General features: G+C 46.7%; 3 protein-coding genes across 3 annotated transcripts in view; 1 reads left to right on the top strand and 2 right to left on the bottom strand.

Annotated features, from left to right (window-relative positions):
• Positions 1-61983: 61983 nt before the first annotated feature.
• Positions 61984-96283, bottom strand: LOC119393986 (V-type proton ATPase catalytic subunit A). Its single transcript, XM_037661198.2, has 14 exons — positions 96199-96283; positions 95349-95450; positions 93234-93362; positions 89187-89398; positions 86924-87061; positions 85038-85189; positions 83066-83228; positions 82463-82571; positions 80866-80988; positions 80175-80289; positions 77836-78043; positions 76431-76490; positions 70605-70871; positions 61984-62593 (listed from the first exon to the last, which is right to left on the bottom strand). The coding sequence occupies exons 2-14, from the start codon at positions 95419-95421 to the stop codon at positions 62501-62503; spliced, it is 1842 nt and encodes a 613-aa protein (XP_037517126.1). The 5' UTR covers positions 95422-95450; positions 96199-96283; the 3' UTR covers positions 61984-62500.
• Positions 96284-96428: 145 nt separating this feature from the next.
• Positions 96429-102904, top strand: LOC119393987 (N-alpha-acetyltransferase 50). The gene is made up of 6 exons (XM_037661200.2): positions 96429-96560; positions 97142-97281; positions 97394-97513; positions 98152-98218; positions 100017-100202; positions 102696-102904. Exons 1-6 carry the CDS (start codon positions 96547-96549, stop codon positions 102715-102717), a joined length of 549 nt encoding a protein of 182 aa, XP_037517128.1. The 5' UTR covers positions 96429-96546; the 3' UTR covers positions 102718-102904.
• A 17185-nt stretch (positions 102905-120089) lies between these two features.
• The window catches only part of LOC119394828 (uncharacterized), a 148407-nt gene continuing 124317 nt past the window's right edge, over positions 120090-144179 (bottom strand). The window contains 14 exon segments of the mRNA XM_049415997.1: positions 120090-120347; positions 121800-121900; positions 124751-124848; positions 126947-127131; positions 129056-129142; positions 131962-132029; positions 132475-132584; positions 133170-133258; positions 136868-136997; positions 138114-138254; positions 139550-139623; positions 140574-140654; positions 142850-142917; positions 143447-143498. Of these exon segments, the coding sequence (XP_049271954.1) occupies positions 120315-120347; positions 121800-121900; positions 124751-124848; positions 126947-127131; positions 129056-129142; positions 131962-132029; positions 132475-132584; positions 133170-133258; positions 136868-136997; positions 138114-138254; positions 139550-139623; positions 140574-140654; positions 142850-142917; positions 143447-143498 (1317 nt within the window). The 3' untranslated portion in view covers positions 120090-120314.

Here is a 144179-nt window from a genome sequence, read left to right as displayed (position 1 = left end):
CGGGCGTGCGCAACGCCGCCAACAAGTTGAACGCGTTGCGGGTTCTTTGGAACGAGTTCGGAAGACAGATCATCATCATCAGTAAAAGTGCTTTGCACTTAAAAACGGCCAGACCTCCGTGGGTCGGCTGGCGCGTGCTCTCTCGCTGCCGTCTCCTTCGCTCGGCTCTGCAGTTTAGTCGCGCGCGCCCCCTCATAGCATCACCCCGTGCTTCGCACTTCCTCATACTCCCCTTCGGGGAAATGCGGGTTTTTTTTATGTTTTTGTCTTTGTCGTACATAGTTATTTTTGCTTGAAGATGGAGTTTGAAAGCAAACGACGATTAGCTGCAATGGTTGTCTTGTCGGACTTCGATTATGACGTGCAATTGTTTGCTGCAAAAAGACCTTGTTGCCAAAAGGATTGTTTCGCTCATCAAGATGCAGAAAAAAAATTGGCCGCGTATCTGCGTGCTTCGCTGCAAATGTCGTCTAAAGACGATAGAAGAGACGCTGCGTGAGATATGGACGCCATCTGGCAATACGTCGGGAAACACGAGTGCTGTGTTGCGGGCTGGTACTCCCGGCGCAGCGGCAGGCGAAGACCGGCGGTGACCAACGCGACCGGTGGGGACGCCGGCCAGCCCGAACACGCTGTTTGGCGCGATGCGCCGAAGGAGAAGAAACGTCCGCACTCAACGAGTACTCTCCACACACTCTTTTATTTACACGTCGCCTGGGTAAAACAGCAATGCCAGAGCGGCGCCCCCTGTCATTCGTACAATGCAATACTGAACCGAAACCGAAACACAACATGAGCTTGTGCAGAGGGCACGGAGGAAGACAAGTTTCAGCGCAGTCGCATTTTCAGCGCAGCTTAAGAAACTAGGGTTGTAACATTGTACGGCGAGTAGGGCCAGAAGGACCGTCACGACGAAAACTTGCCTCCTCAGTCGTATTCGCCTGGAACGTTGGTGTGGCTTCGCGTTCCCTCCTCCACTCCTGGCCTTTCCACAAGGCTACTGCCTAAGTACGAAGGCCCCTACCGCGTCCTACGTCAAGCATCCCCAGTTAACTATATGATTGAACCTGTTCAATCATCTACGGGCCGCCGTCGTCGCGGCCGCGAGACTGTTCACGTCGATCGACTGAAGCCGCATTATGACCCACCAGCTGTACCTGTTCCTTAGGTCGCCAGGATGGTTCCTTTTCCGCGGGGGAGTGATTTGTAACATGGTACGGCGCAGACAAGAACGCCTGCGAAAGAAGAAGACGAAGACGGTGGCTGTTGGCGCTCGCGCTTGCTCGGCTTGGAGCGCTGATCGCTTCAGCTGTGGCAATCTTTTAATAAACGCGTTACTGTCTCAACGTTAAACGCATACCATCAAGGTCTTTAAAATTGCGTATCTATGTATTTTCTGTTAAAGGAACACACCGCCTAATGCTTACCTAGTGATGTTGCGCCTCAGATATGCGCAATGTTTGCTTTTTGATCAACAATGTACACAAGTATGAACCTAGTCAGCCGTTCACGATGGCTGGCCCTTGGGCAAGTGGTTCAACTTTGGCCGAGTGGTTGAATCGAGGGACGTGCCGACAAACAGAAAGACAGACAGAAAGACAGACCAAAATTTCTGCGTTTAAGTTCCCCAAGAAAGACTATCGTCTTTAAAAAATGCCCCCACCTCCCCGAAGGGAATCGTGAGGAAATGCGAATGCATTTCTTGCATCGAGTGTACACGGCGTAGTAATTTTAATGGCGTAAAGCTGGACACATCGACGCGCTTATAGTGTACTAGAATAATTTAGACGCGCTCAAGTGTCTCCCTTTTGGGCGCCTCTTTCAACGAACGCTTCCTACGTGCGTTCGGAATCACCTCAGGGATGTTGCCACCGCCGTCAATGCAGCACAAACGCGTTTAGAACGCGCTGTTTTCAGGCTGTGCCAAGGCAGCACAAACGCTACAAACGCGTTTCAAACGCACTGCATTGAGGCGGTGGCGCAGGGAGGAGAGAGAGCGAACGGCGAGCGAAGGAGCGGCGAAGCACTGCACCTACCCTCTGCTACACTCTCTCCACACACGCGGGAGCTCCGCCGAGCTCCCGGGACTTTAGAGCTCCCGCGATACGAGCGCCCTCACACGCCAGAGCGCGCTCCTACTCTCCACTCACTCTCCGCTACTCTGCCCGCACCACCTGCTCCGGTTGCTAGGGGCGAGGATAAGCGCGCGCGCCCGCAGCTGTTGCTATGGGAGAGGGAGTGAGAGCGGAGAGGCGCGCGGACACCGACGCCTCACACAGCCCGACTAAGAAATGCATTCATAGTTGCAGTCGCGCAGGTCAATCCAGCTGAGCGAACTGTCCGCGCAATAGCCCCAATCAAAAAAGGTCGCGCCTTTCACCAGACCCTTAAGACTTCGTCGGTTAAATCCACAAAACAAAACGAAAGAAAAAACAAAGCTGCGCGTGTTGCCAGACCGATAACGGCACCCTCAGCTGAATCTGCTGTGTTAGACCACCAAAATCCGGACGCGAAAAATAGCTTGGCGATTTCCGTCCGCGAGGTCCGCGGACGCGGTACAGAGGGCACAAATCCGTCACGGGGGGTCACGTGATGCGCCGTCCGCCGCGTCGTGTGTGCGATCGCACCACAGCACGCCTGTCTCGCACCCAGGCTGCTGGCGAGCCAAGCGGATACTCTCGCACCCAGACGCCGGGCTGACCGGGGCTGCCAAGGCGCGCACGGGCTGCACCAACTAAAGAGGCCAAGCTGCAGTTCTGAGGCTTTAAAGTGCGAAAAAGTACCCGTTCACGCCGCTTCAGCGTATAAGAGCTCGTCTGGGCACTACTGCGTCGTCTTTGGATGCCAAAACAAGCTGTGCAACAAGAGGATATTAGCGTTGTCTGCGACGATTACGACGCACCACGGAAATAGTGCCGGTGCGGTGTTTTCAGCTTCGCCGCGAGTGGATAACTGTGATTCAAGCAAAAAAACTAGGAGCCGAGTGAAAATGCGCGAGTAAGTACACTATTTGCGTGTATTCTGCAGTGTGATACCCACCTATTTCATTTTGCGAACCTAATTTGCGTGACACGCAGCTGGGTTGAAGGCAGGCGTCAGCTTTGTGTGGGGGTGCACTTCATACCTTTGAGCGTTTCCTTTGACGAAAATCTAGTGCTAGGTAGTGCTTTCAAGCACAAGCAATCAGCATGCTTTGCCACTTTAAACGTAGTATTAAGCTTTAGTGCTTTTGATGGCATCCACGCCTTCGAAATTTCGTCTTCAAAAGGTAATAAATGGCACGGTGCTCCTCAACAGCTGGCTTCCATTTCAGTGTTTGATGTCCCCAAATTTATTTGGACACGAGGCATCCAGCTGCACATAATACATATATTGGTACGTAAGTAAACAGTACTCGCGCCAGTGTCCTTTACATCGCAGGCGTAGCTAACCGGCTTAACTAAGAGTAGCACAGTTTCGCTTGTAAAGCACCATCGTTACAAGAATAAAATAGCGCAGGTAGAGCTTCCAAAAGGGATCGCTGAACGATACTCTCTGATAGCACGCTTTTGTGAGCAAGACGCATTACTGTAAGAGCGCCCGCTAAACAAAAATTACGTTCCGCGAAACTACCCGTAAAGCGTACTCTAAATATTACGCGATGCATGCTGAAATGATGAGCTTTCACAAACCTTTGTGCATAACTTGTAATATGGGGCAACAAAACATCGTTTCACTCTTTCGCGAGCTGCACTGCAATTACGATTCACGCGTACTACAGCGAGAACGTTTTTTTTTACAAATATAACAGCGTACGTATCTGACGAGGTTGCTTCCGCAGCCCACTCAGCACGTACTGTATACATTGTGGACTTGCATGAGGAAGATGTTCTTGGTGTTCCAATAAAATCAGCGAAAATGTCCAGGCTAGAAAAGACGCGAAACACGCTCTCCGACGGGCTGAGTTTCGGAAGTTTCACGTTTGCTCTGTGTAGCGTCTGCTGGCGTGGCAGCCCGCGCGTGTTGTTTTGTCGCGTGTGCGATAGATGGCGCGACGCGCGATGCAAATATGGCGATGCGCATGGAATTCGCTGTGTTCTGGTCTATACACGTTAAGGAACCAGAGCACCCCACTATGGCATGCCACATAATCATATGGTGATTCTGGCAGTTAAAAACCTAAGCTATTAAAACATGTGACATCTGCAACTACCGCGACGCCTTCAGTGCAACGATAAACATTGCCATTGTTTTCAGTGCTTCGCCTTCGGGCAGATCTAGCGATTTGTAAACCGATTTGATGGTTAAAGTAAACCCAAGGAGGTTTACTTTAACCATGTTCCCTTGGGCCTCTGCTGTCCACAATTCCTACCAAGACGTGACGTGTAAATCTGACTGAATTAAACGTGTTTTTTTTTTTTAAATGGCTAAGTGGTTTGCTAATGGTAGTTAGTGATGGCTTACTATTGGATAATATCGGTGAATGCTCGCCTCTCGCGTAATGTTGACAATACGTTGGTTATCTGTTGGCTAGTGTCAGCTAATACGTATTCATTATCCTCCAGCACAGAGTCATTGCCTTCACAGCAATCGAATTGTCTACCAAAGTTCCTATGTACATTCTCTTCATAATTCGTCTTTCATATTTATGCCGTCAAGGGTGTATTCCTTTTTTATACTCAGCATGCGAACACGTTGATCACTGCTGCATTTCTTGAAGCTCTTCCGTTGCCTGCCTTTCACGAACAACAACAGCTCTCTTCCTCATCACTTCTTTGTTCGCTCATTTTCAGCGTTGTTTTCAATAATTTTTTTGCTTCCCTTCGCAACGGCATTCCAAGACAACGTTATAGGTTTCACCGCTGCTGACTCGTCCGTGAAATCCTTAGCATCCCTTCGTTTCTATATTTAGCAAAAAAACGCGTCTCCACCGCTTTCAATTCGTGTCCTCGAGCCAGTGCTTATCAGGAAGCACACGTTTCGTTTAATTCCCGCAGAGATGCTCTCCGAAATCTGCAAAATCGGTCTCTCGACTCACTTTTCCGGGCCTTGCCATGCGGTGCGCGCCCGCCTCCCTTTGTTTATCCAACAGGAGCGCAGGATTTTCGTTCGCTCGGATGGAAAAACAGAGACGACTTCACTTGCAGCGGCGTTCTTACGAACAGCTTTTGACAGTGGAAGACAAGCGGAAAGGATAGACAGGCAGAAATAAACGAAATAAAGACGTCTCTGTGCGTAGACGAGCCATTAGATGCGGCAGCGTCAGGTTACGGACGAAAATGTTTGCGCTCAGTCTACTCGAACGGTTTAGAGCGGGGATTACGCTTCGGATTCGGGAGCGCGCAGGTCCGAGAAGAAAGGCAACAACAAAAATTATGAGAAACGCTTTTAACACGGCTCCCCGTATTCAAAGAAAATGCTACGCTGTAGAACAGAAGGCTGACACCGATTCGATTGTTTTTTGTCGTTTGCTGACGCCGCACTGGTACCCGCAGAGGCTTTGCTTGTTGCTTCTCGCGTTCGGCGTACCCTGGATGTAAACAAGAATCGCGTACCGCGAGGCGATTGCTCTGTCTTTGTGGACCAGTGCGTTTCGAATGAGGGCGAATATGGCTGCGCTGCAAATCGGCGTCTCTGTGAATGACGGGCTCGTGGGGTAAACAGGTGAGAGCGTGTAGCGCAGGGGCCCAAAAGCATTTTCGAATCAGTGGGCGAAATGTAAAACAAAAGTGTTCCTACGGAACGCTCACCAGTGCGGGACGTCGCACCGGCTGTAAGCAAGATGTTTCACTTGTGTATCGCTACAGTGAAATATATATAGAAGCATCGCTCGCTACTCCACTTTATTCTGAAAATGAGAGCGAGAACGTGTCTCTCCTGTGAGAGACAAGTTGGTAGTCATCCCCTACCATTTTCCTTTACCTAAGTTATGCTTCACTTCTATCAAAAATATGGAGAGCGGCGAAGCATGTAGGGAAGGGTTTTCGATCAATTCTTCCTTTTTTTACCATATAATTTTTTTAATGCGAAGCATTTTTTAGCGAACCCAAGGCACTTTGAGCGTTTCAATACATCTATCTATCTATCTATCTATCTATCTATCTATCTATCTATCTATCTATCTATCTATCTATCTATCTATCTATCTATCTATCTATCTGCCTGTCTCTACGTCTGGGTGCAGTTGTTATCGCCTCCTTAACTTGGTGTATAGACCAAAAGTGGCATGGGAGGGTACGAGGATTTGATGAGCATAACTGTCTGGTTCTGACATGAATACCCTTTCGTCTAGACATGTGTGGCGCATACTTTTAAAGACGATAGTCTTTCTTGGGGAACTTAAACGCAGAAATTTTGGTCTGTCTTTCTGTCTGTCCTTCTGTCTGTCTTTCTGTTTGTCGGCACGTCCCTCGATTCAGCCACTCGGCCAAAGTTGAACCACTTGCCCAAGGGCCAGCCATCGTGAACGGCTGACTAGGTTCATACTTGTGTACATTGTTGATCAAAAAGCAAACATTACGCATATCTGAGGCGCAACATCACTAGGTAAGTATTAGGCGGTGTGTTCCTTTAACAGAAAATACATAGATACGCAATTTTAAAGACCTTGATGGTATGCGTTTAACGTTGAGACAGTAACGCGTTTATTAAAAGATTGCCGCAGCTGAAGTGATCAGCGGTCCAAGCCGAGCAAGCGCGAGCGCCAACAACAACCGTCTTCGTCTTCTTCTTTCGCAGGCGTTCTTGTCTGCGCCCTACCATGTTACAAATCACTACCCCGCGGAAAAGGAGCCATCCTGGCGACCTAAGGAACAGGTACAACTGGTGGGTCATAATGCGGCTTCAGTCGATCGACGTGAACAGTCTCCCGGCCGCGACGACGGCGGTCCGTAGATGATTGAACAGGCTCAATTATATAGTTAACTGGGGATGCTTGACGTAGGACGCGGTAGGGGCCTTCGTACTTAGGCAGTAGCTTTGTGGAAAGGCCAGGAGCGGAGGAGGTAACGCGAAGCCACACCAACGTTCCAGGCGAATACGACTGAGGAGGCAGGTTTTCGTCGTGACGGTCCTTCTGGCCCTACTCGCCCTACGATGTTACAACCCTAGTTTCTTAAGGTGCGCTGAAAATGCGACTGCGCTTAAACTTGTCTTCCTCCGTGCCCTCTGCACAAGCTCATGTTGTGTTTCGGTTTCGGTTCAGTATTGCATTGTACGAATGACAGGGGGCGCCGCTCTGGCATTCCTGTTTTACCCAGGCGACGTGGAAGTAAGAGAGTTTGTGGAGAGTACTCGCTGAGTGCGGACGTTTCTTCTCCTTCGGCGCATCGCGCCAAACAGCGTGTTCGGGCTGGCCGGTGTCCCCACCGGTCGCGTTGGTCACCGCCGGTCTTCGCCTGCCGCTGCGCCGGGACTACCAGCCCGCGACACAGCACTCGTGTTTCCCGACGTATTGCCAGATGGCGTCCATATCTCACGCAGCGCCTCTTCTATCGTCTTTAGACGACATTTGCAGCGAAGCACGCAGATACGCGGCCAATTTTCACTTGTTTAACACGGGCCGCGGTATACGGATATGCGCCACAGGTGATTGACAGCTTATATCTACCCAAAAACGGCGAAGAAGAAGAAGAAGAAGAAGAAACATTTATTCATGTCATGGCTTGTAGTGGTTAGGGTGGGGGGTGCCCCTCTTCCAGGGCCCCACTGGCTACAGCGGTTCGCCGGGCCTGGTCAAGGGTCGCCAGTTGGCTTCCCATTTCCAGTTCCGCGAGCCGCGCCTCCCACGACCAATTCAGGGAATCGTTGTTACACAGAGGCGAGATGGCAGCCTCCGGACGTTGTGTACACTGATATGTTATGTGTTCCAATGTCGGTGTTGCATCGCACCACGGACATTTGTTGCTGTATGTGTGAGGGTACATTCTGTGTAACCTGTGTAAATGTGGGTACGTGTTTGTTTGGAGGCGACGCCAGTCCCGTGCTTGTCTCCTGTTTAGGTTAGGATGAGGTGGAGCTTTAGTTCGCCTACCTAGCCTACCTAGTCTTTGAAATTCGAGGATTTCTCTTGGCGCGCCAGCTGTCGAAGTGTCCTCCCGGGTGATGTGGTCCGCGGCTCGGCCTGTCATGCCTCGAGCCAAACGGTCCACCCGTTCGTTCCCCTCAACTCCTGAGTGCGCCGGGCACCAAGTCACACCATGATCCATTGTGAGAGCCGTCCCCAGTATGCGTCATACGCAGTCCGGTAAGACCCCGCCAAGGAAAAGACGGCAGGCGTCCTGTGAGTCCGTCAGAACAAATGCCGATTCGCCCCTGGCCTCCGCTGCGCGTATGGCCAAGGCTATGGCCGCGGCTTCGGCCGTTGCAATTGATCTCGTGCGAATGGACACTGCAGTGGTTGTTCGCCCTTGGTTAGTCACAACTGCAGCGCCAGCGGGGACCATATTTGCGCTTCGATGGTAGGGACTCGCGTCTGTAAAGTACGTATTAGGATCGTCCCGCCGCTTTTGTCGCGTCTCCGTGTCGCGTGATGGATTGGGTGCATGTGACGGGGGATCGGGGCCCAAAAACGGCGAGAACAGACATTGGTAATCCAAATGCGAGAGCGTTAAGAAAAACCGACATCGGCAGCTTGGACCTACAAATGCAAAGAATATAAAATCAAGATCCCAGCAGGAATTGAACCCAAGCATTCTACGTGGCAGTCAGATATTCTACTACAGAGCCACGCCAGGTCTAGAAGCTGCTTTAAAAAAACACCTTATCCAGGCGTAATGTCGCTGCGACGTCAACTGTGGTTGTTGTGCTGGCTATATAACTTTATAACAAAGCAATAAACACTACATATGTACTCCTATACGATACAGGCGTCATGTCAGGTTAGCGTGTGTAGTTACAGTGTTGGCTCCGCTTTTGTAGCAGTCTAATAAACATTGCATTTGTATTCATATGATTCAGCAAGCTATATTCAAGCGCTGCTAGACCCTGGAGAAATACGCTAATGAAAGTTAGGTATGATATCCACATTGTCGCAACGGAAAGTGCACTTCGTTGCGATAATACTGATGTATGTGCTCTAACGTGAGTGCTGACGTTTCATCAGACCACAAGTTACCCCTTAAACGCCAGCGCTGTTGACGTGCCTGGTAAGCCCACGATGTGCACATAGCTACTACTCTTACAGGAACACGCCGATCCACGTCGTAACGCTTGGCTCAAAGTAAAAAAATTGGCAGATCCCACGTACCGTGGTAGTCGATGTTATGCGAAGCATGCGGCGGGAAAGTGACTGTGGCGTAATTTTTTTTACTGAGCAAAACGTTTTTAATGATTTTTAAAAATCTAACGATTTTTATCAATTTTATACGCACACATATACGTTGAAGAGCCGCATATGTGTTATATAACCAGTTGTTTACAGTTGGGTAACGCTGCCAACGGCAACTTGGGTATTACCAACACCAGAAGTGGTAAGCTGATATGTAGTGCTTACAATTGTCCGTTATGATGGAGAACGCACGCACGTTTCACGAACCCGTGTGCATGTGTGGAAGATGTTCTTGACAGTTCTTGAACAGGGTCATCGTCACCGTGGTTAGTGAGCACCAGCAGCTAGTCATGACTTGTTATTAGATTCGGTCGTGATCGCGGTGACAAGAGGTCCGTGTGTTGTGAAGTATTAGGTATTGTACAGCTGCTGGAAATTGTGGATGCCTCGGTCATTTCGTCAACAAACTGTCGGTCGATATGACGGAACCTGAAGTCACCGTTCGCGTTGGTGAGGTATAAGTTACCAATGGCTGTTAAGGCTGGTAGGCCTGGATAGTGCTAGGTATACCATCATCAGTGGATGGCGCTTGTCGTATTCGTAGACTATCTGGGCGTATGCGGCCTACGTGGCCTAGTCTACAAAGCGTCTGTCAGTCAATCTGGCATCGTTCTCGGTCAGCATGAGGCAGCATCGCCCAGCCTCGTAAGAAATGAAGATGACACTGCGTCATTCTGGCGGACTAAGTGCACTTTACGGTGCGATGATGGCAACATCATACGTAACTATCGTTGCTGTATTCCCCCGGGATCGACCAATGCTTCAATATCGCTTGCTGAATCATAGGAATACGAACGCAATGTTTATTAGACTACTATAAAAGCGGATCCAACACTGGAACCGCAGACGTTACTCTGATATGACGCCTGTATCGCAGGAGTACACATCGTGGGAGTATCATGTAGTGTTTATTGCTTTCTTGCAAAATTAGATAGCCAGCACTACAACCACAATTGACTTTGCACCGACATTACGCCTGCGTAGGCTGTTTTTCCAAACCAGTTGATAGACTAGGCGTGGCTCTGTGGTAGAATACCTGATTGCCACGCAGAATGCTTGGGTTCGATTCCTGCTGGGATCTTAATTTTCATTCTTTACATTCGTCGGGTCAACGCTGCCGATGTCGGTTTTTCTTAACGCTCTCGCATTTAAGTTACCAATGTCTGTTCTCGCCGTTCCTGGGTAGATATAAACTGTCAATCACCTGTGGCGCATACCCGTACAGCGGGGCCCGTGGTAAACAGGTATGTGCCACACGTGTCTAGTGGAAAGGGTTTGACGACGTACGCGACAGGATTTTCACGTTATTCATGTCATGACCCGACAGCCATATTCGTCAAATGCTCTTACCCTCCCATGCCAATTTTGGTCTACACCAGGTTAAGGAGGCGATCATGAGAGCACTCAGACGTAGGCGGCTAGATAGATAGATAGATAGATAGATAGATATGTAGATAGAAACGCTCAAAGTGCCAAAGGTTCGCTAAGAAATGCTTCGCATTAAAAAAAAAAAAAACTGGCTGATCCCTCCGTCATAGGAGTCGGTATAACACGTTAAGTAAAGCGTATCTTCACAAAAGTAGTGCTTTTTGTGCAGTGATATATGAGAGCTTGCACATTGTCTATTCGTGTTTAGCAGCTATAGCACCGTTTGACGTGGATGCACCCATGTTGACGGCATGTCTCTATCGCGACGACTAACGCCCACGATCATGATTAAACCGTTGTGGTAGCTGAAGTTATGAACATATATTTGGACAGCGAATCGTGAATCCCGAGTAAAGATGACATCAACAAGCTCATAATCAGCACTGGTACCCGATATGCATTTCTTTAATACGTCGTCAATTAAAGAGAAAAACGGCACGGTGTGCGCTTTCTAGTAATGGATAGCCGACGCCTGTGCTCATGCATACACTACCACACTGCGCTTCAGCGACATGAGAGGCAGAGGTTCGTAGCTTGAGCCGCAAACGCGTGAGTCCCGCTGGTCTCTGTCTCGCTCCACCAAGGCACGACACTCGCCCGTCGAAATCGTGTCCTTTCGGCAACGCGTATTGCGGCAGTTTTGTTCGTTAGTCGGTGCTCTCGCAATTGAATCAGTAGGCGGCGAATAGATCCCGTTGGTGCATGTGGAAGCCGCACTACTCCTATGAGCCGGCGCACGCTAACACGATGCGAAAGGCAGAGAACGTAACAGCGTCTAGGATGCCTCAGCGACGCCAGCGCGGCCAGTGTCCCTTGCTGGTACCGAGACGCTTTAACCATGACCTCCGAGATGGCGCGAAATCTCGGAGTAAGCGCTAGTAAGTGTCGATCGCGACGCATTACTTCTTTTCATCTCTCACAGACGGCGGCACCACCCCGCTCCGCCCCGCCCACCTACATCGCCAACAGAGAGCACCGTGCGAGAGAGAATGTGCGAAAGGCGATGCGCAAAGCGCCGACCACGCCATCTGCCGCCATGGCTCGGAAGCGCTCGCGGGTCCCGGCGAACAGCGTTTCAGCGAGCGTCTACGCGAGTGCACGGATGGATGTGTTTTAAATGCGAAGCATTTCTTAGCGAACTTCTGCGACTTTGAGCGTATCTATCTATCTATCTATCTATCTATCTATCTATCTATCTATCTATCTATCTATCTATCTATCTATCTATCTATCTATCTATCTATCTATCTATCTATCTATCTATCTAGCCGCCTACGACTTTGTGCTCTCCTGGCCGTTTCGTTAATCGGATGTATACCAAAATTGCTGTGTCATAACATGGCCTTATTACGAACATAAATGATAGGTCATATCATGAAAAACATGACACGCATGTCATGAACAGCATGATTTACATTCCGCGGCCTTTGGGCTCCCTGGCCGTTCCGTTAATCGGATGTGTACCAAAATTGATGTGTCATAACATAGCCTTATCACGAACATAAATGACAGGTCATATCACGAAAATCATGACACGCATGTCATGAACAGCATGATTTACATTCCACGGCATTTCGGCTCTTGCGACTGTTCCGTTAATTTCATATATACCAAAATTGGTATGGCGTGACAAGAGTTCATGACGAACATAATGACAGGTCCTAACATGCAAATCATGACGCGCATGTCATGTGCAGCATGATTTACATGACATGGTCTCGGGGCGCTCGCGGCCGTTTAAATGAAGGGATACATACGAAAACTGGTATGACGAGACATTTCTGTATGACGAACGTAAGTGAGACGTGGTAACATGAAAATCATGATATGCATGTCATGTATGACATGATTTACATGCCACGCTCATGGCGCACTCGCGGCCGTTTCGCTAGATTGATATATACCAAAATTGGTATTGTGCGATGTGACTTTATGAAGAACATGAATAACAGGTGGTAGCACGAAAACCATGACATCCATGACGTGTATGTCATGATTTACATGCCACGCTCATGGTGCATTCGCGTCCATTTCGCTTGCGTGATATACACCAAAATTGGTGTTACGCGACACGACTGTATGACGAACGTAAGTGAGACGTGGTAACATGAAAATCATGACATGCAAGTCATGTACGACCTGATTTACATGCCACGCTCATGATGCGCTAGCGGCAGCTTCAGTAGATTGATATACACCAAAATTGGTATTGCGCGATGTGACTGTATGAAGAACATGAGTGACAGTTGGTAAGATGAAAACCATGACATGCATGTCATGTATGTCATAATTTAATTGCCACGATCATGATGCATTCGCGGCCGCTTCGCTAGCTCGATGTACACCAAAATTGCTATTGCGCGAAGCGACTGTACGACGACGGTAAATGAGACGTGGTAACATGAAAATCATTACATGCATGACATGCACGACATGATTTACATGTCATGCTCATGACGCACTTGTGCCGTTTCGCTTGCTTGACACACCAAAATTGGTATTGCGCGACGCGACTGCATGGCGAACGTAAATGAGAGGTGGTAACATGGAAATCATGACATGCAGCTTATGTATGTCATGATTTACATGCCGCGCTCATTGTGCATTCCCGGCAATTTCGCTAGTTGGTATACACCAAAATTGGTATTGCGCGACGCCACTGTATGACGAACGTAAATGAAAGGTGGTAACATGATAATCATGACATGCATGAAATGTACGTCATGATTTACATGCCTTGCTCATGGCGCACTCGTGGCCGTTTCGCTAGATTGATATGCACCAAAATTGGTATTGCGCGATGTGACTGTATGAAGAACATGAATAACAGGTGGTACCATGAAAACTGTGACATGCATGTCATGTATGTCATGACTTACATGCCACGCTCATGGTGCATTCGCGGCCGTTTCGATAGCTTGATATACACCAAAACTGGTATTGCGCGATGTGACTCTATGATGAACATTACTGACAGGTGGTAACATGAAAAACCATAATATTCATGTCGTGTATGGCATGATTTACATGCTCTACTCATGGTGCACTCGCGGCCATTTCGCTCCTTTGATGTACACCAAAATTGGTATTGCGCGATGTGACTGTATGACGAACATAAATGAGAGGTCTTAACATGCGAATCATGTTATGCATGTCATGTACGGTATGATTTACATGCCACCGTCATGGTGCGCTTCCGGCCGTTTTGTTAACGTGATATATACCAAAATTGGTATGGCATGACACGAGTGCGTGATGAACATAAACGACAGGTCATGCATTTATATACCAGAATATGCGTTTCATTGACATGGTGTACACTAGATTGTGCATGCATGCGTGCATGGCAAACATGCGATATATGGTGGACTAGATGCCATGGTATGAATGATTTCATTTGGCTCAAAGACAAACGAGGAAATGTATGCAGCTCTTTGCTGGCTGCTTCGCATTACATCGATTCCCACAGTACGTGGGATCTGCCGAATTTTTTTTCAACGTGATTTAAAGACTCTCTCGGGCTTCAGCGATGTCGAAAAATGACTGCTGCGTTGTCGGCTGCTCAAACACATACAAAAACTCGCCAGGAACGCACTTCTACATGTTTCCGGTGCTATTTCATGAGCGAGAGCGACGGCGACGGTGGATTGCGGCTGTCCGACGCAAAAGGTAAGCAATCGCGCTTTGTTTAGGCAGTGTTAGAACGATTACCGTGTTTTTATTTCTCCATTTATGTCGCTACGTCTTCAGCGAACGCTACTACGTTTACATTTGGTCGCCTCGCCTGCATTGTAGACGCTACAATGCATATGAGGTTGTTATCGCTGATAAGACGCGATGCATAGGCTCTCTTGAAAAACGAATGGCGCGAAGCGCTATGCCAGAGAATGTGGGGCAGGTGGCGGCTACTTTACAAAAGCGCCGTGGAATCACACGTGTGCTGCACGAAATGGGCTGCATTCTACCTAATGATGGCACTGGAATGCGATCACCGGTGCAGAATGTTCGCTGTGCGCTCGCCTCAACTGTATGCATATTGGCTGTAAAACATGGCACCTGTTCGCACTGAAGGCTTTTGACAGGACATTCAACCGATTCAACCTCCCTTTGAATGCCTCGTAACATGACTTCATGCTAATAAAAAACACCCTTGATGTATCCCACTAATACTCATTCGCTTTACACAAGTTGTGTTATGAGTGGGGCCATAGGCGTGCTCACGGGGCGTGGGGGCTTTCCTATTTGCCTAAGAGGGGGGGGGGGGGGCGCAAAATCTGCCCCTTCTGCCCCATCTGTCTGTCTGGCGCGGCTAAGACGCCACTCCTCCTGAAGGCGCACGCCAGAGGAAGCCTCATCCATCAGAGAAACCGACATTTTGTGCCAGAACTGTTTCAACCGCTTCAAACAGATCGCCGTAGAGTCTCTGGATGCATCTCATTCTGCCGAAAATTTTGTTGCCGAACAAATTGCTGTCGAAGAGCTACACGTATTCGTGAAGACAACAAGATATATTTTTGTCAGCGAAATTACAGGGGGTCGACGGACGTGCACCGACGTTCTTCTCTGAAGACACCCAGCAAATACGTAGCCAAGCTGCTATGACAAGCTAGGTGACCACCAGCTCCGCAGTGACTCAGTCCCGCGCCACTAGCGCAAGCTGCCGAGATATTTTTTCGCAAGTTTATCGTGCTGGTTTCAAAGTTTTACCAACGCTGACCATTCGCGTGGCCGCACCCGTGAAATCCATGCGCCGGCGCGACAGCGCTCCCTCAAAATCTACTATATAAACACATGGCACGTAAACGAAGCTACTGTGTCGAGAAAAAACGTTGGTTCATGCGTCAACGCATGCAGGCATTAGTGATCGGGACGTTGTAAAGAAAGCGGTGTACTTACGATGAGCTCCACTTCGTAAGGAAGCTTGTTGACGCTTGTCTGTGGCAAACACTTGGCGCGTATAGTGACATTGTCGTCCCACACAGCTGTTACATCGGACACATGTCCACTATTATAAAGCGCGGCTCCTTTGCGCACACTATCGCCGCAAAAGTAATTATCAGGGACGCACACAAGCGGCAAATCGCACGCGCGCACTTCCGTCATGCTTGCAGTGAAAGGAGGCGTCCGCTACGCGACCCGTGTGCGGTTCCAACGGCCGCCGCTACGCGGCTTTCAGTAGCGCCCCTATAGGCGCTGCGCATCGCGAATAAAGCGCGTTCGTGAGGTGTCCACCATCTGCCAAGGTAGCTTAGTCAATAACGAAAAAAATAAGCCAAGGTAGCTTAGTCGGTTGAGCGTCTGGCGCTTACCGTCGCGGTCGCAAGGTCGTGGGTTCGATTCCCTGTGGCGGATCTTGTTTGTTTTTTTTTCTCACCGTTGGCGTGCATTTTATCAACGCCATATCCGTAACGGATGTGCTTGGTGGACCCCGGCATAAAACGTGTTTAAAAAATGCAGCATAGATAATTACTCATCGACTGCTTCGCATGACACCGATTCCCACAAGGCGTGGGATCTGCCGAATTTTTTTGCTTTATTTCGTTCTAAGTGTTTAATCAAGGTGGGTGAATAAATATCATAGTATTAATAATCACAACGAAAAGTAACCATCTAAATGGGATTCAAAAGTTGTAAAATGGAGATTTTTAAAATCATCTCTTAGAAGCCCGACATGATGACGATGATGATTATCATCGTCATCATATCAGAGTACGCCACATCCCCTTAACGCCTGCATAAGGGTGCGTCATTACAAAACAAAGAGTATTAAGGCCTTATGATCGAAATGGTTTAGCCACGCGCACTCCATAACAGTGTCCTTCACGAAGAAAACGTGCGCCGGTTTTTGCAATACGTGTGCCACAAAGGTCAGAACGGATGTTGGATTCCTTTGTGTACGCCATTAAGTTTCCGTGTACGGAAGCGATCGCACAGAAGCAACGAAAACGGACACATCGTGCGTATTTTTGTCTCCGTTACTTCAATGTATTGCAAGAGCAAAGACAGACACGTGGTCTTCCTTTCCTGATCAGAACAAAGCTCCTGCCGACCTGATACAAAAATAGCGCTGCTTCTATCGATCAAGCCAGTTTGATGTACCATGTCGTGTTTATAAACGCCAACGAAGCGGCCATTCAAGAAAGCGTTAGAGGTCAGGGTAACAGCCGAAATGTATATCCACGTCGCATGGCTCTCAATAAACGCATGAATGAAAGGAAAGACTGAAAGAACAGTCGAGTCGAGTCAAGAGATGCGTTGCCGGGGAAGTTAGTATAATAGAAGAAGCAGATTATCAAAGAGCAGAGTATTTCAAACAGGAAGTAGCTTTCAAAGTAGTTTTCGGGCACGTCATTGTACTATTTCGAGATAGGAGCCATTGTGTCTCGTATAATAAAAAATAGATAGCAGCAGTGAACCTATGCGAACTGAGTGGGCGCAAGAAAGAATGTAGCATTGCCTTCCGCCGCATGTCCTTTTCAGTTACTTTGCAGGTAATTGTGTATGCGACCTCTTTCCGACACGTGGGAAGCTGCGATCTCCAAGCCGGACTTGGTCTATCGGCGCCAAATCGTCGCCCAGGCCCGGTAGGTAATCCAGGCCGTGGGCATACAGTTAATATACTGACTCTAGAGGAAAAGCTGGGCCGCAAGACCTATAACCACAAGAACGCTGACATCTTGGAACGTTGTCATTCTTGCCATCACATATCAATCCTAAAGAAGCATCTGCACAATTAAAAACTTGCGGACATTGTTTTGTGTTTATTTTGGATACTTCTACGAAAGAATACGACGGCTATTTATGAAATTTACTGCGCGCGGCAAGGAGCGTTTGCAGGCTGGTTAACTAGATGGCACCACCATATCAACACTCGCGAGTACGCGAGTGTGTGCTTGCGGCCGAATACGCCGGTTTGCGCGTCGTGTTGAAGCCCCTGAAACTTCGTTCGCGACGTGTATCTCGTAGTTGTCATAGTGTCCCGTTGGGTCCGTTGTGTGCGTTTTCTGTCGCCGCATACCACTCGACTTCATGTGACAGCCCTTTTTTCTTTCGAGCTGAAAACTTCAGTGCATCAGTGCATCAGTGCATACCAGGACGGACGGCAAAGAAGAGATGAGACAAGCCCTGAAAGTTATGTACGAACTAGTCGCAACCGATTTTTTTAATACTTTTTAACGGCGATAAAGCTTCGTGGGTCGTGTAACTTTAGTTTCAATTGAAGCTTTCGGGAGATGTCTCACTCACAATCGCCGCTGCATGCAGCAATCGACATTTTTCTGCTTTACGGCTCTCTGCGCTGAAGTACGGCAGCAATGAGCTGAAAAAGAACGTGGATACAGGTGTCTTGCCATTGCAAGTCGAATCAGCGCGCGACCACAGCCTACGGACTTCGCTTCGAGCTGCGAATCTGTAGAGTGACCTTTGTGCCAGCGAACGGAGAAACTTTGGGAGTGCCTAGTAAAAACCATGCACAAACAGGTGGAAATTTTAATTGTTATCAACCGGACCAGCTGCACAGACAACCGTACACTAACACACGGCTTCACGCATCAAAACACAGCTGATGTTCTCTGAACAGCGCGTAGCTGGCTTAGGTTGGTAGATTAAAACTGATTACTACCGTCAAATATAGCGAGCGTCTCAGGGTCTGGCAACGCTGGCAACGATTGTTTTGTTCCATCATGGCGGAACCCATGCAGTTATAGGTTTCAATGCATGGGCCCTATGGGGAGCTTTTCCTCTAGAGTCAGTATATTAACTCTATGGCCGTGGGTGTTCATGGAATAAGAGAACCCTTCAGCCCGAGTCACAAGTCACTGTTTCAATAAAAGTTTGTTTCGTTCATTCATCCTGTTTGACATTTACAGCGCATGGTTCCAAGGAAACGGTCACGGACATTGAGCTCTACGTAAATTGTATGCACCCGTGCGCTCAATGTCCATAGCTTCATTTCCCCTCCCTAAATAATATATTTTTACATACTGCAACTTTGCTGAATGCACTACCATGTTTGATGTGCAGCGTTATTTCGCTCAAGGGTATATAAGCAGACATGTTATTTTTCTCTACAAAGGCAGTAGCTGACTAATGAATTTATTGAAATGGTGTACGCTCTTTTGTCAGGTGATCTTGTTAACGTTATTTTTGAAACCAGGCTATGCGTGATTGCGCAACAAGATGAATATTTCATTACTCTGTAAATAACGAAGACTCATTGTAAGCTATATTCAAAGCATTTAATTCATTCATTCATTCATTCATTCATTCATTCATTCATTCTTCGCACCTAAGATGCGCCTGTGCTTAGCTGACTCACCGGATGATATTTGGAAAATGTCGACTCAAGTGCTGCTCAGCTTAAAAGACGATAGTGTCCCTTCTTCGCCCTATTGTGAAACGTTAGTTTCGAATGCGGGACTCCTCGTTCTACGGCACAATTTGCTGCGGCTCTGTTTTATTTCCGTTTCAAGCTTGCCCTTTTAGGTCGACCTCCCACTGTTGAGTAAGAAACAAAGTTTCGCTGACTTCTAAAAAAAGCTATGTAAACACTAAAAATATAACAGTGGTCACGGTACATCTACAAAAGGCCTTTGTGGCGGCGACTGAGTGCCCTTTGTGCCCACGTGGCTTCCTGAAAGAAAAGCTCGTTCCAGCGAAACTCTGACAACACGCGCCGTTTGAGGTCCAAAAAGAGTCTTTGTCCTTGCTATTGTTCACTTCGTTTTGGGAAATGGGGCTCATATGAGAGCGATTCACATGTTCATATTGAGCTAAAAGCTTTCAGGACAAGGATTTAGACAAAACACTTTAGCAAATCTTAGACTCCCTCAATGCGCGTATAGTTCAATTCTTCTCGTCAACTTTCTGTTTGGCAAGGTTAACGTAATCTCAACTTTAACATGACCTTCCGGACGATCCGTTGCAATTTTCGAAAGCTTTTTTTTTTCTAAGGCATTCACCTAACTGGGATAATCAGTGTATGTAGACAGAGAGAGAGAGAGAGAGAGAAGAGAAAAGGCGGAGAGGTTAACAAAGCACGTTCTCGGTTGGCTACCCTATAGATCAACTTCGGAGGTGCGTCACGCACCGCGTGTTTCTTCAAATGGCCTGAAATTCAGTGTGCACATTCGTGCAGGCTTCCCGAGTGGACAACTAGCGGTCATTTAGCTTCATTGTGCTACGTATTGCTGCAGAGGATCACTTTGTTGGCGACTTTACCATGTTCGATGATCGTTTGACGTGCCGCGTTCCAGGACCAACGTCAAGAATATTTTTTTATTCGCTCGAAACGAATACAACGAAGAAACAAACTGTACATACATTTCGGACCTAATAGTTGATCCTTTTCATGCAAGGATTGAAGCTGACTGATTGCGGAATGATTAGATATTTAATTACACGTTAATTAACATTAATTATTCAAACTCACACAAAACAACACATTCCTTCATTTTATTTTTTGTAATGTAATACTGAGTGCCTTGGGATCATTCTGTGCCAATTTGACGCATTTGCAGACAGTACATCATAATTCGTGACTGAAGGAGCTAGAAGTTAAGAGAGGAAATGACGAATAATAGGTAAGACCGCAATGAAAAAAGATAGCTAGAAAAAATTCAAATGGACACTGTGTGAACACAGAGAAGACGTACATACGCTAGGAGTTCGTGAAGACCAGTCGACTTCAGCAATCTCAATAGGACCTTGGGAATGTCAGAAAGCGCAGGTCAAGGCCCCAAGATCTTGTTTTTCGAAATTCCTCTTCCGTCAAGGTGATGGAGTTTAGCTTCTAGAGCATGTCTTGAGTTTGGTGCGAGGGGAAGTGGCACGGAGTGTGTTCAGTCGTCTCCTCACAGCCGCAACAGTCATGAAAAGAATATGCATTCGCACATGCTACATCAAACCGCATCCGACACAGCAAAGTTGTTTCTCGACGGGACAGTCCGGACGGCAAACGAAGTCGCAAATTAGAGTCGGTATAATAAAACGGGAGTTAGGGAAACCTTCGTGTATTTCGTGTGTTAAATACACGACGTTTCGTGCATCTTACGAAACATCGTGCGTGATGTGGCGAGTAAGTGATTGAAGTTGCCGCGCCCGCATCAGTTCTAGAGACTGGTATGTACATCCATTGATCTTGTTGATGTGCCGAGCCTGCAGCTCCAGTGGCTCTGTCGCTGCCGAAAATTCCTCAATGGCTCGGCAACCACAAAAATATAATACCGTGTCCCTTCTCGAGCACTTTGCGGTAATCCGTGCCTTACTTCGTGCAACAGCTGCTCGTGTAATCCATTACGTAAGGCCAGATGTAGTGTCTTTAAGGCTGACTTAGAGTCGCAAAAGTTGGCGCACTTGATTAGGTGGCTGGAGTACGTAATTGACTTCACTTCGAAGCTCTGCGAGTTCTTCTGCGAGTTCTTCTGTAGACGTCGTAATGTGAACAGAAAGGGATGCATGCATCTCCTTAGACTTACTTCCCCTTTTTACTATCCTGTTTTACTGTTTTACTTTCTTACTACCCCTTTTTCTTTCCGTGACAGCATTTTTTTTTTGCTATTTCGCATAGAAGGTCCCTAAACAAGCTCTGAAAATACAAAGACCAAGCGCGTCATCGTCTCCTGGCATTTTCTGTCTTTTCAGCATTATTCGTGACGTCAGCACTATGTTCACGAGACGCAAGGAGGGCTGCCTATGGTTTTGTATGAAACGTTTAGGCGTTTCATCAGCCCTTTTAAAACCCTATCCCGCTATTGAGTGTCCCTATGACGTCATACGCTCACGCGATAGCGCGAACAACATAGTTGTTTCGCGACGGGAGAGTCCATGATGCATATGAAATCGCAAATTAGGCTCGAGAGAACATACACGTGGAGTTGGAAAAATCCCTTGTGTTCCAATGTAAAAGTGTGATTTGGTGAGCAAGTGTTTTAAGTTGCCCCACGACATCCAACTTTAGAGCCCTTCCAGGAAATTGCCACGGTCCATCCATCCTTTTGATATACCAACACCGCTGATGGCACGCGTTGTCAAGCTAGGTAAAACCCCGAGTCGCCCAAGAGTAGCGTTCACAAGAACGCTTTATACCAGCGGTCTGCAACATTTTGAGGCGGAGGGCCGATTTGCAAGAAGCCGACACGGCGGGGGCAGGACGGAAAATCGCAGAAGGAGGAGGGAGGGAGGCGGGGAGGGAGGGGCGAGGGATTTTGCAGGCAAAGAGAGAAAATTCGGGGAATTGACAGTAGTGTACAAACCCGGAACATAAATTATGTTTATTTGCGGCACGCATATCATAAGGTTGCAATTTACAAGCATAGGTTTAGTGGAAAAAAAAGAAAAATCTCTTTCAATGCGACTTTTGGTGCCGAACATTCTTAACCAACTCGCAAATATCTGCCTCAAGGCTGCTCACCGACAGACCCAGAAAGTCGTGGAGGGGTTCATCGGTAAATCGGGAACGCAAGTTTGATTTGATCAACTTGATTTTCGAGAAAGTCTGTTCGCAGACGTATGTACTGCCGAACACTGTAATGATGGCTGCTGTTAGTTTTTTCAAACTCGTATCTGAGGCCAGCGTAAAAATTCACAGTATCCTCCTGTCTAGCCCGTTCGAGGTCGAAACTGCTATGTCAGTCCTCAGACAGAAAGTGACAATTGGTGGGGGGGGGGGGGGGGGGGAGAGATGTCATCGGACGTCATGCCGGGGGCCGCATAATACCGCCCGCAGGCCGCAGGTTGCCGTCCCCTGTCCCTGTTTGAGACTATATGTTTGTTGGCATGGCATAATCCTAACCAATCGTAACGCTAGACATGTACTGAAGCCGGCCATCCGAAAGCAAAAATAAAAAAGCATTTATGGATGAACGCGAGTTCGACCTCGGCTGTGATCTTCATAACGCTTTCGCTCTAACAAAAATTTCTTGCCGTAAAGGTCTTCTCTTTCAGGGGCACGAACAATAGGCGCGCGGTACAAAGAAAAATGCTTTGGAAGGACGATTCTACCTCGCGCGAGTCAATATAGGAGCCCCACGAAAGAACAAAGGCGGGGGCTTTCAAAGAAGCGAAACTGCGAGCTTATTGAGTTTGTGATACGCGACAAACGGCTCGGGACGATCCGTCGTATGCGTATAATTGCGTTGCGGAATATATATACGAAGCCAATCCAGCAGCTCGAACACGTAACCGAGTCGGACATGGAAGAAAACACATATGCGACGGAGATTTCGAGGTTTCGGGTGATTGTATCAAAGGCCTTTGTCGAAAGCGGAGCCGAGTATCGTAACAGGATGAAGTGGAAGCGGGGACTTCGCTGATTCGATTTGAAAATACGTCCCGTTGTTGGGGGAAGATCATACGAACCGCCGCTCCGAAAGTAGTTGATTATTCTTCGCTTATTTCAACGAAATTTCCCACTGCAACAGGTATAAAACATATTTAAAAAAAGGAAGCAGGGCGTTTCGCTGGATCTTTCATACTATGGCCTATTTTTGTTTCTTTTGTTAATGGACATGTCTTTTTGCTCCAATTCATTTATGATTGCCAAATCGATGTTATGGGAACAGGCCGCTGAGGCACGTCTATCAAGGCTGATACCGAGGTCTCCTTATGTTTGTCTTTCGTGGCAGTATATTATAAACGTTAACGTTTTCTGTTTATACTTTCCGAGAACTCAAAGGACATCCCCTGATTTTATTTTCATCAAAAAGATTTCTCGTTTTCGTGTTTGCGTAGATGCATTCTTTTCGATGAACTTCCATGGAGTGCCTTTTTTCCGGTGAATAATTTCTCGCATCGTGCTCGTTGTTGTTGTTGAATGTTCATATACGGGAAAAAAAGAAAAAAAAAACATGGGAGAGTAAGCTACACTAGAGCCGGCTAACCGATCAACATGATAGTAGTATTGAAGAAACACACAAAAACAAGAAATACTAGAAGGAATAAAAGAATAAGAAAAGAGAAAAATGATCAGAAGCACTACGTACATACGCGATATGTGGCGTGTAAAGAATTAGCAGAGTCTAAGTGCAGAGTCCCATACATACAGGGTGGTCATACAGATTACCGCGGATAGAGTCCGTACAGTTGTGGTTGTTGTTGTTGTTGTCGTTGTTGTTGAGGAGGAGGGGGAGGAGGAAACAGAAAAGTACTTTCCTGGTGCCGAAGCGTGCTGCGTGGTACCCTTCCCACGTTGTATGGCACGTGAAATACACAATAACATTTTTACAGAAGCAGTCTCTAGCCATCGCACAACACCATACATACGGCGATCTAACTGTGAGCGCGAGTTAAAAGCTGAGTGCGTTTGCTATTTGAACACAAATGAATTATACTTAATTTTATCCCACTGATCTATAGCACTTCATTGCATCGCACCGACGTCTTCCTTTCCCTCCTGATTGTTTCTGTCCCAGTGGAGGGTAAAAAAAAAAATCCACGCATCGCAATGAAGTGAATCATGACGAGTGGTCGAAGCTCTGGGTATCGTATGGGTGAGTAATCGTACGTTACCCGAGCGTTGCCCCATATAACGTAAATTGAGTGACATAAAGTGACTAAAGTGACAAAGTGGCATAAAAAACTGCCCCCACCTCCCCGATGGGAATCGTGAGGAAATGCGAATGCATTTCTTGCGCCGAAAGTACACGGCGTAGTAATTTTAATGGCGTAAAGCTGGACTCATCGACGTGCTCAAGTGTCTCCCTTTTGGGCGTCTCTTTCAACGAACGCTTCTTACGTGCGTTCGTAATCACCTCTGGGATGTTGCCACCGCCTTCAATGCAGCACAAACGCGTTTAGAACGCGCTGTTTTCAGGCTGTGCCATGGCAGCACAAACCCTACAAACGCGTTTCAAACGCACTGCATTGAGGCGGTGGCGCAGGGAGGAGAGAAAGCGAACGGCGAGAGAAGGAGCGGCGAAGCACTGCACCTACCCTCTCCTACACTCTCTCCACTCACGCGGGAGCTCCGCCGAGCTCCCGCGATGCGAGCGCCCTCACACGCCAGAGCGCACTCCTCCTCTCCACTCACTCTCCGCTACTCCGCACACACCACCTTCTCCGGTTGCTAGGGGCGAGGATAAGCACGCGCGCCCGCAGCTGTTGCTATGGGAGAGGGAGTGAGAGCGGAGAGGAGCGCGGACAACGCCGGACGCCTGACATAGCCCGACTAAGAAATGCATTCGCATTTAAAAGTCGACGACTAAGCTAGGTCCTAAGGTCCATAATGTCTACGTTGAAGTCGCCGACTAGTATAAAGGGTTCGTGCTTGTAGGTGTTTTATATTGTTTCGTCACAATTATGATTGACGTTCGTCTATTGTGAACCTTTTTTTATTCATGTACATACATATATTTCGACTATAGCAGCGGTTTTCTATATACCGTGACAGCGGACAGTGAGAGTCGACGACAAAGTAAAGTCCTCAGGTCCATAATGTGTACGTTGAAGTCGCCGACTAGTATAAAGGGTTTGTGCTTGTGGGTGTTTTATATTGTTCCGTCACAGTTATGAGTGATACTGGTCTGTTGTTAAACCTGCTGTTTCGATTTTACACGGTGTTGTGCCGTGCGCACGGACGCCATACGGACAAGCCTCGGCCTTAAGGTGCTTCGCCCCTAAAAAAGTAGTGTTTGCGCTTTAGGCTAACACGGGACTTAGGTAAAGTTGTTATAATGAACCTTTTCGGTTGAAAACGAAGTTCGGGAGAAAAGCTGTTATTATTTTCTTTTAGTGGAAGCGCCGAACCATAATAGTGACCAAGATTACAGTAATCGTGCGGTGAGTTTTCTAATCACACCTTCTGCTCGGCGATGCAAACCACGCCCGAACTCGTGAAAACCTTCACCCTATTAGGAATTTCAGGTACCATCGAGAAAGCATAAATTTTAATGACTAAGGTTGCCTTTTAAATACTTCTACACCAAAGCCAACATCCTCGTAAATATTCTTGTTTGTTTGCAAGCTGCGTTTGCAAAATGAATGACAAAAATTAAGATACGAAGTACTGGAGCACTACAAAAAAAACATTGCTAGTCATTTGGACAGAGAGCAAGCATACGGCCGTAGTAAACGGTACGAACCATAAATTCCGATTTAATTGATTTTTTTTTATTTTGCTGATTTGCTGACGTGATTTATTTGAAGGTAACGATGGCTTTTTAGTCACCCGTGCAGGAAAGGATTGAATACACACATGGGCGCCCGGCGTTGCAGAGAATATTCTGCTTTACTCTAAGTTTTGCGAGAGAAAAGAGAGAGCGGGGGCGAGGAGAGGCATATCCAGTGAAGTTTTTGTGATTGCTGGTGGCAGTCGCTAACGCCATCGCAAATGAATAGATGATTGCTTTGCGCATCAAGCGAGCTTCGGGATCGCGGTTTTTGATGGCCAGCGCTGCTGTACTCTGGCCAGTCATTACGAACATCTGATGACACGCGCGTCGATCTGCGCACATTTTTCTCGTTGCACGTATACGTTAAATTCAGGTGGGCGTGAAGTGTATGGCGTTATACGGGACCGGGCTTTTCTGATGAACGAGATTCGATTACAGTAAGGCCTCACACAGTTTTGTTTGACGCAGTGCATGCGTCGTGACTACCGATCGGTACGTGCGTCGGTCAAACTCTAACAATAAATTCGCGCTGGGAAATAAAGAAAGCAAAGCAGGGCCGGCTGTCTTTTACAAATCTGGAAGGCGGAAAAAAAATACACAGTATGCATTACCTACTTTTCCTGCGAGTTACATCACCTACGAGTCACAAATCACTGCGGAGGTTTCATGACATCAATGCAGGTAAGTGAGTTCAGATTCGTATGAAAAACTCTGAGCCCGTTTGTACAGAGTGTATTTTACTGGAAAGTGTTTCCGGTGTTGTCCAGCAGTAACAAGGACGTAATCTAGGAAGCAAGTAAGCCCTGCGCATTTTTTTTCGCAAGTTTTTTCTTTGGAGAGTAGACAGGACACACCTTCGTGTGCTAGCGCAATGGCCGAGAATATTTTCTTTACGGCAGTTCTCGAAGGTCATGCCTTTCCTTGTTTTTTTTTCCACCCACAATCTGTAATGGGGTTCAATAAATACTGGCATACTACAAGCGCTGGTCAGTATTGGCTATGTTGCCTACCGTGGGCTAACTGCCATTATCAAATTTCGGCTACTGTTGCTAAATAAAGGCTACTGTTCGCTAACGTTAGGTAAATGTTGGCAAGTGTTTGCCGACGTTGGCTGTAGTCGGCTACTTGCTGATGTAAGAGCTACATCATTTTCATGTAAACTCAATCCAGTCACTGAGCCACCTAATAAGTTTTAATTGATGCGCAGTTGTTCGATTGCTCTGGCCCTAGAGTTCGGCCGGACCGGAAGCGTCAGATCCTCCCACGCGCTCTGACGGGGCGATCACGCATTGGCCCGATTCGTGCAGCTTCAGTCGTCTCGCGCAACGCTTCCTCCCTATAATCTTTTTATTCATCTTTTTTTTTCATCCTCCACGTTGTTCAGCGTGCATGCGACCGTCATTCACGATGTGGATCGGCGCAATAACAGAACACTCACGGTAGTAACAGCATATTCTGTGGCACGAGCCATCACATCGTCGTTCACTTCGTCACTCCTATAGCGATACATGCTGCATATCACTCGTTATGAGACCACAACTGCTTGTTCGAGACTCAGTGAGCGCCCCACGCAGATGTTTGTTCTTTTAAATAACGCTGTAAAATAAAAAAAAACGCGGAGTTCCTTATGCATTCACCTAAGACGACTCGAATGAGAAAGCCATCTTTTTTTGCTTCTCAGTCAATTTATTGATCCTGCCTCGCCACCACCCACTGAAAGCTTTTCGCACCTAACGTGGTTTTGCAGAACGGAGTGCTGGACGAGTTGGTAATTCATTGTGAAGGGCATTTTGGGCAAAAAACAAGAGACAAGGAAGGAAGGAAACACGAGATAAGCGCAGCATTGTGGAAATGTTCATCGTTATCTTCATGTATACATTCCCGCACAAACTTCAATCCTTTCGGGTCGTCGCGGGATCGAATCCCGGCCGCGGCGGCTGCATTTTCGATGGAGCCGAAACTGTTTGAGGCCTTTGTACTCCGATTTAGGTGGACATTAAAGAACCCCAGGTGGTCGAAATTCCGGAGCCCTCCACTACGGCGTCCCTCATAATCATATCCTGGTTTTGGGACGTTAAACCCCAGATATTATTATTATCCTTTCGGGTCCTTTCTTGTCCCTCGTCTTTTGCGCAATATGCCCTTCAAGTGGTTGTGCACTGCCCCCGTGATCTGCTCATATTCGACCAAACGATGATGTCATGTGATGACGTCGTCATGTGGCATCGCGTGATGTAACGTCACAGTGGCGTCGGCATGAAGTCACAAATTATGGCGATCTGTGACGTCGTGATGACGTCATATGGTGACGTCATCATGTTATGATGGTTTTTGCATCACTCGTGCTGTCGCCAACGCTGGGGGACGCCGGTCAAATTTCTCGTTTGATGAGGCCTTAAAAGGATCATTCTTGTAATTACCAACAGAGGGCGCTGAGCGAAAAGCGACTTCTGATACTGGTGACTTCAAGCGCATGCTTAAACGCGGGTCAAACGTCGTTGCATGCGAGCGAACTAGTGCACGGGTGTTTTTACGAGCAAGAGACCTGAAAATTGAAGCAATGATCAGTGACATTGCTTCAGAACCAATCGGCTGAGTGCTTAATAGTAGCATAAGCAACTACAGTGCCATAACTAATATCTGCGAGGGTTCGTGAGCTGCATGAACCAAGAAAAGCGTACGTATTCTTCTAAAGTGAATTAAGCCGATCAGGCCCAATTACCGGACTTTAGACTCTCTGCACCATGCTCGCGAGTTACGTACAGTCATGCCTTCTTTTGCGCTTTTTATAGAACTCCCCGCTCCCCTCTCCACGTGTATAGCATAGTAAAGAACAAATCAAGTTAACCTACCTGCCTTTCCTTTATTCTCAATCTTCCTTTATTACTTCACCCTCTATCTATATTTCTCCGTCAGTATACCGCTAATATTGCCAATAGTAGCCCGGAAGGTTTCAGAATTACAGCTTAATCTGCTGCTGGAAACGGTACCAAAGTCTTGGCGCAGAGATCAACCCGCGGCTTGATGCCTGACAAAGGCATAGCATCAAGGGCGTGGCGTCAACAGAACTTTGTCCAAGGAGGAAGCATCCGCAGAAAAGGGGGGAGGGGTTGTAGTGGGAGGCAAGAGACATCCAGAACAGCCAGCTTCTTTTTCACTGCCGTGACATGACCGGCAGTATTAGTCATGTTGTGTAACGTGAAACGTTTGCTCGTAATCCTGAAGGGCGTTTCACGCGGATATGCGGGACCTGAAGGAAGGAAACAGAAAAAGCAGAAGGCAGGGAGGTTAACCAGAAACACTTCCGGTTGGCTAGCCTACACTGGGGGATCGGGGAAGGGGAATAGAAAGACGAGAAATAGAGAGGAGGGAAGAGAAAAAGAGAGAGAGAGAGAGAGAAGATATGCAGTGTATTCACTACAGCGTGCGGGATTGCCCCACAAGTCAGAGGCGTTCGCATAAGCCCGTCGTTCTCGAAAAACACAAGAGTGGTTTCACTGCTTTGTGGGCCGTCGAGAGATGTGGACGGTGCTGTAGTAGCACCTGCACGGAAATTGCGGGACCTTAAAGTGCTAATGAAGCTGTGTGGCTTATTCTGCATAGAAAAATGTTATCCGAAATTCCATGTGGGGATGAGGGGAGGGGGGTAAGGTTAAGCCACTGTCCCTTGCACCCCCCTCCGCACGCCCAAGCATAGCATCACAACTGCAGCAGACGATGATGAAACTATAGGCCCGGTATAACGTATAGCGGTTCCTCTCGCTCGGTTTTGTTCGTTACATTTCACCCACCTTCGTCTTGGTCATAGCGTAGGTGGCGTATTCCTCAAACCACTGCCGAAGTGCAGAAAGGAAAATAAGTAGAATCGGGATTGTATACGCAGGGTTTGCGCGTGGGTCTATCGTCGTTCTTTCCGAGTATACACTTTGAGAAGTGTAGCCTATTCACATAAGCACCATAACCGTACTATATACTCACTACACACCCGACAATGAGTTATGATACTGACACTCATAAGGTGCCCAATCGGAAGAGAGCAAATACGCTCATCGTAAACCATTCAGCGTGCCTTCAAGCACCCTCACCGCATGCAACTTCCGGAAAACTAAGATTTGTTAGATGAGGCTTCCCAGAACGAGTTTCCTGTCTTCATCTTTCTTTATTATTATTATTTTCACCCGGCTCGTGCAACCTACAAAGATATTGGCGATCTTTCAGTGAGCTCGGCTCACCGAATCACGCCAGCCCTCTAATGATCACATGCGGGCACTCACTTCCGGGAATAGCCGCACGTAAAGAGAAAGTACGGGACTCGTTAGCTCTTCCTCGTCTTGAAGGAGGAAGTGGCCACCCCCGCGGAAGCGAACACAAGAGCACCGCCACCGCGAGAATATCGTGTGTGCACTACCAGCTTATTAATAACAGCGATGCAGGAGAAGGAACACATCGAATTCGATTCTCAGAAACAAAAGCACCTCGTTTGCTTCCGGCATAGAGCAGCCTTCGTTCTGGCCCACTATTACATGGCTATACATTTTGTCTGTTTGAAACATCTCTACGGTGCATTTATATTCTGGAGAATACCGGTGCCCAGCTATTGGCACCGAAAAACACGGTTCTGTTTAAGCTGCCTGCAATATACTTTTCTTGAAATTGTGTTCATGAGAGCTGGTTGGTATATAGCAATTGGTAATTCGACCAGCGGAAATGAAAAAACGAAACATCGAAAAAGGGGGAGAGAGTGTAAAGAAGCGAGATAGACGCTATGGTTGGTGGGTGGGTCGGTCGGTCGGGCGGTCGGTCGGTTGGTCCTCAGACACTTGGCGCAACCCATCCCGGGGGATCGGTCATGATTCGCACGGTGCCTTGTTTAGGAAATTAATTAGCTTGATCAAAAATCAAAGAATAGGTTTAGAGATAAACAGTTTAGCAGTAACTCATTATTGATATAAACAAATAAAACTTAGAAAAAAATTTGCAGTGGCTCAGCTCGCCTATGCCAGGATATACGTAGCGTTAGCCAAAGGTTCAGCTGATTATTCTTAGGTTTCCCGGTTGTATAGGATTATTAGCCTTCTTCTGTTCATTCTTCGTACGCTGAACCGCTAATTGCCAGGCAACTACTTCGGGATCCGATGAGAGAAGCTTCTCGGCTCTTCTGGCCCTTCGAGCAGCATTTGCGCTCTCCTTCTCCATGGCGTTACACACCTGCAAACGCCAGTCAGAGGCGCTATCAAGCGGCCCCAGCACAGTGTCAGCAGGGTTGCCAGGTTTGGCTACATTGCGCCAATTGGCTACTTTTCTAGGCCGGCGGCGGCAGAAAAAGTTGTTGGTTACTTGGCTACTTTTTGGCTAGTGTCTTGTTGCCTCAATTTGAACCAAATTGTCAATAGCTTGTGACGTCGCAGCCGCTGGCACCGAGTATGCGGTGTAAAAACATGGTTATCAAGGCGTGTTACAAGCTCCCGAAATTGAACTTGGCGCTCGCATTATACAAAAGAAAAGTCTTACGCATAAGAGTCTGGGACTTTGGAGAAAACTGTTGCATGGCGTCTCATTTCGCAGACCACCTATCGCTGAACGCGACTTTAAACTAATTGAAAGTGAACAGGACAACCGAAAGCGCTGCGCATCCAAGGTGCCATGCACTTGTCGACATTAGAAATCGGATATCTGACGAACTGCTTGTGTCGTTTCCAAGAATTAGGGGCGGACTGCGACTCGAGAATAACAATTACTCGAACTTCGTCATCATGCGAGAAACGATTGCCGAAGTGAGTACAATTTATGCTTCAATCACGGAAACTGACTTTGTGCACACTTATGCAGCACTAATTTTTATTGTCGGTGGTACTTGTAGCCCTTTCAAGAAAAGTCACGCAAAGCGCGCGAAGAGGACGTACTTTCTGCAACAGCGTAAGAAACTTCATCATTCGGCACGAAATGATTGCTAAAGTCAACAATTTATGCTTTATTCTCAGAAATTATGATTTTGAAGGGTTTCTGGTGTACTTCTTTACGTTTCCACCAAAAGGCTATTGAATTTAGTCATTTGAATAACAAGGTCGCAGTCGTTTTCACACACGTGTGGCTACTTTTGGCTACTTGTAGTGCCCTTGGCTCAAGTTGGCTACTTTCTGGCTAGTTTTTCCGATTTATTGGCTATTTTTTGTCTTTTCGACCTGGCAACCCTGAGTGTCAGACGGCGACTGCACAGCGAAGGCGAATAGCTGCGCGCGCGCTAGCGCCACTGTGTCTACGACGTCACTCCTCTCGAATGCGGCGCAGACCATTAGCAGCGAGCCGCGCGCGGCGGTGTCGGAGAGCGCGTGAGATGCCAGCTCCGATGATCTAGCTGTGTGACATCACTGATCCTCGCGCATGCGCAGCACGGCTCACGACGCTCCACGCGAAGTCGACTCCGGCTAGGCAAGTGTAGCTAACGCTACAAAAACGAAAAAAATATAATAATAAACCACTGTGACCGAAAAGGAAACGATCGACAAAGAAACTGAATCCAGTTACTCTTAACATTCAGTTCTTTTTGTCTCCCGTAAGAAATTGCATACAGCGTCGAAAACGCCCCTGTGGCTGCTTCCCGGTCTTCTTGTCTTTCATGGAACACATTCTAATTCTAACGATGATGATGCATACGTGCGGGACGCAACCATCGTCTAACTTTCAACGTCTTCCTGCACGCGCTATGCAGAATGTACTGAATTCACAGGTCGTTCTTGTAGAAGCAGGTGCTGAAAGTTATCTATCCTGATCAACCAACTACCGCCAGGTAAACAATGAGGAAAATAGAGCCGTTAATTAATTGCCCACCGCTTCGGCTTCGCCAAACGTAGAACAGTATGTGATGGCTTTATTACGCTGTCATGGCGTTCGGTACTCCAAGGACGAAGCCTCCAGCAATATCCACAATAACGAAGCTCGGCATCCTGACCTCGTGAATTTGCCATCATTGTGAAATCGCAATAGATCAGGCACGCAGCTGGTGGCTTCAAGTGCAATAGGCCTGCAGAATCAGCTTCCTCGTAAGAATTTTATGTTTTTGTCGCACCGAAGGTTAAGCTTACAGGACGGATGTCGCCGTAGGAGTTGAATAACCTGGCCTTCAAAGTGGCCGATTGGAAAATCTGGTGATGAGCACACATACACGTTCCTTTTTTTTTTTTCGAAAGTCTGCCCTTAGGCATAATCATCATTGATTCAGAAATACCGTGGTTCCCACAACATACAAATTGGCGTCGTGTATGAAGTCCTGTAATGAGCGATGGTTTCTGCATAAGGCTTCGTTGACAACATGATCCTCTCTTTGTGGACATCCAGATTTCGCGAACATAGGGCCGTCGTCGTGAAGAGCATGTCAGTATGGAGCTAAAGTAAACGTAATACCCCCATCTCGCGAACCCCCAGATGTCACCAGCAGTCACTTCAATCCGTGGATAAGGTCGTCTCGGTCTCCACAATCAGCCGCGGTTGTATACCCGGGTTTCACGACATCAGCAGAGGCAAAAAAAAGAAAGAAGGAAAAGACTGTCGACAGTATAAAAAGCCGAGACCGACGTCACGGAGGTTCGATCCTATTAATATGCTGGCCTCGTCTTTTCATGTGTACGCTTGACACCGGACAGCTGCTTTGTAGTTCCTTGTGACGAGGAGCTGCCAGATTGAGGCGTCGAGCAGCGGACTTGTTATGAAGATATTTATGGAATGTTCAGAGAGAGATAGAAATGTTTTAATGAAAGCTGGAGATGTTAGCCTGGCTATTCGCCTGACATGCTACTCCAGGTGCTGGGTGATGATTATAATATATGCGCTTTGTAAATATCTATAGTGTAATCTCTGTGTGTAATTGAGAAGCGTGCGGGCTTGAGGTTGTTGGCACACACTCAGAGAAAAAAAAACAGCTCGAAATCTATAAGGACGAGACAGATGAAACAGGACTAGCGCTGACTACCAACAAAAAAAAATGTTGTTGTTTGTAGTCAGCGCTAGTCCTGTTTCATCTGTCTCGTCCCTGTGTGTGTGTGTGTGTGTGTGTGTGTGTGTGTGTGTGTGTGTGTGTGTGTGTGTGTGTGTGTGTGTGTGTGTGTGTGTGTGTGTGTGTGTGTGTGTGTGTGTGTGTGTGTGTGTGTGTGTGTGTGTGTGTGTGTGTGTGTGTGTGTGTGTGTGTGTGTGTGTGTGTGTGTGTGTGTGTGTGTGTGTGTGTGTGTGCGTGTGTGTGTGTGTGCGTGCGTGCGTGCGTGCGTGCGTGCGTGCGTGCGTGCGCGCGCGCGCGCGCGTTAACACGTGGATTGTTCAATGCTTACAACTTCATGTCTACGTAGCTGAATCGGATGCACAGTCACTCGCAAACACGCTCAGTGCAGAATCGTTTCTGTGGCTTGGAGCTTCCGAAGGTGACAAGAAAAAGTTTTCCTTGCCCACGACTAAACTAAACCACTAAACCCACGACTTTAAAAAAGTAGAAATTTCGGCCAGTTGGTGATACATATTTGGTAGATTGAAGCGCAATGAACAGGAAGAAGATAGCGCTTGTCCCGTCTGTCTCGCTTTTTTCGTCCGCTTCAATCAACTTAGTAAAGTAGCGTCGCCACTTCTGCTCGAATGTATACGTGCGCTGGCTGCCGCTGTCTAAAAGTATAGACACCACTGTCCAAAAGTCGTCGGCCTCCCGAGTCTGCCCAAATATGTCGTGTCTGCGAGAACACAGCAGCAGCTCTGAGGTACTGCTCTGAGAGCTTTTCAGGCTTCGTAGGCTCGGCGAATCTGGTCCTTGTAACGCAGCAGATCAGGCATTTGGCGGTCGGCTTCATTGATAAATCACACAGAATCATCAGGTGGCAGCGTTAGCACGTGCCACGCGTGAGGCTGTGGGATTTCTTGCACAACCTGGCGATGTGCAGTACGCGTTCCACAGCGAAAACAGCAGTTCCGCACTTTGCCCGCTTTTCATTTGCCGATAGGTTGGCGCTGCAGAGAGTGGTGCCACCACTTTTGCTGTTTCGCAATGGGAACGCTGGGCTGACAGGCAAAGTGGACACTGTTAGTACTGAGGCTCACGGCATGTGTTCCATGCCATACATGTCGTTTTCGGACATCACGGCTTGCCCCCATCTACAAATTGATATCGCCTATAATTGGGTAGAATAGAAGCACTACCACCAAGCGAAACGCCCTGCGTGTAGTAGTACGGTGCACCGCCGCCGCAGGAAACGACATGCAGGGCTACTAGATCACGGTAAGAAGTCACGCGATATCAAGTTAAAAGTCTGGCACATGCTCGCACATACTTGCACATATATACTTCAACTCACCCACCTATAGTCGATAGCCATAAACCTTTGCACGTATAACCGATGCACTCATAATCTATAACCTATACGCACTCAGAATCACTACTCAAACACCTTTCTCGATTGCAACCTGCCGCGCTTTCTCCAGTCGACCTCATATAACACAGCCACTAAAAAAGAATTTTCCTTTCTCTTTACCGGCGTACTTCCCGTTCCTTAACAGCAAGTGTTCAAATAGCCTAAGGCTTTCTTCCTAAGTCTTGTGCGTCATGTGCGTGCGGTTTTGTGTGCTTTTTTCTAAGGGGTCACTCCGAACTATTTTCACCAAATTTAACTCTCGGCATCCATCTCTCAAGTCTCATTTTACCTTCGAGTTACTTTATTCGTTTCCTTCACTCGGTACTTTCTTTATTTTTTATTGTCTGCCTACGAAATACCGATGCTTCGTGCACATAAGCGCATGCCTCGCAGCCGATTTACTGAATATTAATGCAAACGGCTAGCATCCCGCGACGGCTCGGTCTCGGACTAACAGGAAGCGCAGAACACGTCTTGATGCTTCCTCATGATAGTCCATCACTGTCGCTAACCAGAAGCACGCTTGCGGCAGCTGCACGTATACCAGCGATATATTGCTGCCATTTCTCTACTACTTAACGACCGCTCACACGATCTACTGCTGCGTAAAAGACTGCGTCTAAGCTCCTGCTTTACCATTGGAGATTACGCGAGAGATATGAGAGAAGCATGACAAGCCATGTATGTGCGCGCAGAGATGAAGTGCGCACATTATCCTGCAATTTAAAACCGCAGCAAGGGCCCGTGTGGTTCATATATGAGGCGGCGCTTAGAGGAGCTTCGAGGGAGCTTTAATCGCGAGGCACATACCTTACCCCACAAGACCTAACGCAATACACGCGTACTGTGTGTGTATATTGTGCTTTCGTGCGTGCAGGTCTCGTGATGTTTTCGAAATATGAGGTAATGAAAGCCAAGCTAAAGGAACGCCCGTGCACTACAGGCCCTAAACGTGCTGCTGTTTTCAAGACCGGCATCATGTTCAAAACTCATTATGTCACGTCGTATAGACGAGCCGTAATTTTTCTCCCGAGCAGAGGAAGTGGCGGAAGCTCAAGATAAAAGAAGAAAAGAAAAAAAAACTTCCACATTGTCCTTATAAATTCCAGTTAGTTGCTTTTTTTTTCTTTTTTGCTGTCATTATCTCATTTTTGAGTACTTAGACCTCCACGCATGCTGAAGCGCCCTAACACATACTCTACACTTCGTTCGATGTACAGCACCTTTCCCAAGAGAATACAAGAATGAAATAATTCTTTTCACTCTCCTCTCCGAAGTATAGTCTCAGAGAAGTGCCCTACTAGCACCGTAAAGGCAGGCTCTCACGCCGCATTCTCGCATATTTCTCACCTTAATAATACCGTTACCAAAACTTCCACGCTCCCGCGAATGATAATGATTTCCTAACCATAGGCCGCCGTGAAAGAGTACGACAAAAGCAGTAAGAATCTTCACCACTTGGCCCTTATTAAGGACTACCGCCAGCGAAAAAGTGAATTAAAATGCAATCGCGTCCTGGTAACGCGAACCATAAGGATTACTTACGGCGTGGTGCAGCTCATTGCTTTCAGCTTATGAAATGGTTTTCGGCCGTGTTGCTGTCTAAAAAACTAAATATATTGTATTTTATAGGCTCGCACTTTTGCTGTGCCTCAGCCACGCGAATTTTGACGGACGCTTTAGACAGCGCTAAATTATTTATTTTCCAAAAGAAACAGGCGCCTTCCGGAGCTCTGTCTTTTGAAGTTAGCGAAGTTATGCGATTTTCGCGGAGAAGTAACACAATAACGGTGCATACCAAAAAGCACGATAAAAAAAAAACACATTTTACACGCTGCTTGGGACCTCACACAATGTTTCTCTTTATTCCCTGCACACGTGACAGCTTCAAGTCAGAACACTGAGGGGTACGAGATACATTTAAGCACATTTACGCTAACAGGGACACATTCTGGAGGACTGATCGATAACAGGCGTGTATACACCTGTGGTCGCATGCCAATGGCTGAAGAACGAAACAGTTCAAATATTAGGAACAATAGGAAAAATAACAGAAGTAGTTCGGTATAAAGCGCTGTTCCATTAAAGGTCTCGAACAATACTATCGCAATCGCATAGGTTTCATGCCGTGATTTATTGTTGAATCGCACGAAGCAAAAGCGCGCTAGCTAGCACTTATTTGTGGAACAACAATCAGTGCCATAAAAACTGTCAACTAAGCAAAAGAATTCCACGCGAAATCTCCTTTGGCAGATATCTAAATGACGACTAAGTGCTGTGTTTAGTATAACTGCAAAAACACTGCGAAAGAATCATGAAACGCAGACGCCCGCTTGCAGTCTCAAAATTTTAAGAGAGGCCTACATGAGACGACTAAGAAGAGGTGACTATAGAACGCGGCTATCCGGTATGTGGCGTGTTTAAAAAAATTAATTTGCGCAAAGTCAGAATTTTCCTCATATTTATACAATGATCCATGACGGCTTCACCGGTTCTCCTTGCAAATACTTTCATTCCACGATCAAGAAAAAAAAGTAGAAACTGTTCTCCCTTCACAGCGGCGCTGGTAGCTTAGCGGCTAAAGTGTTAGACTTCTCAGTTCGAGGACGCGGGTTCGAATGCCCGCCACGGCGACCCCTTTTTAATGGGAGCGAAATGCAAGAACACCCGCGTCCTTTTATGTAAGTGCACGTTAAATAACCTCACGGGGTCAAAATTAATCCGTAGCCCACGTAATCATATAGTGCTTCAGTCGCGTGATTTGCCAGAAATTATTACGTTCTCCTTTTTTTTTCAATTTTAACCGCGAAGCTGTTTAAGCTATCGATAACTTGTGCTCCGTCGTGCAAAACTCCTCAGGTGGGTATGTGCCACAGGAATTGGGCAAGCCCCACTACCGTGTAGAGCAGGTTGCGAGTGTCAAGCGAAAAGGAACACGTGAAAAAGAGAGAGAAAGAGACAGAAAGAGACTGAAAAAAAGAGGAAGAGAAAAATAGAGAGAACTAAAGGGAATAAAGACAAAAAAATAGAAATACAGAAAAGCACAGGCGGAGAGAGAAACAAAGAGATAAGAAAAAAAGAGGAAGCGATAAATAGAGAGAGTAAAAGGGAGGAAAGAGAACAAAAATATAGGATAAGCGAGAAAGAGACACAAATAGATAGAGCGAGAAAGAAAGAAATAGAAATAAATAGATACAAAAAGTAACAGTTTCGCCGCAAGGGCGAAGCAATGAATGCGATAGCAAGAAATTGAAATGTCACACGAAGAACCAGAAGCACCTCGATACTTGCAGCGCGCTGCTGAAGCACGAAGAAGGACGCCCTAAAAGAACGCACAGGCATGTACAGTGCAAGCGTGAACTAACAACTGTCACAGTTGTTACGTCTATGTGCTTGAGCAACGCGCTGCAGGTGTCGACAATGGAGAATCAGGCGCTCTTAGATATTTTTTCTTCTTTTAAACTGCGGCGCGTGGAGTGACCCCCTGCGTCTCCTGCCACACGGGGGCGTCTGATGCAAGGTGTGCCCTGTGTTCGTTGTTTTTTTATATATACATACATATACATATCCGGGGCATGACGGCGACGGCGAGGGCAAAAATCAGCCGAGAGTGTACATATAATTGCTATCGCAATAAAAGAGATAAAATAGAAATGAAGAGAAGAGGGAAAGAAGAAAATAAAGAGAAACAAGGAAGGCCTCCCAGCTGCGCTCTTCCTTCAGGTACACTTCAGGCTTGGCACCACAAATGCGAAGCTGCTGTCAGTGTCGGAGCAATGCCACTCCATGCATGCCATATCTCCTTTTTCGTTTCGCGCCGTCAGTGGTGCTGTGTTTCTCGTGCGACGGGCCGCCGATACGAGATATTCGAACTCACGTGTTTTCTGCCTGTGTATACTGTCCGTTCGCTGCCTGCAGTGGAGTGATCCCCGTGTGGACTCAGAGTATCTCGACCGGATGCCGCCTGGCAAGTTAGCTTCGAGGCACGATCTGGAAAGGATCGCTAGGCAGCCAAATGAACGTCATGTAGCGTTTTGCTGCATTTTCTTTTATTACAGTTTGTTTTAAATCATAAAGTTGTATTATTTCCTTCATTATTTCCCTGACACTGCCGTATTTTTTTTTTATATCGCTGGTACAACGCACTCATTTGGTTCACTGTGGCGCACTGCGCAAGCTTGGGTGTTTAGCCCAGTGGAAAAAAGACCTAGTCTGATGAGTGTGGTGTGGTAGGTTCGAAACCCAGCGCCGCAAAGGTAACTTAAGTAATTTTATAATTTTATTTTCATTTTGGGCTATTAATCTTAAGTAGCAGATGTACGGGAGCGTTTCCTGACTAAATCGGCATATAAAAGCGTACCCGTTTGTACCGGCACTCACCAGGGTACATGAGCATTCACACGAAATACCTGTTTCGGAAAGCGCATGCAAAGAGTGCTTCGTTTTAAGTTGAGGTAACCTATAGCGACAGTCCGTTAAAATACGTCACTGTGGCGTATGAACAGCGGATACGACTTGCATTCGCGGTGTACAACAGTAAGTGCCCAGCTCCGAACGCTCGCGCACGTAAGCGCGTCACTAACAGCGTACAAACTTGGAGGACGCTCGAGCTTCGCTTTCGAGGATAGAACGCGATAGCGCAATCTGACCGTGTTCGTATCGCCTTCCCAATCGCTAGTCTGGCTTCACTTCTCGGTCGACACTTAAACCGTGCCGCAAAGAAAGCCTAAGTGCGGACGCGCGCCGGCTGCCACGGAACACGGAAAGCGCGCTTGTGGGCCCTTTGCGCCGTCTCGCCGGATTCTGTCAAGCCGCTCAAGAACCTCCGAAATGTGCGTACCACCAACGCTAAATGGTGTATATAAATAGCTCGCCGTTATTAAGCTACCGAATGTATGCGTGGTGGCCGAGCGGCTAAACGCATCGCGCCACGTGGAGCGAAGGGTCGCCGGTTCCAATCGCAGATCCCACTCGAACCGACAATATTTTATTATTTTTTTTTTGTTTGAATCTACCTGGAATTTTCGCTCATGGACAACGCTGATTTTTCGCCCGCGACCAAAGACGCCGTTACCGCCGACACCCGAATTTCTGCGAAACGAGCTCTTTAACGCTTTCGCGTTAAAACTCTATATACCTTACGCGCCGTCAGATCCAGGCATCTCACCCGCCTCGCGAAAGAAAGAAACAACGCCGCAGAATAGGAGACAAATGGCGCATCGCTGCGTCTATAGCCACCTCGAGATGCGATCCTCCCGATCTCGGCTTGCTTCTGTTCCGCACGCGAGCACACCCATGACTGCAGCTTAATGAAAGACAGGGACACACAAAGCACCAACGGTCAGAGCCCCCTACTCCGGCGGTCGACCAGGCCAGCGCCTCCTCTGGCCAGGCTCATACACGCGTCCTCCTCGGCGCAATAAAGGCGGCGGCACTGTCAGGAAAATGCGACGGTTGATGACGGTGAAGAATTATGACTGAGGTCTTTGTAATGGGTCGGAAGCTTTAAACGACCCCCTAGTCAGGTAATTCTAATTGTGTGACACCCGGTCGTTATTTAACTCTCCCACCACGCTTTATAACATACGCTAACGTAAGAAAGACACAGAGAGAGGGAATTAACCTTATTGAGGCCCTGAGGAAATGGATCACGGGAGCCTTATAGGCTTCCTTGGCAACCAATAGAAGTGCACTTGCGAAGAACCCACTACGCTATAAATCATCATAATTTCTGTGAAGTAGGGAAGCAGCCACTATGCAATTTTTCGTCATTCTGCGGAGAGCCGTGGTACCCGCTAAACACCTGTAATACATTATGTGCACTTTGTTGATGCTGTGGCTGATGACGATGAAGAGTTATGGCAGATCCCTTTTTAAAGGGGTTGAAGCATTCAACAACCCACTCGTTGCGCAATTCGCATTGTGTGACGCCTGGTTACTATTTTACTCTTCTATATACATTACATATGTTAACGTGGTTCCTTCCCGACATCAAGCCTCTATAGGGTCTGTCTGCAAAGCAATTTCAAGCACCGGCATGACTCTGAGGTAGAATACTGGGTTCCCACGCAGAGGGCCCAGGTTCGAACCTCGTTCCATCCTGGATATTTTTCCTGATTTTGCGCGATAGTGGTTACGGACACCAGCGGCGGCGGCGGCGTACAACTACGGCACCAAAAACCGCCCTTGGTGTGATCTGATAACAGCTTTCGCTGTAAAAGACGACTTTGAGAAGACTTACGTTGGCTACATATTAGCCTTGCAAACACAGCAGATCGTCTGCTACAGTTCTTCTCAGTGGTGTACAGTCTATGCAGTTAGGGCATCGGAACGAATGCCTCCTCGCGACTGCTACTAGTCCTCAGAGTGATGAGAAACAGATCTTGTGCTTAATATACAAAATTTTCGTCATTCTTAGACGCTAAGCTTCATCAGAGTTGGAGGTTCACCCATTAAAGTGCTTTAGCAGGGTCGTAGTGTTGCTGTGTTTTGGCAGACTCATGCCCCGTCTGCAAGTTTAGAATGTCTCCAGAGAAGAGAGCATGGCACAATGGCACGTCGTTCTGCACTCTCAGCAGAGATCTACAGGTGTTACTGTGGGAATAGTGCGAAACTGTCTTATTTCCCTCGTGTAGATATTGGTTGTCGGAGGCGCTGCCTTATTTTGAAACTTCGGATGGGCGTTAGTGGTCGCATAGATTTTACCTATTTATTAATGCACCCCAAAAGCCCTGCAGGCATTGCATAGGGGCACGTTGCTATGAATTGAACAAGGTAATACTTAACCTTACACGGCTAAATAAAAAAAATTGGTTCTAGGATCAGTAAAGACGAATCAGCACAGAAACAAGTTACAGGCAGTGTTTAGCATCCGTTCTCATTTTGTATAGGTTTAGATCCTTCATTTGATGGCAAAGCAAGCACAGTGGTCTCAAATCGCAACATTTTCCATTTTCAGAGCGACTGGAAGGCCAGTTGTAATAGCGCGGCTCACACCACTACGACACGTGCAATAGGGCTAAGCTCTGTGCATATGAATTCTCATGAATTTGTAGTGTTCGCCCTTTTTCTATTGCTTTCGAGTATACGATCACTTTTGCAAGTCCATCGCACGCATCATTTTTCCTCATCAGGTAAGTCGGTAAGCGACGTTTTTGCACCTGAGGGAAAGGATGCTATGTTTTGCGTAATTCCAAGTGGTAGTAGAAAACTTTATGAACAGACTTGGTCGGCAGGATTGCTATAGACCAGAGATGTTGACACGTAGTCGTGTGAAATATTGCTGAAACCACTGTAACCCTAGAAGCAGTAAAAAAGGGAAAATCTCCTTGATCTTTGCTTCTTCGGGCAGTGGAACAAAAAAAGAATGCTCATTGTGCACTTTGCACGGAACTAGTGAGCTGAAAAAATAACACGATATATCACTATGCAAGAAAGGAGACTTAAAAAAGTCACAGTTTCGCCGCAAGGGCGAAGCAATGAATGCGATAGCAAGGAACTAATGCTATACGAAGTGAGGCTCGCCAATGGATACTCTCAGTTTGAACAGCGCTTCTGTTGCAAAGGCGGCCGAAGCAGCGAAGGAAACTAGCGTGCTTCAAGTGTCGAGCTGTGACACTTGATAGTTCGCGCTCATCTTCTGTTTGTTCGTTTAGCGGCGTCCCTGAGCTCGAGTGACATTCGTACGCGCCGTAACATGAGCGCGGACATCACGGTGAAAGCGTGAAACATTCCTCTACCCCGCGCCACGAGAAAACCGCGCGAGCAGACAGCGGAAGGGCAAGCTTCTCCCATGCGCAAATATAAGAAGCGAGCGAGCTCTCCGACGACTTTTAAATGCGCCCGTCCAGAGCCATATGTACCCTTCGGGAGAGTTTGGCGATTGTGCGCCGCCCTCTTCTCGTGACGTAAACCCTCTCTCCTCGCCGACGGCGGCGGGCGACAGCGCGGCGCGGAGTCCGGCGCTGCCGCGACGGCGAGACGCCGGCGCGCCGCGTAGGTTACGAAGCTCTTGTGCGAATCCGCGCGTATTCATGGCGACTGCTCCTCGCATTCAAGCGTGAATTTGTTGCGTGCGGTGGGCTGCTGTTGCGCGGTTGGCTGTTCAAACAGCAGCGCGCAGGGTTTCCGCCTTTTATGCTTCCGAAGGAAAAGAAGCGACGACGCCTTTGGATCAGCAACATCAGACGCAGCAAATGGACCCCGAACGACTGCTCCGTGCTATGCGAGATACGTACTTGAGTATTTAGCTTGAATATTGCTGGTATTATAAACAGCGTTTCATTAACACCAACTTATTATTTGTTGTGCAATGAGGCCCTTTCAGGCGCACATACTTAAAAAATAATTTTGTCACGCTGAAATAAAGGGTTTTATGGTTTCGATCGCTTGGGCAGATTGAAATTTTGGAGCGATCACGCTATAAGTCTCAAGCGTGATGTGTTGCCTTTACGTAATTTATCGCGCGTTCTGAGCACGAGCTTGGGATGTTACCATGATGTTGTGAGGGGAAGATTTATTTCGATATCGCAGGTTAGTGCCGTCGCGCGTCAGCTGCGGCGGTTACCTGGCATGTGTTGTACGTTATGTGGTCTGTGTTTCGGTGGCTGTCAGCCTATGGTGTCATTTACCGCTGTGTTGCCACTTGTGTGCATGCTAGCAGTTTCACGTTTAATTCGCGCATGTAAATTAATCTGCGCCTCTGTGCTAAGCGAATGTGCCTTGCGCTTTTTAGTCATGTACTTATAGTGCACGATGTCTGTGCTCGTGCAGGAAGCTCTTCCAGAATAGCAAGGGGCCCTCGTGTGCTCGATGAAATTTCGTGATTAGGAAGTATAGAGCGCGAAGATGTTGAGCAGAAAAATGATTTTGTAAAGTAAACCAACAGGATGTCCGCTTTAAGACTAGCCGAACGAGGTATTGTTTTCATTGAACACGCGCCTACTGGGGGCCCTGCACCTGCTCTGACGAAAACCTCAGTGCCTCAGCAAACGCGAAAATTGACCGCCGGCGTCCGCGGCGTCGGCGTCCCGCGTCGGCGGCGTCAACACGAGGGATGTCAAAAACCATCACGTAATGACGTGACCATACGACCAAAGATTGTGACGTCGTCATGACGTCGAATAACGTGACTTCACGCGATGACGTCAGCACATGACCAGATGTGGTGTAGAAAGATTGCAGTGCCTCCGATATTGGAGGCAGTGCAAAACAATGTTAGGTCACAAAGCTTTCTGGAGGGGGGGGGGGGGGGGGGGGCGTGAGGAACAATACATCAACTGAAGAAAAGGAAGGCGGCTTTCGCCACCGAGTGGTCTTAGGCGAATGCATAAGGGACCCTGTGAGTTTTCTTTTTTCTCTCTTATTAGAGAGTTTTAGTGCCGGGGACTCCAAGCCGCTTCCTTATTCACCCTCTTACGTTCCCTTGTACTCTCAGCCGCACCCATGGACTATAAAGAGGAACGTAAGGGGCTTACGTACGCAAGGCACTTTGGAGTCCCGGCACTAAAATTCTCTAAAAGGGAATTTTAGGGCTCGAGATCCCCAAGCCGTTTGTGTACGCCCGCTTTTGCGCTTTTGTGGCCTTAATACAATTACGTGCGCTGGTATCTGTTTCTTTTAAAAGCAGAGCTGTTTAAGCTTGGAGAATCCCCGTTAGTGGCGAATAAAAATTGTCACCATCTGGAAGCGGCACGCAATCCGTCCGCTTCTTTATATTCTGCTTTGGTGCCAGAACACGTGCACAGACTTTTCCGGCGTGGTATGCAATGATTCTCACGTAACACTTGTCACGTCACATGTTACAAAAATCACACCTGTTATATATGCTCGTCACAGAGTCGCATCACGCAATACCAATTTTGGTGTATATCAATCTCGCGGAACGGCCACCATCGCACCATGACCGTGGCACGTAAGTCACGCTGTACATGACACGTGTGTCATGATGTTCACATTAACTTCCGTTATTTATGTTCGTCACACAGTCATGTCGCGCACTACCAATTTTGGTGTATATCGAGCAAGCGAAACGGCCGCCAGCGCTCCATGAGCGTGGCACGTAAGTCATGCTGTACATGACACGCGTGTCATGATTTTCACATTAACTCCCGTTATTTATGTTCGTCACACAGTGATGTCGCGCACTACCAATTTTGGTCTATATCAAGCTAGCGCAACGGCCGCCAGCGCACCATGAGCGTAGCAAGTAAGTCATACATGACACGTGTGTCATGATTTTCGTATTAACTCTCGTTATTTATGTTCGTCACACAGTCATGTCGAGCAATACCAATTTTGGTGTATATCAAGCTAGCGAAACGTCCGCCAGCGCACCATGAGCGTGGCACGTAAGTCGTGCAGTACATGACATGCGTATCATGATTTTCATAATAACTCCCGTTATTTATGTTCGCCATTCACTCTCGTCAAGCCATACCAATTTGGTATATATCAAATTAACGAAACGGCCGCAACAGCACCAAGACTGTGGCATGTGAATCATGCTGTACATGACATGCATGTAATGATTTTCATGTTAAGACCAGTCATTTATGTTTGTCATACAGTCACATTATGCCATACCAGTTTTGGTATACACCCCATGAACGAAACGGCCAGGAGAGCACAAATTCGTAGGCGGCTAGATAGGTAGATAGACACATAGATACGCTCAAAGTCGTAGAAGTTCGCTAAGAAATGCCTCGCATTTCATAGCGAGATGAAACAATCGCCAAACTCTCCCGAAGGGTATATATGGCTCTGGACGGGCGCATTTAAAAGTCGTCGGAGAAAACCACAGGTCTTCATAGCTCGAAAAGTCACCGATGATCACGATACTCCCTCATGCGAATTCTGAGCGCAGCTTTGTGTTGAGGCAACGCGAACTGTGTTTGAATTTCTGGCTATCCGCATTGGAACATTCGTTACATATTGCCACAGAAACTGCCAGTGCTCGAGTGCTACGCACGCCACTCTGTGCATTGCAGGCGTCATCGACATCCCCGTCACGACAAGCGAGACAGTAGCAGCGCACCCACCAGCTCTACATGCGCACGAGCTCCGACCGAAGGGCGAGCACGCATGACGGAGGAAGAAAGCGATGTTAGAGGCCAGTGGCTCGTGACATCGACAGAATCCACCTTCGCTGTCTTTCGTCATCGTTCGCTCTATCGGTTACGCCGACTACGCCAACGGCGATGCCAAACAACGCAGGAACAGGCGTCTAAGAGCTGCGACCAAAAAGCACAGCGCGTATCGCGTCGTGGACTCGAATCGGCGTGCATAACTCAGTTAAACGATGATTTAGACCCGTCTAATTCACTCCATATTCTTCATTAAATTCGTATACCAATGTTCTTGGAGAATTTCGCTTTCGAAATTTTTTTAGTAGCGCTAGATTTCACGAATGAACAGAGCGTACATAGCCTCAGCCGTGCGCCCGTCGCGCGGAAAGACTATATATGGCGGACGCCGCCGGAGCGGAGACGTGGCGGTGACGTGAACAGTGTCATCGCCGCGCCGCGACGTCACTGCCCCGCCCATTCGCCAGACTCTCCACATCGACGGCTCTGCGCCCGTCTAGAGTCACTGGAAAATCAGAGTACCGCAAAGGTAGGCTGCACGCGGGCAACATTGGGTGGCGGCGGCCATGTCCCTTCCAGACCGTCCGGCGCGTTGCTAGCGTGTGTTGAGAAGTGACCGATCTTTTAGCCTCAGTGCCGCGTTGCGATCGGCAGAACGGCATTACGTGTGTGTGTTTCTTCAAGAGGATATTAGAAGTGATTTCGAGTCATCGACAGGTATGGATCGACTGCGCGGTTAGCGGTGTAATTAATGAAACGTACGGCGAATGTTGCCATGTGCTCGCGAACTCTCTTCATGGCTTCATCGGTCTCTTTTCGTGTCACGCCCGGGCGTGTTCGCTAAGTCCGGAGCTGTAAACATACTTGCATTAGCGCAGTGACATCGTGCGAGATGCCATTTACTTCGACATTTGGTGAATCTTGACTTTGCGCTAGCTTTGCAGTCGGTGTTCAGGTTCACTGCACTCGAGAACGTTATCGAACAACATCGAGAACATTCAACATTGCGTCCTTAAACTGATCGCTGACGCATAGCTTGCTTGCGCACCGTGCTTTGTTCAACTGGTTGATATGTGTAATAGAAGTTGTGTGTGTGCGGTGATTGGAAGTTGTGCGCGACATCTTGATTCAGATCGCCAGCAGCCGAACGCGCGGGCGAATCGGCGTGCGGTAGATAAGGTGCATCTTATCTTGCGATACGTAGAAAATAGGCCATCAAAAATGATTGACATCACTACTTAATTGTTTCATTTCCTATTTCTTGTGTCCTTATTATTCCCAACGTTGCAATGAATTTGCAAATATTTTGCTGTGTTCCGACAAACAGTTCTTTTTTTTTTTTTTGGCGTTGCCAGCGCGTAAACAGCTGGCGTTCAGTTTCTGCACTGCAGCACTTTTCTTTTTGCATAATACACTCTTATCGAAACTTCCTCGGCACGGTGCTTTATGTTCTTTTGGTCAGAAATAGCACATTTCGGAATTTTTAAAGCCCATGCTACTGCAACACAGTATGTATATATACCTAGGGCTCGCATAAAATCGACTCGCTCAATGCGTGGGATGTGCTTTTTTTTTTTGCTGTGACCATTTTTCACCAACAATGCAGTATTTTAAGGGTACGCTCGGCGCAATGCAGCGTTAGCAGCATTTTTTTGCAACATATTTAAAAGTACGCTTGATAACATTGCCGTATACCAAGTTTATCAACAGAGTTCCACGCTTCTGTTTTGTGCAATGCCAAATGATCATGCCAAAATTGCCTGCAAGGTATACCAGTAAACAGTCATTATTTTATTAAATTTTCGATTTCGCTCTCGTGCGTGACACGCTTATAACTCGGATATCATGCGTAATCTGTTCAACAGGTCGAGATATAAACAGACGAGCAAATAGAAAGGTATGTAGTTCTCAATATCGCTGACCATAGCGAACCGAAAAGGTGCTGTTGCATAAGATCTTTTCCAGCAAAGTTAGTGTAGTTCACTGCAGGAAGGAGTGTTACTCGAGGGGGGCGAATTCGTTCAAGCCAACTATGCAGCCACGTAGAACGGCGCTCTTTGACATTAATTTTTCCCACACGGCAAACTAGATTCCCAGAGTAGCTCATCAGTAACGTTCGATTGATGGTGAGCTACTCTCTTCTGGCATCTGCATGCAGTGGCGTAGCCAGGGGTTGGCACACCGGGCCCATGGCCCCTCCCCCCCCCCCCGAAATTTTTTTCCCGTGGCATACATAGCACGAAATGACACTCGATTACATCTGCCTGCCAGGCCCCCACTTCAGATCAAGGAGGTGCCCCCCCCCCCCCCCCCCGAAAAAGATGTCTGCTTACGCCCCTGTCTGTATGACGCGTTTAAAAAAGCGACGAAGTACTTCTGGGGACCGTGGTACTGCTAAATGTCCGGCACGCCCTGCATTGAACGCGCCTGCACCCAAAGCGCTTGGAAGGGATATGGCGGCGAAAGGTCACGTGATGCGAGTAAGCCAATCGCGTCGGCGGCGGCGCGCGGAAAACAGATGCGATACTCTGAAATTTTTCCAGTGACTCTACGCCCGTCGGACTCCTAGCGCCACCTCGCTGGTAATGAAGAAACGCTTATTATCGCCTTCTGTCTCTGAGTCCGTCCAGCGCTAAATGGTGTGTATATAACGCTCGCCGTTAGCTACGTGGAGGATCTGCGTTTCGTGGCGTAGTGGATAGCGCCGCTCGCTGCGCAGCAAGAGGTCCCTGGTTCGATTCCGCGCTTCGGAAGCATTTTTCTGAGTTACTTTTCTTTGGGGATTTTATATATATATACATACTTATACATATACGGTGCATGACGGCGGCGACGGCGACGGCAAAATCCAGCCGAGACTGTCCATATAATTGCTATCGCAATAAAAGACCAAGGATTACAGACCCATCAGCCTACCTTCAGCTCTATACAAAATATTTACGGACTTACAAATTTAATTGAGAAAAGAGGAACACTTTAACCAACCTAGAGAACAGACTGACTGCAAGAAGGGGCTATTCTACGATGGATCACAGCCTTGCACAATCAAATGAGAAATCAGCTGAAAAGCACTTCTTTATACAGCCTAGCTAGTAGACTACAAAGAAGGCATCCGACTACCAGCAGCTTTGGAAGCATTGTGTCGACAGGGGATACTTGAAATATATGCAAATACCACATGCAAAGCCTATATTTAGAGCCTATGAAAACTCCGTATTTTTTATTTTTTGAAGATTCGCGAAACTAGTTTAGGGCGCATTTCTCTCAAATTAGGTAAGTATAGCCTTTGGAAATTCCATATTTTAGTTTTGAAGATTTGCCAAAACTAGTATAGGGCGCATTTTTCTCAAAATAGGTAAGCCTATAGCCTTTAAAAATACCACGTTTTACTATTTTTGAAGATTCGCCGAGACTAGTTTAGGGCGCATTTTTCTCAAAAAAGTAAGCCTATAGCCTTTGGAAATCCCATATTTTTCGATTTTTGAAGATTCGCCGAAACTAGAAGAAAGCGTCGGTGCTAAGCTCAATGGTTAAGGCACTCACCGTCGGAGCGTGAGGGACTAGGTTCAAATCCCATGACTGCGATGAAAGTTTTAGGGGCGAAGCTCCTTAGGATGTGGGTCGTTCCCTCCTCTGTAGTAGTAGTAGTAGTATGTAGCCACCTCTAGTTTATGAATTGCTCAATAGATGGCGCTGTGTGTCCGTACGTGATAGAGTTACTGTATATGCTACATACAGTAACTCTAGTACGTGAAAGAGACGCCGAAGCGCGTCGTCAGGCTGCTACCTCTAGTTTATGAATTGCTCAATAGATGGCGTTGTGTCTATATGTCCTTGAAAATAATATCACTAGATGGTGTTAGTGGTTTTTCGTATACGTTGATTATTAAAGATGATAAATGGCGCTGTTATAATAAGAAAAGGCGCTCGCTCTTGGCGCGCTTTCTCTTTCGCTCGGAGTCGCCGGATGGAAGACAAGGCGGCGGCAGCGCGCGCTCGCAGACAGAATCCGGCCGTGCGAGAACGAGAGGCCGAAGCGTGTCGTCAAGCTGCTCGGCGACGAAGGGAAAACCCTGCAGTGCTAGAACGGGAGGCCGAAGCGGCACGGCAGCGTCGCGAAGATCCAGCCGTTCGAGAACGGGAGGCCGAACGCGCTTTCTCTTTCGCTCGGAGTCGCCGGATGAAGACAGACAAGGCGCTCGCCCTTGGCGCGCTTTCTCTTTCGCTCGGGAGCGGACCCTTTCCCTGCATTTCACCGATCACAAAGCGGTGATAATGAAGGGACCACGTAAACCAACAGTACAATAAAAGTTTGATGTTTAATATATACACGGTGTTTCACACTCTTTATATGATGTACAGGGCGAATTTCACGGAAGAGTTTCACGGTTTACCGATGATTCCCTCCGGAGCTTCGCCCCTCTCATCATCATTCACCCCGTCGATATGCTGCGATTTTTTTTTCTTTGTCGGTAGGACGCATTCATGTGGTTCAGATGCATAAGGGAGAAAAAGCGTCGGTGCTTAGCTCAATGGTTAAGGCACTCACCTTCCGAGCGTGAGGGACTAGGTTCAAATCCCATGGCTGCGATGAAATTTTTCTTTTTCTTTGTCGGTAGGATGCATTCATGCGGTTCAGATGCATAAGGGAGAAAAAGCGTCGCTGCTTAGCTCAATGGTTAAGGCACTCACCTTGGGAGCGTGAGGGACTAGGTTCAAATCCCATGGCTGCGATGAAATTTTTCTTTTTCTTTGTCGGTAGGACGCATTCATGTAGTTCAGATGCATACGGGAGAAAAAGCGTCGGTGCTTAGCTCAACGGTTAATGCCCTCGCCTTTGGAATGTGAGGGACTAGGTTCAAATCCTATTGCTACGTTGAAAGTTTTTTTTTTTCTTTGTCGGTAGGACGCATTCATGTGGTTCAGATGCATAAGGGAGGAAAAGCGTCGGTGCTTAGCTCAATGGTTAAGGCACTCACCTTCCGAGCGTGAGGGACTAGGTTCAAGTCCCATGGCTGCGATGAAATTTTTCTTTTTCTTTGTCGGTAGGACGCATTCATGTGGTTCAGATGCATACGGGAGAAAAAGCGTCGGTTCCTAGCTCAATGGTTAAGGCCCTCGCCTTTGGAATGTGAGGGACTAGGTTCAAATCCTATTGCTACGTTGAAAGTTTTTTTTTTCTTTGTCGGTAGGACGCATTCATGTGGTTCAGATGCATAAGGGAGGAAAAGCGTCGGTGCTTAGCTCAATGGTTAAGGCACTCACCTTCCGAGCGTGAGGGACTAGGTTCAAGTCCCATGGCTGCGATGAAATTTTTCTTTTTCTTTGTCGGTAGGACGCATTCATGTGGTTCAGATGCATACGGGAGAAAAAGCGTCGGTTCCTAGCTCAATGGTTAAGGCCCTCGCCTTTGGAATGTGAGGGACTAGGTTCAAATGCTATTGCTACGTTGAAAGTTTTTTTTCTTTGTTGGTAGGACACATTCATGTGGTTCAAATGCATACTGGTGAAGAGAGCGTTGGTGCTTAGCTCAATGGTTAAGGCGATCGGTGCCGGATCCGCAGGGAGTAGGTTCGAATCCCAGTGCTGCGATGGACGTTTCTTTTTTTTCTTGGTTGAGCCTTATCGTGGTTGATAAGGGCCCAGGGCCGTTCTCAGGGATGTTTTTCGGGAACGGGCGGTTCAGAGCCCCCTCAGCCCCCCCCCCCCTTCCGGCCACTAAAGGGCCTCAACTTTTTCGACTCCTTTAGAGCATCCATTGTGGTGAAGTCAACGCACCGGGAACCTTGAGCTCGGAAGGAACGCACAGTAGGCCAATCGCTGCAATCTGTGACGTCAGACAAAAGTTGAGCCTTATCGTGGGTGATAAGGGCCTCAACTTTTTTGACTGGTTTTGGGCATCTATTGCGGGGAAGCCAACGCATCAGAGGAGCCTTGAGCTCGGAAGCAACGCATAGTAGGCCCATCACAGCCAGGTGTGACGTCAGACAAAAGTTGAGCCTTATCGTGGGTGATAAGGGCCTCAACTTTTTCGACTGGTTTTGGGCATCTATTGCGGGAAAGGCTATGCATCACGGGAACCTTGAACTCAGAAGCAACGCATAGTACGCCCATCGCAGCAAGATGTGACGTCAGACAAAAGTTGAGCCTTATCGTGGGTGATAAGGGCCTCAACTTTTTCGACTGGTTTTGGGCATCTATTGCGGGGAAGCCAACGCATCAGAGGAGCCTTGAGCTCGGAAGCAACGCATAGCAGGCCCATCACAGCCAGGTGTGACGTCAGACAAAAGTTGAGCCTTATCGTGGGTGATAAGGGCCTCAACTTTTTCGACTGGTTTTGGGCATCTATTGCGGGAAAGGCTATGCATCAGGGGAACCTTGAACTCAGAAGCAACGCATAGTAGGCCCATCGCAGCCAGGTGTGACGTCAGACAAAAGTTGAGCCTTATCGTGGGTGATAAGGGCCTCAACTTTTTCGACTGGTTTTGGCCATCTATTGCAGGAAAGTCAACGCATCAGGGGAACCTTGAGCTCGGAAGGAACGCACAGTAGGTCCATCGCTGCAAGCTGTGACGTCAGACAAAAGTTGAGCCTTATCGTGGGTGATAAGGGCCTCAACTTTTTCGACTGGTTTTGGGCATCTATTGCGGGAAAGGCTATGCATCAGGGGAACCTTGAACTCAGAAGCAACGCATAGTAGGCCCATCGCAGCCAGGTGTGACGTCAGACAAAAGTTGAGCCTTATCGTGGGTGATAAGGGCCTCAACTTTTTCGACTGGTTTTGGCCATCTATTGCAGGAAAGTCAACGCATCAGGGGAACCTTGAGCTCGGAAGGAACGCACAGTAGGTCCATCGCTGCAAGCTGTGACGTCAGACAAAAGTTGAGCCTTATCGTGGGTGATAAGGGCCTCAACTTTTTCGACTGGTTTTCGGCATCTATTGCGGGGAAGGCAATGCATAGGGGGAACCTTGAGCTCGGAAGCAACGCATAGTAGGCCCATCGCTGCAAGCTGTGACGTCAGACAAAAGTTGAGCCTTATCGTGGGTGATAAGGGCCTCGACTTTTTCGACTGGTTTTGGCCATCTATTGCGGGGAAGCCAACGCATCACGGGAACCTTGAGCTCGGATTTCTCCCACTGAAATGCACCATTGACCAGAAAACCCAAGGAATGGGGTATAATGGGGTGACAGCTTGAATAAATGAACCGGACACTTTATCCCATACTTTCGTTACGCCGAAAACTGTGTGGTACGGTCTGTCGTTTTGCAGTGTAGATATACAGAGCTTCAGCACCCCGCGCACTTTGGAGGTACTTTCGATGCGGATGTGTATAAGCAGAATTGAGTATTATGGTGTTATTAAGGAGTATAGCATTACAGAGGGACGTCCGTCCCTCTGTCACTAAACACACACACACAAAAGAAATTAATGAGTAAAAGAAAAATTCAACGTGGTGCCGGGTTTCGAACCTTCGGCCTCATGCTGTAGAAATGAGCAAGGCATCCTGTCCACTGGACAAATACCGACGCCTTCCGGAGGCGAGTATATATGAACAATATGAATGTGTTGTATTGGCGATGCAAACAAATTATAAGGAGATCACTTTTAAATGCGCGAGCGTTTCTGTGCCGAACCAACGACAAATTTATGTGCATGTCCGTCCGCCTCTATCACAGAGAGCGAATGATTGTAGATAAAAAAAAATAAACTTTCTTCGCTGTGTTGGGAGTCGAACCTAGCCCATCCGCTCGGAAGGCGAGCATCCTAAGCGTTAAGCTACACACCAACACTTGCAGAGCGCTTAAGCCATGTAACTGCGTTGTACCGGCGATACAAAAAAAAAACAAATAAATAAAAGGATAAAAATGTTTGCACCGTCTCAATGAGAGAACTGCGAGTCGATCCGCACGTCCCTCTGCCACGTAACACGATCATCACTATAAGGAAATTTATGAAACAATGCAGAGATCGTTTCGCAGAAATTCCGGTGTCGGCGTCGTTGATTGTGACTGAAAAATCGAGAAAGATGCAAATAAATAAATTTTTGGTCTCGAGCGTGAGAATTGAACCCAGGCCTTCTGCGTTCTGAAAAAACATTATATGAAGTTATGTTGTGGGAGGAGTCTTCTTGACGCATGTAACATTGCGTGCAAGAAGCGTAGAATCGAGCCGCGCCATGCAGACGTCGAAAAGATGCGATTTGCGCAGCGAGTGGGACTTTTAAAAGCCCAACCATTACGAAGTGCTCATGCATAACTAATCATCATTATCTTCAACAGCGTCAAAAATTGCTAGCATCCATCCATCCATCCACATGTCCCGAAATCCTGGGGATGGTTAGTTGAAGGTCGCAGATTCGGTCCCTGCCGGCGGCATGTTGTCTTTTCGTCCAGCTTAATTTCAGCACATATATATCATAAACTACAAATCACGTCCCCTCTACTTTCCAAAGATTGATTGTCTGTTGGCTCTCATTAACGCTGCGCCTAACAAAGAAAACGAGCCATTAAATTTCCCTTCTTTCATTGTCTTTGAAGAGAATTTATGTATGTGAACTCAGACTCTAAAAAATACTAGGACTTCCTTTTTTTTTTCTTAGAACGGCGTCGTGGCTCATTAGCATATAGTGATTCTGGCGCGTAAAACCCCAGAAATTATTATAATCATGAAAAGATGGTAACAATTGTTGTGGTTTTACATCCGAAAACCACGATAAGATAATGGGAGGCCATAGTAGAGGACTCCGGTAATTTTTACTATCAGGTGTTGTTAACCATGCATTTAAATCTAAGTGCACGGGCCTCTAGCATTCCGCCTTCATCAAAATGCAGCAGCCGCGGCCGGGATTTGATCCCGCGACCTTCGGGTCAACAGTCGAGCGCCATAACCACTAGACCACGGTGGCGGGGCTTATTCTCGAACTTAAGCTGCTCATTTCGGTAATGATGTCAGCACATATGAAAGAACTGTACGACATCAAACATAGCCCGCAATATTGAACAGCATAGAGATACGCACAGTCCCAAGTGGCAGATGCTTTTTCACTGCTTTAAACGTGACAATAGTGGGATATTAGGCCTCATTATGCAATGCCTACTGTCACACAGGAGAGATGTCACTTCAATGTACTAGCAAGATCACATCTGTATCTTCAGTTGCAGACTTTCCAATGTGCCAATGTACAATGTACAATTAGAACTTGGAACAATAGGTAGACAATTGGACACTTCCACACAAAAGGGGCGCATAGGACAAGAAAAATATTGCACTTAACCTGCGTGTCCAGTTTTGAGCGAGGGAACCTTGAGTAACATTGGGCTCACCTTCTTGGTCACAAATGCACTCACAATCAATTTTATTAGAATGCGACGAAACTTCCAAACATCGAAAAATACGATATTTCCCAAGGCTATAGGCTTACTTCTTGGTCGCAAATGCACTCACAATCAAACTTATTAGAATGCGACAACGTCTAAACATTCACGCACGACCTCAATACGTATTGATCAGAAGCGTGAGTTAGGGGAAGGGGTGCCATGACTTCCCACCAGAAACTCTTTTATGGGAAGTTCTTGATAAAAATATCTCGTGCTAGTCCCGTATTTCATAAAAAATGTCCTTACTGGATCGACATAAGATATATGATAACTCAATCGTACTTGAAGGTACAAGATACTTATCGAAGAACACTGATTATGTGAGATATTGTGAGATATTTAGATATGTGAGATTATGTGAGATATAGCATTGACACCATAACCGAAACAGCTAATTTTACGCCAACGGACTGATGAGTCGACTCACTCAGGCTCACTCAGACTCAGATGAAGCCGTGAGTCTGAGTCCAAGCGAGTCTGGCTGAATAATATGTTGGTGAGCTTGAGTCTGAGTGAGTCCAGCCAGAAAAAAGTTTAGCGAGTCTGAGTCCGAGTGGGTCCGGTTGAGGAAAATTTTAGCGAGTCTGAGTCCGAGTGAGCCCTCAGAGCAAAATATATTTCTTGAGCGAGTCTGAGTGAGTTCCAGTTGTTTTGCCGACCTATGGAATGCGACAACTTTCAAACATCGAAAAATACGATATTTCCTAAGGCTTACCTTCTTCGTCAGAAATGCACCCACACTCAATTTTATTAGAATGAGACGACTTTCAAACATCGAAAAATTCGATATTTCCCAATGTGTACTTGCTTTCGCTTACCTTCTTGGTCAGAAATGCAGCCGCAATGAATTTTATTAGGATGCAACAAAACTTTCAAACATAAAAAAATATATTTCCCAAGGCTATAGCCTTACCCAACATTACTAGACTAGGTCTAGTAACGTTGGGCCTAGTGTAGTAACATTGGGCTTACCTTCTTGGTCACAAATGCACCCACAGTCAATTTTATTAGAATGCGACGAAACTTTCAAACATCGAAAAATATGATATTTCCGAAAGCTATATATAGGCTTGCCTTCTTGGTCAGAAATGCACCCACAATCAATTTTATTAGAGTGCGGCGAAATTTCTAGACATTGACAAATGCAATATTAGCAAAGGTGGTTGCATTTCTGACCATGAACGTAAGCATATAGTACTATATAGCTTTTGCAAATTTCGTATTTGTCGATGTTTAAAGGTTTGCCGATTTGTTTGACAGGTTCATCTCGCGGCCTCGTGTGCCAGAGACACCAAGTGCCAGCAACTAGATGACAGCGACGACGCTGCTGGTCGTTTTGCCGCTGTGAGCACGAGCTTACAAGGAAATGTTTATCGCCTGTCAGCTAAGGGGTATTTAAAATACTTATTGAAAACCTTGCCGAAACTTGGGAGGAATTCGTATAACCCGACAGAAGGGGCGATAGCTTCGCAGTGTGATGGTTTTCCCTGCGTGTTACCTGCTGGATTTCCTTTACCTTCCGGAAAACCAGTTCAAGCATGCCCGTTTGATCGTCAAGTAATTTGGTATAAACACTTTGAACAGTCTGCATATGCGATATAAGCATAGAGAAAGTGCAGTGAATGAAACAATTTGTGCGTGTATACCTATGCCTTTTCTTTCTTTCTTTCTCTTCGACGATTTGGAGTGACATTTTCTTGCCTGCGCTTGCTCCTCCTCCTACATGTGCATATTGCAATGGTGTAAAGATGTTTATTACTCAGCTGCACTAGGACCAACCATCCGAGCAGGGCACGACCTCAGACCCTACAGTTGTGAACTGAAATAAGAGAAATGCAGCGATTCCATATACCTTTCACACTCGCCTAACGTGCTTTTTGTTGCTACGTATACCCAAAAACATTGACTCATTGTGCCACTGCTTCTTTCTCTTCCCACCTTCATAAGCAGGGCAAAAAGACGCACTGAGTAGGCAGAGCCATGCGATGCACATGAATTTCACACAATATGTGTAGTACTTGCTTGAGTCAATACAGGTGCATGTGATGCTGTGGCATGACTGGCAGCTCACACACTACAGTGGAACCTCGTTAATGCGTACCTGCCGGGAACGCCGCATAACTACGCACTAAACGGTAGTACGCATTAACCACCAAGTAAAAATTTGCATCTCCTCGCGTACGCCATCGCCGCGCCAGCAAAGAAATATATACTGTGCCACAGTAAATATTGCCTAAACTACCCACTGCAAAGCCTTTTCTTTGTATTTGCCAAAGTGGAGAAAAGATTCTGGCACTCTCGCACGACCGTCCGGCAGTGTCGATAGCGCGCGGTGGCGACGCCAAGGAGCATTTCGGAACTATTACAGGGTCCGGTATACGCAGTGACCGACATAGCGACGGAACGGACAGTGTCTGCTATATGTGTGTGCGTCTGTACCGCGATCTGCTACTAAACGAAAACTGACACAGTTTCGGTTAAACGCGGTGCGGCTGCGTGGAGCCGATCGTCTTCTGGCTAGTTGCGTGCAGCGCGTGGCCTTCTCGGCTCACGTCGTCACTGTCGGACCGCTTGCTGCACTGGACGCGCGCATTTGTCGTGGGAGTGTTCTTCGTACCCACTTCGCTCCAGACCGTGCACAGATGCGGCGAGTAGCTTGTTCAGTTAACGCGGCGATGACGAACTTCCTGCAAGCGATGCGCACTCTGCGACGCTCTAGCGGTGCTGGCAGCGGACGGAAACGCGTTTGGGTGGTCGCCCAATAAAAGCGTGCAGTATGGTTACAACAGCGCTACGCTTGCTGTACGGTACGCGTGCGTTTAGCGTGATAGCGTCAATGCAAAGAGGCTTCTCGTCGCCCGCGACCAGCAACGCTCAACTCCGCAACAGCGAGCTGTTTTCGTTTCTACAAAGCGGCGCGCGCTTGAACACGGCCCCGCACGAGGCGGCAGCGATCGGCGGCCCAGCGCATTCAGGTTGTCGCCTATTAAAAGCGTGCAGTAGGCTTAAAGCAGTGCTGCGCCGCACGCGTGCCCGAGCAGATATCTGAAGATACTTATTGTGATAAGGTTGTCGGCGATAAGTCATGCTGCCGCGTTCGTCGGTGGCCGCCGCCTCACCTTCGTTCTTTCCCGGTGCTTACTCGCAAAAGCTTCGTCGCAATCGCGTGGAAGTCGGAATCAGCGATCGACCGATCTACGCACTTCTCAAAGACGTAAAATCTTTGGCGGCACAATGGGGGGTCGGGAAGTTCAGCGGCGCAGTAAAATTTTATGGCACAAAAAGTTATCGCGGTACGCAGGGTACGCACTAACCGGTAGGCGTAGGACGAAGCACTACGGCTTAAGCGGTCAGCGAATGCATTAGGCTCTATGAGACTCGGTCGGGGATTCATCGCAACTACGTTTTAACCGTTAGTACGCTTAAAGCGGGTACGTATTAACGAGGTTTGACTGTATAACAGATGAAACGTCTGTCGTAAGTTTGAGGATACCATGCTGTCGGTGCGTTGAGAGCACGAAAGATAAGCTACATACACTGAAAGTATATGCTCAAAGTCTCCAAGGCTCACTCAGAAATGCAGGAACCAGAGTGACTGCACTTTAAACAAATATTTCCATGAGCTCATGGTATACAGCATTCATGGGTTCCAACTCGTTTCAATGATGGAGAGCAGTAAGCGCACTTTTTCGAGAGGTCGCTTTCTTATCGCTACGCTAACACACCTCATTCGTTCTGTCAATGAAGCACCGGCAAATTGCAACTCCATGAACTGGGTATCACAGGGGCTTGGTTAAATACAAATTGGGGATACGGCATGAAGTAAGATTTGGCAGGTGTTACGCTCTTGTAACACAAGGCGGCAAAAGCCTAGCTCCACTCATTTAAGACAAATGAGCTGCAATGAGCAAGTACATGTGTTCTGCATTCAATCGACCCTTAGAACGCCTCATGAGAGCACTTTCGCCTCTATGTCTTGTTCAATGAGGTGTAGACTTTAGCAATGTACGCACTACATGTCTGCAAGACAATACATGCACTTATGTAGCTGCACACTTCGTTGATGCTGTGGCCGATGATAATGATTACTCAGCCCTTTGAATGAACGAAAGAAGGAAATTTTAAGGGCTCATTTCTTTGTTTGACACCACCGTAATTAAAACCAACAGACAATCAAGCCAAGGTGCGTATAGGGGTAATCATTTGTACTTTTAACTGTATTGTATCAATTATGATATAAATGTAAGTAAAGCGGACGAAACGACAGCTTGCCACCGGCAGGAACTGAATCTGCGATCTTCCGATAACGTGCCCGTAAATAAATGAACCCTTAAAATTATCTTCTTTAAATTTCATCCATTCATAGCAAGGGTCTCATTCCAGCAGGCTTGATGCCTTCAGGTAGTACGCAAGGGGTTATTGGTCACGTGCTATGTGATCTTTTAACAAGACGGCAACTGGTAGAAAAAGTGTTCCACATTCGCCATCATGGCTACGAGCGGCACTGACTAACACTCCGAGATTTGCATGCACAGAAATACCCGATTAAGTGGACGGGAGGACTACCATTGCCGTAGCTCAATTGACATACTATCGGGCACATTATCCAAAGGTTGCAGGTTCAGTTCCTGCCGGCAGCAAGTTGTCTTTCTGTCCACTTTATTGTATTATGATATAGTAAACGTCAAAAGAGTACAGCTAAAAAGAGTAGAAATTACGTCCCCTATACATTCACTGGCTTCATTGACTACTGGTTTTCATTAATACTGAGCCCTTTGCAATAGGTGGCAAGCTTTATAATACTCACTCGTTATGCAACTCACATGGTGTAACACCTGGGGCGATTCTAAGCTTCTGTCACAAAATATTAGGTCTTAACGAAGGAAAAAAAGACAACTTCTTAAGAGCTCATTTTTCTTTGTTAGACACAGTACTAATGAGAACTAACAGACAATAATGCCTTTCCTTGGCATTATTATCTGTCGGTTCTCATTAATATTACGTCTTAACATCGCTCCTTGCCTGAGAACGCCTGTATATGGTCTTTTTCCAAAGCAGTTTCCAGTACTGGTGTAGCTCTGTTCAATGCTTGACTGATGCGCAGAATACCAGGTTCTATTCCGGCTCAAAACCAGATTTTTGAGGTCATGACGGTTTTTCTACCGCACTCCGCATGTTTCGTCACCGTCGGAAGAAGCACTAAAGGCTTTTACCTTAAAACAGAGGCAAACGCGATCACTCCACCGCAGCTGTAAAGTGAGACGTCGCCTGTGGTACACACAGTGGACTCCGACTTTCTGCATAAATTCATTTGTCCAAGTTAAAAAATCAAAAGCTTTTTTTCTAATGAGGCAGTAAGAGCTTTTTACGGCCCTTAGAATAAAATATCGACAGCACGTTACACACTCTGCAACACTTTTGAAGACGTAAGTCTGCTGTACACTTGGTAATGCATCAAGTTACACAATCGTGGACCAGACTTCCAGCAAGGCATAACGAGCTGCAGTGTGTGAGACACTTAATATATTACCTTGACATCTTAGCAGAGGCATTGTCCGAGGGGCTCGTTTTCTGTATTATACACAACTAATGAAACCAACCGACAATTAAGCCAAGGAAAGCACAAGGGTCGTTATTTACGGTTTCTTAACTGTACTGTAATGATTCTCACTTAAATTGAAAGAAATTAAAATGGACGAAAAATCACCCTTTCCGTTCCGAACCCACAACCTTCGAAGGTTGTGGGTTCGGATCCCTTGAAGTCTTTAGGTATATTGCTTTATTCTACCTCCTGAAGCTTTCTGCCCCTCGTGCGTCGTTGCACTGCCTCTGGGAATGGCCCACCGTTGATGTCACGTGATGACATCACAAATTTCGGTGATCTGCGACGTCATGATGACATCCCAACAAGCTGTTCCCTCTCCATGTGTGTTTTTGTGAAAATTTTTGTGCTTGCCATGTTTCGCTCAACGTCACCGCGCAACGAAACAAAGAGATCGACAACCAATTTTTATGGTACCCGTTTTCTTTAGTGCAGCGGAAGGCTTACCAGTCAGTGTGTCTCATCATGCAATGGTCACACTGAAAACACCGTAAAACCTTTGATACCTGAATATTTAGATCTGCAGTGCCTAGCTCTTTTGAACACCCTGTGTGTAATATAAATCTATTTGATAGTGGGTATTCTCAAACTGCCACATAGTAGAAAACCAAATCCAAAAAGGAAAAGGTTTCAACAGTAAATGCACCGAAACAATCACGAAGCTTTCGCCGTGAAAGGGACACCACAAAGCCTTGCAACATCCACATATAGACTTTATTCTTGACACTTCCATTATGAGACAAAATAAAAAAAAAATATAGAGAAGTGAATGGAAGAGTCCAAATATATCACTTAAATCCAGTGCCGCCACAAAAGGACACTTCCTTACATGAGGTAACAAAATTGGCATGACAACAGCACAAAAATGCCACTTTAATTTATAGAAAAAAAAAATACAAAACAGAACTGTTTAGGAAAATAGTATGTACACAGACAGACGAGCACCAAAATCGAATGTAAAGATAAAAAAAAACAAATGGTATTGCTGCTCACAGCTTCCGCACTGCTAAAGGCAGGCCACTAACATCTAATACACACAGACTTGTCTGCCCCGTACATGCGTGAACCTTCGGACACGAGGTATGGTACGAGCCTACTTGGAATGAGGTTGAAGGAAACAATGCCGCCAGAAGCTTTGATGGGGCCAAGCGATCGACAACACAGTTCTTTGGCTCCTCCGTGGCAGTGCTGGTGATAGGGAGGTCCTTTTCAGTCTTCCAAGTTGCGGAAGGCCTGCTGGATGTTCTCATAGAGCTCCTCAAAGTCCTGCTTGATCTTCTTCTCACCGTCCACTGCTGGGTCCTATAACAGAACACAATGTACAATGCGGAAAATCAGCTTAGCAAAAGGGATCTTGATGAAAGAAAAATATCCACACAATTGCAGTACAAAACTGCAAAAGAAATCCACACGAATTTCTCAGGAATAAGGCTCCCTAGATGACGAAAAATTTATTCCATGCGGGGTTGAAGCACAAGACCAGCACCACTCCTGGGGTGGTCACTCTACCATCAGTTAACCAGGAGGGTAGCAGATGGGAGTGAAAAGCCTGAAGTACATTTGAATACATTCACTCTTGCTTCCATATCGAGCTTTAAAGGGGCCCTGCAACACCTTTTGAAGTTATCATCGAACATACTTTAGGGGTTTGTTTCTGCAGGAATCTCTTGGTGCCAAAATTTTTCTAATCCTTTAGTATATAAGCGAACTTACAGGAATATATGAACACTTTTTCGTGAGAACCTGGTGTGCATCAACTTAGTCCTCATAACCTTGACCTAACAAATTGTAACGAAGTTCCCCCCCCCCCCCCGACTGCACATTTCTAAGAGACTTCACTTTACTGAACAACCAGTAATGTCTACCAAATTCTCTAGCACATGAGGCACATCGGAGAAAGCCAGCATGCGCTGGCAAATGTACTGGTGGTTTTGGCAATAACGATTCGCATTTGAAAGTACCGTCATTGTAGGATCAGTACAGGACAAATGACCGACTGAGACGCATAGCATTTGAAATAGCACGGGGAAAGTACGAATGGCATTGCCTCGCATGAACGTAGGAGAAAACAAAACATTAAGCAGACCACTGTCGATCAAGACCAGAAGTTGGTGTGATAATGTGAGATACTTACTCGTTGTTTTTGAAAACAGAGAGAGACATTTGTATTTGCTTATTTATTGAACTCGAAACTAATAATAAAGGTATTATGTTATCGCAATCATCAAATCAGCCAATGGTAGTATCCTTCCCTCCAAATGACATCGTCAGGCCCACGGATGTAATTTGGCAAAAGAAGAACGAGCGATTTCTAGTTGTCATTGAAGCATAATTGTAAATTATGTAAAGCTATAATATTTGGCTCACATGTTCACAGGAGCCTTGACTGCAAATCAGCATCGTTTTCTGACCATGTACAGTACGGTCCACTGTTAAAGGGAACACTCGAATGAGCAACTTTCATTCTGTTGGCCCCCTAACGGCTAGTGGATGCAGAAAGATTGTTCGCGCACGTTACAAGTCTATCCAGAAGGGTTCCGAACTATAAATCACCAGTAGTGTTACGCAAATCTACGCCACTATGCTTTAGAAGGAGAGCGAAATGCGGACATACCTGAAACGCAAGTGTTCCCTTTAACAGTGGGCTTGTCTGTACATAAAGTTTTGCAGGGCCCCTTTAACGGCACCAGCTAAAACTATGTGCCTCAAACATGAAGAGATTTGCATATCAGGTATCGGTTGATGTTGCCTCATGTCGTGAAGCATCTCATGAACTCCACCAGCTCATGGCCGAACTTAGACCAGATAAACTATAAAAAAGCAGCCTAGCCCTCACTGGCACAGATCGCTACACACCTGCACTCCTCCTTAGTGGAGACTACATGGAATTGCAATGCACCTCCCAAGGACACTGTGCTCCATTCCGATCCACACGATTTCAAGATTCCCATCGAATCACTATGACAAAATGATGGCCCATTCCTCGTGTGAAACTTTGCTCCCAAAACATCTGAAGAAAGAAATTGACAACCACCTGTCTGTAGCACAAACCCTCATATTTCTCAGAAAGAAAGCTTCTTGTCAATTTCCCTTTCGTAACCCTTCCGCCAACTTGCGGGATTCCGCAGAACTGATATGCAAACATCTGAAGTATTGATAAATAAAACAAACACCAGGCCTGCACGGAACACGTAGCACAGTCACAGTGAAAGCTGGAGGAGCGGCCATTCTAGAGCCTGTTGTAAACTCTCTTCGGGCAACTACTACAACTACAAATGCAAGGTAGCACACTACGCCATGAATCATAATTTTGTGAAGTAGGGAAGTACCCACTATGCCATTATTCATCATTCTGCAGAGAAACCCGCTACACATCTGTAAGGCATTATGTGCACTTTGTTGATGCTTTGGCTGATGACGAATTGCGGCTGAGCCCTTTGTAATCTGTGGGAAGCTTCGAACCACCCACTTGTTACATAATTCGAATTGTGTGACGCCTGGCATTATTTTACTCTTCAATCACGCCATATCACATCTGTTAACGCGATTCCTTGCCCTACATGACGCCTCTACAGTCAAACCTCGTTAATACGTACCGACTTTAAACGTAGTAACAGTTAAAACGTAGTTACGATGAATACCCGGCCAAGTCTCATAGAGCCTTATGCGTTCGCTGACCCCTTAAGCTGTATAGTGGTTTGTCCTATGCCTACCAGTTAGTGCGTACCCGGCGTACTGTGTTAACTTTTTGCGCCATCAAAGTTTATTGCGCCGCTGGACTTAGAGACACCACAAATGTGCCGCAGAAGGTTTTACTTGTTATAAGAGGCGCGGATATCGGCCAATCAATGATTCCGACTTCGCACAATTGCAGCGATGTCTTAGCGGTAAGCATCAGGAAAGAACAAAGGTGAAGTGGCGTCCACCGATGAACGTGCCAGTATGACTTATTGCTGGCAATCGTATCACAATAAGTATCTTCAGCTATCTGCTTGGGCAATGTGACGTAGCGCTACTTTAAGCCTGCTGCACACTTTTAATAGGCGACAGTCTGAACGTGCTGGGCCGCCTTGTTGTGCGGGACCGTGTTCAAGCACGCACCACTTTGTAGAAACGAAAGCAGCTAGCTTTTGCAGAGTTGAGCATTGCGGCTGCTGAGAAACCTCACCACATTCACGCTGTCTCACTAAATGCACGTGTACGGTACAGCAAGCGTAGCGCTGTTGTAACCATACTGCATGTTTTTATTAGGCAACAGCCTAAATGCACCTCTGTCCGCTGCCAGGACCACCAGAGCATCGCGAAGTGCGCATCTTTTGCAGAAAGCTCGTCGTCGCCGCATTAACCCAACAAGCTATTTGCCGCATCTGTGCACGGTCTGGAGCAAAGTGGTACAAAGAACACTCCCATAGCTAATGCGTGCGTACAGCACAGTGAGCAGTCCGACAGTGAAGACGTGAGCTGAGTAGGCAACGTACTGAACATAACTAGGCAGGAGACGATCTGCTCCACGCGGCCGTACCGCGTTTGAATGAAACTGTCAGTTTTCTCTTTCTAGTTGATCGCGGTAAAGACGCATACACATGAATCCCGGAAAGCCTATACAGTAAAAGCTCGTTAATTCAACACCCATTAATTCGAAAATTTGGATCATTCGGACGGCTCTATTGGTCCCGGCCAAAGTGTATGTTAATTTATGGGACCAAACCTTCGTTAATTCGTCAGAATTGGGCTATGCACCGCTTAATTCGGACAAATGCTGACACCTGCCGCCACACAAAAGTGCGGTAAAGCAGCACTGGACCACTGGAGCAAAACCGAAACCTGAGTGACATCTCCACCATCATCAACTAGTGGGGGCGATCGCAGCGTCACCGAACGTCGGCATCTTCTTTCTTCGCTTCATCCACTGCGCCTCCGAAGCCATTTTCCTTTGTGTTGTGTCAGCACCGTCTCTTCTTGCGGAGTTCTCTTTTTTTTTCCCCGTTGTGACAGTGTTTACATGTGAGGCCCGAGCATGCGGCAGATGCTCGACGATGGCATCAACGAGGTGTCAGCCGAGTCCACCGACGATGACTGCCCGACCTTCGATGCTGTCCTTCCCACAGATATGACCCTTCAGAACTACCGTATTTACTCGATTCTACCGCGCCCTCGATTGTAACGCGCACCCGTTTTCCGCGACCAAAAAAAAAAAAAAAAGTAATACGTCGATTGTAACGCGCACCCATTTTTCGTGAGAGAAAAGAAGAAAAAAAGTCCGTAGGAGTCAAACTTCGCACATTCAGAAGAACAAGTATTTGGGTTTTAAAGAACTGAAGTTTCAAAAAAGTAAAACACAAAGTCAAAAAGCGGGCCTTGCCGCTAAAACTGTCACCACTACGGTGGCGATACGAGTCGCGTAATGGATCAGTCCACGTCGCTGTCGGAAAACTCCTTGTCGCTGTCAACACTCTTCGATTTCGGGAGACCGGCCCTGCGTTGGTCCACTGAAACCTTTTCGTGAAGCTTTGCTGTAAAAAATCTTCTGCTTCTGTTTGCGCCAGTCTCGCACGCACGTTTCGGGAACTCCGAACTATATCCGAACGACCGCGATGCGGCCCGATTTCCGTCCGTCTCTCTGCACATGTAATAACTATTCTTTTAAATGCGGCATCGTGGTACACTCGTCGAGTATTTGGAGTCGGCACTTCCATGCCGTCGATGCGAACGCAGAACGGGATGACAATCTCCTCGGCACACGTACGAACTGGCAGAAATGGCCAAGGCGCTACAGTGGCTAGAATAGGGAAGTGTGAAGACCGCGCCGCCTGCGCTAACGCTCTCCACCGATGCCTCGACCGGCGCTGTCTAGGTGGCGCTGGTTGTAGCTTACATGTCGCTGGCTCGGCTCGCTGCAGCGAAGCTGCCATGTCAAGGCTGATTTGTGGCTCATATGGTTTTGTTTGCGCCGTAAATTTTTATTAGTGTCTCTACTATAATGCAGGGCGTAAGTGCCTCATAAAGAAATGAAATTTGCGGCAGATATTATCAAACATTATCACCGTATGGTATGACCGTACGCACAGTATTATAAGTGAAGCTTTACATCGTTCGCAAACATCGCGGCCAGCTAAGCTTGCCACTGCTTGCGATCGTTCCTTGATGCTGAGAAATGTAACTGATTAACATTTTGGGGGCATTGCCATTTCACAAGGTTATAAGCAACCTCAAGAAGCACGAAAAAAAAATGCTACTATGACATTGATATCAATTTTCTTCATGTTACAGTATACCTAACATTTTGCATAAGATAGTTTTCAAGAACTTAAGTATTCTTGCGTATTCACCGCGGAAATATTTTTCAATTAACAACTGCACAGAAAATCGGAGAGCATTTTAGTCTTCTTACACATTTTATTTATAGTTGGGGGAATCAAAGTAGGGAAGAAAGCTAGCACATTACAGGGTGATGCACATAACATCGCCCTTCGAAACTTGAAGTGCTTTGATCTTTCTCTTGCAGAACTTCTCTGTTTGTTTAGAGATTTCGTGAAGAAGTGAAGCCGTGTGAGAACAAAAAACTTTATGTTGCTCGTCAGATCTTGCTTGTGTGCGTCGCACACTATACAGATGGTACGGTCTGCATTGAGTTAAGAAGTTCAACTAAAGTGTCCCTTTCAGGGGCGTAGCCAAGGGGGGGGAGGTTCACCCCCCCCCGAAATTTTTCAGTTTTGCTTGCGTATATAGGCACGCACATATACAAATGCACGCACGAACATACATAAAGTATGGTTGAACCCCCCCGACCCGAAAAAAATTTCTGGCTACGACCCTGGTCCCTTTAGAGCTTATTATAACTGAACCACGATGTGAATGTGTCCTCCAGTGCCTCCACAAATGAAAATAGTTCAGGTGACAGGTACAAAAGCCCTCCAACATCACAGAATGCTGTGAATGACGCAAGATCCTTATCTGCGTTCTCGAGGGATTTGAGCACCTGCTCAAAACAGTCCTGGCATTTCGTTGCCATAAGTTTCCTCCGTGCCACATAGCCGGCCAAATAGTACACCAATCTTCCGTCACTGACTTGCACAGGATACACATGGTCAGAAAGGAGAGTCGATGTCTGTAGTACACTTGAATCTTCGTCCAGGTTTCCAGTGTCCAGTAAATTGTCAACATGGATGGCCACTTCATCAGTCCCAACTAATGACGTAAGTGTGTCACCTGCACAGTTGCCCGTGTCTGGTGCTTTTACCAAATTGCAAAAGCTAAGGGAATTCACGGCAGTAAGGAACTGGGTCGATGTGGGATGATCATTGCACCCGGATAACTGACGAATCATCCCGAATAGCTTTTCGATTGGATCTCGGCGATTGGAACGGCAGCATTCTTTTCCAAAGGCTCGTCTCCTCTTGGTATATTACGCTGCCACTGCTGGAACAAATGGTCGTCTTCGGGACTCCAAACAATGAAAGCTTCTGCTTGCACGTTTTGTACCCAGTTGAGCATCTGGGCACAAAACAGTGGCTCTGACGTCTGCTCATGGCACACACTCCGCAAAAGACATAACGTAAACACGACAAGGCTGTCCGACCAGCAAATGTAGCACGAAAGAACAGCATAAACAGGCAAAAGAATCACGTCTAACCGGCGAGTTCCAGCATTGAACAACGTGCGCAGCCTGAGAGCCTGACGTGTATACGACAGCGCGCGCCACCTAGCGGAAACATCGCAAGGCGGCGTCACTACCTCCCATTGCAGCCGCTTGGCGGAGATCACACTTCTAGTATTCTAGACACTGTAAAGGCGCGTAGGAGGCGGCCATTTTGAAATGTCGATGGCAATACGATAACCGAGTTTTTTTGTTTTTTTTTCGGTACTCGATTCTAACGCGCATGCAATTTTTGGACTCGTTTTTCCGGAAAAAAGGTGCGCGTTAGATTCGAGTAAATACGGTACATCTTGATTGATGATTGTGTCGCCACGACTGGTCTCCTGCCCGATCAAGAAATTATTAATGATGTCGCGACCTCATCGCACCTCGCGGGAAGTCTCGGAGGCGCTTTTGATATTAGAGGACGTTTGCCTGAGCACTTCCGACAGTTTGCGTGCTGTTGGCCATTTGGAAGAGTTATGAAAAATTGTAATGTCAGCCGGAATCTGCGCGAAAACGTAGACGACCATTGCAAAATACTTCAGCAACTAAAGGTATGCTTCTCCAACTTGATTTTAATGTTTTTCCTGTTCATTCATTAATTCGGCATTCGGTTAATCCAGACATTTTTTCCGGTCCCGTGAAATCCGAATTAACGAGCTTTTACTGTACTGCACTATCACACGGTCGTGCGAGAGTGCCAGAACCTTTTCTGAACTTTGGCAAAATGAAAGAAAGGGCTTTGTGGAGGGCACTTTAGGCAATATTTGCTGTGACGTATTTATTTCTTTGTTGGTGGCGATGGTGCACGTCAGGAGATGCAAATTTGTACTTGGTTAGTGCATACTGCCGTTTAGTGCATAGTTACGCCACATTCTCAGCAGGTACGTATTAACAAGGTTTCACTGTATATAGGGTCTTTTTGTAAATGAGTTTCAAACATCGGCATTGCTCTGTTGTAGAACGCTCGATTTCCATGCAGAGGGCCTGGATATTTTTTTTTTTTTTCTCGTTGTGCGTGATAGCGGTTATTGGACAGCAGCGGCAGCAGCAGACAACATAGTCGGTTGCAGCCTAAGAATAAATGGAAGCTCCGCCCATGAGGCAGTACTGCTCTTTTTTTTTGCATGCCTCCAAGCTGTAAAGCAAGTACTAGTTCACAAAAAAATCTGCAAGTACGGCGATACTCAGGCAATATGCATGGTATATTCGAGTGATGCAAGAAACACGTGCCGTGTTGCAACTTGCCGTTGCTGAAATGATCATACGTAATAAACACTCCAAGCGCCTGCCGCTTTGGTATAGTACTTCAAAAGTGGCACAATCGCAAGTTTCTACTGCATCGAATGACTACTGGCGAGAGTAACACTGAGGTACGTGCGAATAACAGTACGAAAGACCTCGTTTTGGAAGAAACAAACATGACAAGAAAATCCGGATGGCTGCTGCCAGTGCCACGGTGCCTCACCTTTCATTCTTGGTAAACTACTTGATGTTGCATTTTCAATTGGTAATGCTTAAACTTTACGTCATAGAAAAGAGCGGCCGGGATTGGGTGCGCACTTTACGCACAGACAGGGGTACATTTTACTTTTTATTCTTAGGCTGTCACCAACTATAAGCCACCAAAATTGCCTGTTGCAATCTCATAACAGCTTTCACTGTAAAAATCACCTTGAACTTCATGCTGCTGAGCTGGTAGAGGAGGTCTCCGAGGGCCTCGCGGATGAGGGCCCAGGTGATGCGGTTCTCGCTCTGGGCGGTGGACTCGACCGCGTGCTTGGCCAGGTCGTACAGACCAATCATGTTGCGCAGCATGCCCACTGACTTGTAGAATGGGCAGAACCGATCGTACGGGGTGTAGCTGTTCTGCTGCAGGAAGTCGTCCTTCAACAGGCGCGCAACTTCGAGTGTTATCTTGTCAGTCTCTGCCAGGGACGCCTGTACAAAAGCAGCGAGAAGACACGACGGTGATGCTATATCAACACGCACAAATTTTAGAGGTTGATGTTCTCAACACGCACCGCAAAAATGAAAAGTGAGAAATTAAATTTGGTACTGGTAGAATCAGCACAGTAAATTTTAATACCACTAACGCTGAGCTGCCTTTTACATGGATTCTGCAATACCGTGCCATATCACTACAACTGTGGAATCTTAACTTCTAAGTCATTGCAACTAACCGTAAAAATCCCAACAAATTATTTAACCCGAGTTTGATAACGCTTTGAGCAGGTTAAGATATTTTGAAACGCCCATAGCAACGGTCTTCATATGCTGAAGAGTAATTCCAGTTGAGTATAGTAATGAAACCATATTTTTAGTTATTACACAATATTTATTACATTTTTTTTTACAAATGTACTCTCCATTACTACAAATGAAGATGTACAAGTTGTTATAGTTTACCGTCTTGTAACTTAATACTGCGACTTTGATGCACGATAAACAGCTACAGTAAAAGCTTGTTAATTAGCTTGTTAACCGGAAAAAATGCTCGAATTAACCGAATGCCAAATTATCGAAAGTATCAAGAAAACAATAAACAAATGCCTGTTGCATCAATAGTATATACATTCATTTCCTTGATGAATACGTAAATCCTGCACTTATTTTGTATAAGAGCAGTGTAAACACCACAACGTTAGTCATCCTGCGGGCTCATTTATGATGTGACCACGGTCCAAGAATCCCGCGTTTATTTAGCTCGAAACGTGCTCTGCGCCCCACCCTTATTACTGCCACTACCAACACCACCATGCGCACATGACGATAGTTTTTTCGCAGGTAAAACAGCCGGCAACTGATTGTACATTAGTCATCAAACCTGCCAATCTAGAGACTCCTGAAATTGGGAGACACTCCGCAAAATTTTTTTAAACAAAACTAAGAATGGTTTCGTGGCCCTGGGGACTCGAAGCACAATATATATTTTTTTTCAGCGAAATTAAAGGGGGTCCGCGGACATGCACCAACATTCTTATCTGAACACAGCCTGCCATTATGCGGACCACAGCTGAAAGCTCTTCATTTTCAACAGCTTCCGACATGAAAACGAAGCTTCCCAGTGTCGGATCCACATGTGAACAAAACCGTGGTCACTAACTGATGAAGATGGCCATGCGGACATCGCCACCTTTTTGGTTTGTCCGCGACCGCAGTTTTCACTTTTTTGTGCCGCACATTTGCAGTGCTTCGTGCTCGGGGCACTCAGAGGATCGTCCGAATTAACTGAGTTGCAGCCAAATATGACCGAATTAAGGGGGGACACTGGTCTTAGAGATGAAAAATCATGGAAAAAATCAGTTTTCTGAATATAGTATTTTTGTAACATACAGGCATTACCAGTGATGCTACTGGCTTAGGCCACTTTGGAGCAGCTTTTGGAGCAGGCAAAATTGCGTTTTGGAGCAGCAAAACTAGCTTTTGGAGCAGGTGTTCTGCCTTCAACAATTCATTCTGAGCCGAAGAATTCTTAAAAAAAGTAATAAACATCGACCACAGCAGCGTCGACATCCGAGCCAACAACACTCAAGCCGCGGGCAAATGAGTTGTGCACTTTGTGCAAGCAGCCTCTCCTACATCTATGATGTCAGGGTATGCTTCCTGCATCTTTTTTCTGAAGCTTTTCATTGCATTAGGGCCATCCGTAGAAAAGCAAATGACATTTTTCTGCGGGAGGTCCATCACTGCTATCCGCACTTCACTAGCCAAAATTTCCGAAGTCGCAGAGCCCAGCCGGAAAGACTGCAGGTGTTCCACAACTCGCTGCATTTTGTTGGAGAAATGCCTAACTACAACATCAAGTTGTTGGCACCTCTGTTCAGGAAGAGGGTTCTCGTCAATGCTAACAGATAAAACCACATCCGGCTTGTTCAGCTCGTCAAGCACAAGTTTCTTGAAATACGGCCCGAGGCCATCACTAACTATGTAGGATGCCTTGAACCTCTTACAACTAAACTGCTTCGCTGTTTCGGAATCTCCAAATAACTTGGGAAACAAGGCAGTTGCTGTGTCGGCCCACGAGTATGGGATGCCCTTGAGAGTCGTGCCAAGCACAAACAGAGATGCCCTTGAGAGTCATGCCAAGCACAAACAGAGTTTCTGCGTTTGTGACGTGGTCACACTGCAAAACGTTCCATGGACTGCCGAATTCCAAAGTCTGCTGGATCGTTTTCGGCCGCTGCAGCCCACCTGAAGCGTCTCAATGACGACTGGTAGCATCAATGTGCCATTTCATGGCTGCATGTCGCTTGACTGCTGCTACGCTGTGTTGCCTACAGTTGATGCTTTGATTACAAAAAAAAACACAAAACGCAGTTCCTTCGTCCGCTTGACAACACCATATTGATACAGTATAACCTCATTACAACAGACCTTCATAGTGAAGAGGATTTTGGTCGGTTGTAAAGGGAGTATGTAAAATCCAAGTACTGTTACAACAGACTTTCATGTAAACACTGAATGGGTCTGTTATAACCGGAGAGAATTACGAGTCACAAACATGGTCTTATTTTGAACGGGAGACCAAAAAAATGCGATTTTTGAAAAATCACATTTTCAGTTTCTGTAGCCCATTTCTATCAGATTCCAAAATATCTTCAATGAAAACTACGTAGAAGTGCTATAAAAAATTTGTTTTGCGTCTGCCGACTTGGCGAAAATTGCGGAAATATTAAAAAAAAAGCGTTTTTCAAAATTGTAGCTCGGCAACGGCGCAACTGGGCGCCACCATTTTGGGCTCGTCGTAAAGAGCATTTCTCCGCGTTCAAGTTCTCCGTTTCAGCTGGATCCTCCATTCAGTAACAAGCGTACGAAAAACACGTTTTGGCTGCTTCTGCGGTATTACCGCAGAAGCAGCCAAAATGTGTTAATGCTCACTTCGGGATCGTCGTCTGCTGCTTGTGCGTCGCGAGGTCGTGGCTGTCGAAAATTGCGCTACTTAGTGACGCGTTCGCACTCGTTCTGTGTTTACGGGTCGATGATAATTTGGAACGCTTTAGTTGGGCAGCTGCAAGCGGAAGCTCAATCATCAGATTACGATAGCGCGCCGCACTCGTCGCAAACATCGCAGACGTGCGACTAATAGTGTTGACTCGTTGGACCTGCTGTTCGAGGTTCTTCTTATCAGCACTTCGAAGCTTAATTATGACGAAGACCACCGCGGGACAACTCCTTGTACTCGCAATCGAGCATGACGTACTTGAAACATCGGGCACCGCGGCCACGCACATCGCAACCGAGCTTTCTACTAGATGTCGTGGTTAGGCCTAACTCCGTTCACGGTGCCGATGTACGAGCCAAATCCGAACTTTGCAGGCAAGAACATCGCGCTAGCGGACATGCGAAAGCGAAGAAGCCATAATGTCCTTCATCTCAAGCAACGAATCGCATCGCCCGCTGGCTCCTCAGAACCGCGGATGGGCATTTTGCACATCGGCAGCGGACCCCCTGGCCAAGCTCGCCGCGCAGCGACCGCGCGGAGAAGCGGAGGCAGCGGCTCGCAATTTCGATTGTCAGCGTCCCAAACGCAACACCAAGCACGCTGCGCGCCGTTTTTTTTTTTTTTGTCGCTACAGCTAGGCATAGCTGATCATTGACAGACCGGGGATCGGCGGCCTTCGTTTTTAAATCGGTACGTCGATATCCGCGGTGCGCTGCTCCCGTCCCGAAAGTATGCTAAGTGATGTTTGAAGTCGGACGTTAATGACCATGGTAGAAAAGTCCGCCCTAAGGAGTCCTGACCACCTTGCTGGCCTGAAATTTTGGTCAATTATATCCGAATGTCCATTGTACCAGAATCCGTTGTAAATGAAGCTCAATCAATGGAACTAATACGGAGGTCGGCATAACGCCGCAAGTTGGTATGTAATATCCGAATGTCTGTTGTAAACAGATTCGTTGTAACGAGGTTACACTGTATTTTGTCTCCATTTTCATCACTCTCATGGAGAACGTCCGCGTACAGCGCGATGTCGCTCTCAATAGGGGAACTTCATGTAGTTAGTTTCATTTCTGAAAGTCAGAGTACACCCCTTTGGCGCAGGCTTGGCGCAGAATCGCCAAATTTTGAGGAAATGTAGCAGGTTGTAGCAGCCAGGGCACTTTGGCGCAGTCTGGCGCAATTGGCGCAGCGGTAGCATCACTGCATTACCGCAAGTGGTGACCAAGTTTCTTACATCTTGGATTAATATTTCAGCCCCAACAGCAATTTATATCACCAAGACAAGCTACATTCCGATTGAGAAAAAGCACAAAAAATGGGCTCTTTTATTGACATGCTGCACTGAATGACGTATGCTGCAGCAGTAGGCATGCAGGTTATGTCTCTGGTGGCGACTAATCATTTAACAAAAATATTTCAATATCTTCTATTGCATGTGGTTCAATATGAGCTTTATCTGTTTTCTTGCGTTTTCTCAAAACAAGCTTTTACTCACCCCGCTTGTTTGGTGCAACAATTGCTCAAGCTCTAGAATAGCTACAGCTTTAACGTTTTTTGCTGTATGAAGCTAAATGCATAAATCTTGAAATGCTGCAAGCAGATTCTTTCTTCTCTTCTGTAATTTTTTAACCTGCTTTTGTTCTTGATCGTTAGTAGCTGTACTGTAAACGCTAAATTTCAATGGGCTGCTAAATTGCTAATTGTTGTTGGATTTGAAAACTGCTTGCAGCAGTTTGATCCTTATTCATTCTGCTTTCCACTCATGCATTAAACATAACTTTCTGCCCAGTTTATTATTATCTATTGTCTCACCAAATGATAGTAATTAACATTTAATTATCTCAATCATTATTTGAGCCAAAGAAAAAATTACTGCACTTTTAAAATCAGCACAAAAAATACATATATATCTGTGCTTTTTAATTGAATCTGATCAGAAAATGAACAAGATAGCCCCAGGTACCATGTCCCCCCTTAACAAGAGTTTGATGCCATTAAACAATGAATATGCTGGCCAAGACCAGAGAACACGTCCAAATTATCAGATTTTCCTAATTAACGAGGGTTGAGTTACAGAGCTTTTACTGTATTACATGCTAGAAGCATTTATCATGCTTTTCTTTTTACCTAGCAAGCATCACAGGAGTCCAGCTGCCAGTCAAGCAAAACCAACACATTTGAGGGACGTTAATTCGCAGCGTTTCTTAATCCAGCAGTTCCAGACTCTCTCCAAAACAAGAGTGCCTGGCTATTCTCGCCTCTTCCTTCAATCTACGGTTCTGCAGCCAGTTATCATTGCTCAAGATTTACTCTCCTTTTCTTCTTTTGCAAAATGCACCGAATGCTTCCATGAGCAAGCGGTTCCCACATTAGATGGAGCTTCACTCTTGTCTGAAACTGGTGATTCTATCACATACTCCAAATGAAAGCTGCAGAGCAAGCGAACAGAAATGAACTGCCGTACGTCAGCATTGTTCTTCACATACGATGAGCAGAATTTACAAAAGTGTGACAGGTTATGCACACCGACGTCAAGATAGGAAATCTCACTTTACCTTTCCGACAAGCTGTACAATTTCAGAAAGATCTTCTTCCTCCTGCAGGATCTGCTGGCACTGTTGAAGGAATGTCACAACAACTAATGAGCAACAACGCATACATAAGCTCTGAACAGACTAAAAAAAGAAAACCAGAGCATGATAATATGGCACCATACGACCAAGGCACCAGTGAAAAAAATGTAGGCTTGTGATAGGTTGATTTGTGTAGTTTTAATGCCCCCAAGAGACTCTGGCTACGAGACACCTACAACATAGGAATTTTAAGCTTTCGCCAAAATAAATTGCATTCTTGCAACTATTAGGCATGCCATAGTGGAGTCTTGCAAATTTTACCAGCTGGGGCTTAACGCGCATCTAAATCCAAGTACATGAGTGTTTCTTGTGTTTCGCCCCTAACAACGTGGCTGGGTATCGAGGCCACACCCTCAATCTTAGCACCTACCACATAGGGTGGGCGACAGAATTCAAGTACAGCCTAATGCCGCTAGAGCGAAGTATGTGAGGCCGCTAGAAACTGCTATTTTGCATAAAGAAATAAATAATATAGGCATAAGCACAAATGTGAAAAACAAGGTGCAGTCTCTGTCGCAAGAGTGAAGTGAAAAGGCTATCGACCTAGGCCTGGTCTTACACAAGTCCCAGCATCTGTTGTGTCAAAGAGTTCACACATTGCCTCGGTTACTCAGCGCTGTTATCTTGATGACAGTGACACGTCCCTTATTAAGCTAGAACCGCATGGCGCGTTTTTCGCAAGCGAAAAGGGCAACGCCCGGCGAACACCTCTGTTGCCGTCGACAAAAGAAAAGCACTGGCGCTTCCACGGTGTGGTTGCCAGACAAACATAACTCCCAACAACATCGATTGTCTGCGTTTCTGCGCAAATAATTTACTCTTAAGACTTCACAACACTAAAATGAAAATAATTTTCGTGCAGTTAGACTGCGCAAAATTTTCCTGAAATGTATTCATAAAGTTGTATTTCAAGCAGCAAAATTTTGCACAAAACTGCTACCACATGCTGAGCAGCCACTGCTTGTTTACAAACAGGTGTTTTTGTCGAATGCGCGCGTCAGCTCAGCCGAGCGTAAGTTCCGCTGAGATGCGTGGAGGGCAGGGCCATCTGGTGGCAGTCTAAGAAATCAAACACCACACGACTGCACACTGAACTACGAGTGGCTGACGCGCATGTGCTGCTCGAGGCGTTTTTTTGTACCCCAAGTAGTAACACGCAGCAGTGCGATATTGTGATGAATCCTGCTGGGTGTGTGTCAAAATGAGGCAAGCATCCCACTAGCCACAAGTAAATCGCACCTGAAATCACGCGATGCGATTCCCCCTTTACACACCACTACACACAGCAGGAGGAAGCGATCAAGGCATTGGCATATTAAAGCCTCACCTTAGTCCTGAGCTGCACAAACTCAGGGAAGTTCCTCTCGTAGTAGTCGTCGAGGGCACGTGTGTACTTGCTGTATGAGATGAGCCAGTTGACCGATGGGAAGTGTTTGCGCTGAGCCAGCTTTTTGTCCAAGCCCCAAAACACTTGCACAATGCCCAGTGTCGCGGATGTGACTGGGTCCGAGAAATCACCACCAGGAGGCGAGACTCTGCAAATCGCAAAGGCATCGAATGTCTAAGAATCTTCGTAGAAACACCTTCTCAAAAACGGCAAGAAAATGTCTCATATCTGTACAACAGTCAATACTGCTGCAGACACGTGGACCCAGACGCAGCACACGTGTGGTGTGTTGGCACATGCATACATTCTGCCGCACGTGGCAGGGAATCCATAAGCGCAGGTCCCTCACCCTTTCCTCTGACTTTTTAGGGTCCCACATTTTCCTACACAAAGTGATGAGCAAAGATGTTTTACTATCAGCAGGCACAACAGCTCAGATTTCGGCCACTAGGTAATTATGTGAGAGCTTACACATGTGGACATGCTCTTCTAGAGCTATAGCACAGCAGTTAGTGCCATACTGTCAATACTATTTCCTCCATAGGTGTTGTTAAACTAACTATTAGTGTCAACAGGCTACAGAATGAGTAAAAACAGAACAATAAACCGGGCATGCCTATCAACTATGCGAAGGTTGCTGAGAAAAACCAATGCATCGAGAAGAAATGGTGAAAGCAAATGTTATTTCATTGATATTTATTTTATATTTTTAAATATCATGCCTCGAAAGGCTTTGCACGCATTCTGGCATGTTGCTCGGGGTTCAAGAAAAGTTTCAAAGCCCCTTAAGAGTGCCAACACAGCAATGGGAAACTCTGCTGTTTCATTTCCTGTATTTTAGCTTTCAATAGTTTTCCCTTCCACACATCTCTGTGAGGATGCTTGCTGATGCAAGGGTGATAGCAAAAGCCCCACACTCGTGTGTTTATGTAGGCTAGAAACAGCTCTGGCATGCTAAGGTGCAAAAACAATAACTAGCAAAACCTTGGCAAACCACTGTTCATTTCTCTCACACTGTTTGCCACCTCATCTTGGGAAACCTGTTTACAGTAATGAATGATGCCAGTGTTCTGGCCCAAGTTTTCCACCTTTGAGATCACATTAATCTAGAAATTAATGAAAACACACATCTGATTTTCTCACCTGAAAAGGCACAGTATGTCGCTAGTTTCACTGTACAGCATATACAAGCATTATTCGAGCTGCATGTAAAGCTTTGGGGTGGCTTAATAAACAAGAACCTTTTTAACCACAAGGCACTGATACACTGCCTTTGGGCATTAATGCCATCCACTAAAATTTAGTTTCGCCACATCTGAGTCACTACCTTCGGAACTGCAAAAATTTTTAAATCTGTCCAGTGGCCATACACTTCTTGAATTCTCCTGCAAGATTTTGTCACATTTGTAAAATGTGGACTCCATGCCGAAATTTTTCACATAAATTGCCGACATAGGAATGTCAACAGTTTCGTGTCTAGCATGCATAAAAAGCATCATTGACATGCAGCCCCACTGTAGCCAGGAATCTGACCTGCACCCTCGTGCTTAGAAGTGCAATGCCACAGCTGCTAAGGTGGGTGGGCGTTCTGTCGAGAACCTTCGGGCAAAAATCGTAATAAGCATTACTACTAGCCTACCTCATTTCCACTGCAGGACAAATACCTTTCCGAACCTTCTTGATTTGCCTTTCTCGGCACAGCTGGCTGAAACCTATCTTAGTCAATATCAAAATCTTGGCACGAAATTATCTGCCCCGCTACCTTTTCCTTGATATTGATGGTATGCGTTTAACGTTGAGGCAGTAACGCGTTTATTAGAAGATTGCAGCAGCTGAAGCGATCAGCGGTCCAAGCCGAGCAAGCGCGAGCACCAACAACAACCGTCTTCGTATTCTTCTTTCGCTGGCGTTCTTGTCTGCGCCCTACCATGTTACAATATCTATTTTTTATTCGAGCAGGTCAGAGGGTATCTGTATCATCAAAGCAGCACATTCCCTTTTCTATAAGGCTGCGTGTAGAATCGATGGCCAATCACTACACAAAATGTCACAAGTGTGCTGTGCGTGTTTCTTGCTAGACGCAAGAGAAACCCGAGCCAACGGCGGCACGCAGGCCCGGCCCGCCCAATGAAAGAATTATGGGGGCGCAAGTCTGGAAGGGAAACTTAAAAATAAAAGCACTCTCAGACTAAATGCCATGCGTGTTGATTGTATGTTTCTCGTCCTCCACGAGCACTTGAACAAGAAGTGTTCAGTGGTGTAAGAAATGCAATACTCACGCCCCCACAATGGTGACACTGCCTTCTCTCTCGGGGTTACCAAGGCACTTGACCCGACCGGCACGCTCGTAGAAGGATGCTAACCGAGCAGCCAGGTAGGCGGGGTAGCCGGAATCTGCCTCACAAAAGTAAAAACAAAGGAACAAAATTCAAAATCACCAAGAGCAACGTTTCACTACGGACTGTAGGACAGATCAAAGGGCAAAATGGTTATAGTTTAGGCGTGGGTTCTCATGGTAGAGCGAGCCGAGGCTGACATAACATTCAATGTCTGCAGCACCTGCTAAGGCTACAACCTTCAATGCCTGCAGCACCTCCTCAAGCTCGCTTCAGAAAGGTCAGGTCCCGTATTTCTCAATTTCCAATGGGTATGTGTATCCGCCCCAGCAACCTCACTCGCCCAAGCTTCGGTCGGTTGCGAGGTGGCTGATATCGCGCCAGATACCATTTATGCAAATTCGGTGGCCTCTCTACAATGGTGGCCAATACTGCATTTAAGGGCCGGTGGAGATTGTGCCAGTGCAAACTGATACCATGCTTTGTGCATTCCCTAAAAACATTTAAGAAGAGAGACATTATACGGGAGTTTCACAAGGGGACGGCACTCTTTCGCTTGCATGTCGCCCGTGTTCCTGAAGTGATTTTTTTTCTCTGGTCATTTGAGGATCCTTTCACCAAAGTTTTTACTGACCTGCTGGCATTTCAGCCAAACGTCCCGAGATTTCTCTCAGAGCCTCTGCCCATCGAGAGGTGGAGTCCGCCATCATAGCCACGTGGTTGCCCATGTCCCTGAAGTACTCTGAAAGTGTAATGCCTGAAAAAAAAAAGGGGGGGGGGGGCGTAAATAAGGTTTCATGCCACAAAGCTCTACAGTAGGCCGCAGTAAAGGATTCGACCTTAATTTTAGCCCCCTGGTCTCGCTTAACATGCACTGCAGTTGAGCTATGCAAACCAGCTATGATCATTGGATACACATCAACGTACAGAACGGTCCACTCTTAGAGGGAACATGCGCGTGTGCGGCCGGCAGTTCGCGGAGTGCTGACTGCTGGGGAGATTTGGAAACGCAGAGCGTGCGTGTAGAATCACCGGGGCGGTTCGTGCCCCGCGTCATCTGCTACTTCTCCGGTAGTCACATTCTATATTTTTATGACCGAATGGACAAGCTTGCTATGCTCGCTGCATCAGGCATCAATTTCTTTGTTATCAAAAGCAGCCGGCTGGTGTGAGCAGCATGTGGAAAGCTTATGACTAACTTATCGGCGAGCACTGACACTGTAGGTTACGCAAGTGACGGCTTCGTTATCATGATCAAAAACACAGGCGTGTTAAAACTAAAACCACAATATGATTAGGTGTCACGCCGTATTGGGAGATTTCAAACTAATTTCAACCACAAGGGTTTCCTTAACGTGCCCCTAAATATAAGCAGAAGGAGCTTGATGTGGGCGAGTTGGTGTAGCATACTGGAAAATTTAACATTGCGCAAACCACACGAGGACTAGAAAGGAACACTTGTCTGTTTAAGTGTTCCTTTCTAGTCCTCGTGTGGTTTGCGCAACGTTAAATTTTCCAGTACCTAAATATAAGCACACAGTTTTCCTTTGTATTTCGCTCCCAGTCGAAATTCGGCCGCTATGGCCAAGGATCACATCACATCAAAACTGGCAAGAAACCACAGCAACAAACAAACCGCACCTCTTTTTCTGCCTACTGATTAACCAACGAGGCGCAGGCAGTGTGACTGCTATATGAATCTCAGCACAGAAAAACGGAAGCACTTTCCAGCACTCGCCAAGCGCAGGGGCGGAAAGTAGCAGACAAACAGCGGCAAGCGCCGCCCTTACACCTTTATGTGCGTGTGCAGTGTTTACAAATCTCGCCGCCAGTTTGTGCCACGTGGGCCGACGGCCAAACATTCACATGTTCCCTCTAAGAGTGGACCGTACTGTACCACAAAGCACTGCTTCAATTCGTGCATAACACAGGATTTTGAAGAACACATACAAGACATAATGCCTGAAGGGCAAGTCTGCATCGCAATAAAAAGAAAAGGGGGCACATTAAAGGCACTTCCAGCACTTGCTGGCATCTCAGTCTCATTTCTAGCACTCAATCGCCTGTTGGGAGACAACCACACATGCGAGAAACATCACACCATGCACGAGCCACAAACAAATCTTGCCAATGGTAATTTTATAAAAGGAAGGCCAATGAGTTGCGCCACTTATGAAAGGAAAGAAAAAACAGTTTTAAAATCCGTGTTTTTTTTGTTTTTTTTTTTGTACCTGTGTAGATGGATGCCTCACGGGCAGCTACAGGCATGTTTGATGTGTTGGCAACCAACGTAGTACGGTCCATGATTGACACGTGCTTCCCATCTTTTTCGATCTTGAGCTGGAAAACATTAAAAACGTCTATGAGATGTCAATGTACGACGCAAATGCTCAATGTTTGCATAGCATGCAAACATTGAGAATTTCGAAAGTAACACTAGCATATTGTATTTCACAGACCTTCGTAGTTAAACTTCGACTTCATAGTGACATAACACTGCACACTAACTGCATACATAACCTTGCAAACCATACTTACAAGCCATAAGCTTACATACCGTACCAGAAGAAAAGAAGTTAGTCCATACTGCCGGGGAACTTCATGGAACGAAACCACATACCCTTGTCTAAACCAGAAAACTAAACTGAAGGTCGATACCCAATATTCTTTCGAGACTTTGTTGCCAAGTTCAAGTGAAGTTAATTGGGCTGGCTAGACTGACCAGCAATTGTGTATGTGAGTAATAGTCAAATCTAGGCCCATCAAGCAGATTCAACCAGTTTTTGTCGGGTTCGTAAAAACAGCTCGAATGAGCATCTTGGGCAGGTGGTTACCTCAGGGAAGTCCCTGAGTACTTCAGACATTTCATTGCCTCGCTCTCCGCAGCCGACGTAGACAATCACATTGCTGTTGGAATACTTGGACAGGGCTTGAGAGATGCAGGTTTTTCCACAACCGAAGGCACCGGGAATAGCAGTTGTGCCTCCTTGGACACACCTAGAAAGAAGTTCCTTCTTACAATTAACAAGCACGCACATCAAGCAAGCTTCACAAATATCCGTTACAAAAGAAAAAAAACAACATTATCAATAGGTACTTCATGAAATGTCGTTTACCCCATACATACACATAACCACTGCCGAACGAAAATTTTTGATCAGGCATTCATGAACTGATCCTTGAATCAGACATATTATTGCCCAAGTTTTTAAGCAAGACGTTAAACACTTGATAAATGTTTGTGCTAACAATTTCTAATGAGTTTTAACATTTTAACTTGTAACGTGCTACTAAGTTGACCTGCCACACAACAATAGAAGCATCGAATAAAAAAACATGGCTGATCCCTCTGTCATAGGAATCGGTATCACACGAAAGTGAAACGTGTCTTCACAGGCGTAGTTGAGCGTTTGTTGTGCATTCTTTCGCCCCAAGCGCGAAGGAATGAATGCTACAGCGTCAAATTGTAATGTTACACGAAGAACGGCAAGCCGCTCGAAACTTGCAATGCGCTGCTCAAGCAGAAAGGACTCGCGGAACGAACATACAAAGGATGAGCGGGAACTGTCACAGTTGTAACTTATTTCTGTGTGAGCAGCGCGCTCCCTTCGCAAAAGCGGCCGCTGCAGTGAGAGGAGTGACATTCGTGCTCTCAACGGAAACTTGCAGGCAGAGCGCAAGACGTACAAACCAACGAGATCACGAGATAAGCGCCCGCACGACCGACCACGCCCTGTCGAGGCGCGCGCTAATCCCCGTGGGGGACGACTTTCAAAGCGCGCTCTTCGAGCCCTTCGTGCCATCTCGCTAGTGATAACGAAAACGCGCTGTACCGCCGATCTCTGAGTACCGCCACCGGCGAATGGTGTACATAAATAGCTCGCCGTTAGCGTAGCAGAGAACATGTCGTCTGTGACGGAGTCGTTTCGCGCTGCGCGCTGGCGATCGAGGGGTCGTAAGTTCGACTCCCGGTAACGGAACTTTTTCTTACAGTTTTTTTTCTTTGCCATATGTTAGTCTGTATATTTTACAACGTCATATCCGTGACGGAAATGCGTCAGTGGAGCCGTGGTGGACCCCGGCATAAAACACTTTCGTGTTAAAAACCGTTGCAAGAAACACTTAAAAACAAAAATGAAAGCCATATCTGACAAGTTCCTCTCAAATCTGCAAAATAGCAGCCTCAGAGACTGACATTACATATGCACTGAAGTATACTGCAGACAATGGCACTGTCTATAACGTCTGAAAGCCAAATGGCTGACATCCCCACATTCATCAATGAGACAATGATGAAGGTAAAGAGAACGGTTCAGGGCCCATTACTCGTAACCATCACCACAGAGATGCATGTCCGTACTACTTTTGATCTCGTAAACCAAGTGCAGTTGGTCTCCATGTATTGCCTCTCGTCTCAAAGTGCCTCCGAAGCATTGAGATAACACGATCGGATAATGCCCAATGCCAGCTCAACCGGCCAGCTCAACTTACTTGACCTTCGCATTTACCACAGATTACCTGCACGATAAGGAACCCTGGCAACCTACGAGGTAAGCCACTAGAATAGCTACCACATGGAGTGTGCGCAACCTGGTTGATTGACGAGGTTTTAGGCAGTACATGCTTATACTGAATGTTGAATATAACGAAAGAATTTTTTCGTCTGATGTAAATTTGTAATAATGTGGTTCAACTCTAGGTGTACAGATAGATTAACACTTTTACTGGTGCCCTCCAAGTTCCCTGGCAGTACAACGATGCAAAACTACGCACTAGGCAAGAAAGGCATCGATAAATATTTCTTACGGGAACAGCGAGTCAAGCACCCTCTGACCGGTGAGCAGCGGGTAGTTGGCGGCCAATTTCTCCGTCACGGGGCGCATGTTACGCACGGGCCACACTTGCATCATTGTGTAGCTGCTCTTCTCGCCGTCAAATTCAATTTCCAGGATCTTTTCCTAAAATTGCGGAACAAAAGTACATCACGTTCAACAAAACGTCGCTCATAATACAAGCAAAATGCAAGGATTACAGGGACAGGAGTTCAGCTGTCATGGTACAGCTATGTCCAGCACAACCTACATGATTACGGAAGACACGCTTAGTACCAAAGGAGTAATCAGAACTGCGATAAAACTAGCGCAAAAACCAGAATTCTATGGGAAGCCTCTTCTGCAGAACAAGCTTAGTATTTCCTCTGTTAACCACTCACCAGGAAAAGTTTGTGGGATGCAAAATATGCGAGCATGCAGTAGTTCTTGCGTCCTATAACGTAGTTACCTGATAGATTAAAAGCATCATGCTCAAACAGAGCAGTAATTTGCATTTTCAGTGAAGCCCAGGTCCCATCATAAACTACATCATAAAGCTGTACCTGCATACAGCATGCAGCCATTCTGTTATTGACAGTCTGACATCTGAAAGCAAAACTCTGGTTAGAGGACACTGTGGGAAGATTCCTGGATTGAATTTTATTACACTGGGTTATGGGCTTTTTAACATCTTTACATGTGCTTAATGCGCAGTAAATGAGCAGTCCTGCTAATTACATCCCCAGAGAACTGTGAAACTATTGTGGGTGACCTCATGCTCAGCAGTCATAGCCACTGCAGCAGCTTCCTCAATGTATATGCTAGGCTGCCTACATAGACTATGCTGAAAAGTCCTACTTAGTTTATCCACAAGTAGCCACGACACAAAATGAAAAGGCATCTAGGAAGCAGACAAGAAAGCAATCTGTGTCGTTACAATCAATTCAAAACGAGCACCTGCACGTCTTACTACTTTTGATGCACACTCTGGCACTCCATGAAAAAAAAATGCCTTCCTCAAAGACCTTTAACTGCAATATTGGGAAACTAAGTGATGGCCAGATTTGCCACAATTAAAACTTCTTGCATTACAGTATTAAGATAACTGCAGAAAACCCTCACACCAGAAAGCCACCATGGAACTAAGGAGTCAACCTTTATTTAGCCCTGAAAAAGCAAGAGTGGTTCCAGTAAAGAACACTGCTTCCAGCAGAGGGTTCCCGGTAGTTTTGACAGCGAAGTTCCTTGAGGTATGCAGTACTCGGTGATTCACACACAATACTTCGAATGCATGGATGCTGGCACTTCTTGTGCCATTGGTAGATTCTGAAGATGCCAAACCGATGAAGCGAGACTTGTTATGATACGCGAGACATTTGAGCCCCCCCCCCCCAGTGGTCTCCCAGCTATCATAGGTGGCTGAAAAGTGCCTGGCACAATGCATTCCAATTATCACGTCTAGATCGTCGGTTACTGCACGTTGCGTGTAAATTTTTCTGCACCCACTGGAATGTGAATGCTGCACCGAAAAGTTCAATCGCGACCTTGCAAGTGCTAGAACACTGCCACTAAACACCAGATGCACAGCGCACACTGAATGAAATGCGTCAATTTAGGGCTAAGTAAAGCTCATACTTTGTCTTCAGCTTGTGTCACATGGCCACCAGGGCAATAATGGCTCAAACTCTCATCAGTACCAACATCGACTTTGGTGGCCACGGTCATCTAAATCAACTGTGCGTACAAGTTGTCATGTCTAATGCCTTGAAGTCACATTTCATGCCATGAACACTGATCATAGGGAAACATCTTTTCAACTGCTGCTGCAACTTCAGTTTCCTTTGCCAAAAAAGCTTTCAATTTTGGGGTGTACACACTCACATCTACAGAATAATTCCCAGGTTCAGCAATGTAGCTGATGGTGCCCTTCGACTTGGGCGGCAGCATTATCTTGTGCTGCACAAGTGAGTTCTCCTGGACGAGGCCATAAATGTCACCTCCGGTGACATGACTGCCAACCTGCAATTGAGCACAAAATGCTTCAGATGGGAAGACGAACAGCTGGGAAAAGAAATGCCATCACTGGTAAAGCACTCCCATGCAGCTAAAATCTAAATGCACTTTAAATGGGTGCTAAAGCAAATTTTCAAGTGTGAAATGTACCATAAACAATAAACTTTACACCTCGTATACCAAGCTCACAAAAAGCAAGTGCATTTAATGCAATAGAAAACTTGTGTTATAACTTTTTGTATAGCCGTTGAACTGTTCCATCAGCACAACAGTGACAAGCAGCAAAAATACATCACACTCTCAGCAACGACTCCCTCAATGTAATAAGAAGCCAAAGGTTATAAAATGCACATAACTAAACAAACGTGAGATGCTAACACAGACAAATGCAAATGCTGACCTCTCGTCTCGTTTCTAGGTGTGCGCATTTTATAAACCTTCAGCATCATGAACCAATCAACCCAGCAACAAGTCTTAGTGCAAGAGAAGCCAGTCTCACAGGCAAAGTTATCGTGTACTGCAGCCGTTCACAGCAACTGCATGATCCAGAAATACTCGTGCTTGCCATGTATGTTTTCATTTTTACATGTACACCTTCATAGTCAGCGACAGGTTTTCTTCTTTATCGTCTGCCCTGAGCATTGACCTTTTGTGGGTTATGTGCTAAATGCACATTATCAATGATGATTTACCGACACAGCACACAAGACTAACAATCTTGCCATAAAATTCCGAGCAAGCACCCCTTCCAATTTCACAGCTAATTTCAAATTTACGCGCTGTTCCGGGAAAGTGCCCCCCCCCACCGCTCCCACTTCACACCCCGGTCTTGCACCTTGCCCAGTCAACACTGGCCTTGATTCCCATCCAGCCCTGCTTAACAGCCTGATCTCAAAGCAGCTGCAGCTAAAATTCGTCGTCAAAATTTGATTTTTTTTTTTTTTTTTACATAATCATCGCACCCCAAATTTAGCACAAGACAAGCCCCATGACGATTTTCAGGGTCCCACGAGCAAAAGCATGGCCTTCAAGATCTGTATTCCAAGATGGTGCCTATGACAACATAGCCAGAAAAGTTAGGCCTCTAAGATCTGCATTTGTTGTTTAGAGCTGTTTCGTCGGTTCATCATCGAAGACACTTCCATGCCATGCTTCCTGCGGTCTGATTGCGTTGCCATGGCATTTCTTGTGTTTGTGAGCAGTTGTCGTAATGCGCCGCCTTGAACATAAGTGAGAACCCTGAGGAAGTCCACATGCACTCAGTTTTTCTCTGGCTGTATAACTAAGCTGATGCCATCTTGAATTTTGGTGCTGTTCTCGGCAAGCACCCTGCCTCCACTTTGTTGGAAATCTCGACTTGCTGAAGTGCCACTTGCTTAAGATTTTACGGTATACAACAAGGAATGACTAGAAACAATTTCACATCAGCACGCTTTATAGTAGTGACACCACTGTCGCCTATTTAGCTTGTCTTCAGAACTTGTCTGGATAAACCTTCTCAATGTATGACTCCTGTCACTGTCAGAATGTCTGCAAGAATATGGCTGTAGACCAACAAGCTAAGTGCCTATGCAGGTCTTGCTTACAGTGCTATATAATCATTCAGGTTCAGCAAAAGTGCAGGAAATTTAGATAAAGTCCCCATTCAGTGAGATTTTATGGAACCATGACAATTGGTCCACAAGTGAAATGTTTCATACAAACTGTGTGCCATTCCTTTTTCATTCAGCATATGTGAAGAAAGCTTTTTTTTTTGCTCTGTCTTTTCGCTATTTTGGACTGCTCCATCTTTGAACACTTAAATCTTTTTCAGAAACAGAATTTACTTTCAGAAAAACTTACACAATAATAGTAAAATTATAGGAGAACCCAAGTTTGTTAACTTCACCAAAACTTTTTCAAGACTTAGCAGGCAGAGTAGAGGTGAGCCCTATGAAGTTGCCTTCCTTGAATGCGTCGTCTCTGGAACACACAGAGCTTATTCAGTGAGACAGACGTAGTACAAGCAAAGTGGGGGAAGATGGATAGAAAGCCTCACATTAATTTAAAAACAGAAACTTAAGAACCCACAATTACGCACATACATCTACATTACCAGCTAATAAGCTACGGAAGCGAGGCAACATCTCACCTTAAAGTTGGTCGGCTTGAACTCCCACTTGATGTCTCGCCTGAGAGCCGGCGTGCTCACACCCTTGGGCAGGTAAATACTGTTGAACAGGGCGTGGATCTCTCGCAGGGGCCTCTGGATGCCGTCAAAGATGTTGTTCATGATGCCTGGCCCCAGCTCCACCGAAAGGGGCTTGCCTGTTCGCAACACGGGATCACCAACCGTCAGTCCAGCTGGATTCGGGGACAGTCAAGGAAGCCACGACATCCAACAAGTTCTTCGTGCAAGCTGCTCACCCTTTGTTGTAGCAGCCCAACAAATGCTGCAGATGCAGTAATAATGTGCACAGAAAGCGGATCCATTAAAAGCTAAGAGCCTTGGCATACGATCACTACTCGATGTGTATTGGTACTGTAAAAACTAGAATATAGGTCGAATTTTTTTTTTCAAAAAATGGCCCTAAAAAGTTGACCCCTGTTTTATATACCGGTCATTGGCAGAAAAATTGCGCAAGTCTAGCCACTATGGCCAACTGAAGTCAACCGCCTCCATCGCCATCACAATCATCAGCGTCACTTTGTTTACTACCAGCCTTGTGCTGTGGGCGGTCTCATTTTGCACTTTTGTTGTCTTAAGAATCTATTTGGGCTCAGAGGTGCTTTTTTTCTTCTCGACCGGTGGCCGACGACAGTTCACCATAGCGTTCAAGAAAACAGTGATAGAGTTCGCGAAGGCATGAAGAAACCTGGTCTGAAGTGTGTGAAAGGTGTGTTGGGATGCTAGCGCACGTGAACGCGAGTGAGAGCCATGAGTCACAAACAATAACTAAAAGTTTATCTTTGCATGGGTGTTCTCGATGCTCCAATCTCACCGGATACTGTTTCTTTGTTGCTTTTTGCAATGCCGGCAGCTCTGGTTACAGCAGCACATATGGCTATGATCAGCGGGCAGATCGAGTGCACCAGAGAAGCATTCGCTACTGGCAGACGTTGAAGGATCACATCACGACACACAGCGATCAGAAGAAAACTTTTTTTCGGTGCCAGACCACAGCGTATCTAGAGCTGGAGACCACGCTCATGTCGTGGTTGCTACCGGGGATCTCAAAGTGCATCCAAATTAATGCTGTTGAGACGGTTGTGCCGTTTTACGAAGATAATGCTTGAGCCTGTCTTTTGGCTTTCTGCCATGTGGAACGTAGGCGTAAATACATGTGTAAATAAATGGCATTTTCACTGTGCACCATTTGAAATTGCATTTGTTTCACGGTAAAGGCGTCTTCTGATACTTTGGCCGTTCCATGTACTTTTTTTTTCAATTTTCAGTAGTTAGAAGTGGGGGTTCGACCTATATTCCGGTTTTTACATTAGTTGGCTCTTTAAAGAAGGCATGAGCCACTTTTCCAAGTAATCACCATATGACCTCAGTATAGGAGTTTATTGCCTCATGTATCGATTGCCGCAAAAATTCCTCATATCCGCCAAGAACGAGCGGAGTTACAAGGATTCATTGCACGCTTTTAAGAGCTTTCTTATCTCGTCATGACGAGCATGCTGGAAGCTACACAGGGAAGGATGGCAAGGGGGGGAAAAGTTATGTCAGCCTGCGTCATGACCTTGAGCACACATGATGAAATGCAATCACTCTTTCCCATTGTGATTCTAAGCGCGTGAGTGTGGCTCACTGTCTAATGTTAGGCTATGGATTGCAGTGCCGGCACTCCGTGGCAAGAAGCACAACTGATCCGAACACCACTCTTGATTTATGTCGGCTGTTGACCTATAGCATATTACAAGCTGTTTGATGTCAAGCAGCAAGCAAAGGCAGCTCCGAAGGGAGTGAGAATTGGCTTCTGTTGAAAAGAGGGCAGACATGAAAATGGCAACTACACGCTCTGCTTGTAAGCTGTCATTGCCATGCATGACTGCAGGATTTGGCTGAGATGTTCATAGCAGTGTCTGCTATCCGCGGGATGTGTTTTCTCACCAAGCCAGAGGAGTGGCTCATGACCCCTTCAAAAGAAAACTTGCGAGAAAAATAAGCTGACCCATAATCTTATATCACCAGGTACCTTCGATACTTTAACAGCGAAAGCTGTTATGAGATCATTTCAGTGGCCATTTTTGGCACCGTAGTTGTCCATCGCCGCCGGTGTCCGTAACCACTATCGCTCGAAATAAATTCCGAGATGGAACGAGGTTCGAACCTGGGCCCTCTGCGTGGGAGCCCAGTATTCAACCTCTGAGCCATGCTGGTGCTTGAAACTGGTTTGCAAAAAGACCCTATACAGACTTCATGTCGGGAAGGAACCACATTAACATATGCAATATAATGTGGTAAAAGTGTAAAATAAGCACCAAGCGTCGCACAACGCGAATTCTGTAACCAGGCGTCACACAATGTGAATTGCGCAACGAGTAGGTTGTTGAATGCTTCCAACCCATTACAAAGAGCTCAGCCATAATTCTTCATCGTCATCAGGCACAGCATCAACAAAGTGCGCATAATGCCTTACAGACGTGCAGCTGGTGCCTCGCTTCTCCGCAGAATGACGAATATTGGCTTAGTAGGTGCTTCCCAGCTTCACAAAAATTGTTATTTATGGCGTAGTGGGTACCTTGCTAGTGTACTTGTATTGTAGCCCCAAGAGAGCTTACAACGGGCTCTAGAAACGCCGCTCTTCCAGCTTTCGCTGTGACTGTGCTGCGGTTTCAGCGCAGGCCTGGCATTTTTTTTACTAGTCTTGAAACTTTTTTCATGGTATGAGCGAGTTGCATATGCTGCCAATCATCCCTGCGCAGTGACACCATTGGTAGCAAGGTGGCACCCTGCAAACACCGGGACACCGACTGTCCTGGTGTTTTTTGCCGCAGATATACACTATCTCCACCTATTATGGTGAGCGAAGGAGCTCAAATGGTCATCAGCACTTCGGAGAACGATGCCAAAGACTTGATTGTCTGCGCATTGTAGCTCCAACTAGACAGGAACTGACAAGATATTACTGCTCGCTTTGCCAAGTGATACTGAAAGGCACAAGAAGTCAAAGCAGACTATTCCTAGTCAAGAAATGGGGAGCTTCTCTCTCAGCTCTCTATGTTTGTGTATGGAAAAAGCATTTACATAAACAAGATATGATTCATAGCGATAAGTGCAGTAGACGTGGGAACTGCTGGAACATTGGAGGTCCAAAAAGAAATCTAAAAACCATCAGTAAGCCCCAAGAGTATCAAGCTTTTCTTTGTGCGTTAAGAATTCCATGTACATCCACCGAAAACTTTCGGGATAAGAGTATTCAAAAGAAAGACTGATATGGTTGGTTGGTTGGATTATGGGGCTTCACATCACAAAGCAACTTGGGCTATGAAAGATGCCGTAGTGGAGGGCTCCAGATAATTTCAACCATCTTGGGTTTTTTACATGCACTTAAACCAGACAGTGCACGGGCCTCTAGAATTTTGCCTCCATCAAAATGCAACTGCCGCAGCAGGGATCAAACCTACGTATTCACAAAATATACACAGGAAGAAGCAGCTGCAGCAAAGATGCTGGCAAAACAACATGAGCACTATTGCAATCATCTTCATTGCCTTGCTGGAGCATTGTTTCTTGTTCGTGATGACTTGTAACAATATCCTTAAAGGCTGCAATGAGTTGCAGCTACTGTTTGGCTGTTTGCCAAGTCAACACGAATAGTTCATGTAGCTTCCCAGAATGCAGTTGTGAATGATGTGTAGCAACTATTTGACTTGCGTAGCAACTAACATTTTTTTTTGTTACACATACCTCACATGTATTTTTTGCTACACACAGACCCCACAAAAGTTTCATACTTGAATAATAAGAAGCACAGAACTGAATTCTGTGCCATCACCTGCATGTAAAACATCAAAATAGGAAAGTTGACCCTCCTTCCTCTGAGCTAGCACCAACCTTCTTAGAGCCAGGTAGGCTCAAAATAAAAGTGTTGAGAGATTAACAACCTTTTAAACTGCCTTGGCAAACAAAAACCAGCAAGGACTAGACAGGAATGTAACAAGCAAGGCAATAGGCAAGTGAAAAGGATACAGGTCTCCTCGTAGACTTGGATGGTGGCCATGTCGCCATCAAGCTTGATGATTTCACCAACCAGCTCTTCGTGACCCACACGTACAAGCTCGTACATGGCAGTTCCGGCCATCTTTTCCGCTGTGACGACTGAAAAACATTGCCTCGACATCAGTGGCAGCTATCAAATGCAACATTACAGGGACAATAAAGACAAAAATGACTCCTCTCGTATTAGTGAATTACTTTTTCGCCATTCGCAAAAGCACCACACTCTCTGTAAAAAGGCAGCATGGTAAGCCAGAAAAATGCGCTAAAAGAGAACACAGGTACTGCTGCAAATCTTGAGCTTCCCACATCAACTCTTCGCAACGTCACATTTTGGCAGCCTGCAAGGGCCTACGCACTTCCTTATTAGTAAGAATGAATGAAAGTGCATTTCACGGGAGCCAGAGACCTAACATGGCAAGTTCCTGGAAATTTGGGTCAATGTGTCAAAAGTACGAAAGATTTTGAAATCCATGACATCAAATTGACATTCAGATGCCGAGGTTTCGGCACAACGTTTAAGAATGGAACTTTTACCTAAACTTTTTCTTCCAATAGTGAACTTATGAAGGCAAAATTAATGACAACTGAGTTCTCAAGAATTAATAATATCTGGGGTTTAACGTCCCAAAACCACGATATGATTATGAGAGACGCCGTAGTGGAGGGCTCCGGAAATTTCGACCACCTGGGGTTCTTTAACGTGCACCTAAATCTAAGTACACGGGCCTCAAACATTTTCGCCTCCATCGAAAATGCAGCCGCCACGGCCGGGATTCGATCCCGCGACCTTCGGGTCAGCAGTCGAGCGCCATAACCACTAGACCACCGTGGCGGGGCTGAGTTCTCAAGAATAGTTCATCAGTCTAAATTGACTTATAGACTGTAGTGTCCACTTAATGGAGCACACTGCAATTGCAAAATAGCTGCTCTCTTTACAGTAGGAGGATGGTGGCAGTTAAAAGAAATTAATGCAGAATACAGATTGCAAGCACATCAAGCAACACTTTACTCGCATTTAATTCCCTTGAGGCTGTCAACCCTCACATTCAAATGCGACCAAAATTATGCTCATGAACAGAAATCGCTTATATAAAATAAAATTCTGAGCTTTTACATGCAAAAAGCAAGATACAACTACGAGGCACACTGTATAGCAGGGGATTCTGGATTGACTCTGACCATCTGGCATTCTTTAACATCAGCACAATCATTTCTGCATTTTGCACCATTTAAAACACAGCCGTCATGACTGGTAATAAAATAACGCGCAGCAGAGCAGCGCGTTAGCCATTAGGCTTGACAGCGTTTGGAGCCTGCTTAAGAAAAAGTGTTATATAGAATATACTATTAAAATTAGAGGACTTAACACAAAGAAACAACTCAAAACTCTGCCTCAGAGTTCTGGTCAGCTACATGGCAATCGCAAGCTCATTAACATTTTTTTTTCTTAATTCCGAATAAAAATTACTACAGCTCCCAGTTTTACCGAATTGGTAATTCCAAGACCCATAATTTGCATCTTCCCACTTTGCACCACATATTTTTTTTTTCTCGCAATCCATTCACTGATGTTCGCAAGGCTTTCCTTCATATAAGTGAAGTCTTGCTTATCCTTATAGGTGTAACAATGGCAATAAAGCACTTCAAGCAACTATACATAATGTCAAATAATTAACCAAAGTCAATAACATCTGATGGAGGTGTTCATGTGCTCTACATTTGGAAACTGTGGATTTGCGCTGTTTTGTTGGCGCCATACGCGCATATTCCATATTTACTTTGCGAGTTTAATCAACGTTGAACACATTCGATAGGTGGGGTTTTATATTCTCATATATACACTTAACTGAGTGTATCTAGTTCTTTGATAGGTATCATTTGTTCACTGTACTTTACCAGAGAATTATGGTACCACAGTTGAGGACAGATTTCCCGAGCATAAGCTCTACTACATGAACTTATTAGTATTTGCTCATGAAGTGGTTAGGTTAGGCTGTAGTCTGAGAAGTCTTTTTTTCTCGTTTTTTTTTAAAGAAATTAAGGTTTCAATTATAATCATGAGGACAAAATAGAAGCACAGCTTACCGGGGCCGGAGACTGCATACACATATCCGAACTGTGACTCTTTTTCCACATTCTGGATCTTTGGTAGAGACATCTCGACTTGTTCAGGTCAGCAGTCGTTCGCTGCAAAAGTCACGAGTTCGCGATCACCTGGTACGAAAGCAGTACAGCGCGGGCACTAATTGTTCGAAAACACCCCTTCTCGAGAGATTTCAGTAAAAATAACCGTTACGTGAGGCATGTATGTGCAAACATGAGCGCGCTGAACGTCCAACTCGGCGCAATCGCACTGCAGCACAGTTTGCTCAGCCGCGCGTCACATGACTGAGCGACCGCGGCAACTGCGGACGTTTACGCCGACTACGACAGGATCACACAACACACTCAAGACTTATTTAATTAAACTAAAGTTCGCAAACCCCAGGCTAATCTAAAGTAGGACTCGTTAACTGTGCGGTCCTCGCAGTTAAAAGGGGGCGGGGATACGAACCGAAAACCAATTTCTACCAACGCGGCACAGGCTCGGTGTCGTAAAATGATAACGGAACGAGCGAGCCGCAGACGAATTCCGGTTGGTACTCGCTCACAGCACAGGTGCGACGCAGCTCAGTCGGCACAAAAACATGCTTCTAATCAAGCGAGCTTTCATTCAGTGGCGCGGAAACGCAAAAGAGCTGGCACTGACGGCTCAGACTCGATCACTGCAGGTGTAACCGGCGGTACAGTGAAGAGTTAAACTGCGCTGAGCGGAGGTCGGCTTAAGCTTTAAGCGAAACGTGTAACCAAGCGCAAGGTGCATCCAAGCACTGCAATGCACAAATGCGAGAGCTAGAATATAAAATCGAACAGCCATCAAACGGACAACACCTACCGCAGACCGCTGGTTCTCCTTCTCTACCTTCTCTACTGCTGCTGCTTGCTGCCGGCAATGAGCTAGGAATCACATGACCAGGATCGCATAGGGCCACTTTTACGTTTCAATGTAAACTTACACTGTGTCCTTTCTTTATAAACAATTTGGAAGGAAAGTGCGTTTAGTTTTGTTTAAAAATTTCTTACGTTTACCAAGCATTCTACGTTGTTGCGGTTACGTCGGTTTCAGCATCACCCAATTTCCGTCAGCTTCCGCTGGCTTCAGTTCACATGCCTGTATGTTGGCGCGAGTGTTAGTTCGCTTGGTTTCTTTCAAAGCCGAGTGCCGGGGGTTTAATGAATTAAAATGACAAAGTCAAGGTGAGCGTGATTTCGATACGTTGCTTCACCTCGCAACGCTGTGAATATAAATAACGGTCTCCCAGTGCACCACCTTAGATTAACAACAACCAGCTCACGCCGTCTCCTTTTTAAGCGCACTGCGCGCGGCAATGAAAACTGCGCTCTTAAATTATTTATTCTGCTTATCATCAACAGTTTCGCGAAAAGAATTCAGGCATGTAAACGATCGCTCGTATGCAAACATGGATAGTGTCATTTTGCCGCCAGCATTTGCGATTGGGTCTCGCGTTAGCGTTAGGCTTAATTCAAGCGAGAAATAATTCAGTCCCGCGATTATTTACGTCTTTTTGTTTGATTCGCAGCCGGTGCCGTCGCTCTTTTTCACGTGGTCGTAAATACGACGAGGGGCGATGGAGTGTGTGTTTAGGCGAGTTTAGCCTGTTTCGGCGAGATGCTAAAGCAGTCGCTCGGCTACTATCGTGCGCGAGAGGTCTTGCGAAAACGCTTTTTATATGCCAGTGCGCGCGATGGTGTATGCGGTGAAGATCACCCTTGCAGCCCGTTGGTTTGTACATTTACCACTGCTTTTCTCTCGACAGGGGATGTAGGATCGAACTCGGTGATGTCACGCCTCACAACATCAACCAGTTGAAAAGACTAAACCAAGTAGTTTTCCCCGTCAGCTACAACGACAAGTTTTACAAGGATGTTCTCGAAGCCGGAGAGCTCGCCAAATTAGGTGAGTTCTAACTCGAACGACTCTGTTTTTCGTTAAGAAAGCTGCGTTTTTGCATAGCCTCCTCTTTTCTTGCCGTCTGTTTAACGTAATTGAAATCGCTTTTTGCTAACAGCCTACTACAATGACATCGTTGTCGGCGCTGTATGCTGCCGGATTGACACGTCGGAAAACACGAGGCGCCTTTACATCATGACCCTGGGATGTCTTGCTCCTTACAGAAGATTAGGCATCGGTGAGTTTTATCAGAACGCTTCCGCAGCGACGTTGAAATGCGCTGATTAAATTATAGTTGCAATTCTCCGCTCATCTATTACGAAGCGAAGAAGAGAGCCTTTACCGATACAATCGTCAGGAAGAGGGGGTTGGTTGAAAACGTGTTAGAAGTTTAGCTTCACACAATACGCGTCTTACCTTGAGCTGGGTGCAAGCTTGAGTAAAACAAAATTGTTACACTTGAAGAGCCACACACTGGCCACGTGTGTATCGTCAACATGGAAGTGGATAAAAGAAAAATTAATTCTGATGACCATGCAAGACTCTGATGCCCTGTTGCACTCTGTATCATAGAAATTGGCTTGCAATTCAGCAAGCAGTAGCCTCGTAAGGAATACCTCGGTGCTCAATTGATATGCTTGTTCATGGGGCTTGCATTTGCTCAACGCTGCAAAGAACATGACGGATGTGACCTGTAATTCCCGGTTTGACAGTGAGGTTGGCCATGGTAGGAGAGAGTGTAGGAAATTAGTTGTATGCAGGTGAAAATGAGATGTAGTATTAGTTATTTAGATCTGGTCAGAAAAAGAACAAACTTTGTGCTGCCCATTTTAATGAATATGCATTGTCTTTATTGCCTTCATTGTTTTGTTCCAGGCACAACGATGGTGCAGCACGTCCTAAATTATGTAAAAAAAGATGGGAACTTTGACAGTATATTCCTGTAAGTATACATCGCTTCATTTAGTACATTCGCTCGTATGTGTCCTCATACTTCACTAGAAAGAAAGAAAAGCATCAGCAATTTATGTAGACAGTGCTGCACTTTTGTTCGATACAATTTAACACGCCCAGAGAGGCTCCAGCGAGATGACCAAAGTTTGCCAACCAATCGTTTCCGCAACGAATGGTGAATTCCAGTGGCATTCAGAGCACTTCTGGTAGCAGTCTGTTCCATTGGCAAATTGAGGGTGCTCCCTGTATGTTTCATTGATAGACCTGGAGCAGCTCCGCCACCAGATCCACTCTATGGAGCAGCTGTCTCTACTCTGCAAAAAGCGGTGGATTCAACCTGAAGTCACAAACACCACATGCGTGCGTAGAGCGTGGCGTACCTCATGACCAACGCAACGCGCTGCCCGAGCGTGCCCGTTCTCTTCGCGTGCACCCGCGAAGGAGAGTCGCGGCTCATAACCAATGATAAGTGGTCCATCACAGGGTCAACTTGCGCTTTTACTGCTTGCATAGAGTGATGATTGTAGCTCTAGTTCCAAATCGACCAGCGAGGACTGAAGTGATGAAGCATTAGAAGCTAGCATATACAAGCAGGTTTTCAACATCATGTTTCGGCCACCGGACAAGACACCAGAAATTGTGCGTTTCGTCAACGACGACATTCGCCAGTACTCGAATGAAGTAACAATAGACAGATCCCTTACGGAAGTTTGCATATTAACACTCTTAAATCGTAACTTCCAAATGCAGCTCGCACGTAAGTTCAAGCCAAACAGGTTGAGAACCGAAAACGGCGCGAAACGCGTTCTCGGCGTTTCCAAAAGCAGATGTGCGCTAGTGCCCCCTGCCATGTGCTCTGGCGGGAGTGCCTGTGTTCCATTTGCAGATTTCTTTCAGTTGTTCTTCACCGGAGCACTCCGCTCCGGCGGAAAGTTCGTCGCCCACTCCAAATCTACCGTTGGAATTCACCATAAAGTAGTAGTCCTGCTCATGCACTCGGCAATGTCCTCTGAAGATGGTGTTACTGGCCGTCTGGCTCGAGTGCGCGCCCATTGATTGGCACAGGCTTGTGTGCGTCTGCCTTTGAGAGGAAATGCCACGGTCTTCTAAACTTGTGTCCTACTATAGTTTACTGTATTTACTCGATTGTAACGCGAGGGGTGACTTTTCATTGCGTCCAGGAAGAAAAAATAGTTATTTCGGTATTCGATTGTAATGCAAGGGTCGACTTTAGGTAGCAAAAATCTGGAAAAAAACTCGCGTTACATTCGAGTAAATACAGTATTAAGCAATTTGTAAAGGTTTTCTTTCAGCTTCCCTTAAATTCCGTAAGTAAAGTGTCCTCATTGGGATGCAGCTCACTTTAAGTTTGAAGAATAAGAAGTCCATCACATGTATTGTGAACGCATCAACCAGCTGAATATCGATGAGCGTTGGCGTTTGCTAGCACTAAGTTCCCATATGTGTGATTTTTCCGTAGATTTAAGATTAAGCAGTCATATGTAGTAAGTATTTGCATTAAACAAAGCAAAAATGGCATGCCTGTTGAGTGTTGTATGTGGAGTTCCACAGGTTTAGTGCTTTCACCTCTTCTGCATCCTGATTGCAGAGGCAATATGGCTCTGTGTTCATGATGCAGAAAGATTGACTGAATCAGGATTGCAGGTCATCTGTTTCGTAGTGTAATGGGGACGCCCATCTGCATTGTAAGCCGCCGAATATGCCGCCTCCTTGCTTGTGCTTGTGCCGCCTAATTGCATCTCTCGCTTCCCGCCGCTGTCTTGCAGGCACGTCCAGGTGAACAATGAGAGTGCCATCGAGTTTTACAAGAAGTTTGGCTTCAAGATTGTCGAGACCAAGGAGCACTACTACAAGAGGATAGAGCCAGCGGACGCTCACGTTCTGCAAAAGACGCTCAGGCCGACAAAGACTTCACTGCAGAACGGCGTGGCCTCGGACAAGGAGAGGTCCTAGTGAGTGCATCCACACGCGCCGCCCTTGGGTGTCGTGCCACTGGGAGACACACACACGCAAAAAACGAGAAAGCAGCGCCCGGCTGGTCCACGTTGAGGGAGCCGTGGCGCAAAGGCAGTTTGGATAACTGGCCTCGTTTCCACATCACCGCGAGGGTGTATAGGAGCCCCGTTTGTCACTGGCTTCCCTCCTGCTGCTGCTGGAAATTCCGTGTGTGGGGTGCCCTGTGGTTGTGCCGTACTTGCCACCTCCTAGCCTGTTTTTCAGCTTCCCAATATTTTGCAAGACCAAGGACGCACAAAAGGCAGCGGTGGCTGTGCATGCTGCTCAGGCAAGATCTGTTGTTACGACTGCCTCCTGTTAGTGAAGAATGCAGCTTCTAGTTTCCAAATAGTGTGTGGACGAGACGGACGGAGGCCTGAGGATAGTGTCACGTTTAACTATTCCGAAGACTGGGCATTTCACGTGTGCAGTTTGCGAAAAGACCAATGTCTGCATCAAACCGGGAGTAATATAAATGCATCACAGTGGGGAGGTTTAGATTTTGTCTTTGGTTTAGAGGATGCAACCCACCAGATGTACAAGAGAACCCAAACCTGTTTAAAAAAGAATGCAAGCAGTGATTGGGGGGGGGGGGGGTGTACTAAAAGATGCAAAATATAAAGCTCTTTAACATAGCATGAAGCTAGGTGTGACGCTGGCCCTGATCTTTTACACACCTTCCGTCTTGTTTTCATACTATTTGCAGCTGAAATGTGTGCAAAGCACTCACTGCTGTTAACTGGTCCAGACCTTTCAAGCAGCAGTCTTCACACCCATCCTGCTTGTCAGCAGCATTCTCTGGGGCTTAATTGCCACGTCAGCTATGCAGCCTTTGTGCATCCTTGTTTCTCTCGGTGCCTGTAAACGTCACTGCCCAAGCTTGAGGGGTCGATGTGAGCATAAAAACGAATTTGTTACTGTTTGTTGGATCCTTTGGCAACCCTTATTCCTTTTGTCTTATTTCCTCGACAGAGGACACACCACTTGCACTGCAGTTTCAGGCATACTACTGAAGGTTCTCTGCAACAATCTTTGCAGTCTCTTTTTCAAATGACCTTGTATGCAGCCTCAAATCGGTATTGGCGTAACAGATGAACTGTGCATTTTCCTAATCTTTGTGAGCTTTGTGGGTGAGGGGGTGGGGTGATGAAGGCTGTGCCTATGTACACATCACAGTACTGGTTATGCTTACCCGCAACAACCACTCTTATCTCATGAGTGTTTTCAATGCTAAACAGCAAAGTTACGTTTGGGTCAGCTATACTACCTGTTAAAGAGAGTACTAAAACTTGGATGTCATTCTTTCAATTGTCAGCACCTCTGAAGTTTTGGCTTGGCTTTGTAGTACCTGTTGTGTTTTATGTATTGTTTAGCAAAGGTTAAAAAATGAGCTGTTGCTCCTAAAGCAGAATTTTTTTTCGTAGTATTGTTACTTTAGTTCAGGTAGATTACACTCAAGCGAGAGTGTTTGTTTTGCATTGTTTTCAACAGTTTTGGTGTTTAGAATCGTTGGAATTCCTTAGTGCCGCATGTGTGGTGGAGAGCATTGCAATGATGTAGCTTTAAAGGGACACTAAAATAAAAACGGTTTCTCTTTTATTAGTTAATTACCTATTCACAATACCTAAAGCTTCAGTATTGCAATGAGAAGAGCCAGAAAATAAAAAGTGTCATTGATACCTTGAGGTTCCCATACCAGCTCGTCGCAATGTCATAAATTGCGACATCTTCCAGGACCTACCCGGTAAACGGGTATCGGTAAACGAATTGCATCGTGCTAGCCAGGGACATGACATAATCGGTTTCAGGAAATTTTTTTCAGCAACGTGGCAACAGTATGAAAAAAACATATCTGTGACATTACAAGAGGTTTCTCTGCAAAATCTAAAAATGAAACTTTGACTTTCATTTTATGATAATAAACTTAATGTAAATTTGACTGTAGTTCTCGAAGAATAATTTCAGCGTCAACTGGGTTAGTCTTTAACTTTATAGTGTCCCTTTAAAGGTCATCAAGAATCGGCGCAGGATGCATATTTTTTATTTATGCACCCTTTCAAACGGCTGCCACGTGTTGTAATTACTTAGTGTTTGTTATGCACTCTGTGCTGATGATTCATGTGCAGTTGAAGTATCTGTTCTGCCTACTAAACAGAAACTTGTTTCTAGATGGTGTCTAAACGAAACTGATTCATTATACGAATACTTTTGATCACCACTTTTATAATGAAGTAAGTACACACGTCAAGATGAAGAAAAAGAAAAGCATTCTGCTGCTGCATTGCAATCGCCCATTCTGCCAGTTCTTTTTTAATTGATTAAAGAGTGTTCGGCACGTCATCTGCAGTTTGAGAATATGCCTGTGACTTGCCCGTTTCTTTTTCGTCAAATGTCGAGCGTGGGCTGCGCTACGTTTTCTGAAATCTGTGCTCCTCACTTCTTCGTTTCAGTCTTGCGCACGTTATTGGCTAGGGTGGTGGCAAGACCAGCATGTTGTGCCGTGCTGGAACTGTTTTTTCTACCAAATGTTGCAGCGTTGTCTGCCGACGAAGAATGCGCGCGCAGTGGCCCCCCGGGTCACCGTGCAAACAGTGGGTCCTCTGTGTGCCATTCTGACCTCTGTGAATAAATGTGGCCTAGGAAATTTTTTTTATGTGAAGCGGAGCGTTGGGACTCTTTTTGCCTCCTGTGTGCATTCACCTCGGTGTACGGCCTTTCGTAGTTGTGTCCTGACCCAACCTCGACAACTGCGATCCATTGTTATGCCGTCTTGTTTGGGTGCAGATTAAACCGATTCCTGAATGTTTGGCAAGGTTCGTTATGTAACGGAATCTATTATGGACAGACTAAACAAGGTGAGGATGATGTTCGTTAACACTTGCAAAAAATACTGGTAACACTTGCAAAAAATACAGCCGCCCCCCCTATTCACAGTGATTCCACTCCTGCGCCAAAGTGCGCCAAATTGTATTTACTGCGCCATCCTGATAATATCGACGAAAATTGCGCCAAAGTCTCGGGTTTGGGGCCGTCTATCACCGGCAATCGCACGGCCGGCGCGTCAGAACATGTGCAGCTTGATCTTGGGGCTGCCAATGTCGCAACCATGGACCAAGAATTATTCCGCTGAATAAATAGCGCTCGCGCGTGCGTCCCGAATAAGCCACGATGCCATGCACGGTGCCGACGCAGCTTCTGTTCTGCAAGTCGGCTCGACAGCAAAACGCGCTCTCCGCAGAGGCTCGTGACGTCTAGGCCTCTCGGTAGCGAGAAAGTGCGACGGCGATTCATCGGCGGACGTCGTCTGTTCTAGAAACGCTGCTGATAGCTCGTTTCATGCGTCGCACGGCACGTAAGGAAAGCAATGTTCAGTAATAACTAAATGTGTGCTGCTTAAATGTCTGTCACTTCTGTTTCCGGACATCGCGGAATGAAATCTGGGCTCGCTAGCAGTATATATATAGAACAATATCGAATTTTCCTTTCTTCGCGTTTATGGAAGAGCACGCGAACGGTGGAAACGCGTTCACACTTTTCCTCGGATGTACTTTATCCATGGATCTTCATTCGGAAGAGCTTTTTCGTAATTGCTTATACCAGCACGTCCGAGTTTAATCACTCTGCGGTAAATACCCCCTAAAAGGCCCTGCCCTTTCGAGCTCACGTGCTAGGGTTCCAATTCGAATTTTTTGCTTGCTTTTTAAAAATGCCATCTCATTAATAAAAGCATATATCCTGGTCGGAGCAGCCGCAAATACGCAGCTGTCAGTAGCGGGCCCGTCGCTGACGGCCCACAGTGAAGCGGCTACCCCATGTTACACGTCCGCCTCTCGTTTTCGGGGGTCAATAGCTGACGGGTAAAAAAACTCAGTTTCGCTTAAGGGCGAAGCAATGAATGCGATACCAACAAATTGTATTGTTAAAAGAAGTAAGGCTAGCAGCTAACTCTTTTGGATTCGATCTCGCGTAACTCAACAAAACACTGGTTTAAGGGAATATGGCCGCTCCAGGAACCGAAGCGTTTTCTTGCTCTGAGTTCTCTAAACAGGAAGTAAGCGTTGAGAGCACAGCAAGTTTACGAGCCGTCTCCTGATGCCTCGAAATGGCGCGCGCGCAAGCGACTGCGCCCTTCAAACGATGCGGTCCCCTCCCCGCCTCCCGCTCCCCTGGCGTCCTTTCATGCTCCTTACGAAAGACGGGCGGGGCGTTTCCTCTCTGTTTGATGAGCAATCGACGGCAGGCCCGCACGCGGGAAGATGTTATCTCATGCGCTGCCCGTGCGACGGAGACAGACGGCCGGCTAGCTTAATTAATCTCCGCTTCAGCCGCGTTCGTCGCCAGCGCTCGCGAGCTTTCACCCGCGGCTAGAATGCGCGTGGTGATGTTATTAATTTGGTCTTTATACAGAAAATTACGGCAATGGCGACGGCAAAAATCCGCGGAGAGCGTCCATATAATTGTTATCACAGTAAACATTTAAAAAAAGTTGAGCCATTTCACTCTGTGAAGTGGATGATAAGCGAAGCTGTTTCGCGCATGGCAAGGAGGTGACATGGTGGAGGACAGTTTGGTATGTAAGGCCAGGTTGTTAACGTTCAATACGCAATATTAATGCGAAAGCATCAAATGCTTTATCAAACACGAAAATTGACCGTCGGCGGCGTCAATCGATTGATGCAAAAAATAATCATGTGATGGTGTCATCATCACGTCATAGATCGTCAAAACTTGTGACGTCATCATGGCGTCATATATCGTGATCTCACGTGATGACGCCATCACGACATCGTCGCTTTACACTGCTTCCGTAATCGGTGCGCCGACCATGGAGCTAGCGCAAAACCAGGTGAGGTGCAGTTAGTTGCAGAGAAGGAGGGGGAGGATCAACCCGTCGATCGAGAAGAAAAAGAACCTGGCTTTCGCCTTGGAGTTTTCTTAGGGGAATGCATTAGGGACAGTGTGGCTCTTTGGCATTGAGGCACTGCTGTACATCACGGCGTTTGTCTACCATGTATGCTGATAACCACATAGATGTATTTAGAGTGTTATTTCATAAAGTGCAATTTTATTGATCTGGTATTCTGTTTGTTTGCTAGTGTCGAAAATAATGGCCGAAGAGGTTATTTCAGAACACTCAACTGCATGAGCCCTTATTTTTTCATTAGCGAGTGAAGTATGGAGTTCTCCTGAGATGATTTTTCCCATGAGATTTGCAATGAATCGAAATATTTCTAGCCTTCATAAGAGCCCCACAGTAATATTCCGGTGCTTGAATGTTATTGCAATATGCTTCTGTAGTGCACTCCAGGATGTAAAATTCGCTGCTCCAGAGTGCTCCCAGATGCAAAATTATCTGCTCCAAAGTGCTCCAAGATGAAAATTTTGCTGCTCCAGAGTGCTCCAAAACGGAAATTTTGCTGCTCCAAAAATTGCTCCAAATCAGAAGTCCTCGGTAGCATCACTGTATTCACATAAGAGGGGGTCGCAAAGCCAGCCCCACACATTGACATCATAGGGAGACATCATATTATGTCTGTGTATGGCGCAATGTCAGCGCCATAGACAGACATAATATGGAGGGGGGGCGCTGCGACGAACCTTCGCCCCCCTGTCTGAGGCGGCATGCGCAGCGCGATCTCTGACGTCATGGCTAAAATTGGCGGCAGCGCGAAACGTGTGCGGCAATAGTGGTCTGCAGACGTGTTTGACGAGGTGGCTTAATAAATTGTGCTCGCGTTATTGAAATTTGCGTGCTACTTGATAAGTTTTCGAACCTCACGGCCTGTGTGCCTGCTTGCCGTACTGTGCTGGCGGTCCGTCGTGCACAGTCATGGTCATGGAGGAAAGAAAAGCTTACGAAGGAGCGCGCCCAGCATCCACAAGCCAACCTGTTGTTTCGTTTTACAGGTCGATCAATCCCCCGCATGCGTTGTATTTGCGCAGTGGTTAGATACAAACAGTTAACGTTCGAGAGCACGTTTTCCTTCATGAAACGTATTTGGATTTGCCAGTGTGACTAATCACAGTCTTGCGAAGCAGTATGTTCTGCTACCTTACCTTTTATTCCTTAACTTTTTACCTTTCATTCAAATTGCAAATGGTATATCTAGTACTCGATCATCAGGATATTCGATGTGGATACCTGCACAGTGCCACAGGTCGCGTGCACCATGAATACCTCGTACTTGAGGTCGCCTAGCGAGTGTTTCACTTCGTTTTCGGTACAGAAGTGCCGAGCACGACGCATACACGTCGCCTCGGCTAAGTTAGCGTACTTTATGCGGTCCTTTGTCTGTCGCGCAGATTGACCTTACAATAACCAACATGTTGTAAACTTGGTATAGACTTTCTGTAAGAAAATCTGGAAAGTAAAATTTCCTCTGCAGTACGATTGCTGCGAAACGCAGGTTCACTATGAAACAGAGAACCTCATTGGTATTCAGTACAGCAGAACGCCACCAACTCATTAGCTTCCGAGAAAGAAAAAAGGCATATGATTATATGCAACAGAAATTCTATAGGTAAAAATATTTGTTTAACATGGCGAGGCTAAAAATATATGGCCTAGCTAGCAGCAGCGAGTGCATAACTTAAAGGAGATGTAGAAGTCAAGGTCTCGGCAGCTTCCTGAATTTCAAATAAAAGTGGAGGCTCTGGAGCAGGCTGGTTGTTCTCATTTCAAGTGAGAAGACAGAAATTCACAAATAGTGAATTCCAAAAAATTTTAAAGCACATAGTTCAAAGACCTGTGCATGATCGATATGATAGCAAAGTGAAATTTTGTGTAGAAAAATACCGCCACCATAGCGAAAATTCCTCAACACATGCTCGTAAGGGCTACATTCGGGCAGTGTTATTTACGGACAACTGAAATTTGCACGAAAAAACACTTCGCTGTAAATTGGGCTGGCATTTCACAAAGTCGCAGTATATTAGACCTCCCTTCAATATATTTCTCTAATTAGCAGGCCGTACATTCTACTCCAAATGCTTTATTTCGACCAAGTTAAATTTCCGCGCAAAGGCCCCTAATATAGCGCCATGGGCCTCCATGCAATTGCCCATCCGCAAATTATTACAGACGTGGTACTGTTAGCAAAAGATATGGCCTTTCTCTGTGTATGTTTACGCCATCCTTAGCGCTCGGTATAGCGGCTGAATCAAAATATGTAATCAAACCTGGATATATCGAATTGTTCCATATATCGAACAGTCGTAACATTCCCTTAGAACTCACGTACAACAGTACGGCGATATACACGTATGTTGAACTGCCTCTACTCTGTGTGCTTCTGTCGGTTTCGCGGTGGCTTCACGCATTGTCCTAAATTTCTTGAAGACAAAACAGCAATGTTCTGGTTGATACTATCAACTGGATTGCTGAATATTAAAAATTCGTGCAGCTTGCGCTAATAACGTCGAAGTCTGGGTCAGTTGGCAAAAACCAGTAAAAAAAATGCCAGGCCTGCGCGGAAAGCGCAGCTGGAAGAGCGGCATTTCTAGAGCCCGTTATAAACTCTCTTGTGGCTACTAATACAAGTACGTTAGCAACGTACCCACTACGCCAGAAATCATAATTTTTGGGAAGATGGGAAGCACCCACCAAGACATTATTCGTTATTCTGCGGAGAAGCGAGGTACCATCTGTAAGGCAATATGTGCATTTTATTGATGCACATATTGACGATGAAGAATTATGGCTGAGCTCTTTGTAATGGGTTGGAAGCATTAAACGACCCACTAGTTACGTAATTCATATTGTGTGACGCCTGGTCGTTATTTAACTGTCCCACCACACTTTATAACATACGTTAAACGGAGCCATGGGAGCCTTATGGGCTTCCTTGGCAACCAATAGAAGTGCACTTGCGAGGAACCCACTGCTATAAATCATCATAATTTTTGTGAAGTAGGGAAGCGGCCACTATGCAATTTTTCGTCATTCTGCGGAGAACCGTGGTACTCGCTAAACACATGTAAGGAATTGTGTGCACTTTGTTGATGCTGTGGCTGATGACTATGAAGAATTATCGCAGAGGCCTTTGTAATGGGTTGGAAGCATTCAACAACCCACTTGTCGCGCAATTCGCATTGTGTGACGCCCGGTTACAGAATTCGCGTTTGTGGGACGCCTGGTTGTTATTTTACTCTTCTACCACACTACATTACATATGTTAATGTGGTTCCTTCCCAACATGAAGCCTATATAGGGTCTTTTTGCAACGCAGTTTCAAGCGCCGGCATGGCTCTGAGGTAGTACACTGGGCTCCCAGGGCCCAGGTTCGAACCTCATTCCATCCTGTAAATGCTTTCTGATTTCCTGTTTTTTTTTTTTCGTGCGATGGCGGTTACGGACACCGGCGGCGGCGGACAACTACGGCGCCAAAACAGGCCGTTGAAATGATCTCATAACTTTCTCTGTAACACGCCGGACAAGGGGAAGCTGCTGGGACCCAGCAGAGCTAGCTGGTGGGCAGGTTTCAGATTCTCATGTAAACCATCTGTAGAGAATGTTTGGTCGGTCATTGACAAGGGTCATTGAGCGCGTGCCGGTTCATGATGACGATTATTTTCTATCTACGACACACGGCAAACCTCGACCGTAACGACTCTGCTGTAAAATACTATACTCGCGGACAATTTGGCAATGAAGCGAAGGCTACAGAGCCAAAGCGCGCGTATCCTACCGCTAATAAATGTAATCCCACAACTGCGTCCGCATTTTCTGAGTGAGATATAAAAAAATACTCCTTCATTTTCTACATATGTAGCTCTTTGAGACACAACGCAGCGCACACCAGTGTGATATTTGTATTTCTTTTACTGTTTTGTTGTCACTTCGCGTTTTTGCACACTTGTGTGTGAGAGAGAGAGGGAGCAACCTTATTGATGCCTGTTACAGAGGTGGGGGAGAATGTCCCCCGCGTCGCGCCTTTTACCTGTACCTCAAGAAACGCTTAGCCAAACGTTGCGCTAAGCGGCGTCTGTGTCGCTGATTGCGCACGGCTATCACTTTCCACTGCCGTACGAGACGCGCCAAACCGGACTATACTTCGCGTAGGAGCACACATGCAGAAGCTCCGCCTCCGTAGCTTTCCCTTCATTGCCAAGAAAAGTTCTCCGCGAGTATACATGTTATCGAGCCAAACACGTATCTCAAAACATGGATGGCTATTGCAGCAAGAACAAACCCACGATGACAGAGAGAGAGGGAGAAAGCTGTTTAATGAAAAACAGAGAGCATGTAGGCGCCTTTAGGTTACGCACGATGGCAGGTTTTATTTAAAAAGCTTCACTGCAGTGCAGACGTCTCATGCAATGAAGAATACTAACGAAGAATTTGCCATACGCAGTGAAACTTACGACTTGGGGCCTATATCGCTTCTATTGAATCATTTATCAACATATTCACTCGCAGCCTACTTCTATAACTACTGTAGTACGAAGGCCTCTTTCAATGATCTCCAATTTAACCTTTCTTGCGCTATCGTATTACATTTTATCCCTGCAACTTATCCAACTCTTTTGTGATCGGATTAGGTGTATCCATGTAGTACGTCTGTAGAGCAGAAAACATTGTGAGCATTCTTTCTTTTTTTTTTCTCTCTCTCTCCTTCCTGTTTGCGTCATGTGGCGTGCATACGTGTGTGCATTCGATATTTATTCAATTTCGTGCATTACAATAGATGGCTGCATTCATCTTGCGGAAACCACCGGTGCATGAATAGCAAAAGTTGAATGGTAAATTTTTAGAGGAACACGAGCAGGTAGACCTATTTCTGCCTGCAAGACACTCCCTAAGAATTATGAATTATTGCTTCAGCGAGCTGCAATATTTGCCATATGGCTGCCCCGAATTAAGTAGCAGTTTTCGTGCTAATAAATTTCATGATGCGCGGTAAAACATTTTTCGCCCGTAGTCAATGTGGACTGCACACAAAGAACGCGCGGCGTTATCCGTAAGCTATGCGTGCTTTCAGAGGTTAAACCTTGAGTATTTTAACACGAAAGTGTTTTATACCGGGGTCCACCAAGTACATCCGTCACGGATATGACGTTGATAAAATGGACGGCAAAGAGCGAGAAAGAAAAAAAACCAAGAAAAAGATACCCCGCTGGGAATCGAACCCACGACGTTGCGGCCGCGACGGCAAGCGCCCGACGCCCTAAGCCAACTCGGGAGATGCTAGGCACGGCGCGAACGCGCCTTATATTTTTCACACATTCTCTTTCGCGGCGGGCGGAGCGGGGCGGTGCCGCCGTCTGTGAGAGGTGAAAAGAAGTAATGCTTCACGATCGACACTTACTAGCGCTTACTCCGAGATCGCACGTGATATCGGAGGTCATGGTTAAAGCGTCTCGATACCAGAGACCAGAGAGGTAGACTGGCCGCGCTGGCGTCGCCGAGGCACACTTGACGCAGTTACGTTCTTTGCCCTTGGCTTCGTGTTAGCGTGCGTCGGCTCATCGGAGTAGTGCAGCTTCCACGTGCACCAACGGGATTTCTCCGCCGCCGACTGCTTCAATTTCGAGAGCATCGACTAACAAAACTGCTGCAATATGCGTTGCAGAAAGGACACGATTTCGACGGGCGAATGTCGTGCCTTGGTGGAGCGAGAGCAGCGCCTGCGAGACAGAGGCCAGCGGGACGCACGCGTTTGCGGCTCAGGCTACGAGCCTCTACCTCCCGTGTTGCTGAAGCGCAGTGTGTGTTATGTATGCATGAGCACAGGCGTCGGCTTCCCATTACTAGAAAGCGCACACCGTGCCGTTTCTCTCCTTAATTGACGACGCTTTGAAGAAGTGCATACTGGGTACCAGTGTTGATTATGAGCTTGTTGATATCATCCTTACGCGGGATTCACGATTCGCTGTGTCCAAATATATTGCCGCATGGTTGTGTGAGCACCAACGGGTAGAAGAGGACAAAGAAGTTCGCTCTGAGCCGCTTCTGGGTGTGAGCCATGCATCAAGGAAATCATCATCATCATCATCTTCTTGGCCTAACCAGCCCAACGTGCAGAACAACACAAGGTTCTCGTCATAAGTGTGACAAGATTGGTGGAGGAGCTGGGTACGACGACTCACGACTCACCCCATGCACAAGACCTCGCCCGGTAGCCGGAACACAAGCCCTGTGCCCGTGAACACTCCAGTTCACAGAGCAAGCCGCCGCCAACGAGGCTTACCACCGGAGGCACCGGAACAGCCTGCTGACACAGTGACTATGACTTCACCTCAAGCCGCCATGGAAGTTCCTACGTCTTCTACGCCGATCTACTGCACCGTTCAGAATCCGCTGATGCCTAGTCCCTTTCACGGAGAGCTGTTTGAAGATGTGGATGACTGGCTGAGTGAGTTTGAACGTGTCGCAGCAATCAATTACTGGGATGACGCCGCAAAGCTCCGCAACGTCTATTCCTGCTTAAAGGACGGCGCCCGAACATGGTTTTTGAACAGAGATGATGTCTTGACATCCTGGCGCGAGTTCCAGCATCGCCTCTTGGAGACCTACAGGAGCCCCGACCGCCGCGAACGTGCTGAACGTGCACTGCAAGCACGCATTCAGATGCCAAACGAGACCGTCACGATGTACGTGGAGGACATGACACGGCTTTTCAAGCGAGCGGATCTTGCAATGCCAGAAGAAAAAAAGCTGCGCTATCTTATGCGAGGTGTGAAGGAGCAGCTTTTTGCTGGTCTGGTGCGGAGTCCTCCAAAGAGCGTAGCCGAGTTTCTGACTGAAGCCGCAACGATGGAGAAAGTACTTCATCAGCGGTCTGCCCTGTTCGACCGGGAAGTGAATACCGCATCGTCTCTTGAATTTCGCGCCACCCTTGGGAGCAACAGCATTGAATGGATTCGCGAAATCGTTCGCTCTCGTTCGCGAAGAAATTCAGAAGCTGTACGGGCCGAGACAACCAGAGGTAGGCTCCATCGCCAGTGTTATCCGGGACGAGGTCCAGCAGGTGCTGCACAACCGGCACTATCAACCGATGCCTACCAATGTGGAACCGGCTCCTGTGTCCACTGATATTCGGAGTCGTACGTATGCCGAAGCCTTGCGCATGCCGGTCTCTTCCTTGCCGGTCGCTAGCCCCGCAGTCCCGATTCAGATGATGCCGCCAGTTGCGATTCAATCAGCACACGCTGGTTTGGACATCGACGGTCGCCGTGCACCAACGCGGAAGTCTGATCTCTGGCGTACGTCGGACAGAAGACCTCTCTGCTACCATTGCGGTGAGGCCGGTCACATCTACCGCGAATGCCCGTACCGACAGCTGGGACTGCGCGGTTTCGCCATTAATTCGCCTCGTCCCCAAGTTGGTCAGAGGCCAAGGGAAATTGAAGAATACCTCGCCCAGCAACGTGTACCATTCGCACGACGTCAATCACGGTCACCATCTCCACGGCGACCCGCAGCCATTGGGCCACGTTTCGGGGCGATGGCACGGGGACGCTCCCCAAGCCCTCGTCGGGAAAACTGAAGGCAGCGACCTTCGGGGGCGAGGTCGCTGGGACTCAAAGTGCGGAAGACCTCCCATCGACGCTTGCGCGAAACGCCGAGGACCCGTTTGAGTGCAGTGCCAGAGAAACGCCGGAATCTACATCTGAACACAGTGACCGAGTCTCGCTCGACATTCCTGTGCCGATAGACGGTCTTCAGGTCAGCGCATTGGTGGATACGGGTGCGGACTATTCACTTATTAGCGGAAAACTGGCCACTAGTCTTAACAAAGTTATGACGCCTTGGAATGGAACGCGTATTCGCACAGCTGGAGGCAGGGACGTAGCCAGAAATTTTTTTCGGGGGGAGGGGGGCTCAACCATACTTTATGTATGTTCGTGCGTGCGTTTGTATGTGTGCGTGCCTATATACGCAAGCAAAATTGAAAAATTTCGGAGGGGGTTGAACCCCCCCAACCCCCCCCCCCCTTGGCTACGCCCCTGGCTGGAGGACATGTTGTTACACCATTGGGTCGCTGTACCGCAAGAGTGAAAATCCGTGCGTCAACATTTGTGGTGACCTGCCTCGTCCTCCGCGACTGTTCTCGTCAGCTCATCCTCGGCATGGACTTCCTTCGCGAGAACGGCGCGATTATAAATCTCCGCGAACGAATGGTAACCTTCTCGACGCAACGCGCAACAGAACGAGACGCCGATAGCTGTTGTAGACCTGCGCTGCGTGTTGCTGACGAAAGCGTGACGCTGCCACCACGAGCGACTGCTTTTATAGAGGTCACTTGTGAAGATCTCCGAGACGGTGACGCGGTCGCCGAGAGCAACCTATCACTCTTGCTGCTTCAAGATGTGTGTGCAGCCCGAAGTCTTGTGCGTGTTCGTGACGGACGGTCACAGGTACTTTTGACGAATTTCAACTTCGAGCACCGGCATCTTTTCCGCGGCACCACCGTGGCCTATGGAGACCCTGTAGCTGACGTCACGGAGTGCTTCGCGTCCGAGGAAATGAATGATGGTGACAGGTTTCTGAACCACATCGACGTCAATTCGAAGCTTTCGGACGAGAGGAAGGCCGCACTTCACAACCTTTTGAAGGAATTTCAATCTTGCTTCGCCTCTTCGTCTCGAGTCGGTCAAGCGCCCCTCACGAAGCACCGAATTATTACCGACGATGACGTTCGCCCAATCAGACAGCAACCTTACCGTGTTTCTGCTAAAGAACGCGAAGCCATACAGGCACAGGTAAAGGAGATGCTCGACGATGGTGTTATTCAGCCGTCCAGCAGCCCGTGGTCCTCGCCAGTCGTTTTAGTTAAGAAGAAAGACGGAACGCTCCGATTCTGCATTGATTACAGGAAACTCAATAGCGTCACAAAGAAAGACGTTTACCCTCTTCCACGGATCGACGACTCTCTCGACAGGTTGCGACACGCCAAGTATTTTTCATCGATCGATTTAAAGAGCGGCTATTGGCAGATAGAGGTTGATGAGCGAGACCGAGAAAAGACAGCGTTTGTAACTCCAGATGGGCTTTATGAATTCAGAGTTCTTCCTTTCGGCCTCTGTTCTGCTCCAGCCACTTTCCAGCGGATGATGGATACCGTTCTCGCTGGCTTGAAGTGGCAAACCTGCCTTGTATACCTCGACGATGTGGTCATCATCTCTGAGAGCTTCGAAGAACATCTCAAGCGCCTAAGAATGGTTCTGGAAGCCATTCGTTCTGCTGAACTCACGCTAAAACCTCAGAAGTGCCATTTCGGGTATGAAGAGCTGAAATTCCTGGGACATGTCGTGAGTGCGGATGGAGTTCGGCCCGATCCAGAGAAAACTGCAGCCGTCGCCGCCTTCCCTGTTCCGTCAGACAAGAGAGCAGTGCGACGTTTCCTCGGCTTGTGCGAGTATTATCGTCGGTTCATTGCCAACTTCTCGAAGATAGCCGAACCGCTCACGCGACTCACCCGAGATGATGTACCCTTTGCCTGGACTACAGAACAAGAGGCAGCTTTCGCAGAGTTACGGCAGCGAATGCAAACAGCACCTGTTCTAGCCCATTTTGACGAGGAAGCTGCTACTGAAGTACACACAGATGCCAGCAACGTCGGACTTGGCGCCGTCCTTGTACAACGACAAGGCGGCGCTGAGTATGTCATCGCTTACGCCAGTCGTACACTTTCCCGAGCCGAGGCCAACTACTCTACTTCAGAAAAGGAATGCCTCGCAGTCGTGTGGGCGACGGCAAAGTTCCGACCTTACCTCTACGGCCGTCCCTTCAAAGTGGTGACTGATCACCACTCGCTGTGCTGGCTGGCCAACCTCAGAGATCCGTCTGACCGTCTCGCTCGATGGAGCTTGCGCTTGCAGGAGTTCGACATCACGATTGTGTACAGGTCTGGGCGCAAACACGAAGATGCTGACGCGCTTTCTCGAGCACCTGTGGGGCATCCCGATATGGACTTAGAGGAGGCCGATGCTTTTCTCGGAGCAGTCAGTGATTCTGACTTCATGTCAAGACAGCGAGCAGATCAAGAATTGCGCCCTGTCATCGATTCCTTAGAAGGCCGAAACTCCCACGTTCCTCGACACATTGCTCGCGGGCTGTCATCATTTTGTCTTAGAAGGGGCATCCTTTACAAGAAGAACGCGCGAGGTAGCGACAAAGCCTTTCTCCTCGTTGTCCCAGCCGACATGCGTGATGACGTCCTCCTTGCGTGCCACGACGAGCCCACGTCAGGACACTTGGGCTACTCGCGGACTCTCGCCAGGGTGCGCCAGCAGTACTACTGGCCACGACTATCGGCTAGCGTACACCGCTACGTGGAAGGCTGCCGCGAGTGCCAGCGTCGCACCTTCTCCACCCGATTGCACCACCGCGGACTCCATTCGACCTTGTGCAAATGGACCTTCTAGGACCCTTCCGTTTGTCGTCCACCGGAAACAAGTGGATTATAGTGGCGACCGATTACTTGACCCGTTATGCCGAGACAAAGGCGTTACCCCGCGGCACGGCGTCTGAAGTCGCGAAGTTCTTCGTGCAACACATCATCCTGCGGCATGGCGCGCCGTCATGTGTGATTACGGACAGAGGGACGTCATTTACGGCACAAATGATGGAAGACATTTTTAAACTGAGCTGCACAAGTCACCGAAAAACAACAGCTTACCATCCACAAACAAATGGACTGACGGAAAGACTTAACAAGACCATAGCAGACATGCTCTCAATGTACGTGGACGTACACCACAAAACCTGGGACGAGATCTTGCCATACATCACGTTTGCGTATAATACGGCGACGCAGGAAACAACGCGATTTTCACCTTTCCGCCTTGTTTACGGACGCAACGTGCAAACCATGCTCGATGCTATGCTTCCGTGCGATAACAGCGATGAACTTGCTCCAGACGCCGAGCAATACACCCAGTACGCCGAAGAAGCTCGTCAAGTGGCTCGCGTAAACATCAGTCACCACAAGACGCAGATGCACGACGTTACAACCTTCGCCGTCGAAACGTCGCCTACCACCCTGGCGACCGAGTGTGGGTGTGGAAACCTGTCCGACAACCAGGCTTGTCTGAAAAACTTCTGAGCCGCTATTTCGGACCATACAAGGTTCTCCGACGTGTCAGTGACCTCACCTATGAAGTATTTCCGGACGGCGCAGTGTCTTCACGTCGACAACTTCGGCCCGAAACCGTGCACGTCGTACGACTCAAGCCGTACTACACACAGTAGCCCTTGTGCTTTCGCGCTACTTCTGTTACCGTGTGACTCCTGTGGTTGTTTTCTTTGCATTTTTCTGTTTGCACATGGCGCAAGGGTCGGTACGTCATCTTATTTTCCCTGCGGTTACTGGTACTCAGGATCTGGTTCTCTGCGTCTGCGCGTGTTGTAGTTATTCTTTTTCTTTTACAAGCATCGAGTCGATGCTTTTCAAAGGGGGGACTAATGCCGCATGGTTGTGTGAGCACCAACGGGTAGAAGAGGACAAAGAAGTTCGCTCTGAGCCGCTTCTTGGCCTAACCAGCCCAACGTGCAGAACAACACAAGGTTCTCGTCATAAGTGTGACAATATGTTCACACCGTCAGCTACCACAACGGTTTAATCATGATCATGGGCGTTAGTCGTCGCGATAGAGACATGCTGTCAACATGGGTGCATTCCCGTCAAACGGTGCTATAGCTGCCAAACACGAATAGACATTGTACAAGCTCTCATATATCATTACACAATAAGCACTACTTCTGTGAAGACACGTTTCACTTTCGTGTTATACCGATTCCTATGACGGAGGGATCAGCCATGTTTTTTGGTTTACCGCGCAGCCCCTCCTTTTTATTACTCAAGCTCCAACTATAAACAATGCTCACAGTGACTTTCTCGAGCAGAAATCTTCAAATATTTTCTTCCACTGAGAATAGACATACATCGTCTTTATGACGAAGTGCTTTGTACTTTCACTATAATGCGTTGTACGGGTCGCTTCGTTGTAACGAAGAGAGCGCCGTAACGCTTGAAATACAGCCTGGACTGCGGTGTTTGGTGGTCTGTACGGAAGAAATCCTTCTTCATACAGTTAATTTTCTTATCCTTCGAGTGTAATTCACCGAAGTAATTTCACCGCCGTTTCTCTTGAGGCAACCACCATGGTGGCTTGGCGGTTATGGCATGCCCTTAAGCACGAGGGCGCGGGTTTGACTCTCAACCACAATGACCGCGCTCGATGTGGGCGAAGTGCAAGAAAACACCCATGTATACGCATAATGAATGCACATTAAGGGAACCTGCGTGATCGAAATCAATGTAGAGTTCGCCACTACGGCGCGCCTTTCAATCATATCTCGTAACTTTGGCACGTAAAACCCCAGAGTGCGAATAATTTCTTAGCGAACTTCTGCGACTTTGAGCGTATCTATCTATCTATCTATCTATCTATCTATCTATCTATCTATCTATCTATCTATCTATCTATCTATCTATCTATCTATCTATCTATCTATCTATCTATCTATCTATCTATCTATCTATCTATCTATCTATCTATCTGTCTGTCTGTCTGTCTGTCTGTCTGTCTGTCTGTCTGTCTGTCTGTCTGTCTATCTATCTATCTATCTATCTATCTATCTATCTATCTATCTATCTATCTATCTATCTATCTATCTATCTATCTATCTATCTATCTATCTATCTATCTATCTATCTATCTATCTATCTATCTATCTATCTATCTATCTATCTATCTATCTATATCTAGCCGCCTACGACTTCGTGCTCTCCTGGCCGTTTCGTTAATTGGATGTATACCAAAATTACTATGGCATAACATGACTGTATGAAGAGCATAAATGACAGGCCATAACATGAAAATCGTGACATGCATGTCATGAACGGCACGATTTACATGCCACGGTCTTAGTGCTCTTGCTGCCGTTTCGTTAAGTTGATATATAAAGGGGCGGCGCCAGGATTTTTTTACCGGACCAAAATTGGTATGGCGTGGCAAGAGTGTATGACGAACATAAGTGACAGGTCTTAACGTGCAAATCATGGCACGTATATTATGTACAGCATGGTTGACACGGTCTCGGGGCGCTCGCGGCTGTTTAATTTAATGGATATATACAAAAAATGGTATGACGAGACATTTCTGTATGACGAGCATATATGACAGGTGGGAACACTTGAAAATCATGACTTTAATGTCGTGTATGGCATGACTTACCTGCCACGCTCATGATTCCCTCGCTGCCGTTTCGCTAGTTTGATATACACCAAAAGTGGCATTGCGTGACGTAATGTATGACTAACATAAATGACAGGTGCTAACATGCAAATCATGACATGCATGTCATGTACGGCATGATTTACATGACACTATCTTGGTGCACTTCGGGCCGTTTTGTTAACTGGATATATACCAAAATTGGTATGGCATGACATTCGTACTACGTGACGAACATAAATGACAGGTCATGCATTGTATATGCCAGGATATATGTTTCATTAGCATGGTATATACCAGATTGTACATGCATGCATGCATGACAAACACGCGATATAGAGTGAACAACATCTCATGCCATGAACGACTTGATTTGCATCAAAGTCAAGCAAAGCTATGTGTGGAGCTCCTTGCTGGCTGCTTCGAATTACATAGATTCCCACAGTGCGTGTGATCTGCCAGATATTTAACGAAAAACAGGTGGCGACGCCTCCGTGCAGTTCCCGCTACAGCTCGTGGTGACGTCACAGATTTTGACAGCTTCTTTTTGGGCAAAGTTGTCGAATAACATGGACTGCAGTGTATTTTAGAAAGCCCAAAGACTAAACTTACAGAGCGTGGAAAACTTTTAGTGCGCCTGTATACGACCCCCCCTCCCCCCTCCCACACTTTACCGCACGGACCTCTCACGTGCGAACTGTTTTCCGGAGCATCAGACAAACCGTAAAGCTTACGCGTTTTGCAACTTCGACTTCGATTGTCACGTTGTCTTTATTTTTCTTTTGGTAGATTGTGGCGGGACAGTGGCGTTCTGTATGTGGTCATGTCCATGAAATAAGGTAATGTTCCTAGTGCAGTGACGCCAGGAGCCGCGCCACAAAAAAAATGTAAAGTAGGTGAATAACTTTGCATAATGATATGAACAAAGCAGATTATTGTGAATTGGCTCTGCGGAAAAGGTTCGTAATAACGCGTGCGGCTCCAATTACTGCTCCGTGCACTACGAGAGTTCCATTTAAGGAAGTTCGACTCCAAGGTTTTATTTATTTATTTATTTATTTATTTATTTATTTATTTATTTATTTATTTATTTATTTATTTATTTATTTATTTATTTAAGCTCTTCCTTTCTTTCTAAGCGATTGCCTACATCTTGAAAGCACGTTGCGCTGTGCACGTTACCCATCGTTTGACACCACTGGCAGATTTTGTATCCGATCAAAGGTTTTTTTTTATGGCTGAACACCGGTCATAAAACCGGTGTTAGTCACCGGTTTCACGGCCGGAGTTAATCATAAAACTTTTGTTATGACTAACTCCACCTGAAGACAACTGGAGACTCGCAGACTTCGCGCGCATTGGCGCTATAGAGACCCTCCAACAATAAGAAGGGGTGATCACCGCCGATCACTTTTCGCACGTTCCTGACTAAGCAGATGCGTCACGGAAAGTATTAGCAGCGCACTATAGGCGAGCTCTCCCCACCCCCCCCCCCCTTTTTTAAAAACTGGTAGGCAGTTCTCCTTTGTGATTGGCTGACCGCTGACACAAGTCCTGCAGCCTTCGCTCCACCGCAGGAGTTGGTGTCCCTGAAGGGGCAAAGCATTAAAAGATGTGCTTGAGCATAAAACTTGTTTGCACCAATGTCGTGGTATAGTCTGTATAGCTCATATGTACAAATTGGCTTTGTCCTCGAGTAGTCGAACTTTCACAAGAGCGTAATGCCGTCGGTCACGGAACTTGTATGATGCGAATGCAAGCCGCTGTACGAAGCCCGCGTTGGATGTTGCATCGGCGTGTGTGTGCTGGAAATTGAATTATATGCACTTCCCAGGAGCGGCCGTTCAGTCTGCCCTGCGGTCGATTGCTTGCGCTGGTGCCAGCCTTTATGCCACGTCGCCTTGTTGCTGGGGTATCACCTGCAATGCGAGCACATTCACCCTGATCACGCACGTAGCCATGACATTTTAACTACGCATTTTTGGTCGAAAGACGATGCTACGGAGAAAATATTCTGGGGGCGATCCTAATGCTTGAATTAAGTGTCTGGTAGTGGCAGTCGCTTGTCGGCGTTCGTGTGCCCGCGTGTATCACTGCGGTTAACATTGTGTTTCGCGCGCTGCCGGAGCGGATCTCAGTGCCACGTAGAAAGAAGCGCGTGGTTAAGGTCTGCTCCGCCGGCTGCAGCAAAACGATGCCTGCAGCTGCTCAGAGGCCGCAAGTACCTCGGAGTGTGGGTAAATGAGGGCGATAGATACATGGAGGTGCAGGAAAAAGCCTCGCCAGCAAAGGGAAAGAGGAATGCAGCAATAATGAAGCACAGAGCTTTATGGGGATACAATAGGTACGACCTGCTTTGAGGTCTGTGGAAAGGTGTAATGGTTCCGGGGCTTACATTCGGGAACTCAGTGGTGTGCATGAGGTCAGAGGTGCAATCAGGACTGGATGTGAATCAAAGCAATGTGGGAACCCTCGCATTTGGCGCTCAGGGGAAGACGACAAATGAGGATGTAAAAGGCGATATGGTATGGACAAGTTGTTAGGTGAGGGAAGCTCAGAGCAAAATGAGGTTCGAAGAGAGGTTAAGGAATATGAAAGAGAGTAGATGGGCAGAGAAGGTGTTTTGGTATTTGTATCGGAAGAGCGTTGACTCACAGGGGAGAAAAAGAACTAGGAGGCTCACCAGCAAGTATACGGCTAGCAGTGTAAGCGATATGGCAACACACAGCGTTAAGCGAAAGGTCAGAGAGGCAGAGAGGAATTATTGGAAAGCAGCGATGGAAAAAACGAACGGCTCTGAGTAATTACCGAAAGAGCAAACACGAAATAAGGAGGAAGGCATTTTGTGATAATTCAAAGGGAAGCACTTTACTGTTTGAAGCAAGGTCGAGTTGCCTTAGAAAGCGTAGTTGTAAAGCGAGATTCAGTAAAGAAGATGAAAAATGCACATGCTGTGGGGAAGATAAGGAAACGACGGAGCATGTTCTGATTGAATGTGGACATATCCATCCAGCTGCATGTTTGGGCACGAGCCTACATGAAGCCTTGCGTTTTAAGGACAACAATGGAAAGCTGAACACGTCAGCGATAGAAATAAGTAAGAGACGGTTAGAGTATTGGTAGCAGAAAAGTAGAGAGAAAGGGCAAAAATAAATAGTGGGAAAAATAAAAAATAAGGTCATTCTGCCATAAGGTGCAGAGAGCTGGGCTGTGACTGTTTTTTTTTTCTATGGTAAGATCGATTTTTAATCTTTAATCGAAGTAGACAAGGCATTAGGCTAACATATAAAAAGTTTTATATGACGGTCGCTGACTGGATAAAAACTGGAAACAGTCGGTAAAGTCATGAAAAATATAGGAAGACAGCTTACCTTCAGGTCATCCAATTGTTGTGCTTGTTCCTCCCGGTCCATCATTCGTTTAGCGACGCATTTAACGTAGAGGTCGGAGTCTTTCGTACGTCCGTTACCGCCTGCAGTAACGCGCGCGCGGAATGTTAGTGCACACGTTCTTAGGTGAGTGGCACATCGCACTTTTGGAATTAGAGCTCGATCGAAGGCAGAGTTACTTTATTAAACGTTTTCGATAAAGAAAAAAAATGGACTGTTTCTAGAAACGCTCGCTCAACAGTACGTGAAAATTGCGCGCCTCCCGGAAATATGACGCGTTATATAAACGTCCAATAAGAGGTACTTATAATTCGTTTTGTCACATTCCAGCGCCATGCTCAAACGCGACCACTCACTTGTCGTTTACGTTTATTTTTAACGCCAGTTCCGGTCGGAATTTTGTGAGGAAGCCGCGGCATCACTCGAGCCTCTTTTAAATAAGCACTCTCCGACATCCCCGTGCAGCTGGATTTTTCGCTCAATAGCTCAACACAAAAAGCCAACACAGTTTCAAAAAGACAACACAATAGCTCAACACAGTTTCGCCGCAAGGGCGAAGCAATGAATGCGCGATAGCAACAAATTGTAATGTTATGCGAACTAAGCTAACAGCTAACTCTTATGGGTCCTATCTCGCGTTACTCGACTACACACTGGCGTAAGGGAATACGACCGCTCCAGGGAGCGACTGACGTCGGTCGAGATAATCTTTTGATCAAGGTTCGCAGTTTCTCCACGAGCGACGCAGCCTCCTCCCCTCCCCAGGCACCATTTCACGCTCCTTCGTCGGACAGAGCTAGCCGGCGTGCTTCATCACTGCTTGAGCTGAGCCCGCCTCTGCAGCCTTCGTAAGCTTTCACTCGTGCATAAAAAAAAAACAATACGTGCGCGGGGCAGTGTTATCGATTTGTACTTTATACGGAACATGACGGTGACGCCGACGAAGATGGCGAAAATGAGCCTGGAGTGTTCATATATAATAGAGCACACAGATAACACAAAACAGATGCGGTTCAACGTCAGCGGACGGAAAAAAAACGCCAGGTCTGCGCGCAAAGCGCAGCACAGTCACAGCGAAAGCTCGAAGAGCGGCATTTATAGAGCCCGTTATAAACTCTCTTGTGGCTACTAATACAAGTACATTAGCAACGTACCCACTACGCCACAAATCATAATTTTTGGGAAGTTGGGAAGCACCCACCACGACATTACTCGTCATTCTGCGGAGAAGCGAAGTACCAAATGTGCAGTTTCTTGATGCGACGGCTGATGACGATGAAGAATTATGACTGAGCCTTTTGTAATGGGTTGGAAACTTCAAAGGACCCACTAGTTACGTAATTCGCATTGTGTGACGCCCGGTCGTTATTTCACTTTCCCAGCGCGCTTTATAATATACGCTAACGTAAGAAAGAGATAGAGAGAGGGAATTGACTTCATTGAGACCCTGAGGGAATGCATCTAGGGAGCCTTATGGGCTTCCTTGGCAACCAATAGAAGTGCACTTGCGAGGAATCCACTACGCTATAAATCATCATAATTTTTGTGAAGTAGGGAAGCAGCCACTATGCAATTTTTCGTCATTATGCGGGGAACCGTGGTACCTGCTAAACACCTGTAAGGCATCATGTGCACTTCGTTGATGCTGTGACTGACTGACGCTGAAGAATTATGGAAGATCCCTTTGTAATGGGTTGGAAGCATTCAACAAACCACTCGTTGCGCAATTCGCGTTGGTTACAGAATTCGCGTTGTGCGACGCTTGGTTGCTATTTTACTTTTCTACCACGCTACATTACATATATTAATGTGGTTCCTTCTCGACATGAAGCCTGTATAGGGTCTTTTTTCAAAGCAGTTTCAAGCACCGGCATGGCTGTGAGGTAGAGCCCTGGGCTCCCACGCAGAGGGCCCAGGTTCGAACTTCAGTCCATCCTGGAATTCTTTTCTTATTTCGTTTTTTTTTTCTTATTTCGAGCGATAGTGGTTACGGACACCGGCGGCGGCGGCGGACAACTACGGCTCCAAAAACCGCCCTTGTTGTGATCTCATAACAGCTTTCACTGTAAAACGCTGTTAGTGCTGTACACAGACCGTTTTCCTGCATTGGGAGGAGGAGGAACGTAGACTTCAACCAGCGAGCCGCACCGCCGTCTTCATCGCACTGGTGCGTGCGGATGGCCGTGTATGCCAGCGGCAGCTCTGCGCGATAGTGATAAGTGTGCGAATTGGCGTATGATTGTAGCGCGTGCGCACTGTATGTTCGAAATTCCCGCCAACAGCACGTACGGTACGCAGCATCATGCTCGATTGCACACATAGGCTTTCGCAGCGTTCTCTATCAGGGGGGAGGAGGGGACAAGTTTTACCGCAGCCCCCCCCTCCCCCTTACCCCGCGTTGGTCGAGTCCGAAGAAGCTTCGCAATGGATGCAAAATAAAAATGAAGCGATGCCGCGTTCTGCTTTCCGGCGGTAAAAGGTGGGAAGTAAACAGTTCTTGGAATGCAGCATAAGATGATTAAGGGGAGCGCTCGCCACACCCTTGCCCCCCCCCCCCCCCGCACACACACTTAATTTCCTGTGCGCACGCCTACGATTGCACATACCAGAGAAATATGCCGTATGATAAACGGTGCTGCGATCGCAATATGGCATTGCCCTCAGAAAAACAGAACACTAAGGGGACAAGATTTCGAGACGATAAAACAGAGAGAGAGAGAGAGAGTGCAGAGAGCCCAATGTTGAGTCACGTCCTCATCTATGCGTAGCGTAGATGAGGATGTGACTCAACACTGCAGGCAGTGCTATAACACAGAGCAGGTGTGGCTCGACGTAAGTAGATGTGAAAAACGTTGGAGGGTGAGGACGAAGGGTTCATGCTTACTATCTCAAAGTTCATACTTTATCCCACCTGTAAGAACACGCATGCTCACCTGTGAAAATGCTGATAATGATGCCCGTTGTCATAGTGACGCAGAACCCTAGCACAGGAACGAATAAATATGACAGCTGGTACAGCTTGAGAAGTCCCCTGGAGACAAAGGAGTGTGCGAAGACTGTAAGCGTTACTCTCCAGACACGGGTGTTGGCGCGAAACTTAAAAACGCCACACTTGTCCTATACGAGAGGACTCCTATATACCCTTTCACGTGCGGTGATACACATCGCACAAGTGAAGCAGAGACTGCTGAAATGTACTACATACCTTGTCTCATTGCAACAACAATACGCTATAGCGTCAACGTTAAGCGAGAAACATACATTGCTAGCACATTTTCGGTGTAACGTATGTCGCCCAATGCCAAACAATTGCCTTGCAGCCCCGGCCAAATAACGTACCGTGTTTTCATTTTCCATCTGTTTTATCTCGGCAGTGTACCCATTTCAACCACTGATGTCATTTTTTTTTTGCAAGGAGACCGCCGCGGCTGCATTGAAACTCCGCTAAAACACGCTAAAAATGCCTGCGAACACGCCCAGAGCTAAAAATCCGGCAAGGTATTGCAATGAAGCATTTTTTTTTAATTTGTAGTTATCAGTTAACATAGCAACACTGTAAACTCACGAAAAGCGTCATCAAGCACATTAGTATCCGTAACTCACCGTGTAATACATCATTTTCTCGATATAAGATACCACTTGTTTCATCGCTACGCGGGTATCACAGCAAAAAATAATCCAAGTTGATATTTGACAACAATGCCAAATTTTCTTACCACACAGACAATGTAGTAGGTCCCACTGAAGCAAGATTGATGTCCGCTAGTGTTTTGCAAATGTTCGTGTGAATGCACGGTAACAAAGTTGATTACCTTTATTACTGCCGACTTTGAAGATGCTCATCAGTGGCAATGTCATCGGTCGTCGACTATCTCACACTCTAGAGTGACATATCTTTACCCTGAGACTTTATTGCTATTTATGTGTTCGAGAACTTCCCTACATAAACCATAATCGCAAATTATCCATTCGTCTTATCAACTCAACTTCCATTGGTATGGTCAACCAGAGTAGACTTAAAATTACATCTGTTCTGTCTTGTTTTAACTGGCTTGCTGCAGAGAGGATGAGGTTTGTCTCACCTCGGCTACTCCATTTCTACTATAAGTTCTACAACGAAAAAAAGAAGAAAGAAAGGGGGGTTACCCAAAATCAAAGATGAACAAGTAAAGAAAAAACATATATAACAATACGGGTGGTTCACTTAAATTGAGAATGAAAGAGAAAAAAAGAAAGAAAGAAAGCAACAGCGCGGTTCTTGGTAAGCATGCTTCTCCTCATAGCAACTTGGTTGCAGACGAAGCCTGCCTTTCCGAGCCTCAAACTCGTTACAACGGTTACAAATAGACTCTTTTTTCCATTTATGAGCGAAATCTAGCCTCGGTAACTCTAGAGGAATAGGCGTGAAGCTTTCCGTGGCGCTTGTTTAAGAGAGGCGAAAAATTAAGGAAATCATTTCCACATTGCTGCTTCTGGCAAGCTCGCTTTTCGTTACTGCAAATTTGTTGCAGGTGAAGTCTACCCTCGCGGGCTCTTACTCGTTTTAACAGTTATACAGATGACGGTTTTTCAACCCAATGAGAAATATCTAGCCGGTAAATTTAGAGGAAGGTGCACGAGCCTCCCGATTCACATGTTCACGAGATGCCCCCCCCCCCCCCCCGCACCCCCCTTCACAGAAATATCGCACGGTCCCTCATACATTTGCCTAAGACGACTAGAAGGCGATAACCGCCTTTTTTTTCCTTCTCAATAAATTGTATTGATCCATCCTCCAGCCCCCCAGAAGGTTTCTGCACCTAACGTGATTTCGCATGGCCTCCGGGATCGAAGGCATTGCAAGCTTTCTGCAACTCACGTGCTTTTGCACTGCCTCCGTGATCCGCCCACCTTTGACCAAGCGACGGTGTCATGTGATGACGCCATCATGTAACGTCATGCCACGACGTCACAAGTTTAGGCAATCTGTGACGTTGTCATCGCGTCACATGACGACGTCAACAACCGGACAAGATCGCGTGGTTTTTTGGCGAGACCTTACGATCTCGCAATTTCTCGCGGACGGGAGCGCTAACGTGGCCACTATAGGCTTTCTCCTTAAAACGAAAACAAGGTAAGTTGATCCTCACTGCGGCTCCTCTGGCGACCGGTGCATTGTCGCGTTGAAATGACCGCCGAGGACTGGAAGCGTCGCCGCTCCTTCACACCCTTCGACGGAAGTTGGAAGATCCTCGCTAGGCGAACCGTAGAGCAGAGACCCTACCACCACCCACAAGCACATGGCCTCGCCCAACATCAGGCCAACCAGAGCGCCCTGAATAAAAGAGCATTCGCGATACATCTGAGAGAATACGGTAGAAACGTATATGGTTAAGTGAATCACAATATACAGGACAAAAGAAAAAGGGACGAGGCAGACGGGACAATCGCTGACAACGGTGAACGTTCTTTGGGAAACACCGCTGCAGCTAGACAATATGCGCATGTGCGCGAGACCCTCAGAAAACGGTAACAAAAACAGGCAGCAGCGAGAAACCCCGTGACAAACATAACTCGTGGCAAATGTACTTACAGAAAACACTGGAAATGATAAGCATCAGCACATTGTTAACTGCTCATCAACTGGCTAAATATGTGTATGACTTCTAAACACGAGTAATGGTTATGAGCTGTTTGGCATGCGCAGTCAACAGTATCTTAACGTGTTCTGTCAATAAAAGTTTCTGTTGAAAGTCAGCGCTCGTGCTGTGTGCAGACTCCCTTTGTCTTGAGCCCTCGTTTTATATTCGCTGTCTGCTTATATTCGCCATGGAACACTCAGAACTATGCACTTGTTTACTGTAATGTATATAAAATCATCTCAACGTGTACATACAGTATATACCATAATCGCCCGACACCTGGAGTAGCAAACCAGGCGACAAATCAGGCTAACCTCTCCGGGCATTTCATTAAAGAATCTTATCTCTCTCTTAACGTGTGAAGCAGCGCACATAAACGAGGCACAACGGAAGAACACGATTCGACAGGACAACCACTGCACTCACAACTAGCTTATTTTGAAAAGAACACGGTTAATATACATAAACACAAGTGTACCGCGTGCAACGATGACTTTGCACGTGGTACCGGAACTTGCGGGATCATGGCGTCCGCCCAACACATTTCTTTTTTTTCTAGAGAGCTGTTTAAAAGGCGTGTTACCTGGTTCAAAAGAAAACACACAAGGACATGAACGAAAGCGAAGGTTTCGTTTCTGCCTGTGTTTCACCTGTGTAATGAAAAAAAAAAAAGACGTGATCTTTAACAAAGCATCGGATAGGCCAAGAACAAGGTACCGTGCTGTCTATAAATTACCTACAGAGACGCCATTTCAAGAAGGCAATGCACTTGATGTATGCGCGCGATCTAAAGATTAAGTCCATTTCTATACGAGTAGGTGTCATCACCACTGCACCGTGTTGGTTACTGTTGAGCGAGCAGAGCAACTGGTAAATACTACAAATTAGGCGAATACGTCTGCGTTCAAATACTTGAAGATAACCCTTCGCATAGTCGAACTTATTTATAACTAGGCGCATTCTCAAAACGTGACGAACATTAAAATGTGAAATCAAAACTGACCTGAAGCATAGCTGCGCGAAAGCAAAATATTGGTCATTAGGCTACTTTTATGTAATTGGGCCGCGGCATCCCGATTGGCTTTTCTCAAACTCGTCTCCGACACATTAGTTTTCCGACTGTAGAAAAAACATAAGCCGGCAACATACTTTAGTTGCGAATTTCACGTTTCAAGAGCGACCATTCAGATTTACTCTGCTGTGCACGTGCAATTTGACCTAACTCGACTGCTAACAAAAATGTGCGCCTACTTTTTTTTTCTCTTTGATATGATAACCACTAACTCTATGCGCATATTCTACATCCATGTTCAGGAGCCTGGCGCGTCATGAATTATTTCTTGCGCGAGCAACACTGAGGCGCTCTAATGTACATTTTCATACATTTTCAGCGCATTTAACAAGAACGTAATTCTAGAAGCAGGTTCACTATATGGCGCTAGGCTTATTTATCTACGTGACCATTGCGTTCAGGGCAGGCAAGGTCACTGCATAAAATTGTCGCTTTTGAAAATTTTGTCGTTGGGCTAGTTACTCTAACGCCATTGAAAAATTTCCGCAATGTTAAGCCCACACAAAGATGGCGCATTGTCCGGACGCCACCCTGCCTGAACGTACCTTCTTATTGCTTAACGGAAGTAGCAGTCCCATAGTGAAGACTCCGAGTAGAGGGCCCGACAGAGCACCGGACATTGCGAAGGCTGCCTGCAAAGACAATGCCCCGAAATATAAACTGCGCGGCTTATGAATTAACCGGTTCTCGCTCGGAAATCAAACAGTCCTAGAGATTTACATTTATCATCTTTCTCGTGTTATACAAAAGCATCCCAGCTCGAATATACTGAAAACTGCGTTGCCGAATGCGGCAAACGATTTGACATTCTAGCTGACGCAGTTGTACAAGTATTTATTCATTTTCACTGCATACATATAACCAACGATGACAGAAGAAATTCAACATGCTCCGCTTCGCTAACAAAACGCCGTTGGTTTTGTCCCATATCCTGTATATAGCCTTACTGTTTATAACGGCGTGTTACTGCTATACTCCATCAGCAAAGCTTCACTGGTGTCATGGCATTGGTTGGTTTGTATACGGTTTAACGTCCCAAAGTGACTCAGTCTATGAAAGACGCCGTACTGGTGGTCTCCGGATAATTTCGACCATCTGGAGTTCCATATTTTGCACCGAAATCGAACAGTACACGGGCCTCTAGCATGTCGCCTCCATCAAAATGCGACCGCTGCAGTCGGCATCGAACCTGCGTCTTTCGGGTCAGCAGCCGAGCACCATAATCACTGAGCCACTGCAACGGCCGTGTTCTGACGTCACGAAAACGCAGATCATGCCGGCAATGGCACTTCGAGACCGATTTCAGTAAGAATGGAAGCTTTAGACAACCAAGATGAACGATGAATCAAGATGAACGATTTCAGTAAAAAAGTCACAGTTTCGCCGCAACGGCGAAGCAATGATTGCGATAGCAATAAATTGTAATGTAACGCGAAGAACGGAAAGCAGCTCGAAATTGCCAGCGCGTCGCTCGAGCCCAAAGGACGCACGAAAAGAACGCACACTGGACGAGCGCGAACTAATGCGTCACAGCTCGACACTTGAAGCGCACTGCTCAAACATAAAGCAGGACGCACGAAACAAACGAACAGGTACACACAAGACGAACGCGAGCTAATTGTCACAGTTTTTACTTATTTCTGTTTGAACAGCGCGCTCCTTTCGCAAACGCGGCCGCTGCAGCGAGCGAAGCGAAGCGCACGAAAGCGACGACCCTGTAGAGCTACAGTAGAGCGAACAGCAACGGCGTTCGCAGGGGCGGGGCGACGATCTTTAAAGCGCGCAACACGCGCGCACGTCGCGCCATCTATGTGGCCATTAAGGAAGCATGCTGAAATACATGGTGTATATAAATAGCTCGCCGTTAGCAGGCTGACAGACTGTGCTGTCGTGGCCTAACGTCTAACGCGGCGGACTGCAAAGCGAGAGGTCGCCCGTTCGATTCCGAGCGTCGGAAATAATTTCTTAATTATTTTTCTTTGTGGCCTTTCTATATATATATATACATACTTATACGGTGAATGACGGCGACGGGGACGGACATTTTCCAGCCGAGACTGTCCATATAATTGCTATCGCAATAAAAGTTAAACATCAAGACTTGCTAGGCACGTAAGAGAAGTGGGTGGTAAAGTTTCAGCAAATTCGGATATTCCTGTCAGTGCAGTAAATATAGGAAAGTGTTTAAATGCACTTAATCACATTTCTGCTGCCAGGTTTATACAAGTATGCACCTACACTAAGCGCGTGATGACATTTAGCGCCAGGAAATTTTCCTATGCATATCGGAAGGACATTAAAGGCAACAAGAACAAAAGAAAGATCTCGGCCAGTTCCACGCCGTGAAAACCGCCGGACAGTAAAGCTGTAAGCGCGTGAGTGTATGTGAGAGTATCTCATTTCGAGCATCATCAGCATAATTTAGTTTTATTTATTTCTTTCTTAACTCCCTCCTCTGGTCACGTGACCTGCGTGACAACGGACAGACACGCATATTGCGCAGGCTCGACTTAAAGCTGCTCCGCTGTTAATAAAAACCCGCCGAGGCAGCTAAGCGGCTAATGCGCTGAGCTGGTAAGTTGGAGGTCGCAGGTTCGATCAGCGGCGATGGAGGCCCCATTTCGATAGGGGTGAAATGCAAGAACACACGTGTACGCTTCAAATACCCACAGGGTGGTCAAGGTTGATCCGTAGTCCCCCACCACAGTGTGCCTCGTAATCATGTCATTGTTTGGACGCGTAAAACATTATCACTTAATTTTAAGCAACAAATAAAAAATTACACCATCTCCCGCTAAAGGGGACCATGAGGCGATGCGAAGCCGGAGCACTTGCACGATGGCGTTCCGTTGGCGTTCGTTGGGCATGCTACCGACCTCGCGTCGTGGAACGCGAAGAGGGACGCTACGCGCGTCGTATCTTCCATCTAGCCTGGCCGTTAATTCTCACAGGGCGAGCGGGGAACGCGGTCGACAGGCGGGCGAGAGGGGGCAGCGTAGAAGAGGAGAGAGAAGGGGAGGGGACGCGCATGCGCTCGAGCTCATCGCGGCGTTGCGCAGGAGCGAATTTCGGCATGTCTAGCCCGCGTTTCAGAGGAAGAGTGGAAAGGGGGGAGAGGGAAAGTGGAGAGGGAGAGTGGAAAGGGGGAGTGGAGGGGGAAAGTGGAGAGGGAAAGTGGAGAGGGGAATGGGAGAGTGAAAGTGGAAATGGGTATGGGAGAGGGAACGTGGAGAGGGGAAGGGGAGAGGGAACGTGGAGAGGGGTAGGGGAGAGGGTGAGTGTAGAGGAGGTGTGTGGAGAGGGTATGCGCATGCGCAGTAAGGGTGGTCACGCCGCACACCACCACCACCACCACCGGATTGAGCTCCGCCTTAAGATACTTCGCATCTAATAAATTACATATATCTCGGCGAATAATGCGCCCGTCGTGCAAATCCTGCGCTGGGCTTACTTTCAGGATGGATCCCACCGAGCCGGCGACAAAGGCCAGTCCAATGGTCAGCAATCCGTAGGTGGCAGCTGGAATATAAAGTAGAAAAAAGGCAATACACAACAAGTTAATAAAAATATAAATTTACTGACTTTTTTGAGCAAACAGGGACCGTACTTGGTAACAATAAACTATCTTTTTAAGCAATTTTTTTTTTTCGTGATTAACAGGGACGTGGCTCGGGACCCTTCACACAGCCATTATCGCGACGCATAATCGTTTAAGAGAAAAAGAAACGATAACTGGAATGTTGCAAAAGATTGGATCCGTGTCAGTTTGCCCACGTTCTGTGAAGACGCGACACAGCAGCGACCAATTCAGCCGAATATGCTGGGCGGTTAAGTATACTTCATCGCCCGGCATCGAACGGTGCTTGACAACCGATAGCTTCGATCACCATTGTCAATTCGCTTATATTTTAATTCTTATACATCGTCGTTAGTTGCCAAAAATTACTTGGAATATGACACCCACCTGAGAGCTTGGTGACGTACGCCTCCTGTCGAGAGGTGAGGCTGAGGTGGCGAACGAGAAAGTCCTCCCACGTGACGGCTGCCAGCGAGTTGAAACCCGAAGACAGCGTGCTGCGAGCGCAGAGACTCAGGCAAGGTGGAGCGCACCGCAACATTCTAAAGCCCCTCTACCTACGAAGGTAGAAGGGCGTTACAACCTTCGCGTAATGTGAAGGTTATGGTGCGCGTCACCTTGCTGCATCACCATATTGCGTCATCACCACATTGCCACCTCGCAGAAAAAAAAAAGTCGAACTAGTCGACAACCGGATGGAACGGAAACATTTAACCTGGCCAGTCACTTATGTCGAAATCCGCACAGAAACGCGTGTTTCTTTTATAGGCTCGTGCTATTATGCTGCAAATGACAACATTTCTGTCTCATGAAAATTACTTCACCTTGCGGATTTCTTCAAAACTTACGGTACAAAAATTAAAAATAATAAAGAGCGAATAGGCGGCGTCGTCGCGCTTACGTAAACGTTTTACGTGAGTTCGCACCATCGCCTTGAGACGCAACAGCGTTTGAAGGTGTATACGTGCTTTGCAGTGACTTCGCTTTCAGTTAAAGAGCGCCGTATATATTGAAGCTGAAGCACAACTACCTAGTAGAGAAACTTTAACAGCTCACGCGACGTATGGACCAGCCATGTGTACCTGAGAGCGCTGCTGAAGACGCACGCCACGAACAGACCAGGGAGACCGGGCACCCCGTTCATAGTCTCCATCACGAAGTAGGGCACCAGCTGCACGGAACGTTAATGATGCGAGGTTCTCATATGTATATATCGCAACAAATTCTTCGCAACGAAGGTTAGTGAAACACGTTTAGCCTACTTTATGGTATTCGAACTTGGTACAAAAAAGTAAAAAGAAAAAAAATGTTGCAGTGGCTTAGCTCGGCTATGCCAGGATAACGTAGCGTTAGCAAAGGTTCAGCTGGTTGTTCTTAGCTTTTCTGATTGTCTAGGATTAGCTTGATTATCATGCATACTGCTGCTCTAATGACACACACATGGTATACATATTATGTGGCACATGTATATTTACTTTGCCAGGCAACTACTTTGGGATCCGATGAGTTAAGCTTCTCCGCTCTTCTGCGCCGTTGAGCAGCATTTGCGCTCTCCTTCACCATGGCTATACCACACTGGCAAACGCCAGTCAGAGGCACTATCAAGCGGCTCCAGCGCAGTGTCAGACGGCGACTGCACAGCGAAGGCGAATAGCTGCGCGCGCCAGTACGTCTACCTCGGCTACGACGTCACTCCTTTGGAAAGCGCAGACCGGCGGCAGCGAGTCGCGCGCGGCTGCGATGCGCCAGCTGTGTGACATCACTGATCCTCGCGCATGCGCGGCACGGCTCTTGAGGAGCCACGCGAAACTGGCTCGGCTAGGCCAGTGTAGCTAACTCTACAAAAGTTTCAGGAGCCCCCGCCCTACCTCCTCGCCGTGCTTCGCATAAGCGAAGCTAGGCGTGTGTGTGCCTCACGTATACCACATTTCTTTCTTTCTTTCTTTCTTTCTTTCTTTCTTTCTTTCTTTCTTTCTTTCTTTCTTTCTTTCTTTCTTTCTTTCTTTCTTTCTTTCTTTCTACCACGTTGCGCAATGCTCCCTCCTAACTCTTTCCTTCCTCCGTGCCGGATATTGGACCCTCATCCACGTGCTTAGCAGCGCAACACTTCAGTTGCTGCAGGCAACAACGTGAGTCACGCGTTCGTATCCAGGCAACAATGAAATGTGGCAGTATGAAATTGCAAGTCACATCGATAATAGATCAGACTGCCATATCAGAAACGGCTCATCGCCGACAAGGCCACGATCGATAGAGCATCAATTTAAGGCTTCGCTGTAAAAACTTAGGATGGACACTTTCCGCGCATCCTGTGTATTCAATAGACAGCTTTAGATGAGGGACGGCTTTCGCAAGCGAGAACGCATATTCCACTTAGGTGCTAATGGGAGCCAATCAGGAGCCTTTCGCGTGGAGCTGTGCAAAAGCTCGGACATTCTCAAGCCTGTAACACTTTTCCAAAGCTAAGAGCGCACACACCATCGCGTACACAACCGCTGTTGGAAGCGCCAACAACGAAAAGCGAGGCGTCAAGTATTGCTAGTCAGTTATGAGGGTAAGGTTTTCACCCAGCACCGCTGCGAGATTGCAAGCAAGCGACACGTACCCATCCGTCCAGCAAGTTTCCAGCAACGGAACTTCGTCAAAGGGGGATTCACCGCACAAGAAAGAGGATCCTTTTCACTCGGTGTTCCTTTGGGAGACGTCTTTGACTGTGGAATCTTGACATTGTCTGAGTTGCTCTTATCTCTCTTCGATCTCCCGCACGCCCCCGCGCCCGTGTGGCCCAATCGCTGTCATAATATTCCCTCCAAAATTTCGCGCGCCATTTCGATGGCTATGCACTGATAGGGCACTATAGTTTCCTTACGCGAAGACTAACTGCGCCAGCGCTGCCGAATTTTCGTACAGCCACGCTCTGTGACTTGCCTATATTCACTTGACTCATTTAGGCGAAAGCCTTATACGCCTCACCAAACACGAAATTTGACCGTCGGCGTCGGCGTCCCGCGTCGTCGGCGGCGTCTCGCGTCCTGCCGAGTGGTGCAAAAAATCTTCGCGTGATGACGTCACCATATGACGTCACAAATTTTGGCGTGACGTCATGTGACGTAACGCCACGTAATGTCGTCGTAGCGCCCTACTTTGGACGGCGAACAAAACGGAGAGCGCGCGACCTCAAGAAGAAAATAAAAAAACGCCAGGCCTGCGCTGAAACCGCAGCACAGTCACAGCGAAAGCTGGAATAGCAGCGTTTCTAGAGCCCGTTAAGCTCTCTTGGGGCTACAAAACAAGTACACTAGAAAGGTACCCACTACGCCATAAATCACAATTTTTGTGAAGTTGGGAAGCACCTACTAAGCCATTATTCGTCATTCTGCGGAGAAGCGAGGCACAGCTACACGTCAGTAAGGCATCATGTGCACTTTGTTGACGCGACGACTGATGACGATGAAGAATTATGGCTCAGCCCTTTGTAATGGGTTGGAATATTTAAACGGCCCACCAGTTATGTAATTTGCATTGGGTGACGCCCGGTCACTATTTCCCTCTCCCGTCATGCTGTATAACATATGTTGACGTGGGAGAGAGACAGGGGGGGGGGGGGCGAAGAACTTTACTGAGACCCCGAGGAAATGGATCATGCGCTTATGGGCTTCCTTGGCAACCAATACAAGTGCACTTGCGAGGAACCCACTACGCTATAAATCAGTGTAATTTTACTGAGACCCCGAGGAAGTGGATCATGCGCTTATGGGCTTCCTTGGCAACCAATACAAGTGCACTTGTGAAGAACCCACTACGCTATAAATCCTTGTAATTTTTGAGAAGTAGGGCAGCAGGCACTGTGCCATTTTTCGTCATTCTACGGAGAGCGTTGGTACCTGCTATACGCATGTAAGGCATTATGCGCACTTTGTTGATGCTGTGCCTGATGACGATGAAGAATTATGGCAGAGTCCTTTGTAATGGGTTGGAAGCATTCAACAACCTACTCGTTGCGCAATTCGCATTGTGTGACGCCTGGTTACAGAATTCGCGTTGTGCGACGCTTGGTGCTTATTTTACTCTTCTACCACGGTATATTGCATATGCTAATGTGGTTCCTTTCCGACATGAAGCCTGTATAGGACCTTTTTGCAAAGCAGTTTCAAGCACCGGCATGGCTCAGAGGTTGAATACTGGGCTCCCAAGCAGAGGGCCCAGGTTCGAACCTCGTTCCATCCTGGAGTTTTTTTCTTATTTCGTTTTTTTTTTCTTATTTCGAGCGATACTGGTTACGGACACCGGCGGCGGCGGCGGCGGCGGCGGTGGCGGACAACTACGGCGCCAAAAACGGCCGGTGAAATGATCTCATAACAGCTTTCGCTGTAAAACGGCGCTTCGCAGTGGCATCTGAAGCCACGGCTCATGTTCCCCGCTGGCGTCGATTCTGGTTCAGCCGTCCTGTTCCTTCGCTCCTGTGGCATAAGCGTACACCGTCATCATCACATGACATCGTAGCTTGGTCAAAGGTGGGCTGATCACGGAGGCAGCGCAAAACCAGGTGAGAGTGCCTCCGATCCTGGAGGCAGTGGGAAACCACGTTAGGTGCACAAAGCTTTCGGAGGGTGGTGGGGCCGGATAAGTACATCTAGGGAGCCTCCATGACCGGCCATTTATGTAGGCTCCCTAATACATCGACTGAGAACAAGAAGAAGATGGCTTTCACCTTCGAGTCGTCTTAGGTGAATGCACAAGGGACCCTGTGATTTTTCCGTTAGCCTGTACGCATACATACCTGGTCAGGGTTGGATATCTTGCCTTCCTTAAGGGGGTCACAGTCGACGTAGTGTGCATAGATCACCAAGCCCGCCAGGCAACTTAAGCTGATGTTAATCATGACACCCGGAATGTTTATGTATACAGCCCTGCAACATAACATGGAAAGAGAAAGAAGTAATGATGCAAATCCTTATTCAAGCCAGATGCTAAACAATAGCAACAGGGTTTGTTTATGGTCATGGGTTAATTCCTCTGTATACTCGGCTTCTGTATGCTGTATTGCAGAAGAACCGACATTTGGGCGAGTTGGATTGCATTAAACATGATGAGTTAGTTGTGAGACAGCGCTGGTGTTCGTGTTCCTTCTTCTCTGTGTATTCGTCGTTTGCGCTGAAAACCACTCATCATGTATGCTGTATTATATGCAACAAGAAAACAGTACAACATTACAGTACAACACGCGCATCAGTTACATTCAAGTTGTTGTAATGTGTTCTTTTTATATTTGTAATTGCGGACAAGTGGTGAGCAGTATCTTGGCCACAAATTATCGTGTCAACGCATTTTGCTGATAGGTAGTTTTACATGTAACTGCCCTACTGTTTTCAGCGTAGGGCACAGTCGCAAAACAGTCGTACGCCGGTAACTCCTTTTCTTGTAATTAACTATATGGTCTCACCTTAATGGGTCAATATTTGTGATAGCTGTTGCACTCTTCTGGCAACCATTCAGTGTGTCTCTCAATGAACTTACAACTGGACTGTTATTATATCGTTAGCAGGCGGAGTACCCTCGAGAATTGAGTTTAACGGAGAAGATGCAGTCACTATTGCAAAATAAGCTGCCAACCATATGTTTTTCAACAAATTTGAGAACCTACATATAAACGCCTGCAACTTTAACTAGACCTGCGTATGCAGGCTCTCTGCTACCGACATTTACCATAGAGCGCTCAGTTTAGCTATCGGTCAGCTGCCATGGTAGTAATGGGTATGGTACACGAACCAAAAAGCAACAATTGCGCCTTTTAGAACGCTGTCTGGTTAACCTCTAAATTTTCAGTGCGTCGCCCTTAAGGCGAAAGTTTCATTTTTGTGTGTGTGTGTCTACACAGACGACTCTCTTTGTCATCTGAAGTACTTTCGTATGGACGCAAATACTCTGCTCGCTCTCGACAAAACACCGAGTGATGCTACGCTTGTATACATGCAAGATCAGCAAGTACCAGTACGAAGACCAATTTTCACGCATGCTTGACTCACGCCTTGGCTTTCTTGAGACTTGAGACGCTGCAGAAGCGCTGTACCTGCGTCTGGCTGGTGCCGTACGAGGCGAGCCAGACGAAAGTGGTGCCGAACAACACGGTCCACAGGGAGCCCGAATGCTGGACGTCCAGCTGCGTGCTGAAAGGCGATATGAGCGGTATTCCTTAATAACTATATATGGGGTTTTTCAAGCCATGATATGATTATGAGGCACGCAATCTATGGTTGCGCAATCTATGAGGCACGCAATCTATGAGGCACGCAATCTTTATTGATTGTCCGGCAGATTAACGGCCCGGGCTCAGGTCTCCTATGCCGGGACGTCAAGGCCTTGCCTCTCCGCGGCTTCACAGGCCTGCTGGACTGCCCACAGTTGGTACGCAGTAGTGGAGGGCTCCGGAAATTTTTGTCATCTGATGTTCTTTAACGTGCACTGAAATCGCACAGTACACGGGCCTCTAACATGATGCCACCATGAAAATGCGACCACTGCGGCCGGGATCGAACCCACAACCGCAGCATGCACCGTAACCACTGTAACACCGAGGCGGGCAGCGGGGGCACTTGCTGAGAACGTTGACTATTTGAGGAAAACACACATTTTCATTATTTGTTTTTGGTAAAAACACCTACTTCACCAAAATTTCGCCCCCCCCCCTGGCTACGGGCGTGGCTCAAGGTCTAGAACGTGCCTCTAGCATCTGTGTCATCTAGGCGTTTTTGCCTGTAAAGTTAATGAAATTCACCCTGTGCATCTGTAATGGTAATCGTAACCTACCAAATGGCAGCTTCAAGGAGGCTTCATGCTGTCGTGACCGGTATGAATCGCTGCAAGCGTAACTTAGTGCGAATTGGATATTCTTTCATTATTATGCAACATGCAAATTTCGCCGACCGAAGGTGAGAGAAGCGATTTTATTGCACAGAAAGTGCTGTACAGGAAAATTACGATCAGTGTCAATAAAGTTCCCTAGTACAACGCTTTAGTCTGAGAGTATGGCACGGACAGTTGTTTGACGTGACGAATAAAGGATAGTTGATGGACGTTTAACAGAGGCAGCTTCCTGAGTTCCTTCAGACAGTCGCTGTTTGCATTGCGGCTCCATCGTAACAACGCGTGGTTTGACAGCAGTTCTGGCACCGCAAAAAAGTGAAGATGGCTATCTCGATCAATATGTAGGGTGAACACGTGAGTCATAATATAAACTTATAACAAACGCTTCTAACGTATTGGTGAAGTATTTGTGATTGCAAGACCAGAGAGAATGAGTATGCTGAATTACAGCCGCACTTGAAGGAAGACGCCGCCCATTTGCGTTAGCGTCGCGTCTCCCCTCTGGCATGGTCATGGCTCAATTTACTGCTTGCGCCATTTGGCAATCCTGCCAAGAGGACTTTGGATACGGCATGCAGAACGGTATACGCGAACTCACTTGAAGAACTGCACGCGACCTCCGTTGACAGCCGTTGCCCAGACGTCGCCGAAACCACCAAATTTCGTGGTACCCTGCAGTTGACAGTGAGATTACTTGTTGCTTGATTTATAGGAGTCACGGGAGTACAACGTACGATAGTTTATAAGCACCGAAAACTTTAGAGAAGATGCCCAGGCTAAAGCAAGTTGTGTTGCTCATATTAGAATTGATGAAACCTGGAGAGGAAGTGTTAATTTGATGACCAACTGTGTAATGATCAACACATGCGAGCCTAATGACACAAGAGGCACGTCGGTCAGAGTACGCGCGTAAATGAGTCGCATTCTGAACATGCCGGCCTCTGGCACATGAACGTATAGGTGCGCGCGGGAGTGCGCAATCTTTCGTGGCATGTATAAGCACACACACGTGGCAATATTACACTCTATAAGCTTGCCTTCTTCGAGCACCCCCCGCCCCATGTCGGAAATTCTAAATATCAAGGATCTAAGTCTGAAAGAGTCACGCTGTCTTTTAAATATTCCATTACGGCGCCGAACAACACTTTCGTTTATAATGTTTGATGAGCTTTCACGTGGACCGACACATACGTGCGCGTTCCTTTTCTGCACGTTAATAGCATTTGCGAGTACTTCCGCTGTTGCTACGACTAAACGCTCGACAAAACGCTCGGCATTGAAAAATCGTGGCTGCGGATCTAAGACAAGGGGGGTACAGTGCCATGCGTTCGGACGCCGGCCTGTGGACACACATTTGCGTACAAGTTTCTTCATTTTAATTTCTTTCAATTACCTTTCAGCGAAGCTTCTCACAAATTAGAATAAGTCTTCTGCTCTGAAAGAAATCCGCGAGATCCGAGCGTACACGATGTACACATCAATGCAACTTTCCTATCCAGGCATAGCATATCGCGTGGACAGAGCTCGAAGCTGTGTAACTCGGCTAGCTACTAAAGACGAACGTAATCGCGGTGCAGTATGTGTGTGTCCTGAAGGAGACTGCACTCTCCGACAGCACTCACCCACACGACGACGCTCAGCATGCCTAGCAGCATGACGGTCATCTGGAATGCGTCAGTCCACACCACAGCCTTCATGCCACCCTACGGACACAGCACGGGTAACGTCACTCAGAACACGTACGGGCAATTAGTAATGGCCCGAAGGGCACAATATACTCTATCAGCCGTCCATAACGTGAGTATAAGCAAAACCAAATATATAAGGCAGAATAAGGAAAGATGAGATAGCGGCAGCACATCCGGATACGGATATTTACTAAATGTATGTCTCGTGCCTGGACACTTACATTACAGTCTGTAATGGTTGCATTCAAAGAATTGCGGAAATTTATAAACGCGGCCATTCACTTCAACATGCAGTCTACTTGACCTAAGCATACGTGACGAATAGTATAGCTTAATGTGGTGTACATTACGCGAAACTCTTTCTAAAGGGAGGTCCCGAAAGATTCGGCACCTTCGTGGCCACGCAGGTTTGCGAGTATGTATATCTACCAGCTATACTTAGCCAGCCGGGCTTAGTCCTGGTTAAACACTCTGCCTTTTATTTATACTTGTCTCTCTCTTACACGAACGCCATGCCAACGGTCACCATAACGCATATGAACGCCACTACGCGTGAAATGCTCAAGAGACATACAATTGTGTCAGACATGCATTTTTAGCAGAAAGAAGTAAGTGACATAGTGAAGGGTGTGTGTATATATGAGACATGGATGTAATGAAATTATAGTAAATAATGTAGTTTTTTTGCTGCACTGAGTAAGGAATTAATTTTGTGGGCTGGTAATTTAGTAATGCAGTGAATTACTTCAAGCGAGCAATTTCAAGAAATTACTCATTACTTTCCTGTTAGCCGTAAGTACGTAACTTAAGGGGTAGAATATCTTGTTGGAAGGACCGATTACACTGGATTAAAGAAAACTGTTTATTTTTATACGTTCGATTAACGATCGTCCATCTTGAGGGCATAGGTCGGCGAACTCACTCATGAGTCGACTCACTCAGATTCACTCATACTCATATCGAGACGTGAGTCTGAGTGAGTCCGGGTGAGTAAAGTTTTTGTGAGTCTGAGTCCGAGTGAGTTCGGTTGGGAAAAATTTTGGTGAGTCTGAGTCCGGGTGAGTTTGGTTGAGGAAAATTTTGGTGAGTGTGAGTCCGAGTGAGCCCTAAGGGCGAAATATATTGCATGAGTGAGTCTGAGTCAGCTCCATATTTTTTGCCGACCTATGGTCTTTCTACTCAAGTTCAGCATCACTATCAGCCTTATGTCGGCTCCCGTTTATACTCACGTATACTCCCACATAATTCAACGCACTACCGTTCATACGTCAGCTCAATATTTATTGATCAGAGGCATGAGTTGAGCAGGGAGGAGGTGCCTTGACCTCCCCCCGCAAACTTTTTCACGGGAAGTTACTGATAAAAATATCACGTGTGAGTCCGAGTGAGCCCTAAGGGTAAGATATGTTTCGTGAGTGAGTCTGAGTGAGCTCCACATTTTTTGCCGACCTATGCTTGAGGGCCATGATCTCGCGATGCGGCTGCCTTGCCGTGAGCGAGCTCTATGGCGATGCTCACATTCCCAATTACTTTTACTAATATACAGCATATCCGCTTTCCTTATGGCATTAAAAGATTGACCAAAAAAAAAGGAAAGTGCCAAATATCGGCGTGGGAACGAGACAGTCCCACAGAAAAGCCTGAAAACATAGAAAATCACAGAAAGGCCCACCAGAACACAGCCCTGCCCTCATTTGAGCCAGCGGATATGGCAGGGCTGGGTTTTCAATATAGCCGAGTTTCCACTATGGCCAGGGTCCTTGGGTGTACATCTCTACTTGAATGACCCCGGTTGGCAAAGGACACTCTGTCCTTCAAACGACGGCACCTTTCTGGCGCTCACTTCCGAGTTCCTGTTGCTTCTGCGATGCAACAAGGCTCTCTGAGATTTCAGTGTACTATATGTGCTGTAAATAGAGTGCACATGCGTTAGTGCATGAATGCTGAACTTTTTTAAAAAGTTATTGTAAGGTAGTTTCATTACTTTTCAAAAGTAATAGTAATGTAATCTCATTTCGTTCGACCGGATGTAATTTGTAGCGTAACTTTAAATGCATTTTAAACAATTCTAGAAAAGTAAGTAGTAACGTAACTTACTAATTACTTTTAGAACTAATTTTCGCTATATCTGGTTTATATTCTCTCGTTCCGGGTTTTTTTTTTTCTCTCCTCAGCTTGAAGAGTACACAGATTAAGGTGGATGCTCTTACCAGCGCTGTATAGAACGTGCAGATCAAACCGATGACCACGATTGACGACCACACAGGAAAGCCGGTCACTTGAAGGAAGGCACACACATACAAAAAAAAGGAAGCAGAACGTAGTATCTTCAAGGGAATTAAGCATATATTGTGCTACATGCTCTAGTTTTAAGTGAGAACATTATAGCTCCCGGACCCTTTCTGTACATCACTGGCTACGCTAAATATGCACTCGCATTATCTGGCCTTTGTCCCAAGCTTGTGCTCCCGTAGACAGATGAGAGGAATTTGTAATGGCGCCAAATGTTATTTCTCGTTCGATCGCGCTCATCGAAACTCAAGGCATCCAGTTACGATATTTTGCAGACAGCATCGTTATTTGATGAATAATATGCACTGCGCTTGTCAGTTTGCAATGTACAATACTGGAAATAGGCCCGTTAATAAACAAATGCGTGATTAAGACGACTTTCAGGTATTCCTTTCAATTCCGAGCTGGCTGCCTAGGATTGCTCCATGAATAAAAAATAAATACATTGAACATCTGCCCCGCTGTTAAGTGTCTCACGATGTTCTGAAATAGTACTAGAAGAGGAGAAAGCTTACCTGACTCCAAGGCCAACGACGGTCCATACAGCACTACTCCCATATATAGCATCTGGAAAATGAGGCACAAATTTCCACAAAGAAAATAAGACTTCAGCAATTCAACGATTCCATTAGCCCTACTCTTATTGCAAAATGCGACAATCGATGCTACAGTCACGTAATCAGGTGAAGCGAACCAGGAACAAAGACATAAGGAAGAGCGACAGACAGACGCAACAGCTTCTCATGTATTTTCATGTCCTTGTTCTGAGTGCCTTGTTCCTGCTGCTGCGCACTTCACTTCTACACTAGATGAGCAACGAACAAGCTCGCGTCGCCGCCCTCATCGTGCTGTTGTGACGCAGTGAGTTCTTTACACGCTATTCGTTTTCGCGAAGCACTTTGATCACATGATCACACCTCGGCCGGAGACGCCGCTAAGCGCACCTCGCTGTTTCTAATTCTGTATACTCGTAATACTTGTAATTCTGCAAGTTTAATCTTCAGTGCCGAGACACGGTTTGTGGTCTGACAGTATATCGAAACACTAACAGATTACAGTGATAATGTGTCCTTTAAGTGCACTTTTTTCCGTTGCTTTCACGAAAACAGGTTAATTGTTAGGCACAATTAATGTCAATGTTTCTTTTTTTAATTGCGTGTTTCAACCAGACTGATGGTATGTCATATTGACGTCAAGCATTTCAAAGTTGGTTTTTTTTTTTTTAATGCAAGGCATTTCTTAGCGAAC

The sequence above is a fragment of the Rhipicephalus sanguineus genome, chromosome 5 (assembly GCF_013339695.2).
Source record: "Rhipicephalus sanguineus isolate Rsan-2018 chromosome 5, BIME_Rsan_1.4, whole genome shotgun sequence".
Taxonomy (NCBI): Eukaryota; Metazoa; Arthropoda; class Arachnida; order Ixodida; family Ixodidae; genus Rhipicephalus; species Rhipicephalus sanguineus.
Note: the sequence above shows the minus strand (reverse complement) of the source record. Positions and strands in the feature narration are given on the sequence as shown.

Coding starts and splice junctions, on each gene's coding strand:
- LOC119393987 (XM_037661200.2), top strand. Junction 97,282..97,393: donor CGGAGAGCTCGCCAAATTAG/GTGAGTTCTAAC, acceptor TTTTGCTAACAG/CCTACTACAATGACATCGTT. Junction 98,219..100,016: donor AACTTTGACAGTATATTCCT/GTAAGTATACAT, acceptor GCTGTCTTGCAG/GCACGTCCAGGTGAACAATG.
- LOC119393986 (XM_037661198.2), bottom strand. CDS start 95,421: ATGTCTCTACCAAAGATCCAGAATGTGGAAAAAGAGTCACAGTTCGGA. Junction 85,190..86,923: donor CTGGGAATTATTCTGTAGAT/GTGAGTGTGTAC, acceptor CCGCAATTTTAG/GAAAAGATCCTGGAAATTGA. Junction 70,872..76,430: donor TTGTACAGCTTGTCGGAAAG/GTAAAGTGAGAT, acceptor GCTTTTGTACAG/GCGTCCCTGGCAGAGACTGA.